This window comes from Erinaceus europaeus, chromosome 2, assembly GCF_950295315.1.
Source record: "Erinaceus europaeus chromosome 2, mEriEur2.1, whole genome shotgun sequence".
NCBI lineage: Eukaryota > Metazoa > Chordata > Mammalia > Eulipotyphla > Erinaceidae > Erinaceus > Erinaceus europaeus.
In genome coordinates, this window is record NC_080163.1 from 151,205,000 (window position 1) to 151,349,178 (window position 144,179).

The 144,179-nt window shown below is 43.8% G+C and overlaps 2 protein-coding genes and 1 pseudogene across 5 annotated transcripts; all 3 read left to right on the forward strand.

Moving 5' to 3' along the window:
• The first annotated feature begins 27,731 nt into the window (after positions 1-27,731).
• Positions 27,732-77,992, forward strand: CSNK2A2 (casein kinase 2 alpha 2). 4 transcript variants are annotated; one of them, XM_016186857.2, is made up of 12 exons: positions 27,734-28,384; positions 29,169-29,280; positions 43,243-43,344; positions 46,983-47,033; positions 57,175-57,234; positions 65,539-65,622; positions 66,634-66,744; positions 67,009-67,110; positions 67,618-67,718; positions 69,710-69,858; positions 72,002-72,095; positions 76,211-76,415. In XM_016186857.2, the coding sequence occupies exons 1-11, from the start codon at positions 28,281-28,283 to the stop codon at positions 72,076-72,078; spliced, it is 1,053 nt and encodes a 350-aa protein (XP_016042343.1). In that variant the 5' UTR covers positions 27,734-28,280; the 3' UTR covers positions 72,079-72,095; positions 76,211-76,415. The 4 variants fall into 4 exon arrangements, with proteins under 4 accessions (XP_060041432.1, XP_016042343.1, XP_060041431.1 ...); XM_007520084.2 differs by lacking the exon at positions 76,211-76,415 and adding an exon at positions 77,536-77,992 and having other exon boundaries at positions 27,735-28,384; XM_060185449.1 differs by lacking the exons at positions 66,634-66,744; positions 76,211-76,415 and adding an exon at positions 77,536-77,992 and having other exon boundaries at positions 27,732-28,384.
• Positions 59,618-59,682, forward strand: LOC132537312 (U6 spliceosomal RNA; annotated as a pseudogene).
• Positions 77,993-86,110: 8,118 nt separating the features above from the next.
• On the forward strand, positions 86,111-116,532 carry CFAP20 (cilia and flagella associated protein 20). Its single transcript, XM_007520085.3, has 6 exons — positions 86,111-86,460; positions 111,633-111,712; positions 112,720-112,831; positions 114,265-114,453; positions 114,753-114,863; positions 116,113-116,532. Exons 1-6 carry the CDS (start codon positions 86,377-86,379, stop codon positions 116,116-116,118), a joined length of 582 nt encoding a protein of 193 aa, XP_007520147.2. The 5' UTR covers positions 86,111-86,376; the 3' UTR covers positions 116,119-116,532.
• Positions 116,533-144,179: the final 27,647 nt, after the last annotated feature.

Sequence of the window (144,179 nt, forward strand, 5' to 3'; positions counted from 1 at the left end):
CATTTCCCCTGCATTCTATCATTATAATTGCATCAGAAGCCTCCCCCACTCCAGGGGAGGAGTTGGAGACTTCTTGTCTCACAGAAGGAGAGCCACAGTCATACTGTGGAATGGGAGACATTGGTGTGGGCATCTTTGAAAAGCACAATCTGCCATAGTAGCCTTGCTGCTTCTCTTATAGGACTCCTAGCCACACATCTGGTAGCAATTCTTTCCCACCTCCAGGTATTTGAAGGTTTCTGTTCATGAATCCTCCTCTGTGTGGAGTCCCCATGAACAACAGGTGTACAAGCCAGGCAGTATGGAACCACATCTTAAGGGTTCCATCTGCCATGTAAACATTGTCACTTTGTCTATTTATTATGACCAGTCTCCAGCAGATGGCAGTAAATGGGGTGGGGTGGAAAACTGCATGTTATGCCTATTTCCCACTAAAAGGAAGTCAAATATCCAGAGGAAGAGAAACCATTTCCTCTTCATACAAGGTAGCCTGAGAACCAGGAGGTAATCTGGCTGCCTAAAATCCTTTTGCTAAATTAGAGACAAAGCTGGATTAAGATCCTACTGGGAAACAAAGCCATTACCTTTGGGGTCATTCATTCTACTGGGGGGGGGGGGAATTATTTGCATCTCTACTGAAGACAATTCTAACACCACAAGGCTTTGCAGAATCTAGACCCCCCCCCCCAGACAACAGGTAAATCAAGTACAACCCCTAAATGATGAATCAGACCAGAGGTAGTCAGTCAGTTAGTGCTCCGGCATGAGGTAAGAGGACAAGCAGTCTTCCTTTTGCCTCATTTCTAAGTTTAGAATGATTTTACTGAATATCCCCCTTCTCCCTTTTGGTGCCCCAAGCAAATTCTGCATAATATTCCCCTTGGGAAAGTGGCCATGGTTTCAACAGTCCTTCTGGCAGAGCTACTCTGTTTCCCACTGTAGGAAGATGAGACAGGTCCCCTAGGACCTAGGTATTGCTGTTAATCATGTACCAGATCGGGTTTCCTTTTCCAACAGTTCTTTCCATCTTTCCTTCATCTATATACATATATATATATTCCAGAGTTATCACTGGGGTAGGGTGCCAGGACTATGAATCCACTGCTCCTGGCCATTTCCCCCCATTTTATTGGATAGGACAGAGAAATATTGAGAGGAGAGGGGAGAGGAAGATAGAGAGGAATAGAGAAAGACCCTACACCCCCCTACCCCACTCTGCGAGTGGGGAACTGGAGGTTCCAACCAGGATCCTTGTGCATGTCCTGGTGCTTCCTGCTATGTGCATTGAACCCAGTGCACCACTGCACGCTGTATATATTTGCCTCCGGGCCAGGGTTATCACTGGGACTCGGTGCCTGAACTATGAATCCACTGTTCCTGGAGGCTGTTTTTTTTTTTTTTTTTCCATTCTTGTTGCCCTTGTTGTTGTTATTGCTGTTGTTGGATAGGACAGAGAGAAATCAAGAGAGGAAGGGAAGACAGAGAGAGAGAGAGAAAGATAGACACACCTGCAGACCTGCTTCACCACTTGTGAAGCAATCCCCCACCCTGAAGGTGGGGTGCCAGGGGCTTGAACCGAATCCTTATGCCGGTCCATGAGCTTTGCGCTATGTGCACTTAACCTGCTGTGCTATCACCCGTCCCACCCCTTTTATATTTCTTTTATTATTACTATATTTTATTTTATTTTTGCCTCCAGAGTTATTGCTGGGGCTTGGTGCCTGCACAAATCCATCGTTCCTGTAGGCCATTTTTTTCCTTTTGTTGTCCTTATTGTTTATCGTTGTTGTTGTTATTATTATTGCTGTCATTGTTGTTGGATAGGACCAAGAGAAATTGAGAGAGGATGGGAAGACAGAGAGGGGGAGAGAAAGATAGTCACCTGCAGAACTGCTTCACCACTTGTGAAGTGAACCCCCTGCAGGTGGGGAGCCGTGAACTCCAAACAGGACCCTTACGTCAGTACTTGAGCTCCGTGCCATGTGCGTTTAACCCACTGCGCTACCGCCCAGCCCCCTTTTTATATTTCTTTATTTAGGTATTCATTTATTTTGGATAGAGACAAAGAGAAATTCAAAGGAAAGGGGGAAGAAGAGACAGAGAGAGACGCCCTGCAGCACTGTTTCACTGCTTTTTTGCTCTTTCTTTCTTATTCTCATTAAATAATTTGTAACTAGGGAGGAAACAACACAGTGGTTATGCAATGGTTTTGCTTGAGGCTCCTGGGTCCCAAGTTCAGTTCCAAGCACCACCATAAGCTGGAGCTGAGAAGTGCTCTGGTTCCTCTCTGTGTGTGTGTGTGTGTGTGTGTGTGTGTGTGTGTGTGTGTGTGTGTGTGTGTCTGTGTGTCTGTGTGTCTTCCTCTATCTCTCTCATTAGATATAAATAAATATAATATTTTTTAAAAAGGAAACTAGGACATATACATACACACACCCTAGTGGCCCTATGGCCTGGTATTGAACCTTCAAACATGAGGTTCTGAGTTTGATCCCCAGCATCACATCTGTCAGAGTGGTGCTCTGGTTCTCTCCCCCTCTCCCTTCCTCTCATTAGTAAATAAATAAATAAATAAAATCTCTAAAATATATATGTAATTATCACATTTGTTATAAATCAATGTTACTTAAAATGTAAAATAATCGCTCCATTGAGATACAAATCACATACTATACACCCACGTAAAGTGTCTAATTCCATGCTTTTGGTATGTTCGCAGAATTATCCAATCAGTTTAAGAACATTTTCATCACCCCTAGAAGAAACCCTATATCCACTAGCAGTCTCAGTCCAATTTCTTACAGCCCCTAGTCCCTAATAATCTATATACTGTTGGCATAGGTTGGATGGTAGTGCTCCCTGTGGAGCATACATGTACAAGGAACTAGGTTCAAGCCCTTGGTCCCCACCTGCAGAGGGGAAAGCTTCACAAGCAGTGAAGGAGTACTACTGCAGGTGCCTCTCTCTCCTACTTCCCTCTCAGTTTCTCTGTCTCTACCCACTAAATTTGCCTATTCTAAACATTTTTTAAAATTTCTTTATTGAGGGATTAATGTTTTACCTGGACATTTTCTTTTTTTCTTTAATATTTATTTATTTCCTTTTTGTTGCCCTCATTGTTTTATTATTGTTGCTGTTATTGATGTTGTTGTTGTTGGATAGGACAGAGAGAAGTGGAGAGAGGAGGGGGAGACAGAGAAGGGGAGAGAAAGATAGACACCTGCAGACCTGCTTCAACGCCTGTGAAGCGACTCCCCTGCAGGTGGGGAGCCGGCGGCTCGAACTGGGATCCTTATGCTGGTTTTTGCACTTTGTGCCACCTGTGCTTAACCCACTGCTCTACCGCCCAACTCCCTACCTGAACATTTTCTATAAAAAAAAATCATAGAACATGTGGGCCTTCTGTGTTTGGTTTCTTTCATTTAGCATATTATTGTCAAAGCTCATCCATGCTTCTTCCCTTTTTATTGCCAAATAATATTCCATTGTGTAGATATACCACATTTTAAACAAATGGTGAGCATGAGTTGTTTCCACTTGGGGTTATTATTTTAAAAAACTGCTATAAACATTCACTAAAAGTTTTTATGTGGACATGCACTGCTGTTTCTCTTGAAAACAATCCTCTTCACTTAGGAGTGGATTTTCTGGAACCATATGGGAACTAAATATCTAAACCTTTTTATGAGCTGTGAAACTATTTCTTGAAGTAGCTACACCATTTTGCCTCCCCACCAGCCATGTAGGAGGGTTTCAGTTTCTCCAGAGCCTTGTCACCACTTGCTATCCCCTCTTTTTTTATTATAATCATTCTGGTGAGTGGGAAGTGGTGTTTCATTGTGCTTTTGTGGCCTTGCTTCTTAAACCAGTCTTGCACAGAAATCAGTCTTGCATACAATTCTGCCTCAGTAACCTTGAGGTCACTGGATGCCATGGCATCAAGATTTTGTTCTGTCAGTGAGTAGAGTGTTATGGATGGGTAAAGATAGCACTGCTAATCCATGCCCCTGATAGGGATATCAAAGGGTTGGGGGTGTCACTAAGTTCTCCCCACCTTAAGAAAAGCATATAGATGGGGCTTCAGAAGCAGTAAGCAATGCTGTAGGTGTCTCTCTCTTTCCCTTTCCCTCTCTGACTCTCCTTTCCCTCTCAGTTTCTCTCTGTCTCAACCAAATTAAAAAAAAAAAAAAAGAAAGAAAAGAAAAGAAAAAGAAAGGAAAAAAAAAAAAAAAAAAGGCCAACAGGAGCAGTGGATTTATCATGCAGGTATAGAACCATGGTGATAACCCTGGTGGCAATCAAAAGAAAAAGTAAAGCATCTAGAATGTACAATCTTCTGACCAAATAGTCACCATGTTTTTCTGGTAAGTAGAGGCCTTAACTGTCCTGATTACTGTGTGTGGCTGAGAGAGGAAGAATGTCACCTACCCTGGGCTGGGTCCCAGACTTCTGTAAGGTGTTGTTTGAGTGCTGTCTGGGATAAGACAACCTCCTTCAGCAACCTGCCACAAGCCAGAGATTCCCAGAACCAAGTATACAGGCCTTTCTAAAAAGAACGTATACACTTCTGGGAGGGGTAGGCATCTTGCAAGAAGTCAATACTTGGTTTTGAATTAGCTTATCAGATGCCAACTCACACCCTGCAGAGACAGTAGTCAGAGGAAGTGGGAGTATTGAGTCACTATTGGGTGGGGGAATGGCAGCCAGCAGCTTGGGCTGAAAAGGCTAGTACTGCTAGAGGGGTGACGTTCCAGAATGCAGGTCAGAACAGAATTGGATAGTTGGGGACAAGGACCCTGATGGGAGGGTTTTCTCCTCTATTCATCAATAGATAAAAAGTGATCATGATTAGTTTGCCATATCTCTTTCATTGAAAGAAGTGCTTTGCATACAATTTTCTTGTTTTGTTTATGTATTTATTTACAAATACCATGTGCTAACACCCACCCCCTATCCACATGTCAAATCTAATTTAACACAGATTGTGTTGACTCTGTCTTTTAAAATGATCCCAAGGGCCCAGGCAGGGACACACCTGGTGAAGCACACACATTACAGTGCACAGGACATGGGTTCAAGCCCATCTCCCCTGGTCCCCATTGCATGAGCTCATGAGTGGTGGTGAAGTCTCTCTGCCTCTTTAAAAAGTTATCATTATTTTTTAATTTATTAGATCGAAACAGCCAGAAATTGAGGGAAAAGGGTAGACAGAGAGTGAGAGAAACAGAGAGACATGTGCAGCCCTGCTTCACCACTCAAAAAGCCTCCTCCCAGCAGGTGGGGACCGGGGACTTCATTATAATGTACTCTCAACCAGGTGTGCCACTGGCCCAGCCCCTCTCTTTTCCTCTCTTTCTCCCTCTCCTTTCTAATTTCTCTCTGTATCTACCAAATAAAAATTTAAATAAATAAATAAATAATAAAATGACCCCATGCAGCCTTTCTGAAAGGTGACCCCAATGGATAAAACTTTGGATGAGATCTCAGGCATGTCTTGAATTCAAGTCCCTAGTATTGCTTGTGCCAGAGTGATGCTCTGATTTTCCCCCCTCTCTCTCATAAATAAATAATATTTAAAAAAATTCCTTGGAACCTGGAGATGTTGCACCTGGTTGTACAAGGACCCAGGTTTGAGCTCTCATCTGCGTCTGCATGGGGAAAACTTCCCAAGCAGTGAAGCAGGTCTGTAGGTGTATCTCTCTCCCTTTCCCAACTCTGTCAATTTCTATCTGTCATATTAAATTAAAAAAAAAAAAGTTCAGCTAAGCGCACATAGTACTATGTGCAAGGATATATACAAGGACCCAGGTTCCAGCCCCTGCTCCCCACCTGCAGAGGGAACATTTCACAAGCAGTGAAGCAGGTCAACAGCTGTCTATCTTTCTCTCCCCCTCTGTGTTTCCCCCTCCCCTCTCAATTTCTCTCAGTCCTATCTAAAAAAGATAAAATAAAAATAAAGCCACCAGAAGCAGTGAATTCATAGTGCAGGCATCAAGGCCCAGTGACTAGAAGCAAAAAAAAAAAAAGAAAAAGAAAGAAAGAGGAAAGAAGGAAGGAAGGAAAGGAAAGAAAGAGAGAGAGGAAGAGAGAAAGATGGCCATCTGAAGCGGTGGATTCATTGTACAGGCATGGAGTCCCAATGATAACCCTGATGGAGAAAAAAAAAAAAAAAAAAAGATTCCGGGTGGTGGTGCACTTGGTTGAGCACGAAAGTCACTATATGTAAGGACATGGGTTCCCATCTGCAGGGAGAAGCTACTGGAGCAGTAAAGCAGGGCTATAGGTATCTCTTTCTCTATCTCCTCCTTCCATCAAAGTTTCTCTCTGTTTCTGTTCAATAAAGGAAGTGAAGAAAGGGAAGGAGGGAGGGAGGGAGGGAGGAAGGAAGGAAGGAAGGAAGGAAGGAAGGAAGGAAGGAAGGAAGGAATGGAGGAAGAAAGGAGAGAATTATTTTGGAAAATTATTCCTGGGGCTGGGTTGTGGTGCACCTGGTTGAGCGCACATGTTACAATGGACAAGGGCTTGGGTTCGAACCCCCAGACTCCACCTGCAGGACGAAAGCTTTATGAGTGTTGAAGCAGGTCTACAGGTGTCTTCACTGTCTCTCTCACTCTTTATCACCCCTTCCCTCTCGATTTCTGGCTGTCTTTATACAATAAATAAATAAAGATAATAAAACATTCAAATAAAGATTACTTCCAGCAGCTAGCTCTCTCTCTCTCTCTCTCTCTCTCTCTCTTCCTCTTCTCTCACAGGGTCATGACAGAGTTCCCTGCTGAATCTTCTGCTTCTGAGCCTGCAATCAAAACAGTCCTTCATAGAACAATTTCTCTGCAGAGTTCTCCAGTGGCCTCCAACCTCAGCCACTATCTAAAAATATATCCTTACTATGGCATGCCAGGTGTTACCTGAGCTATAGGCTCTTCCCTGGCTGGCATGTTCTGCCTGCTGGCTCAGCCACAGGACCCTAGCTGCTCACCCGCCACCACAAGACTGCAGTGCTCCCTCTTGAATGCTTTTCTTCCAGAATCTGCATGATCTAGGTCCTCACTTCCTTCAAGTTTCAGCTTAAATGTCACCTCCTCAGAGAGGCCTTTCTAAAACTCCCTCCTCCACCTAAGAGAACTCTGCATGAGCCAGACTGTTCACTGTCAGAAAAAAGAAAAGAAGAGAGAGAGAGAGAGAGAGTGAGAAAGAGAGAATGGGAGAGGAGCTACAAATATAGAAAGGAGAAAACTAGAATGAATTCTATGGTATTAGATTGGAAATGGAGATGTGGAGTGAACTGATGGTTTTCAATGTACATGGCTATATATAGAAATAATATAAAAATAAATTAAAATAAATACAGGTGTGTGTGTGTGTGTGTGTACACATATTTTCTACCTCGTTCTACTGCAGAATGCCTTGGAGCAGCAATTACCACACCTTGTGTCTAGATCTTGACTTTTGGAGTGTAAGGTGGTGGCACACCTGGTTGAGAAAATATGTCACCATATGTAAGGACTCAGGTTCAAGCCTCCAGGCTCTACCTATAGGGGAGAAGTTCCACAGTGGTGAAGCAGGTCTTCAGGTATCTCTCTGTTTCTCTCTCTCTATCTCCCCTTCCTCTCTCAATTTCTCTGTCTTACTGAAAAAAAAAAAAAAGATAAAAGACCACTTGCAGGGGAGTCACTTTACAGGCGGTGAAGCATATTTATAGGTATCTGTCTCTTTCACCCACTCTATTTTCCTCTCCCCTCCCCTCTCAATTCTCTCTGTTCTATCCAGTTAGCACCAAAAAAGCAAATGACCCCATCCAAAAATGGGCAGAGGATATGAACAAAATATTCACTACAGAGGAGATCCAAAATGCTAATAAACATATGAAAAACTGCTCTAGGTCACTGATTGTCAGAGAAATGCAAATTAAGACAACAACACTAAGATACCACCTCACTCCTGTAAGAATGGCACATATCAAAAAGGACAGCAGCAACAAATGCTGGAAAGGCTGTGGGGACAGAGGAACCCTTTTACATTGCTGGTGGGAATGTAAATTGGTACAGCCTCTGTGGAGAGCAGTCTGGAAAACTCTCACAAGGCTAGACATGGACCTTCCATATGATCCAGTAATTCCTCTCCTGGGGTTATATCCCAAGGACTCCATAATACCCAACCAAAAAGAGGTGTGTACTCCTATGTTCATAGCAGCACAATTCATAATAGCTAAAACCTGGAAGCAACCTAGGTGCCCAACAACAGATGAGTGGCTGAGAAAGCTGTGGTATATATACACAATGGAATACTATGCAGCTATCAAGAACAATGAACCCACCTTCTCTGACCTATCTTGGACAGAGCTAGAAGGAATTATGTTAAGTGAGCTAAGTCAGAAAGATAAAGATGAGTATGGGATGATCCCACTCATCAACAGAAGTTGAGTAAGAAGATATGAAAGGGAAACTAAAAGCAGGACCTCACCAAATTGTAAGTAGGGCACCAAAGTAAAAACCCTGTGGTGAGGGGTAGACATGCAGATTGCTGGGCCAGTGGCCAGTGGGGGGTGGGAGTGGGTGGGAGGGATGGGTCACAGTCTTTTGGTGGTGGGAATGGTGCTTATGTACACTCCTAGTAAAATGTAGTCATATAAATCACTAGTTAATTAATATGAGAGGGGGAAAATTAATTGTATGTCTCAAAGTTTTTTAAAACACAGACTCAATCTTTTTAATATATAGGCTGTGTAATTGATATGCAGACTCTTTCAAAAGCCTAGACCAAGTAGATCAGAAGCAACCAATAGCACAGCTATATACAAGATACTGGGTATATATATATACTGGGTACTGTACAGCAAACCCTAACAAAAGGACTTTTCAAAGTTAACCCAATTACCAATTAATGTGATGATAACATTAACTATCGATTGTCTTTTTGAACCCTAAGACAGCAGGAACCTCATATCTCCACTATAGAGCCCCTACTTCCCCCAGTCCTGGAACCCTTGGATGGGGCCCACTTTCCCGTATGCCTCTCCCAATCCATATCAAATAATATTGCACCTGCTGATCACAACCTAATCAACGCAACGATTGCCACCTCAACATGCTTCACTTCAGACTGTGTCCAGAGACTTCACGTATGGAATGACAACCCTTCAGCTTCATTACTCGGGTGAGACCTTTCCTTTCATAGTATACTCTAATTCCATCCCAGGTGGTTCACTTCCTAACAAAGTCCTAAAACCTAGATATACACCAGGTTCTGTGAGAGAGAGCATATGTTCACATGTATCCGTAAACTACTGCAAAATATATACCTGAAAGCAGAAGTACACTAGAGTATGCAGTGAGTATCCCCCTAACACTTCCTCTCCACTATTCCAAGTTTTGGGTCCATGATTGCTCAACAATTTGTTTGGCTTTGTATGTTAACTCTTTTCAGTCACCAGGTTCCAGATGTCATCAGGATGCTGGCCAGGCTTCCCTGGACTGAAGACCCCACCAATATGTCCTGGAGCTCCGCTTCCCCAGAGACCCACCCTACTAGGGAAAGAGAGAGGCAGACTGGGAGTATGGACCGACCAGCCAACGCCCATGTTCAGCGGGGAAGCAATTACAGAAGCCAGACCTTCCACCTTCTGCAACCCACAATGACCCTGGGTCCATGCTCCCAGAGGGATAGAGAGTGGGAAAGCTATCAGGGGAGGGGATGGGATATGGAGATTGGGTGGTGGGAATTGTTTGGAGTTGTACCCCTCCTACCCTATCATTTTGTTAATTAATCCTTTCTTAAATAAAAAAGAAAAAAAAAGGCCACCAGGAGCAGTGGACTCATAGTGCAGGCACCGAGTCCCAGCAATAATCATAGAGGCAAAATAAAAGTAAAATAAATAAAAATAAAATAAATAAAAGGCAGGCCTATATTTGACTTATGAATATTGTTTATCACTAAAGAGATGCATGAGCCTTTAGAGAAGTATTTGATTCCAGGCGTGGGGCAGGGAAAATCTAAGATGAATCTAAAACCCCTTTTATGTCCCCCAAATAAGAAAGTGTTCAAAGATGAAAGAACATATGAAAAGGATACAGGAGTTAGCTTGAAGGGGTAATCTGAAGATCAAAATTACTAGTGATTTGAATTATAAGTTACTAACTAGGGGGAGTTGGGTTGTAGCTCTGCGGGTTAAGCGCAGGTGGCGCAAAGCACAAGGACCGGCATAAGGATCCTAGTTCGAGCCCCCGGCTCCCCACCTGCAGGGGAGTCGCTTCACCGCTTGTGTGTGCAGGTGTCTATCTGTCTTCCCCTCCTCTCTCCATTTCTCTCTGTCCTATCCAACAACGACAACATCAATAACTACAACAAGGGCAACAAAAGAGAAAATAAATAAATAAATATTTTTAAAAAAAATAAGTTACTAACTATAATAAGAATTCATGAGCCCACACCAGTTCAGATAGTTTGAAGAGAACAAAGATAATCACACAGTTTTCACAATGCATTTCCATATAACACATACCCCTTTAAATGATAAATAGATAAATTTTAAATTTCAAGTGAAGCAATCTGGCAGATACTACTGTGATAGCCAAGTAACTGAGGTTATTATCCCAGGTGACAGGAGGAACAAGGGATTGTATATCACCTACAGGATGCCATGAGAAGAACACAGCATTGTCTCTGTGGTATTTCTGCAAGGATTCATAAGCTGAACCAATTCATGAAGAAAGATCAGATAACCTCAAACTGAGGAACAAGCTACAAAAGTGTCGGCCTACTGTTTCCGAAAAGAAATTGAGGGAGTGTTTTAAATGGAAAGAAGTTAAAGGAAACATGACAACTGGGGGTCAGGTGATAGCACATCTGGTTTAACACAGACATTAACAAGTGCAAGAACCCTGGTTTGAGCCCCAGCTCCCCCCCACATATACACCTATAGGGGAGGCATTTCAGGAGTCATGGAGCAGGTCTCCGGGTATCTATCTTTCTTTTCCCTGGTATATCTCACCACTTTCATCTCAATATCTCTCTGTGTCCTTTTAAATTAAAATAGATATAAAGAAAAGAAGGAAAAAAAGGGGGGGGGGGGAATGGCTGCCAGGAACAGTAGAAACCCTGGTGGCAATTTAAAAAAAAAAAAAGGGAAACACAGCAACTATGACAATATATGGTGATGGATGTTAACTAGACTTAACATGGTGGTCATTTCACAACTTGTTCTTTTACTGAACCATTATGCTGTACACTTGAACTTCGTAAAATATTGTATGCCAATTATATCTCAAGGTTTGTTGTTGTGGAGCCAGACTCTCAAACATGCTCAATTTCACCACTCCCAGGCAGACCTTTTCATTTCTTTTACTGTTTTTTTAATCCTTTATATGTCACAGCATTGCCATTTTCTTTCCCTGGCACTGTGGCACTCTCATGTGGTGCTAGGGTTTGAGCCCCAGCCCACAGAAATGTATGATAAAACATGTACCCTTCTGGGAGAGTTATCTTCTAAATCCCATATCTCAACTGTATTTCATTAGTTAACTAGTTACTTAATTTTACTACCAGAGTTTTTGTTGTAGTTTCAAGTCTACCTCATCCATCATCAGGGATAGCACATAGATTAATTTTAAAAAGAAATGCTCTGAGAAATATCTCAGTAGGAAAGCACAAAATTTGCATGCCTGAAGCTCCAGTTGCTATATCAGTACCACATATATGAGAACTCTCTCTCTCTCTCTCTCTCTCTCTCACTAAAAATGGAAAAAAATGTTTGAAAAGAAAGGAAGATGCTCAACAATTTGTTTGGCTTCGTATGTTAACTCTCTTTTCAGTCATCAGGTTCCAGATGTCATCAGGATGCCGGCCAGGTTTCCCTGGACTGAAGACCCCACCAATGTGTCCTGGAGCTCTGCTTCCCCAGAGACCCACCCTACTAGGGAAAGAGAGAGGCAGACTGGGAGTATGGACCGACCAGTCAACGCCCATGTTCAGCGGGGAAGCAATTACAGAAGCCAGACCTTCTACCTTCTGCAACCCACAATGACCCTGGGTCCATGCTCCCAGAGGGATAGAGAATGGAAAAGCTATCAGGGGAGGGTGTGGGATATGGAGATTGGGTGGTGGGAATTGTGTGGAGTTGTACCCCTCCTACCCTATGGTTTTGTTAATTAATCCTTTCTTAAATAAAAAAGAAAAAGAAAAAAGAAAAAAGAAAGGAAGAGGACGGGAGTCCGGGCGGTGCAGCAACGGGTTAAACGCACGTGGCGAAAGCGCAAGGACCAGCATAATGATCCCAGTTCCAGCCCCTGACTCCCCACCTACAGGGGAGTTGCTTTGGAAGTGGTGAAGCAGGTCTGCAGATGTCTGTCTTTCTCTCCCCCTCTCTGTCTTCCCCTCCTATCTCCATTTTTCTCTGTCCTATCCAACAATAACGACATAGATAACCACAACAGTGTTAAACAACAAGGGCAACAAAAGGGAAAATAAATAAACAAATATTAATTTAAAAAAAAAAAGGAAGGAAAAGGAGGTCGGGCGATAGCGCAGTAGGTTAAGCACACGTGGCGCAAAGCGCAACGACCGGCATAAGGGTCCTGGTTCGAGTCCCTGGCTCCCCACCTGCAGGGGGTGTCATTTCACAAGTGGTGAAGCTGTGTCTATATTTCTATCTGCAGGTGTCTATATTTCACTCCCCCTCTCTGTCTTCCCCTCCTCTCTCCATTTCTCTCTGTCCTATCCAATAACAACAACATAAATGGCAAAAAATAACAATAAGGACAACAACAAGGGCAACAAAATGGAAAAAAAATGGCCTCCAGGAGCAGTGGATTCGTGGTGGAGGCACCGAGCCCCAGCAATAACTCCGGAGGGAAAAAAAAGGGGGGGGGGAAAGAAGGGAAGAAAGACTTGTAACAACTAAATGTTCTGTGGGTTCTAGAGAGGAGTGTGCAGGTTTCAAAGGACACTATTGGGGCAGAGGGCATAATTAGCATGATGTCTAATAAGGATTGTAGTGTTGGAAGAATGACACAATCCTTCCCCTAATTAGGACATGTCCCTGCTGAACTCCACCATGGTTCAAGCAATGTCCCCAACAGCTTTTTTTTTTTTTTTTTTTTTTTTGCCTCCAGGGTTATTGCCGGGGCTCGGTGCCTACACCATGAATCCACTGCTCCTGGAGGCCATTTTTTCCCTTTTATTACACTGGTTGTTTTACCATTGTTGTGGTTATTATTATCGTTGTTGTTTTTGGATATGACAGAGAGAAATGTTGAAAGGAGGGGAAGACAAGGGGAGAGAAAAACAGACACCTGCAGACCTGCTTCACCACCTGTGAAACTACTCCCTTGCAGTTGGGGAGCCGGGGGCTCGAACCAGGATCCTTCCGCGGTCCTTGCGTTTAGTGCCATGTGCGCTTAATCCACTGCGCTACCGCCAGACCCCTGTCTCAGACAGCTAAGTGGGGTTGCAAACAGGCTGTCTTCTTCCAACCACCTCTCCTACTTTTTCAATGAAGGCTCCCCAATATACAGCTATGGGAGTGTTCTAAGATCTTGGGCTCAGATGGTGATTTCTGGATTTCTGGCTTGCAGGATAGCCAGGGAATGTCTGTGCTCTGTGTTCTGGTGAAGGGCAACATAGACAAGCCCCCAATTCATGAACCATTCACTAGTCGCTGGGTGTCTCACACCCTTTTCAACAGGAAGACTTCAGCAAGTATCCAGAAATGATGTTGCTTCTGAAATACAGAGTCAGTTGGATGGTCTGGGAGGTGTCACAATGGATAAAGCATTGGACTCTCAAGCATGAGGTCCTGAGTTCAATCCCTGGCAGCACATGTACCAGAGTGATGTCTGGTTCTTTCTCTCTCTTCTATCCCTCTCATTAATAAATAAATAAAATATTTTTTTTAAAAAAAGACCCCTAAAATGAAGAATGGTGGGGCTGGAATACAGGAGGGGAAAGCTGGTATCAGGAAGATGTTTCTCTTCACCACTGTCATCCTAAGTGTTCTGGAGGGTAAGCATTCCTGCTTTACAATAACAACAACTGTGTGGGGATAGATAGTATAATGGTTATGCAAAGAGACTTTCATGCCTGAGACTCCAAAAGTCCCAGGTTCAATTTCCTTGCACCACCATAAGCCAGAGCTGAACGGTGCTCCTGTAAAAATAAATAAATAAATAAATAAATAAAAATAATAAAAATAACAACAACTGGAGACTACAAGATAGCTCACCTGGGAGGGTGACCCAGGTTCAAGCCACTGGCACTCCACACTGGAGTACTACAGTACTAGGGAAAGCTTAGTTGCTGTGATGTCCTCTTCCTTATCTTTCTCTGTTTCTCTCTCTCTCTCTCTCTCTCTCTCTCTTTTTTTTTTTTTACTAGAGTACTGTTCAGCTCTGGCTTATGGTGGTACAGGGAATTGAACCTGGGACTTTGGAGCCTCAGGCATGAGAGTCTCTTTGCATAACCATTATGCTATCTACCCCTGACCTCTATCTGAGTCAGCCCAGGGAGGTAAATAAATAAAAATAATAACTGCAACTGTAAATTGACAAGTGGTTTCTTTTTTTAATTTTTAAATTATCTTTATTCTTTTAATAGAGATGGCCAGAAATCGAGAGGAAGGGGTATATATATATAGAGAGAGAGAAAGAGAGAGAGAGAGAGAGAGAGAAATATACCTGTAGCCCTGTCTCACCACTTTTGAAGCTTTCCCCCTGCAAGAGGGGACTGAGGGCTTGAACTTGTGTCCTTGTGCACTATAACATGTGTGCTCAACCAGGTGCACCACCAGTGGTCCCTATCTGTGTTTTCTACTGGTGACAAACATACATGAATCTCTGTAACTACCTTGGGATTGTTTGTGTACTGCATTAAAGTAGAAGGAAATGCTACCTTTCATTTAGAGTTTAGTGATAAGGATGTAATTTTATAAATGAGTTTGTGAGCCTGCTGAGTTGTAGTCACTGATTCAAACCCCTGAGTTAGCTTGTGGTAAGTCTGAAGGCCCTGAAATTCCTGGAGCCAAGAGTCCCTTTAGGAGCCCCAAGGAGGAGAGTTGATGTGGGCTTCAGTGAGGGCATGGGCTGTGAAGGGTGGAAGCCAGCTGCCATCTGGAGGGAAAGCCAGCTGGACCTGATGATGTATGGTTTGTGGGAATTGATGGTGATGCTGGACAATTTGGACCTGCAGCTTGGCAGGAAGAATATGAATGCTTGTGAAATACTGTGGCCTCCCCCCAGATGGCAGAGACCTGCCATCACAGAGCTTAGCCCACTCTATTCTCCAAAAGTCCACTGAAACCTCGTGGAGTGCATGTGGGCTGCAGAAGCACTGCCTCCCTCCAAAATACTGCCCATCTCCTGCCTTTTTATCACTACCAAGCTCCACGATTAAGGATTCAGTCTGCAGTACCACTTTGAATGGGATCAAAATTAAATCCCAGACTGGAGAGATAACATAATAGTTATGTAAAAGACTTTCATGAGGGGGTCGGGCGGTGGCACAGCAGGTTGAGTGCACATGGCACAAAGCACAAGGACCAGTGTAAGGATCCCAGTTCGAGCCCCTGGCTCCCCATATGCTGGGGAGTCACTTCACGAGTGGTGAAGCAGGTCTGCAGGTGTCTGTCTTTCTCTCCCCCTCTCTGTCTTTCCCTCCTCTCTCCATTTCTCTCTGTCCTATCCAACAATGAACAATATCAACAATAACAATAATAGCCACAACAAGGGCAACAAAGGGGGGGATGGCCTCCAGGAGCAGTGGATTCATGGTGCAGGCACTGAGCCCCAGCAATAACCCTGGAGGCAATAAAAAAAAGGCTTTCATGACTGAGATTCAGAAGTCCCAGATTCAGTTCCCTACATCACCATGAGCCAGAGCTGAGCTGTGCTCTGTAAAATAATAATAGTAATAAAAAAATATCAAATCCCATTTAGAGAGCTGATATTTACACTTTGGTCAGAATGAGTTTGTCCAAGGTGCCCAGACTGTTACGTGGAGAAAGGAGAGTCTCTTCCATAAATGGTGTTGGAAAAATTGGGTTGAAACATGTAGAAGAATGAAACTGAAACACTATATTTCACCACACACAAAAGTAAATTCCAAATAGATCAAGGACTTGGATGTTAGGCCAGAAACTAGCAAATACTTAGAGGAAAATATTGGCAGAACTCTTTTCCACTTAAATTTTATAAGTTTCTTCAATGATACAAATCCAATTGCAAGGAAGACTAAAACAAAAATTAAAAAGTTTCTGCACAGCAAAAGAAACCACCACCCAAAGAGACCCCTTACAGAATGGAAGATCTTTACATACCATACATCAGACAAGAAGCTAATAACCAAAATATATAAAGAGTTCACTGAACTCAGCAACAACAACAACAAAAAAGACATCCAAAGGGCCAAAAAGCATGAAAAAAAAAAAAAAAAAAAAGCTCCGTGCAAAGTGCAAGGACCAGCTTAAGGTTCCTGGTTTGAGCCCCTGGCTCCCCACCTGCAGGGGTGTCGCTTCACAGGCAGTGAAGTAAGTCTGCAGGTGTCTATATTTCTCTCCGCCTCTCTGTCTTCCCCTCCTCTCTCCATTTCTCTCTGTCCTATCCAACAACAACAACAACATCAATGACAACAATAATAACTACAACAATAAAACAACAAGAGCAACAAAAGGAAATAAATAAATATTTTAAAAATGCTCCAAGTCATTGACTGTCAGAGAAATGCAAATAAAGACAACAATTAGATACCACTTCACTCCTGTGAGAATGTCATACATCAGAAACAACAGCAACAACAAATGCTGGAGAGGTTATGAGGGCAAAGGAACCCTCTTGTACTACTTGTGGGAATGTAAATTGGCCCAACCCCTGTGGGAACCATCTGAAGAACTCTCAGAGAGCTAGAAGTGAACCTGCTCTATGACCTTGCAACCCCTTTCCTGGGGATAAATTCTAAGGAACCAAACAAATCCATCCAAAAAGATTTGTGCATACCTATGTTCATAGCAGCATAATTTGTAAAAGCCTGGAAGCAACCCAGGTATCCAACAACAGATGAGTGGCTGAGTAAACTGTGGCATATATACACAATGAAATACTACTCAGCTATTAAAAATGGTGAATTCACCTCATCTTGGATGGAGCTTGAAGGAATCATTTTAAGTGAGATAAACCAGGAAGAGGATGAATAAGGAATGATCCCACTCATAGACAGAAGTTGAAAAATAAGGACAGAAGGGAAAACACAAAGCAGAACTTGGACTGGATTTGGTGTATTGAACCAAAGTAAAGGACTCTGGGGGTGGAGAGAGTGTTCAGGTCCTGGAACATGACAGAGGAGGACCTAGGTGGGAGGTTAGAGTGTTGTATGGAAAAAGGATCAATGTAACACATGTACAAACTATTATATTTAAAGGGGGGATGAGTTTGTCCATCCTTTCTGAAGAAATTAAGAGAATTTAAATTCACTGAACTAGTAATAGTGGGTATTGGGGCCACTATTTATTTAGCCCTACAAGTCTGCCTACTTTTCCAGTGAGATAAAACTGTGAAAAAAGAGGACCACTCCCCTCACCCCTCATTGAAGCATCAACAGAAAACTTCTATTTCTAAAACCTCTAATCTAAAAACCTCTGTGCCACAGTATGGGAGGTGGTACTGTAGCTAGAGCATTGAACGTAAGGGCATGAGGTCCTGATTTTTTTTTTTTTTTTGAGGTCCTGAATTCATTGCTTGGTAGTTGGTATCTAATGTGCCAGAGTGATTCTTTGGTTTAGTTTCCCTGCCTCCCCGCCCATTAATAAATACTCACTTTCCTTCAAGGTAGGTGACATAGTGGATAGAGCATTGGACTCAAAAGCATTAGATCAAAGTTCAGTTCCCAGCACTGTATGTGCCAGAGTGATTCTCTGGTTCTCTCTCCCTGTCTCCCTTCCTCTCATTAACAAACATGCCACATCCCCTCCTCCCTCCTCAGAGGCACTCTCTGGATGGGGGAAAGTTTGGTTCATATTTTGAGGATGATTAGGAAAAAAAAGAGAATCAAACCATCTCTGATGGAAGCTAGACTTAAGGTGGTGATCATGTTATAGTGTGTACAGATGTCGACTTGTCAAGCTGCATACCTGAAATTTACATAATGTTACAAATCAATTATCCCTTAAAAAAAAAGTGATCCAAAAACTAATAAAGTCATGGGCACTTTAGAATATACCTAAAATAGACCTATTAACTATTTCCAAAATAGAGACCCCCAAATCTTCATCTGCAATATTCCAGCCTTTACGCTTATGATTAATCAACAATTTGTATGGCTTTGTATGTTAACTCTTTTTCAGCCACCAGCTTCCAGAAGCAAACATGATGTCAACCAGACATCCCTGGACAGATGACCCCCACCAATGTGTCCTGGAGCTCTGCTTCCTCAGAGCCCTCCCCCACTAGGGAAAGATAGAGACAGGCTGGGAGTATGAATCCACCTGTCAACGCCCATGTTCAGCGGGGAAGCAATTACAGAAGCCAGACCTTCCACCTTCTGCATCCCACAATGACCTTGGGTCCATAATCCCAGGAGGTTAAATAATAGGAAAGCTATCCAGGGAGGGGATGGGATATGGAGATCTGGTGGTGGGAATTGTACCCCTCTTACCCTATGGTCTTGTCAGTGTTTCCATTTTATAAAGAAAGTAATTAATTAATAAGTGATATCCCTAAGCAAGTTGTATGCAGACATACCTGGTGGAGTGCAGCCAGGGAGGTGCTAATTAGCACATTCTACTCACCTGTCGAGCTTTTAGGCACTAGTAAAGGAGAATCCAGCATTCCCTGTGGACTACTTGGGTCACAGAGCTTTTTAAAAATATATATTTGCTCATGAAGGCCATGTGGTGGTGTACCTAGTTGGGTACACATATTACAATGCATGAGGAACCAGGTTCAAGTCCCTGGACCTTACCTGAAAAGGGAAAGCTTTGCAAGCAGTGAAGCAGTGATCCATCTCTCTCTCTCTCTCTCTTTCCCTCTGTATTTCTCTCTGTCTCTATCTAATAAGAGAAATAAAATAACAAAGAATTTAAAAAATTAAAAGTTATTTACTTTATAGGGCAGAAAATATTAACAACTACATTCTACTATATACAGTTTTCTTTCTATGATAGAGACGGAGGCAGAGAGTGAAAAAGGCCACAGCACCCAAGCTTCTCATAGACAGTGGGGGCTGAGCTTCTCCTAGGCAGTGGGGCCGAGCTTCTCATAGGCAGTGGGAGCTGAGCTTCTCCTAGGCAGTGGGGCCAAGCTTCTCATAGACAATGGGGGCTGAGCTTCTCATAGACAGTGGGGGCTGAGCTTCTCCTAGGCAGTGGGGCCAAGCTTCTCCTAGGCAGTGGGGCCGAGCTTCTCATAGACTGTGGGGGCTGAGCTTCTCCTAGGCAGTGGGGCCAAGCTTCTCATAGGCAGTGGGGCCGAGCTTCTCATAGACAGTGGGGGCTGAGCTTCTCCTAGGCAGTGGGGCCGAGCTTCTCCTAGGCAATGGGGCCGAGCTTCTCATAGACAGTGGGGGCTGAGCTTCTCCTAGGCAGTGGGGCCGAGCTTCTCATAGACAGTGGGGGCTGAGCTTCTCCTAGGCAGTGGGGCCAAGCTTCTCATAGACAGTGGGGGCTGAGCTTCTCCTAGGCAGTGGGGCCAAGCTTCTCATAGACAGTGGGGGCTGAGCTTCTCCTAGGCAATGGGGCCGAGCTTCTCATAGGCAGTGGGGGCTGAGCTTCTCAGTGCAGTGGGGGCTGAGCTCAAACCTGGATCAGGTGCATATAGCAAAGCAGCACACCATCCAGATAGGCTTTTTCACGAACGCTCTGAATTTCTTCCTGCTCTTGTAACAAATTAACACAAACAGCAGCTTAAATCAACTCAAATTTATTGTTATTTTTAAATTTTCATTTACTTAGTTTAATTTTCATTGTTAGCAGGGTTATGACTGGGGCTGGGTGCCTTCTCAACAAATCCACAGTTTCCAGCAGTCATTTTTTCCCCTTTTATTCCCCACCCCCACCTTATTTTTCCTCTTTTTTTTTTTTTGCCTCCAGGTTTATCACTGGGGCTCGGTGCCTGCACTATGAATCCATTTCTCCTTGAGGCTATTTTTTCCCTTTTGTTGCTCTTGTTGTTTTTTGTTATTATTATTGTTGTTGCTGTTGTTGTTGGATAGGACAGAGTGAATCGAGAGAGGAGAGGGGGAGAGAAAGACAGACACCTGCTGACATGATTCACCGCTTGTGAAGCCACCCCGGTGGAGGTGGGGAGTCAGTGGCTCCAACCAGGATCCTTAAGCAGGTCCTTGGACTTCGCGTCATGTGCGCTTAACCTGCTGCGCTACCGTCAGGCCCCTTTCCTTTTTGATCGAGACAGAGAGAAATTGAAAGGAATGGGGAGATAGAAAAGAAGAGAGAAAGAGAAACACCTGCAGCACTGTTCTACCACTCATTAAGTTTCCCCACTACAGGTGGGAACCAGGGCTTTGATCCCAGATCCAGGTACATAGTACTGTGTGTACCCTACCATGCCACTTCCTGGCCTCTAATTTTCACTTTTTAGACATTTATATATATATATTTTTTTTTTTAATTTTTTAGCTTTTTAATATTTATTTAATTATTTCCTTTTTGTTGCCTTTGTTGTTTTTTATTGTTGTTGTAGTTATTGTTGTTGTTATTGATGTCATAGTTGTTGGATAGGATAGAGAGAAATAAATGGAGAGTGGAGGGGAAGACAGAGGGGGGAGAGAAAGATAGACACCTACAGACCTGCTTCACTGCCTATGAAGTGACTCCCATGCAGGTGGGGAGCCAGGGGCTCAAACCCGGATCATCACACAGGTCCTTGCACTTGGCACCAGGGGCTCGAACTGGGATCATCACACACAGGTCCTTGCACTTGTGGGAGGTTTTTTGTTTTATTTGGGGGGGTGGTGGAAGTCGGGCGGTAGTGCAGCAGGTTAAGCGCAGGTGGCACAAAACACAAGGACCGGCATAATGATCCCGGTTCGAGCCCCGGCTCCCCACCTACAGGGGAGTCGCTTCACAGGCGGTGAAGCAGGTCTGCAGGTGTCTATCTTTCTCTCCCCCTCTCTGTCTTGCCCTCCTCTCTCCATTTCTCTCTGTCCTATCCAACAATGAAGACAATAATAACTACAACAATAAAACAACAAGGGCAACAATGGGAATAAATAAATAAATATTTTTAAAAAGATAATTAATTTGTTTGTTGCTTTGCTATGTGCATGGTCCAGGTTAGAACCTGACCCCCACTGTACTGGAAGAAGTCTCAGTGCTAAGGTGTCCTCCTCTGCTCCGCTATATAAAAATAAAAATATCCGGGAGTCAGGCGGTAGCGCAGTGGGTTAAGTGCAGGTGGTGCAAAGTGCAAGGACCTGTGTAAGGATCTCAGTTCAAGCCCCCGGCTCCCCACCTGCAGGGGAGTCACTTCACAAGCAGTGAAGCAGGTCTGCAGGTGTCTATCTTTCTCTCCCCCTCTCTGTCTTCCCCTCCTCTCTCCATTTCTCTCTGTCCTATCCAACAACGACAACAACAATAATAACTACAATAATAAAAGAACGAGGGCAACAAAAGGGAATAAATAAATAAATATTTTTTTAAAAGAGATCAGAGATTTGAAATGGGTTTCACTAGTACTAGGTGATACCCAATTTTCATGCCTTTTCCAGCTGCTACAAGCTGTGCATATTCCATATGCTAGTAGCCTATTACATTTTTATATTCCGCAATTGCATCATTCTGACCTCTGTTTTCACTGTTACATCCATTTCTCTGATTCTACTGCCTCCCTGTTTCACTTATACTTTTATGAATACATTAAATGCACCAATAATCCAGGATTTTCTAGCCATTTGAAGACCCTTAATTTAATCATACCTACAAAATCTCTTTTTCTGTGTAAGCTAACTTGTTTATAGAATCCAGAAATTAGAACAAAATGTCTTTAGGTAACAAGAAGGGGTGACATTGTTTTGCAGATTCAACCTCATATTTTTTTTCTGATTTTATTTTATTTTTATTGCATAGGACAGAAAGAAATTGAGGGAAGAGGGAAATATAGAAAGGGAGAGAGAAAGGTAGATACCTGCAGATCTGCTTCACCGCTTGTGAAGCAACATCCTGCAGGTGGGGACCTCATACAAATTTTAAAACAAAAAAAATTTTTTAATTTTTATTTTATTTATTTTCTCTTTTGTTGCCCTTGTTTTTATTGTTGTTGTTGTTGTTATTGTTGTCGTAGTTGGTAGATAGGACAGAGAGAAATGGAGAGAGGAGGGGAAAACAGAAGGGGAGAGAAAGATAGACACCTGCAGACCTGCTTCACCACCTGTGAAGTGACACCCTTGCAGGTGGGGAGCTGGGGGCTCGAACCGGGATCCTTATGCTGGTCCTTGTGCTTCGCGCCATGTGCACTTAACCTGCTGCGCTACCACCCAACTCCCAACAACAACAACAAAAATTTTAAAACAGCTTTCTTTTTTGTTATTAGTGAGTTAATATTGATTTACCAAGTTACAATATAATGGTGGTATAATTCTATAATGTCCTCATCTTCTCCATTGGAAACTGCAGTTCTCCCATGGTCACAGGTATGGTAAAACATCTTTCTTTATAGATAATTCACATAACATACAATTCACACAATTAAAGTATAAATGCAGTGGTTTTGTTGTCTGGGAGGTGGCTCAGAGGATAAAGCATTGCACTCTCAAGCATGAGGTCCCAAGTTCAATCCCTGGCAGTTCATGTACCAGAGTGATGTCTGGTTCTTTCTCTCTCTCCTCCTAATTTTCTTATTAGTAAGTAAATAAAACTTTAAAAAAAATAATAAATGCAGTGGTTTTTAGTCTCAAAGGGTTTTGTAGGATTCAATATCTTTAAAAACACAAACTGTCATTGCTATTAATAATGCTTTGCTCATAAATTTCATTTCATTTTTAAAATTTTTATTTATTTATTATTGGATAGAGACAGAGAGAAATTGAGAGGGGAGGGGAGATAGAGAGGGAGAGAGACACCTACAGCCCTGCTTCACCACTCGTGAAGCTTTCCCCCTGCAGGTGGGGACCAATGGCTTAAACCTGGGTTCTTGTGCACTGTAATGTGAGCATTTAACCAGGTACACCACCATAAATTTCATTTTCTTTTTTTTAATTTCTTTTTTTTTAGAACTTATTTATTTATTCATGAGAAAGATAGGAGTAGAGAAAGAACTGGCCATCACTCTGGTACATGTGCTGCCAGGGATCGAACTCGGGACCTCATGCTTGAGAGTCTAGTGCTTTAGCCACTGTGCCACCTCCTGGACTACAAATTTCATTTTCTTTGGGTAGGCTTTTGAAATCAGCAATATAGGGTAAAGCCTGTGAACCTTTCAGATGTTTGAAAAATATCCCTGTAAAGATAAAAGTTGTTCTTCTGAGTCTTTTACATTTTTATTGCTATTTTATTATTATTATTATTTAAGTTTTTAAATATTTATTTATTTCCCCTTTTGTTGCCCTTGTTTTTTTATTGTTGTTGTAGTTATTGTTGTTATTGATGTCATCGCTGTTGGATAGGACAGAGAGAAATGGAGAGAGGAGGGCAAGACAGAGAGGGGGAGAGAAAGATAGACACCTGCAGACCTGCTTCACCACCTGTGAAGCGACTCCCCTGCAGGTGGGGAGCCGGGGTTCAAACCGGGATCCTTATGCCGGTCTTTGTGCTTTGCGCCACCTGTGCTTAGCCCACTGTACTACAGCCCGACTCCCCCCTATTTTATTTTTTATTTTTTTATTTTTAGTGTGTGTGTGTGTGTGTGTGTGTAGATGGAATTTGGAGGTAGGGGAAGCGTTAATATGAAAACATTAAGCTGGACTGTCAGGATAGCTCAATTGGATAGTGTACAGCTTTGCCATGTGTGCAGCCCAGGTTTGAATCTGGTCCGCAACACATTGAAGGAAGCTTTGGTACTATGGATCTCTCTCTGTCTCCTCCCTCCCTTTCTGTAAAAGGAAGCGAGGAAAGAAGGCAGTATTAGACTATTTGACTCCAGATGCCCTTCTTGCATAACTGAGTTATATTCACCACCCCTCGCTGCAAATCCACACAGAGAGTCATTAAGAGAAGTCAATTCCAGTTTATGGAACTTCCTCACCCTATCACCTACCTCTGCACAGTCACTGGCTTGTCCCTCTTTCATATCCAAGTGAGACTTACTCCTTCACTGAGTAAGTGAGTGTTGCATTGATACCACCTGTAATTGCCTGTCTCAATTTAATCCAGCATGCTGTTGGGTAGGCAGGCAGTGAGTGGGGCCATATGCATCTCTGATAATGCCCTGGGATGCCTACTCAGCCTACTGACAAGCTCTAGATCACGATTCCATTTAGCTGTGGGAGGACTAACTGCATGTTTTAGGCTTGAGCTAGAGACAAAACAGCTAGATCCAAGTGTGTCTTGCACCAGAGTAGTGTGTGGGTGAATCCTGGGGCATGTTGGCATGTGTGGAAGCAGGTTAAGTGAGATGGGTGCGGGTTAGGTGATGAGGGAGAAAAGGAAGATGAAGGGAGGGTGGGTGGAGTCAGAGGTGGGCAAGGGGTGGAGAAGATGGGGCCTTCGCTGAGGTTGGACCTAGTGGTTAGACCAGTGGTTTGGAACCATTTTTGGGTCACAGTCTTCTTTGAAAATCTGATAGGCACTAGGGAAAAGTACACACACACAGACACACACACACACACACACACAAATTTCACACAGTTTCAGGGGTTTCTGGAACCTGGGCAGCTCATTCAAGGACTCAGGATTAGGAACCTCAAGCCTAGGCTAGTTAAGTCACAGGCACAAAGGTCACATTAGGAACCTGAGAATATTAGTGTCTTTGCATGTGAAAATTCGGGGGAGGTTTGCAGGTTGTAGAATTAGGTTTCTAAGTAGTGAAGCAGGCTTGCAGGTGTCTGTCTTCCTCTCTTCCTTTCTATCTCCCCCTTCCCTTTCAATTTCTCTCTGTCCTGTCAAATAAATAAATAAAGCATAAAGCAAAAAAAAAAAAATTCAAACACCCCTCAAATCTGTAAGCTCATGTAGTCTTTTTTTTTTTTTAATTTGTTTATTCATGAGAAAGATAGGAGAGAGAGAAAGAACCAGACATCACTCTGGTACATGTGCTGCCAGGGATTGAACTCAGGACCTCATGCTTGAGAGTCCAATGCCTTATCCACTGCGCCACCTCCCGGACCACTCATGTAGTCTTTTTAAAAAATATTTATTTATTCCCTTTCATTGCCCTTGTTCTTTTTTTTATGGTTGTAGTTGTTATTGTTGTTGTTATTGATGTTGTCGTTGTTGGATAGGACAGAGAGAAATGGAGAGAGGAGGAGAAGACAGAGAGGGGGAGAGAAAGATAGATACCTGCAGACCTGCTTCACCATTTGTGAAGTGACTCCCCTGCAGGTGGGGAACCTGTGCTCAAACAGGGATCCTTAGGCCAGTCCTTGAGCTACGGGTGGCTGCGCTACTGCCCAACTCCCAGCTCATGTAGTCTTGAACTTCATTCTCCAGTTGTCAATATTTCACTTCAATGTCTCCTTTCTTCCACAATGTATGCTAGTGCTCTTTGAAACCAACTGTATATCTTATGACACCATATCCCTAAACAACTGACATCATAACTTCTAAGATCAAGAGATTTTTCTATGTAGCCGCAATATAGTCCTCATATTCACGAAATTAACACTGATCTGATACTATTCTGTAATACACACCCTACACTCAAATTTCTTCTCTAGTCCCAATAGTGTCCTAAAGCTGTATTCTTTCTCCTTTCCCTCCCACCTTACCTTTCTTTCCTACCTTTTTATCCAAGATCTAATCCAGAACCATAAATTTTCTCTAGTCTTAATTAAATCTGGTAGACTCCTTTAGTCAAGAACTACTCTCATGTTTTGCTGTCTTTTCTGACACTGATATGCTTGAAGAACTATTTTTGCACAATGCCTGCCAGCTTGACTTTGCCTGCTAATATACTGGTGCTTAGATTCAAGGGAAGCATTTTTGACAGGAGTACTTCATAGGTGATGTCATGTCCCTTCTTGGGTAGACAGAGCCAAAAGATGGGCATGTGATAATAATAAAATGGACCATTTAGTAGGCATTGTTCTAAGTGACTTATGGGGTATAAGCCTGAGAGGTAGATACCATTATTGAATTTTTAATTAATTTTTATATGAGACAGAGAAATATTCTGGTCTATGAAGTGCTTGATCAAACCCAGGTCTCATGCTTGCAAGTCCTACTAAGCCACTTCTCCAGCAGCACCACTGCCTTTTCTTTCTTTCTTTCTTTCTTTTTTTTTTTCATTGTCACCAGGATGATCACTTGGGCTTGGGTCCATTTTTATCCTTTTTTTCGTTCTATTTTGTTTGATAAGACAGTGAGAAACTGAGGGGAGGGGAGGGGTGGGGAGGGGTGTAGAAAGATAAAGACAGTTGCAAACCTGCTTCACTGTTTGGCAGGGACTCAAACCCAGGTCCTTGTGCATGGTAGGTAGTGTGTGCACCTGGTGTGCCGCAAGCAGCTCAGCCCCCTTACCACAACTAGTTTTATGCTGTAAAATCTGCAGCACAGAGAGATACAGTTACTAGTCTAACATCATACAGCTTTTACAGATAACAATTTTGGGACTCGTATTTGGATAATGTGATTGTTTACACAGTGCTCTTAACTCCACAAGGAGCACACAGGGTCTCATCCAGAAAATAGAATGTGCAATAAAGAATTGGAGTCAGAGCAACCTAGGATTAAAGAATATATTGGGAAGGCAAAACACAAAGAAAGTCCTAAAAGATCGAGGAGAGAAGAGTGTCAGGGCTAGGAATCAACATAATAAAAAAGATCAATATTCCGATATGGCCACCTTACCATCAGTCCACTCCTATCTATCTAGTCTGTCCCTTGACAGAGGAATCTCACCATTCTTCTGCTCTTCACCTTGCCAAACAAAAAGCAAGGTATTTACATAGTCTGGAAGCATCTTCCCCCAAATTGCATACTGATTACAAAGGGGAAAAAATAGGAACTCAGTAGTGAGTCATTTGGCTAACTCCAACTTAACCAAGTGTTGAAAGTGAATATACAGAAGATTCTTAAGAAACGCTCTGAGGGTGGGGTGGAGGGGGCTAAGAAGAGAACATGTAAGAAAGATTTTTTGAGCAAAGGCTCTGGGTGAAGAGAGGAGAAGAGAGGTCTTGGGGCTGTTGAGTCTGTGGGTAGCATGGGAGGGTCCAGTGGGAGAAATGGGGGTGTACGTGGCAGGAATGGAGAAATCTGGAGGTGGGGGGAGGGAATCCTCTGAGTGATGAGTCACTATTGGGGAGGGGAAGAGGGGGGAATCACTTCGGTGACAGCAGGGTCAAAATGGGGTCAGTAGGGGAGAGCCGAAGACTATGCTTTCAGGGACCATTTCTATATAGTTCCTTACTAGTACAGGACGTCCGGATGGGAAAATTCTGAACTGGAAGCGGGAGAACTTGGGGCTCCTGGGGGCAGCCCTGTAGGGCACAAGAAAGGGGACAGCTCTACGGCAGCAGTGTGGGTGGGCGGATGGATGAGTGAGTGAGAGACTGAGGCCATGCAGTGGGTGCGCCTGGCCTGACTGTGGAGCTAGGGCCCAGGGGCCTGGGAGCTGCGGCGCCGAGGCGGGGGCGGGGCCGGGGGCGGGGCCGGGGGCGGGGCCGGCGCTGCCCTGCAGGTCCCCCCGCGCTGCAGGGGGCGCTGTGAGCCTGGGCGGCCCCGGGCCGGGCGGTGGCCGCTCCTAGCGAGTGCGGCCCCTTTTCCGGGTTTCCTCCTCTTCTCCTCCTTCTTCGCCGCCACCGCCGCCGCCGCTGTCCCTTTCCCGGCCGGCGGCTGCCGCTGCTGGTGCCGCCGCCGCCGCCGCCGCCGCCGCCGCCGCCGCCGCCGTCGTCGCCTCCTCGGGGCCGCGAGCCGAACGAAGGCCGCCGCGGAGCGCGAGCGCCGCCCGCCCCACAGCCCCTCAGCCCCGCCGGCCGCTCCAGGGCCGGGCCGGCTCGGCCGGCGCCCCCCGCGCCCCCAGCCCGCCCGCCCCCGCGGGCCCGGCCTGGCGCGGCCGCCCGCCACCACACTCCTCCTCCTGCTGCTCCAGCGCCCCGCGGCCCGCCGCCTCCTGCGCCCGCCGCCCCGCGCCCCTCGCCGCGCCGCCGCCGCCGCCCTCAGCGCCCCGCGGCGCCCCCCGGTCCCGCCCGCCATGCCCGGCCCGGCCGCGGGCAGCAGGGCCCGGGTCTACGCCGAGGTGAACAGCCTGAGGAGCCGCGACTACTGGGACTACGAGGCTCACGTCCCGAGCTGGGGGTAAAGCCGCCGCCGTCCCCCCGCGCTGACCGCGCTCGTCCCCGCCAGCGCTTCCTCAGTTTGGGGTCCGGGAGGGGACCCCCCCACACACACCGCCTCCCCGCCCCCAGCCCCGCACAGGTCCCGCCTCCCTCTCAGAGCCCCTTTCTCTCCCGGCTCTCCGGCCGCTGCACCCCGTCTGTCACCCGGCGACGCGCGGTGCCTGGGGGGCCGTGGGGGGGGTGGTGGCGGTGGCGAGGGGTCGAGTCCCGCCGCCGGCGCCCGGGGGAGCGAGGAACTGCCCTCACTCTCTCACTCCCTTACTCCCCGCACTTTTGGGTTTCTGTCGGGGTGGGAAGTCACCAGCTGTCCTCCGAAGCTATTAAAATTCTCTGCCTATTTTCTTGGTTTTTTTTTTTGAAACGAGGCTGGATGGGAGGGGAAATTTTTTTTTATTATTGTTTTTGTTTTTAAGACATCCAGATTCTTCAAGCAGGCACTCTGTCTTCTGGTGTGAAGTCGGAGGCAGGTGCTGGGAGCCTCTCCCCCCACACACACACACCCCATTTCCCCCTAAGTGTCTCCCCAAGTCAGGAGGAGCCAGTGGGATCAGGAGCGCTGAGCCAAGTTGCTGTCCGGCCTCTGCATTGAGGGACTGAGGCTGTGGTGCGGTGGTGTAGACGCTTGCAAGTGTTTGATGAATGGAAGCGGCTGGACGGTGGTGGTGGGGGGGTCATAGGCTTGGTTCATCATCTTCCCCTCCCCCCATTCCTGGCATTTTATGTGTCGCTCTTGCCTTTCACAGTAATCAAGATGATTACCAACTGGTTCGAAAACTTGGTCGGGGAAAATACAGTGAAGTATTTGAGGCCATCAACATCACCAACAATGAGAGAGTGGTTGTAAAAATCCTCAAGGTGAGTGTCTTATTTATTGCAATTTTTTTTTCTCCCCTTCCACAGGTCAGAAGGATATAAACCGTTTGGGCTCCACTTCAGAGTAAACAGCCCCAGGTTCTCATTTTGTGTGTGTGTTGTGTGTGTGTGTTTTTAAATCTTCATTCTGATGTCCCTCCGCCACACCTCCCACTCATTTTTTTCAAGAAATCATACAGACCTGTTAAAAATCTAAGCATGAGTGTTCAGAATATCCCTTGTTCTAAGATAGAATTGCAGCTTCCCAAGCCAAACTCTCCAGTGGGCTCCATTTGATACAAAATAAGTGGATGTTGGGGGAAGGGGGGGTAAAAGGAGCCTTTTCATGAAACTTTCCAAGGACTCCTTGAGCACTGAGTTTGTTATTACTAGTGCTCGGAATTCCAAAAAGTTGGAAAAAATTGGAGCTGTTTCTATGGTGAGTTTGAAGCCTTAGTGGAGGGAGATACTTTAATTTTTTTAAGATTTTACTTGTTAATGAGAAAGATAGAAGGAGAGAGAGAAAGAACCAGACATCACTCTGTTACATGTGCTGCTGGGGATTGAACTCAGGACCTCATGCTTCAGAGTCCGATCCACTGTGCCACGTCCCAGACCACGAGGGAGATACTTTAATGGATAAAGGCTTGTTTCTTCTTTGGCAATAGAAGGGATGGCTATAAGGGAGCCAGTAAGTGCAGGGAAGAATCGCTGTTGCTAGTAAAAGTGAAATAAGGGTGGGCAGTAGAGTACACTTAATACTCACTAAAATAATTATTTGAACAAAGCCGTCTTTGCTATCTGACTTAGCAACCTCAGACATGATCTCAACACTAAAAGTTGAGACTAAATTTTCCTTTAGATAGTTGATTATAGTATAGGTTTAAAAGTGTTTTGTTTGGTATGCCAATGAGTAAGTCTTAGAATCTCTGAAAGGTCTTCATTGCTAGATAAATAAATGTGTTGGCATTCATCATGGTTTCCAGTGTGGCCATCCCACAGAGGCTATGTGAATATGAGTGTGAGATTGAGACACTTTTTCTGTCGTTAGGGTTAACTCAATGGTGTTCTTAAAAATCATTTTTCAGAAAAGTGGTCATCTCCATCTGTGAATACCACCCTAACCTAGTGATGAGGAGGCAGAATTGCAGTTGAAATGGGCTGTTGGTGCTGTTGCAGGCCTTCAAAATTAGAAGTGAGCGATTCCTGTTGAAGATTAAGAGTTTGACTCCCATCTTTCCAAATAGGATTGTGCTTTGAAAACCACACAGTCATTTTTTTTTCTTTATAAGCACAATTTGTCTTAAGATGGGAAGTCGGGAGTTGGGCAGTAGCGCAGCAGGTTGGGTGCAGGTGGTGCAAAGCTCAAGGACGTGCCTAAGGATCCCAGTTCGAGCCCCCAGCTCCCCACCTGCAGGGGAGTCGCTTCACAGGCAGTGAAGCAGGTTTGCAGGTGTCTATCTTTCTCTCACCTCTCTGTCTTCCCCTCCTTCCTCCCTCCATTTCTCTCTGTCCTATCCAACAATGACATCAATCAACAACAATAATAACTACAATAAAACAAGGGCAATAAAAAGGAAATAAGTATTTAAAAAAAGATGGGATGTCACCTGGAGAAAGGATGCAAGTTTTCCTTTATACGTAAACATAATTTTTTAAAAGATGTCAACTGCTTAAAAATCTTTCTAGGAAGTAACTGAGACATCAGTTGGAATTAGACATTCATATTCTACCACTGCATTCAGACGAATGAGCTGCTAACTAAAGAAATTCCAGTGGGGCCAGGCATTGGCACACCTGATTCAGTACACAGATTACAATGTGCAAGGACTGTAGTTCGAGCCCCTGGTCCCCACCTGTAGGGGGAAAGCTTTGCGAGTGGTGAAGCAGAGCTGTAGATGTCTCTCTGTCTCTCTCCCTCTCTATTTCCCCCAGCCTCTCAATTGCTGGCTTTCTCTATCCAATAAATAAAGATAATTTAAAAAAATTAAATTTTAAAAAAGCTCTAAACGTTTGTGCAGGAGCAGCATTATTTAGAGAAAGTGCAATTTCCTGTGGTGTCTTCTGAAAAGAAAATCATTTAGGTGTTTGTATAAGTAGCAGCATGTTCATTTAGGAAAGTCACATTGCTCTTTAATAGTTAATATTTTCATTGCTTTTTTAAAAAAAATATTCCCTTTTGTTGCCCTTGTTGTTTTATTGTTGTATTGTTGTTATTGATGTCGTCATTATTGGATAGGACAGAGAGAAATGGAGAGGAAGGGAAGACAGAGGGGGAGAGAAAGACAGACACCTGCAGACCTGCTTGACCACCTGTGAAGTGGCTCCCCTGCAGGTGGGGAGCCGGGGGCTCGAACTGGGATCCTTCCGCCTTGCGCTTTGTGCCACCTACGCTTAACCCGCTGTGCTACTTACTGCCCAGCTCCCACTTTTTTTTTTTTGTAATCAGCACTGATCTGTTCTGGTTTATGGTGGTGCGAGGGATTAAATCTGGGAGCCTCGGCCATAAACTTTTTTTGAACAGCTTTTTTTTTTTTTTAACTTTATTTGCTAGAACAGAGAGAATTGAGAGGGAAGGGGGAGAAAGAGACAGACACCTGCAGCACTGCTTCAGTACTCCTGAAGCTTTCCTCCAATGGGTGGGGACCAGGGACTTGAACCTGGGTCCTTATTGTAACATGTGCACGTCACTACCCAGCCCTATTCTTTTGTTATTTTTCTAAAGAACTTCATAGGGTCAGTTTGCTGGATAGTTTTTTAGATTTGTAGAATGATTTAGGGAACTCAGTGTGGAAACTGTAGGTTATTTTTATAAATGAGAAAGAAGCTTATCTAACACCGTGACAGCTTGACCCTTAGCCAGAACTCCTGTTTCTTCCTGTCTTTTACTATTCATTTTAGCATTGGGTTGTAAGATCTTAACATTGAGAATTAGTTCTGGTTTTCTGAAATAAGACTTGGAAAGGCCATTTGATGATCTAGTTAACAGTGTTGTCTCTTGTTTTCTTTTGATATGTCTTCCTTGAGGTGCAGCCTGACCTCCCGCCACTAGTGAAAAATACTCACCTCTTTCTGTTTTTTAAAACCCTGTGACTTTTCCATCCAGAATTTATTTCTGTCTGCAGGATAGAATAGGAAACTATTAGTGATACGATGTGGTTTTCTCTTAGTTCTAACAGTCTGGATTGAGGCAGGTTATGAGTACTACTTTTTTAAAAAGAGCAGGTTCATTTTCCAGAGTTGTGTTTTCTGTTCAGATAAATGGAAGTTTTGATTAATAGCTACTGTCATGGTGTTTGGTTATAAAAAGTTAGGTCCTTACAGAGTATGAGCTACTCCTAAGTTTGAGGAATTTGGAAAAGACTTCCCTTCATAGGGACCTTGTGTATTAAAATAGGCATTGCTGAGTTAGAAGGAACATTCTAGTCAGTAAAGAACACTTACAGAGACCAGATGTGGTGCACCTGGTTAAGTGCACACATTACAGTGCGCAAGGCCCCAGGTTCAAACCCCTCATCCCCACCTGCAAGAAAGAAGCTTCACAATCGGTGAGGTTTCTTTCCCTCTCTATCAACTTCTTCCCTGAAATTTCTCTGCTTCTATCCTAAATAAATAAATATTTAAAAGAAAAAGAACACTTGCTATCATGATTTCTTTCCAGTATATGAGGATAGTTGAATGACATGACCAAAGAAGAGTTTCATGTCATTTAATTTACATTAATAGATTTCTGAGTGTTCAATTGATCAAGAAAAAAAAAAATAGGGCTACAAAGTAGTTTAGGGAATTTAGTAATTGGTGAATAAAATTTGCTTGTCTATCAAAGTGAAACAGGTTATTTTAAAGCTTTGCAACAATTGGAGAAGTTTTTTTTTTTTTCCTTTGGACAAATTATTTTGAGGCAAAAAGGGAAGGGGGAGTGGGAAGGATTAGTACAGCACAGCAGACAACCACTTCAAATACCTAAAGTTTAATTCTGAGGTATCAGTTTTTTTACTTTCTTTGTAGTACCTTTCAGGAAGGTGTATACAGACATAAAAACATTTGGCTATTTTGGATAACATTTTAGCATTTTGCAAGCACCGCTTTTGTACAGATTTTAGTTTTCTTGGTGTCATGGGGATCCTGCTACTTAATCTGCTATTTCCTAAATACGTGGTAAAGAACAATAGTGCTTCCCCCCCACCACCACTAGAGCACTGCTCAGCTCTGGTTTATGTTGGTGCTGGGGATTGAACCTGGAACTTTGGAGCCTCAGGCATAAGAGTCTCTTTGCACAACCGTGATGTTATCTACCCGGGCCCGATACTATCAGTGAGAGGAGAGAGAACTAGAGCACCACTGGCATATGTGATGTTGGGGATCAAACTTGAGACTTCATGCTTGCAGGTATACTGCTCCAGCTGCTGTGCTAACTCCCAGGCCACACAGTACTTTGTGCAGGGGGGTGTGGGGTTTTCATTTGTGGAACTGCACCACTCGACTGACTTTTCAAACAGAGACAGAGACGGGGGGGAAAAGAGACCATAGCTCTGAAACTTCTTTTAGTGTGGTGGAGGCAAGGCATGAACCTGGTTTTCACACATGGCAAAACAGTACACCATCCAAACTATTTTGCGAGCCCCACGATACTATTTTGCTTTTTTATCAGACAGATCAATACTATCACATGCATTGTTTTGCACCCAGACTGCAATAACTTGGATATTTTTATATAAGACTTTCTGTTGATAGTTAACATTTTGTAAAGAGTTTGGTTATCCATTTTTTTCCTCGGGGAAAACAATTTTCAGAGCACTGCTCAGCTTTGGTGTATGGTGGTGCTGAGGCTTGAACCTAGGATCTTGGTTCTTAGACATTCTTTTTTATTTATTTTTTTAAATTTTTTTATATTTATTATTTTTTCTTTTGTTGCCCTTGGTTTTTTATTGTTGTTGTAGTTATTATTGTTGTTATTGATGTCATTGTTGTTAGATAGGACAGAGAGAAATGGAGAGAGGAGGGGAAGACAAGAGAGGGGGAATGAAAGATAGACACCTGCAGACCTGCTTTACCATCTGTGAAGTGATGCCCCTGCAGGTGGGGAGCCGGGGCTCGAACCGGGATCCTTCAGCCGGTCCTTGCCCTTCACTATGTGTGCTTAACCCACTGCACTATAGCCCGACTCCCTGTTTATTTATTTTTTAAGATTTGTATTCATTAATGAGAAAGATAGGAGGAGATAAAGAAAGAACGAGACATCATTCTGATACATGTGCTGCCAGGAATCAAACTCAGGACCTCCTGCTTGAGAGTCAAACGCTATATCCAACTGTGCCACCTCCCAGACGACAGTTCTTGGAAATTCTTAAAAGAATAATGATAAGACTTTTTTTTTTTTTTTGCCTCCAAAGTTGTCGCTGGTGCCTTCATTACGAATCCACTGCTCCTGGAGGCCTTTTTCCCCTGTTGTTGTTGCTGTTATTGTTACTGGATAGGACATAGAGAAATTGAAGGAGGAGGGGGAGAGAAAGATAAGACACCTGCAGACCTGCTTCACCACTGGCGAAACCCCTTGGGGGGGGTGTCAAACCAGGATCCTTATGCCAGTCCTTGGGCTTCATGCCATGTGCACTTAACCTGCTGCGCTGCCACCTGACCCCCAAAACAAAAATTTTTAAAGCGTATTTAGTCTCTTTTAGCTATTTAAAAATATATATGTCAGGAGATAGTATTTAAAAAAGATATTAGATGACTGTTGATTGCAGGTCCTTGTTAGTAATAACTTCATAGTGAGTGGTTGCCACTGAAGCTTTATCAAAAATGAAGATTCCTCCATGCTGATATAGGGCTTTCCTTTCTATCTTCTTTTTTAAAATATATTTATTTATTCCCTTTTGTTGCCCTTGTTTTTTTATTGTGGTTATTGTTGTTATTCATGTCATCATTGTTGGATAGGACAGAGAAATGGAGAGAGGAGGGGGAGACAGAGGGAGAAAGATAGACACCTGCAGACCTGCTTCACCACTTGTGAAGCGACTTCCCTGCAGGTGGGGAGCTGGGGGCTCAAACCAGGATCCTTACATCGGTCCTTGACCTTTGTGCCATCTGTGCTTAACCCGCTGAGCTACCGCCCAACTCCCTCCTTTATATCTTCTTTCCCCCTCTATTTACTTGGCTGTGCATGCGTAAACATCTTCCTGGAACAAGACAGTATTGATTTATCTAAATTTATTTACTATATGGCTCCCAATGTAAAAAATAGTTTTAAATGGTATTAATAAAGTATCAGTCTTAAAGAAAAAAATATCTTAAAAATATAGAGTATGAACTAATCAGTGTTTTCCTCTCATTGACAAAAGTGCTCTTTCTAATCAGGGCTGTTTCCAATAATGGTTGTGGGTCAGAGATTAAAATGTGGGTAACCCGTATGAAATAGTACTAGAACGTGGGAGCATAAACCATTAGACCCAGGGGCCAGGCAGTGATGCACCTGGTTGAGCACGTGTTACCATGTGCAAGGACCTGGGTTCAAACCCCTGCTCCCCACTTGCAGGGAAGAAGCTTTTTGAGTGGTGAAGCAGGGCTGCAGGTGTGTCTCGTCTTTCTATATATAGGCCGTTCCATCTCAGTTTCTCTCTCTCTATCCAATTAAAAAGAAACTGCTAGAACGTAAATTCTTTTACAGTGAACCAACCAAGACCCAAAGAAAGCATGCCATTTGCTCGGTTTCTCGGGTTGGAAACACTAGGTCGCGACCCCATCTCTGATGGTGCCTGCTAGAAACAGATTTAAGACATTGCTGGGTGTCTGATATGTACAGAACTGTACAAGAAGGGCTGAAAAACATACGAAGAAGCCAAATGAAACTAATGTTTCTAAGGATTTTTAGAGTATTTCTTCTGAGGGGTCACACTTGACTGGTGAGCTACTGGTTGAAGTGTGGAATAGATGAATACTCTTGAGAGCTGTGGGGATGTGGGCAGGGGTTCTCTGCTCTTGGTTCACAGCAACATGCTTAATGCATCAGTGGAATGGCTCATTATTTGAAGCCTCAGCACCAGTGGTTTTTTTCATCTTTTTTTTTTTTTTTTGATGAAGGTGTTTATTATTTTTTTCCCCCTTTTGTTGCCATTGTTGTAGCCTTGTTGTGGTTATTATTGTTGTTGATGTCGTTTGTTGTTGGATAGGACAGAGAGAAATCGAGAGAGGAGGGGAAGACAACCCCCAGCTCCGGTGGTTTTTTACTTTTTTTATTATCAAGCAGAGCACTGCTCAGCTCTGGCTTATGTTGGTTGGGCTCAGATCTGGGAGCTCTGCTGCCTCTGGCATGGAAGTCTACTACCCTATGACTAGTACTATCTGGCACCTGGTTTTACTTTTTTCTTTTTAAGATTTTATTATAGAGAGAGAAAGCTATCCAGAATATAGCATCACTGTGGTTCATGCACTCCAAGGAATCAAACTTGGTACTTCATACTTGAGAGTCCAGTTCACAGAGCCACCTTCCAAACTGCCACTTTTACATCGTGCAGTTCCTTGAAGTCTCATTGTGGTCACTTGCCAAGTGTTTCTGGTAACAGTTTTAAGAGTCTATTAGAGAGTGATTCATGTATAAAAATAATACCTTGACAGAAAAGTGCCCGTTTTCATGTGTAGTGTTACGCTCCAGCTAGTTCCTAGAGCTTAATTTTATGCCTGCCACCTGACAGAGTGGTATAGTAGAAGTGGTGCTACAAGATTTGAGGGCAGAGGCCTTTTCTTGGCAGATGCTTTAGAATGAGCTCCATTAGAATCACCTGCCCCCCGTGCTTTCTCATCTGTAAAATGGGTTTGCTTTTTCTTTCTAACTTACAGGAATTTGGGGATAATCGAGGTACTACTGGACAGGTAGGTAGGTAGATGGGAGTGTTTCAGTAATCTGCATAGTGATCTTCTTTCCTGAAGGGAGGGCTAAATTAATTAGGCTACTTGGATTCAGGTGTTAATTCCAACACTTACAGCTGCTGTCTGTGAGCACTTAATTTAAACTCTGCCTCAGTGTATTCATGTGATACTAATTAATAGCATTCATTTCAAAGGCCATGCACAGGGGAATCTTCATGAGCAGTGCTGCAGGTGTCTTTGACTCTATACCTCTCACCCTCTGTCCAAAAATAATGGACTCTTTTCAAAGGACTTAAATATTCTGTTGCATGAAGATCTAAGTTAACCTTTAGTAGTCATGCAGGATATCATAGTCTTAGCTGAGCTGTCCAGAAACATTGTGCCTGTTTGACCTGTTGCTGGATACTTAAAAAGCTATAAAATATGGTTATAACTATTTTAGTGAGCCAAGCAAAGGATTTTAAAACACAACAGATTGTACCATTCTCTTGACAAGATTCAAAATGACTTCTGTATGCCTCACCTATTTAAGGTGGGGGTGGAGGGGGAATTAGTGCTAGTAATAAACCATTACTCTTGATAATGTAATTGGAAAGATGAGACTTGAAAGATTGGGTGAGGGAGGTAGGCAGGAAGAGGCCAGGCAGTAGTGTACCTGATTAAGTGCACAAAAACCTGGGTTCAAGCCCCTGGTCCCTACCTGCACAAGAGAAATTTAATGAGGAGTGAAGCAGTGCTGTAGGTGTATCTGTCTCCCCCTGTCATTTCAGTTTTTCTGTTTCTGTCCAATAAGTGATAAATACAAAAGAATCTCTTAAAGATTAGAAGGAAAGTTTCTGTGAGTAAATAAAATCGCTTAGATAATGTTTATGTTTAGGTCAGATGTGATGGATTTTAAAGATGCTGTCAGGGTAATAAAATAAGTATCATTAAACAAAACTTTCTCACTCCTAATTCTTGACAGCTATTGTTCTTTGTAATTGTTTATTGCAAGTGATGAAATTAATATATTAATGGGACGGCCACTGATTGCTTTGGTAATAGACTAAAAATAATTTCAGATTTGAATTTTTAAGCTAAATTACTATCTTCCTACCTATACTGAGTTTTATCAATTCAGTTGTGCTTGTAATATTAAAATGGAACTTTGCCTGTTAATATTAGCTGGAATTTATTGAGGTTATAATTTGTATACCTTTTGTTTGCAAACTCAGTCACAGTTACATACTGAGTTGAAATCATTCTCAGAGCTTTTAAAGCAGCACTGAGCTAATCATACAGATTAATGAAATGACTATCAGCTTTCATCTTTCCAATCAGTCCATCACTAAATTTGTCCTGTGTTTTTAATTTATATATTTATTTATTACTGTTTCATCTATTAGACTTGAAGGATTTTTTTTTTTTTTTTTTTTTTACCAGAACACTGTTCAGTTCTGGCTTATGGTAGTGCAGGGGATTGAACCTGGGATGGAAAGGAAATTCTTAAAAGAGCTGAATTGAGTCAGTTAAACTCAGTCTCCTAAACATTCTCTAAATTGAAAAGATGAGACTTCATGGGGAGAGTTTTCTAATAAGCAGGATCAAATTAGGCAAATATCATGAAAGTGTGTGTGTTTTCTCTACTTTGTGTGAATGAGTGCAAACAGGCTAAATACTATTGACTTCTATAAAAGTCATAATCTGTTTTTCCTTAGAATGCTAAAAGTCCTCCTTTATAAATCCTAACTTTCTCTCCAATTCATTTTGTGGAGTTAAAATGAGCTCTTTCAAAGTGATCCCTGGTCACTTCCATTTGCTAGCTTTTGGAGCATCACTCCACTTGAGAGGAATAAACTGATGTAGAACAGAATTATCCGGTTCTTGTAGAGTAGTGGTGGGAACACCTGACCCATGAATGATGTTACAAATATCCAAATGGCCCTTGTCAGTGAAAAGGTTCTCAGCTCCTGGTAGAAGATAAGATACCCATGCTTTAGAGAGGAGCATCCTGTCCTGCAGATGACTTTGCTTTATTGCAGTGTCTTACACTTTTGTCAGCTGCTGTGTCACTCCATTTGCCATACCACTTCATGGTTGTTTTGTTGTTGTTGTTGTTGTTGTTTTAGTATTTATTTATTTATTTTACTGGAGCACTGCTCAGCTCTGGCTTATGGTGATGCAGGGGATTGAACCTGGGACTTTGGAGCCTCAGGCATGAGAGCCTGTTTGCATAACCATTATGCTATCTACCCCTGCCCAGAACCATACCTCTTTGTAATAATTGTCCTGCTCCCCCCAATCATCTGTAGTTGGAAGTTGTTGCACAGCTTACAGTTGGGAGGAAGATGTACTTTGCTCGGCTCTTAAGTTACCTTTAGACGTAATGCAAGCATTCTTAACCGGGTTGTCCAGAAACTGTGTGCCTATCTGACCTATTGCTGGATAACAGGAGAGCAGAACAAGACTATAGGAGACTGTCGTGAAAGCAACTGATTTAATGGATTACTCCATACCGTTAAGAGAGGGGAATTTTGCATGTATATAGACTAATAAAATTTTCCTGTTACATTACTGCTCCCACATTGTTTGCAGTAGTGGATGACAGCTCTAGAATTCTCTTACATTGAATATACTGGGTACATTGTCTGAATTTATAACAACTGGTTTTTATTTTTCTTTATTTTTTTTTTTTTAAATTTATTTAATTTATTTATTCCCTTTTGTTGCCCTTGTTGTTTTATTGTTGTAGTTATTGTTGTTGTCGTTGTTGGATAGGACAGAGAGAAATGGAGAGAGGAGGGGAAGACAGAGAGGAGGAGAGAAAGATAGACACCTGCAGACCTGCTTCACCGCCTGTGAAGCGACTCCCCTGCAGGTGGGGAGCCGGGGTTCGAACCGGGATCCTTATGCCGGTCCTTGTGCTTTGCGCCACCTGCGCTTAACCCGCTGCGCTACAGCCCGACTCCCCTGGTTTTTATTTTTCTTCTAACTTTGATATAATTTCAGACATAGAAAAGAGGTACAAGAATTTCCACGTGCCTTTCATCCAGATTTCTCAAACATGAACATTTGCTTTATCCATTGTATTCTCTCACTCTTGATCATATATGTATCTAAGTTCCTATGTATCTGTCTATACAATTAAATTGGTTGTACTTTTCTTTTTTAGCAGAGCACTGCTCAGCTCTGGCTTATGGTGGTGCAGGGGATTGAACCTGGGATTTGGAGCCTCAGGCACGAGAGTCTGTTTGCATAATCGTTATGCTGTCTCCACCCTTGGCCCCCCCCCCATATTTTTTCCAAAGTGACTGAGAATAATGGGGCCAAGCAGTGATAACAGTAGAGCTCAAACATCCTATCAAAATAAATAAAAAGATTTTTAGGGAGCTGGGCGGTGACGCAGTGGGTTAAGCGCACATGGTGCAAAGCTCAAAGACCAGCACAAGGTTCCCAGTTCGAGCTCCTGGCTCGGCTCCCCACCTGCAGGGGGTTCACTTCACAAATGATGAAACAGGTCTGCAGGTGTCTTTCTCTCCCCCTCTCTGTCTTCCCCCCCCCCCATTTCTCTCTGTCCTATCCAACAATAGTGACAAACAAGGGCAACAGAAGGGGAAAAATAGCCTCTAGGAGCAGTGGATTCGTAGTGCAGGCACTGAGCCCCAGCGATAACCTTGGAGGCAAAAAAAAAAAAAATTCAAATTTTGGGAAAAAGGAAATTGTCCTTGGGAATACTTTCTCTTTTCTTTGTTTTTTTGTTTGGTTTTGGGTAGATAAAAAATTGAGAGGGCCGTGGGAAGGAAGAGGCCTTTAGAATTGCTTCATTGCTCAAAAAGCTTCTCCCCTGCAGGTGTGTGCTGGGGGCTTGAAACTGAATCCTCACACAACATGTGCACTGACCCCTATGCACTTGACCCCCAAGAATAATTTCTCATATAACCCCAGAGTGTTATGATAAAACATTAGAAATTCATATTGATACAATACTTTTAGGTACTATCTAGCCCCCCCCCCCTTTTTTTTTTAAATCAGATCACTGCTCAGCTCTGGTTTATGGTGGTCAAGGATTGAACCTGGAACTTCGGAGCCTCAGGCCTGAGAGTCTGTTTGCATGACCATTATGCTGTCTACCTCTACCCTCAGCCCCCATTCTTATTTGCTAATTTTTTTCCCTTTATTGGGGGATTAATGTTTTACTGCTAATAAGTTTTTACAATGTAAAATTCTGTGTAGTATAAGAATTCACTTTATGTCCAGTTGTGATTTTTTTTTTTAACCTAGAATCTCTGTTCAGTCTTTTTTTTTTTTTTAATACAGTGCCAAGTCATGAATTAAGGGCTGTATGCATGATAATACCTCTTCTCTGGCGCAGGGTTTTTGTTTTGGGGGGATTTTTTTGTTTGTTTTTGTTTTGTTTTATTGATAGAGAGGGAGATAGAGAATAAGGATAGAGAGGCACCAAAGCACTACTCCACCATCCATTGTGTTCCCTTGCTGCTGTGCATGTAAGTTGTCATCTCCTGCCCTGACATTTGTGTGTTTGAAGCTTATAGGCTACTTAGCGCGTATGTTCTGGGTTTGTTCTTCTCCCCCCCCCCCCCAAATCAAATTGTATGGCATGCTCAAGTGTTTTATTATTTTTCCAAAGTATTGAACTCCTTAATTATGAAAAAGGAAATAGCAGGACCAGAGGTGGTCATCTGGTAGAGTGCACATATTATAGTGTGCAAGGACTCTGGTTCAAGTCCCCAGTCCCCCCACCTGCAGGGGGGGAGAAGCATAGAGATGGTGAGGGTTAGCAGTAGTAGCAGGTCAGCTTTCATGGCAGTCCTGACAGTGGAATGGGCATGGCTGTAGCTGCTGGTGTAGAACTCAGCTAGATTCCAATCTCAGTTAAACACCCTATTGTAGGTGATACAGGTCCTTTGTATTTCATAATCCCCTCTGGTTTTTATTGTATTCAAAGCTGTAGCTTAGTAACCAACAAGAGATGACGGTTTCCATGGCACATGTATATGTTCTAACCCCAACACATGCATCTACTACCACCACTGAACACAGGCTTTCAGATACCTGTTTCAGCATATCCATTGACCTCTCTTTGCCTGTGCTGTTATAACAGTGTCTCAGGGGTGCAGTGGTCCATTTCTCCCACACATTCAGCCACACATGGGAAATGAAAGTACTATAGCAAGTGATCCCTTTAGTGCTGGGCTATCTACATTTGAATCCTACCCCTTATACTCTTGACTTTTAACTGTGTGTGGCACTGGGCTTAGTCTGCTACACAGAAATTTAATATGATTTATGAAAATAATGAAGCTAACAGTTATTGAGTACTTGCTATATGCCAGTCACCACTGAATGTTTTACAAAACTTAACTTTGATAGGCTTTTTTTTTTCCCCCATACTTTATTTTTTAATCTCTTTAGCATAGCAGTAAAGAAAATGTTACTTTTAAAATGATGGTTCTGAGTAAAGTATTTAATGTTTCTGTCCATAACTGAAAAACTAACTGGTAGCAAAGATAGTCAGTCACTGCCGCATCAGACATTTGTTTCTTCCTTTGCTATTCCTTTCTCTAGGAAGGGGATCTGTTGGGAAGTGTTCCTAGCTTTGCTGATTTCAGATTCTAGACAGTAAGGAAATGGGAGTGGTGACAGGAAACAGGAGCCAGCAGCTGGGAAACAAGTTTGTAAGTTGATGTCAGTGAACTGGTCTTTACTCCTGGAAGACAAAATGACATGTAGTTCAGTGGGAGAGCAGGTGTCTCGCAATTTCTTCTCAGTTTTGCCATTTCTGATTGCATGGTTTGCAGCTGTTCAGAGCTATAACATTTTCCACTGGACAGTTATCTAGGAAACATTTTAAAGTATGATGTGGATGTTCAAAAATTTTACATACCCTAAATGTGACTACTTAAAAATCTGACACCTGTTAATTTGAGTCCTTGAACTAGTTTACTTCACCTTTAACATTCTTATGGGTAAGTCCATTTTATCTCAGTCTTTTTTCCAACTTAGATAATATTTGTTTGTTTAACACATTATACACAATAGCACGCTTTATTTATTAACTTCAAAAGGAGTCTCACTTCTGATTATCCTTGTGTATTTAAGCCAGTGAAGAAAAAGAAGATAAAACGGGAGGTTAAGATTCTGGAGAACCTTCGAGGTGGGACAAATATTATTAAGCTGATTGACACCGTGAAGGACCCTGTGGTAGGTGCCTGGTGCTTTGGGGGAGTGGGGTGAGAAGGTCACCTAGTGAAAAAAAAAAGTTACCGCCTCATTATTTTAATGCAGCCCACAAGATATTTGGTGAATGTTTCCTTTAAACCTCTGCTTCTCTTCCACTTTTGAGAGTTTGTCACTACCAGCATTATTTTACTATAAATAAGCTTGATTTTTTTTTTTTCTTTATTTGTTTTTCTGCTTTTTGCTTGTGAGACACAAGATGTGTGTGTGGTGTGGCTGAAAAAGTCATGGCACATTTTCACTTAGAAAAGTACATCATGGGAGTCAGGCAGTAGCGCAGCGGGTTAAGCGCACATGATGCAAAGTGCAAAGACTGGAGTAAGGATCCTGGTTCAAGTCCCGGCTCCCCACCTGTAGGGGAGTTGCTTCACAAGTGGTGAAGAAGCTCTGCAGGTGTCTGTCTTTCTCTCCCCCTGTCTTCCCCTCCTCTCTCCATTTCTCTCTGTCCTATCTAACAATGACGATATCAGTAACAACAATAATAATAACTACAACAACAATTTAAAAAAAAAGAGAAGTACATCATGATTTTTCCAACAAATATATATGGGGGAATTGTCAAAGGGGTACAGTTTGGTTTCTCCCCCAAGATAAAGGTCAGCATACTTCACCTACCACTCTTTCTCTGCTGTAAACCACTGGATCTCAAGCCCCTTTTAGCCCTCTCCCACTTCCCCAGTAATCTTCATATTTTCATGTCTGGGTTTGCATAGGAAATCTTGACTTTCTCCATATGGATAGACATTTGCCATAGAGAATTGGGCAGGTCACAGTCTTTACAGACCCCTTGAGAAAGTGATCTCACTTTTCTTATACTAGTCTTGTAATGTGCCAGCCAGTCAGTTCAGAGTCTCATGTGTGTGTGGGACCACTGAGCTGCTACTGTTCCTGCCCCATTTTCCATTTTTAGAGAGGATGGGGACAAGAAACACTAAAGCGCAACTCCGCCATCCGTGAAGTATTGTGTCCTGCTCCCACCACACACCAGTGCTACTCTCCCATGTGGTGCCAGGGGTCAGGCCAAGGGCATTCATTACTCATGGAAAGTGTACACTACTTCTGGGCCCCTCATTATTACTCTTTTATTAGGCTCACTGTGCAGATGAAGCTAAGATTTTTTTTTTCCTGAAATGCTTAATCTTTAGTCAGTTTACATGTACTGTATAATTTTGTTGCTCTCTTTGGAGACTAGCTTAACCTTAATGCTTATGAGTAGGTAATGTTTAAGGTGGCATCTTAACACACACACACCTACCTTTGTATCACTTCTTAGCTCATTTCTGTCCTGTTTTACTTCAAATATTTCCCTGTTCTCCCAGAATAACTTTTTGCTTATTTAAGACTTAAGTCTTTGCTTCTTACAACAGTCTGGTGGGATTGGTACTTCGTACTGTCATTACCCATAGTATCACAGTGTACATATAAAAAGACTGAAGTATGTGGGTATTAAGTAATTTGCCCAAGATTTTAGAGTATTGTTGAATTGAATAAGAAAAGTTTGTCCTTTAATGAGAGAGGAGTGAAGGAGAAAGAATGAGGGTACATCACTCTGGCACATGTAATGCTGAGATTAAACTCAGGACCACATGCTCCCGAGTACAGTGCCATCTCCCAGGCCATGACTGCACAGTCTTTGAAAATGGCCTTCAGGGGCCAGGTAGTGAAGCACCTGGTTGAGCACACATGTTACAATGTGCAAGGACCCTGGTTCAATCCTCTGGTCCCTAGCTACAGGGGGGAAAGCTTCATGAGTGGTAAGCTGTGCTGTATGTGTCCGTCTCCCTATCTCCCTCTTCCCTCTAGATTTCTGTCTCTATCCAATAAATAATATACAAAATTTTGAAAGAAAAAGAAAGTCAGCTACAGTGTACACCAGTACATAGCACTTATACCAAAAGCATCTGCATCTTACTTTTCAAGTTACAATAACTCAGTGATACCTGTTTTAGTGTCTTTATGATTTGCTTAAGTGAAGACATACAAATTGCAATAGCTACAGACCAGCTGAGAGCCCTCTCCCCTAAGTTGTAGGGGAGAGCAGGCTTGCTTCCAGTAGAAGAGTTGGGTGTTCTTCATGAAACTCAACTTTGAACTAGTAAAAACTCCTTGACAAGGCCTGCTGCTTGTCTTGGCAGCAAAAGACTTGTATGCATGCACTGTAACCTATTTCCTAGGTAACTTTCACCTGCTTCCCTCAGCCAACCATCCCAGCCATAAATGTTTCTAAAATGATTTTCATTCTCTAACTCTCTAAACTTCTTTTTCTCCCAATTTTGAAAGCTAATTGCTACCAGTCGGCAGTAAAGAGAACTGACATCTAGATTTAAAAATCTAGATTTACACAAGGAAATAGTGAACATTTTGTACTCATCACATTAAAGACTATAGTGCTTTTAAAATATTTGATTTGGGGGAGTCGGGCTGTAGTGCAGCGGGTTAAGCGCAGGTGGCGCAAAGCACAAGGACCGGCATAAGGATCCCAGTTCGAACCCCGGCTCCCCACCTGCAGGGGAGTCGCTTCACAGGTGGTGAAGCAGGTCTGCAGGTCTCCTCCTCTCTGTCTTCCCCTCCTCTCTCCATTTCTCTCTGTCCTATCCAACAACGACAATAACTACAACAATAAAACAACAAGGGCAACAAAAGGGAATAAATAAAATAAATATTAAAAAAAAAAATATATATATATATATATATATATTTGATTTGGGTCTGGTCAGTGACATACTCAATTGAGCACACACATTACCATGCACAAGGACTTGGGGTCAAGCCTTTCCCCTACCTGCAGCTTCATAAGTGGCAAAGTTGTGCTGCAGGTGTGTCTCCTTTTTTCTCTCTTCCCTCTCAGGTTCTGTCTCTACCTGACTAGTGAATGATTAAATAAAACAATTAGATTATATATGGTTTTTGGGAAACAGTTTTAACAGGAGGCACTCTAATGGTCTCTAGCCAAGACAGTAATTTTACATTATAGCTTAATAATAATCATATTTCTCCCTTTTTGACAATGAGAAAAACATGGTTGATTTCTAAGATGCATGATAATTTCAGTTATTTCTGACTCAAGATGAGTGGTGGATTCATGGTGTTAGCACCAAGCCCCAGCGATAATCCTGGTGGGAATAAAGAAAGTTTAAGGGAATAGAATGTCTTACTGGTAGAGCATATGCCTTGCCATGCATCTTTGCCAGGTTCAAACCTAGCACCATATGGGAGCACCCACAACAGGGGAATCTCCAGAGCTGTGGTGGTTTGTCTCTGAGTGAAAAAAATCAACCCTAGAATGAAGTCATATATGCATGAGCCCTTCACTGCACACAGAAAGAGATTCTCAGTCAGTTTTTAAAGTAGACAATAATATAACCAACCTCCCTGCATACCACACAGCAAACAGCAGTTTCTTCAATGCTCACTCTTAGATTTTTTGATAAAAATTCCAGAGCATCCTACAAATTTCAAAGGATACTTCTTTAATAGGCTCTTCATGATAAATGATCACTTTATGACTTACGTGGAATTTGGGGATGGACTAATGTAACAAACAAATTACATTTATTATTTGAATGAATGCTTAAAAAACATTAATATTCTCTCTCTTGCAGTCAAAGACACCAGCTTTGGTATTTGAATATATCAATAATACAGATTTTAAGGTGCGTATGTGTTTTCTCTTTTTGGCCTGGGGCTAATATGGGATGGGAGAGATGGGTGGGTATTCTGGAACAGACGAGGCCCAGAAATGTCATTGGTGAGAGAAGAAAATAACAAACTGACTTCCTTACAGTATGAGAACAGGATGCAGTTGGGATCTTTCGTTTGGTGAAATTACTCATCATTCTTTATCTTGCCTGTTCTGGAAATAGCTGCTGGTTTGAACCTAAGTTAATGCTTCATTTTCTGTTTTAGGACCATATAGATTTATGTATATGTTAGCATTGACTTTTGGAGGAATTGTAACTTGCTGGTAGGAAGTGATAAACAGACAAGAGGCTCTAGTAAAAGGAAGTAGTACAAACAGAAGACACAGGAAATGTAGTTAGGGACCACTACTTGACAAAACCCTATCCTGGGTCACTTTCATTTTCTTATCTTTTTATAATACATAGTAACTTTTAGACTTTGAAGGTCTTTTAAAAACTTGTGTTTGATGGGGGGGGGGGGGACGGGCAGTAGCGTAGCAGGTTAAGCACACATGGCGCAAAAACTCAAGTGCAGGCCTAAGGATCCCGTTTCGAGCCCCCTAGCTCCCCACCTGCAGGGAAGTCGCTTCATAGGTAGCAAAAAAGATCTACCGGTGTTTATCTTTCTCTCTGCCTCTGTCTTACCCTCCTCTCTCCATTTCTCTGTCCTATCCAACAACAACATCAATAATTACAATGATAAAACAACAAGGTCAACAAAAGGGGGGGAATTTTAAAAAACTTGTGTTTGAGCTTATTCTTTTCATGACCTTTTTACTATTTTTTTATTTTAATTTATAAAAAGGAAACACTGACAAGACCATAGGATAAGAGGGTTACAATTCCCACCACCAGAACTCTGTTTCCCATCCCCTTCCCTGGTAGCTTTCCTATTCTTTAGCCTTCTGGGAGTATGGACCCAGGGTCATTTTGGGATGCAGAAAGTGGAAGGTCTGGCTTCTGTAATTGCTTCCCCATTGAACAAGGATGTTGACAGGTCAATCCATACTCCCAGCCTGCCTCTCTCTTTCCCTCATGGGGTGGGGTTCTAGGGAGTCTGAGCTCCAGGACACATTGGTGGGGTTGTCTGTCCAGGGAAGTCTGGTTGGCATCATGCTAGCATCTGGAACCTGGTGGCTGAAAAGAGTTAACATATAAAGCCAAACAAGTTATTGACTAATCATGAACCTAAAGGCTGGAATAGTGCAGATGAAGAGTTGAGGGTGGAGTGTCTATGTTTTGTAGATAGCCAGTAGGCATATTTTAGTTACATCTCAAAAGGCCTGTGGCTATACTAGGTTTGTTTGTTTGTTTGTTTTTTCCCTGAGCCTGAAATCTGATATGCAGGTGGATCCAAGTTATTGTCTGGGGAGATGATGTCATGGCTGGGAAAAGGACCAGAAAGCTGGATCTGGGAAAAGAGTAGCTCCCTCATATGGGAAAGATGTATAAATATTGTTGACTATAAACAATATAGCCCGCTGCACTACCTCCTGTCCACCCCCCCCCCCAGAAAAAAAAAAGAATCTCATCCTCACATTTAATTTTTCCTAGGCAGTTATTCGAGAGTGACTCAAAACTTGGGTTAACTAGTGAAAAATAAGCATAAGTATTATGTCTTATAAGATAGTAAGCCAGTTTTATATATGATACACCTTTTCCCACATGTGACAAAAGTTTGTTGGCTTCATAGAGGTGAATTAATACTCAACTTAAAAAACAATGCTTTCATTACCACAGCAGTGCTTAGATGGTAGAGAATGGTGCTGATATTCATAGCCATCAGTGATCCATTCATCACGGTGTAATAAGTGGAAATGAGAGAGAGTGTGTACATGTGCATGCACATGCACTTCTTAGAGAATTAGGCTTTAATGAAGCTAATTATTTTGCAAATTTTAAATCTTGTCTTAATGGGACTTCATAATAAATTTCTTCTGAGATCGAGTGTGTTCAGGATGGTATGGCCAGAGACAGTAATGAAATTTTTTAAATTTCAAATGCCTATGCTTTCTACTTAACACAAACTGTACTTTATCACATTTTTACACTTAGTAAACTGACAGCTGCTTGATTGATTTAATGTTCTGGAGGTCACTAAGCAGAGATTTTTATTTGCTTAAGAAATCTTTTCTCTTGGGGGTCGGGCGGTGGCGCAGTGGGTTAAGCGCAGGTGGCGCAAAGCGCAGGGACCGGAGTAAGGATCCCGGTTAGAGCCCCTGGCTCCCCACCTGCAGGGGAGTCACTTCACAGGTGGTGAAGCAGGTCTGCAGGTGTTTGTCTTTCTCTCCCTCCTCTCTGTCTTCCCCCTCCTCTCTCCATTTCTCTCTGTCCTATCCAACAACGAATTGCGTCAACAAGGGCAATAATAATAACCACAACGAAGCTACAACAAGGGTAACAAAAGGGGGGGAAAAATGGCCTCCAGGAGCGGTGGATTCATGGTGCAGGCACCGAGCCCAGCAATAACCCTGGAGGAGGAAAAAAAAAAATTATAAAAAATTAAAAAATCTTTTCTCTCAAGTCTTTTTTTTAAAATTTTTTTATATTTATTTTTATTTATTTGTTCCCTTTTATTGCCCTTGTTTTTTTATTCTCTCAAGTCTTAACTCCTCAAAAGATGTGATACTCAGAAAAAACTTTTAATATTTAATCCCTTTTGTTGCCCTTGTTTTATTGTTGTAGTTATTGTTGTCATCCTTGTTGGATAAAACAGAGAGACATGGAGAGAGGAGGGGAAGACAGTAGAGAGAAAGATAAGACACCACTTGTGAAGCAACTCCCCCAGGGGAGTCGGAATGGAACCAGGATCCTTCCCGCTGGTCCTTGCACTTTGTGCCACCTGTGCTTAACCCGCTGCGCTACCGCCTGACTCCCAGTACTTTTTTTTTTTTTAACCAGAGCAGTGCTCAGCACTGATTTATGGTGGTGTGGGGGATTGAACTTGGGACTTGATGTAGCCTCAGGCATGAGAGTCTGTTTGCATAACCTGTCTAGATGCTATCTGTTTGCATAACATATATAGATGCTATCTATCTCCCCCCCACCGCTCAGTAAATTTTTTTTGTTTGTTTTTTTGTTTTTGTTTTTTTTTTTGCGCCACTAGGGTTATTGCTGGGGCTTGGTGGCTGCACTAGAAATCCACTGCTCCTGGAGGCCATTTTTCTCCTTTTTGTTGCCCTTGTTGTTTATCGTAGTTGTGGTTATTATTGTCGTTATTGTTGTATTGTTGTCGTTGTTGGATAGGACAGAGAAATGGAGAGAGGAGGGGAAAACGGGGAGAGAAAGATAGATATCTGCAGACCTGCTTTACCGCCTGTGAAGCGACTCCCCTGCAGGTGGGGAGCCAGGGGCTCAAGCCAGGATCCTTACGCCAATCCTTGTGTTTTGTTCCATGTGTACTTAACCCACTGCGTTACTGCCCGGTCCCCCAATTTTTTTTTTTTTAAATGGAGGAAAATTGATGTTTTTTGAGGTTGGCATATCTGAACGTATCTTTATTTTACCCTTCTAATTTATCCTTTAGGATATAGAATTCACAGGTGTTTTGTTTACCACTGTAAACCAGAGCTGATCAGTGCTATGGTTAAAAAATAATAATAAATTATATACTTAGGGCTTTGGTTTATATTGGTGCAGGGAATTGAATCTGGGACTTCAGAGCCTCAGGCATGACAGTCTCTTTACATAATCATTATGCTATCTATCCCCACTCCACAGTTGTAATTAATAATTTCTCCAGAATTTTGAAGAGATTGTTACCACTGAATTGCTTCCCACAGAATTTCAAAGACTGGTTACCACTGAAGCCATTCTGGTTTTATCTTACGTGATCTGGTTTTCTTTTTTTTCTTTTTTTGAAAACTTGTAGGGTTTTAATTTCACAAAGATGTGCTTTGTATAGGTCACTTTCATCTTCTGGATGCTTGCTGGGCTTTTTCAATCTAGAAATTCCTGTCCCTCCATTTGAGAAAAAATGTTTTTAATGTTCTTTGATTTTTCTTTCCTTTCTTCCTCACTTTCCAGAACTTATTCTAATGTTAGACTTCATATCTTCAAACTGCATTTTTGTTCTCTCTCTCTGAACTTTTAAAAATAGTATTCTATCCCATTATGTTTTATGTAATGTCTTCTGTTTTCTTAGTAAGGATATGTAGGATATTTTGCCATTGTCATCTTTGTTGTACTTTTCTTATAAAATTCGTGTGTGTGTGTGTGTGTGTGTGTATTTTTGTTATGGTTGTGTAAACCATCCTGGCTTATTAATGTCTGCTTTTATTTTAAGTGATCCTCTAAAGAGCTGATAGCTAACTCTTCTTGAAGGTACAAACTTGGCTGTTAGCTGTAACTATGAGTAGTGTCCTGTTATCTTTCAATTAATGTTCATTTTCATATAATGTTTTAAACTAATTTTCCTGACTTTTCCACCCAGTCTCTTGGCCTTCTTCAAGATTCCTGGGGTCATGGACTCTTTAGCCTTTCTGTATTAATATGGGAGTTGTTTGCTTCTGGACTCCCTATAAATAGCAGATATTTTGATTTTTCTGTTGTTTTTTATTTGCTAAGTAAATTGGACATCTGGTTTTTTTAGCTTAAAAATGTTTTTCCATCCAAGAGTTCTTAAGAATTAATCTTCCTCACATCTTCCCCCATTTTACTGTTATTTTAGAAGAGCTTCAGAGAGAAGCGCAGATAGAGGTGTAAAAGTAATCTTAGAGGAGTCGGGCGGTAGTGCAACGGGTTAAGCGCAAATGGCACAAAGCGCAAGGACCGGCAGAAGGATCCTGGTTGGAGCCCCCAGCTCCCCACCTGCAGGGGAGTCGCTTGACAAGCGGTGAAGCAGGTCTGCAGGTGTCTTATCTTTCTCTGCCCCCTCTCTGCCTTCCCCATCTCTCTCTATTTCTCTCTGTCCTACCTAACAATGATGACATCAGTAACAACAATAATAATAACTACAACAATAAAAAAAAGGCAAAAAGGGAAAATAAATAAATAAATATAATTTTTTTTTAAAAGTAATCTTAGAACAGAACTGATTTTTAGGATATTACCAGTGTGTTTGCTACTTTGAAACCAAATGAGGGTTAAGGAATAGGGTGTTTGTGTATGTCTCTGTCTCCGTCTCCGTCTCCCTCTCCCTGTCCCATATAATCTTTGGGGAAATCTAGAATTGTTTTGTTTCTGGTAAGTCACTTTGAGAAAATGTAAGCAAACCTAACTTGCCTCATCATTTTGTAGTTGATAAATGTTCTACATAAGGAATGGACAGAAAGTTTAGTTCTTGTCAAATTTCTCTTTCTGGTTTGCTATAAGATTCTTGGTACTTCTCTCTATTCATTGGAAGAGAGTTTTTATTTTCCCGTTTACTGGTAAACATCAGCAAATGTAAGTCTTCATTTATTGTCTTCTGTATGTAGGCAGAGAACAATATATATGATATGAGGTATATAAAAGCTCAGGCTACTCTACCCTGCTATTTCAAAACTTAATACAGATTGTGTTGTTTGGACACTTGACTTGAGTGAGAAGAGGGAAGTTCAGAGATCTTGCATCACCAAATAGGTGACTACCTCCTGCCACAGCATCTGTCTTCTCCCCATCATGTGGGTGCCACCATAGGCATGGAAACCAGCTGGGGCCTCTTGGGGTTTGGACAAAATGAAGAAGCCTGTGGTTCACAACAAAGTCAGAAATAACCCTGAATTTCAAAATACTTTTCTTACCTACATGAGGAATGTGTTAACTCCTGGGGGTACTATAGCACTCTGTGAACATTCCAGATGAACAGTAAACAGTGTGGGACTGCAGAGAAGAAAGAGGCTGCTTTCAGCTGTGTGAAACCTAGTTGGGGTGTTCTGACTTTAATGGGGAGGGGCCAGACTGAGGGTTCAATTCTTGGGGGGTGGGGGGGTGAAGGTCGTAAGCATAGACTTGTTCAGTCATTGTGGGGCCCAGCAGGTGGACTGCAGTAGAAGTAGACCTACAAAAGTTGACAGCCAGATTGTGGACCTTGGTGAATTAAGAATTTTAGGCCCAGGTGGTTAAATGTTAGATATATTTGCAGTTCCTGGTGAGGGGGAGGGGGTATGACAGTGAAGCTGTTATTCGGAGCTGAGTAATATAGTAGGCCTCAACAAGGAACTTCATCTAGCCAGTATTTTTTATTTAATAAAATTGATACTGGCCACTAGGGAAAGATAGAAACAAGCTGGAGGTATGGATCGACCTGCCAATGTCCATGTCTAGCGGGAAAGCAGTTACAGAAGGTAGACCTTCCACCTTCTGCATCCCATAAAGAATTTTGGTCCATACTCCCAGAGGGGGAGAAATGTTAAGGGAAATGACCAAAGGGCACTAAATTCCAATTCCACTGGGACCTGGAAAAAGAAGAAGAAAAAAGACGTTCAGAAGTCGGAATAGGTACTGTACTGATTTAGAAAGGAAGAGAAGGCAGGACCATAGGGGGGAAATGAATGTATATATTTAGAGAAATATATAGTCAACCCATGTCTGTAGCATTGGGAGAACTTCTATAGTTTCCAGTGGAGGGAATTTCTATAGTTTCCAGTGGAGGGAATGATGACACAGACCTCTCTCTGGTGGTGGGAGCAGTACAGAATTATACCCGTTCTCTCATAATTTTGTAGATCAATATTAAATCACTAATAAAAATTAAATAAGTATAAAAAATTTATACTGGTTAGAATAGTTGGAAATAGCATGCTGGCAGTCTAAGGACGTTTATTTTTATGCCCAACACAGATGCTTAGTATAAACACCACACGGTATGAGAGGAAAGCCTTCCAAAGATAAAAGTCCAGTAAAATAGCCCATATTGGTTTTCTGGAAATAAAATAGTCCAGCTCTCTGAGAGTTAGAAAATGCTCTTTTCACTTCTGTGTCCTATTTACTGACCTGAGGTTCAACTTGGCACAGTGTCTGAGAGTGACCTTCTTAACTCTCAGAAGGAAGAGCTGATTTGACACCCAAACATGTTGTCTACTGTGTGCTATACCTACAAGTTGTTAGTATATTAACTTCCTTGCTATGCAAAGCAATGGAGAGAAAGAAAACTGGGTGTTTCTGATCTCTCGAGAAGTGGTGGGGCGTGGGCATGTTTGTGCTGTTGCACCTGAGCATGAGGCCAGATCAGGGTCAGTCTCCAGTGATGAAGCAACTCCAAGGCACCACCAGCACAATCTGTGTATCCTCGTTCTGGTAGTGACTACCTGGGGTTGATGAAGTCACATTCTTAGTTTCAAATAAACTTTATTTCAGGGATTCCTTATTTTATCGGATACAGTTGGCATGAATTTTGAGTTAATTTTGAAACAATTTGGTATTATACTAGGTGGGATGATTACTGATCTCTGCTGTCCTTCATCCTTCAGAGTGACTTTTCCAACAGGAGGCAGGTTCCATTCTACTCCAGTTTGTGTTGCTGTATATGTCCATACAGCAGCGCAAAAAGCAGCTCCACTAGCTAAGACAGCCTTCCTATGTTTGTCATGGAGATCAGGTGTCCTTTTTTGATTACTCTGCCTTGTCATTATTTGCTGTGGGGGGGGGGGTTGTGGATAGCATATGGTTATGCAAAGATACTCTCATGCCCGAAGCTCCAAAGTCCCTAGTTCAATCCCTGCACCAACCATCATAAACCAGAGCCAAGCAGTGCTTTGGTATGAGAGAGATGACTTGATGCAATTGTAGGCAGGGAGAACATTTAAAGCGGAAGACCCTTACAGCTGCAACTGCAGGCTTGGTGCAAATTTGTGTCTAGTACCCTTGCTGAAATCACACACTTGGAACAGAGGGAGAATAAACTTAAAGGGAGGAGATTACAGAAAGAAACTAAATCCCAGTGTTCTTAGAAATTGTTAGGTTTGATAGCAATTAGTGGTTTTTCTTTAATTTTGGGGGGTGGGGAGGGCAAGTAGTATATTGGGTTTAAAGAAGGAAATGGATGGAACTTGGAGATACCTCACCTGGTAGAGTGCATACTTCACCATGCAGAGCATCAGGGGAAGTTCTCAACCTGTCTGTCATCCTCTTTCTTCTCCCTCTATCTGAAATTAAAAGGAAAAACAAAAGTCTACTAGGAGCAGTGGAATTACTGGGGGTAGAGGGGGTGAAGAAAATGGTATTCAGTGAAGTTTTCTTGATTCAATCACTAGTGTAGGGGTCAGGAGATGGCCCCTGGTAAAGTACACATGTTAAAATATGCAAGGACAGAAGCCTGGTGGTAGTACAGCGGGTTAAGCGCACATGGCGCAAAGCACAAGGGACCTGCATAAGGATCCCGGTTCAAGCCCCCAGCTCCCTACCTGCAGGGGGTCACTTCACAAGTGGTGAAGCTGGTCTGCAGTTGTCTGTCTTTCTCTTTCCCTCCTCAATTTCCCTCTGTCCTATCCAACAGCAGTAATAACAAGGGCAATAAAATGGGGAGGGGGAATGGCCTCCAGAAGCAGTGGATTCATAATTCAGGCACTGAGCCCTAGCGATAACCCTGGAGGGGAAAAAAAAAAAAGTGAAAGGACCTTGGTTTAAACCCCTGGTCCTCACCTGCAAAGGGGAGAGGGAGCCTTCACAGGTGGTGAAGCAGTGCCATGGGTGGCTCTAGCTCTGCTTCTCTGTCTTCCCCTCCCTCTCAATTTCTCTCGTCTCCAAAATTAAAAAAAAAAAATTAATAGTTTCTGTTGATTTTAAAGAATCTGGAGGGGGCCGAGCGGTACCACAGTGGGTTACGCGCACATGTTACAGAGCTTACAGACCCTTGTAAGGATCCCGGTTCAAGCCCCTAGCTCCCCACCTGCAGGGGGTTGGCTTCACAAGTGGTGAAGCACGTCTACAGGTGTGTCTTTCTTTCTCTCCCCCTCCTCTCTGTTTCTGTCCTATCCAACAACAACAGCAATAACAATAACAACAAGGGCAACAAAAAATGGCCTCCAGGAGCAGTGGATTCGTAGTGCAGGCACCGAGCCCCAGCGATAACCCTGGAAGCAAGAAGAAGGGAAGAAAAAAAAAAAAAAAGATTCGGGATATGTGAATGCTACTCTGAGAAAATAATTTAATATTTTTTTAAAAACTCCCAATGGGATCTTTGGATTGTTATAATGAAATCTTTCCTTGGTTTCTCTGTTTGGTCTGGACTCAATTTTCACTGCACATGTTTTTAAACATTTCATTCTACCACTCCTTTTTTCCTTTCTCTAAAACATTTTTTTCTTTCCCATCAGCTATTATGTTTTGTAGTTTTCCAGCTTGGAAGTGGTATGGGGAGAACGACAGGTGTAGATTTAAATATCTGGGACATTTCCAGTAGCTATCTTAGTTCATCTTCCTTAAGTTATTTCATGAGCCAGCTGACTTGCCACTATTTTACCATATGAAGTCATGAATTTCTTAATTCTGCTGTCCTCTTGGACCTCAGTCTCTAAGCTGTACTGTGGTGCTTCAGTGGGGTTAAGTTGTTTGGAGTGCAGACTAGGAGGAGAGTTGGACATTAACTCTAAAATAATATATGTAATTGGGTATTTATTGTGGGTACATTAAACTGGCTTTATAAAACTCCAAGTTTGTGGGACTGTAGTTGTTCAGTGATTGTGTACTAGCCTCACATATGTGAAGGCCATGGGTTTAATCCCAGGCAACCAACATATCCCCACCCAACCTGGTCCAAATAATTTATTAAAGACAAAAAAAATGAAGGGGCCAGGTCATGATACATTTGATTGAGTGCACAAGGACCCAGGTGCAAACGTCCGGTCTTTACCTATATGGGGAAAAAACTTAATAAGTGGAAAAGCAATGCTGCAGGTGTCTCTCCCCCATCTGTCTCTATACAATCAATAATAAATTAATTAAATTATAAAAATAATTTTTTAAAAACTGAAAAAAAATAAAGCACATTGACTTAAATGTTTTCCTCCCTCCGAATGGTGTTTTTTTTTTTGTTTTTGTTATTGTTTTCCCCTTTTGAAAGCTGAACTGTAGTAAAATGTCACGGAATTCTTTAGTGACTTAAAGCACTAAGTTTACAGAGTAATTGCTGGCACTTACACAGTACAATACAGTAAGACTTAATTAACTTTTTGTTTCCTGAAATCTATTTCAGCAACTCTACCAGATCCTGACGGACTTCGATATCCGGTTTTATATGTATGAACTACTTAAAGTAAGTGACATTCATAAACATTCATTTTTTTAAGTTTATTTATTAAAGGAAATAAGGTTGAGAGTAAAAAGAGAATTCAGCAGGCTATTATATCTTTTTTTATTGTTTTTATTATCTTTATTTATTGGATAGAGACAGAAATGGAGAGGGAAGGGAGGGATAGAGAGGGTGAGAGACAGAGAGATACCTGCAGTACTGCTTTACCACTTGTGAAGCTTTCCCCCTGCAGGTGGGTGCTAGGGGCTCGAACCTGGGTCCTTGCACATTGTAACATGTGCACTCAACCAGATGAGCCACCCCACCCTGCCCCCATCTTACTTTATTTTTACCAGAGCACTACTCAGCTCTGGCTTATGGTGGTATGGGGGATTGAACCTGGGACTTGAAAGCTTCAGGCTTGACCGTCTCTTTGCACATAACCATTATACTATCTCCCCCACCCAATCAGCAGGCTATTTCTTAATACCCAGAGAATTTAGTGAGTGGTACCAGGGACATTATACCAGAGATTAGAGCCACCATCTTCATGATTCTTTTTTAGCACTTGGCTTTTCTTTGTTGGTGCTTCATTAATACTGATTTCCACTTTATAATAAATTACTTTCAACTTAATGACATTTTTTTTTAATGATTTATCATTTCTCAGTTCTTGCATTAGTCTTTTGTTCGATTTGACTAGATGATCCAGGATGACTTCATCTGTATATCAGAGATGGCGTCTTGAATAGCTGAAGTCTCATCCATTTTGGTGGCACTTGGTTTCTGATGTCCTCATTTCTTTAGGTAGCAGCTAACTAGCTAGTCACAGCATACCTTTTGCTAATGAGGTACAGAGTCCAAAATGAAACTTCAAAACTGTCTTTCATCATTAATAACCAGAAACTGTGCAAGATTTTTAAATTGAATTAATTTCTTCAAGGAACTTAAAAGCACTTATCAGTAGCTCCACAGGGAGGTGGGGACTGGTGGCTTGGCAAAAGTATTAATTTTCTTACTTTATTCAGTCTTTGCTTTTGTCAGGTGTTTTTATGTCCCAGCCACTGTCCTAATTAGCTTACTCCTTTGGATGAAGACTGGGCAAATATTAGCAACACCACTTGCTATTTTTTTCTCTTTGGAACAAAAAATGAAAATGGGAAAGTGGAAATATTTAATTTCATTGATAATGTGGGAGAAACTGAGGCCAGCCGCTGCAGAGTAATTGCTGGGTGATTGCCTGAAGCTTTATACAGAGTCCAGTATCCTGATTCAGATTCAGAGATATCTGTCCTCAGGAGCAGCCCTGGTTTCATTAAGCACTGACACTGTCATTGTAGAATCTTGTTACAGCTATTGTAAAACAAAACAAAAAGAAGAAGAATGAAATAGAACTCATAGATGAGAAAATTTAAATGCAGTTTTTAAATTGCAGTGGGTTTTTTTCTTACATAAGTGAAACTTTTATTTTGTTGTTTATTGTTTTCCTTTTTTATTAGTGATTTAAGAATGCTTTACAAGATTGATTACAGGCTATAGTTCCACATTGCACCACCAACCAAAACCAAAGTTCTGTGACTCCCCCCGCATACACAATAACCATCATAGTTCTCATAAAGTATAAGTGAAACTTTTACCAAGATTGACATAGAAATAAGCTCTCACAGAAGTAGCTGCTCCCCGCTAGGGAAAGGTAGAAACAGGCTGGGTATATGGATCGACCTGCCAATGCCTATGTCTAACAGAGAAGCAGTTACAGAAGCCAGCCCTCCTACCTTCTGCACCCCAAAAAGAATTTTGGTCCATACTCCCCAAGACGGGGAGAAATGTTAGGGGAAGCTGACTAGAGGGCTCTAAAACCCAATTCCATCAGGACCTAGAGAAAGAAGAGAGGAAAAACGAAGTACATCCAGAAAGAACAATAGGTATAGGTGTGACTTAGAAAGGAAGAAAAGGCAGGGCCATAGGAAAGAAAAATGGGAAGGATAGACAGACAGTCATAGAAGATGATAGTCAACCCATATCTCTGACCTTGAGAGAATCACTGTAGTTTCTAATGGAGGGAATGGGGATACAGAACTCTAGTGGTGGGAATGGTGTGTTATTTTGTAATTTTGTAATCACTAATAAAAATAAGATTAGGGCATCGGGCGGTAGCGCAGCAGGTTAAGCACATGTGGCGCAAAGTGCAAGGACTGGCATAAGGATCCCGGTTCAAGTTCCCGGCTCCCCACCTGCAGGAGAGTCACTTCACAGGCGGTGAAGCAGGTCTGCAGATGTCTATCTTTCTCTCCCCCTCTCTGTCTTCCTCGCCTCTCTCCATTTCTGTCTGTCCTATCCAACAACAACAATAAAAAACAAGGGCAACAAAAGGGGATAAGTAAATAATTAAAAAATAAGATTAAAAGTGCTCACTTCGCCAGCACATACACTAAAATTGGAACAATATAGAGAAGATTAGCCTGGCCCCTGAAAGTAGCTGCTTCCCACAGGCAGCTGTTTAAGTAAAATTAAATGCAGTTCTCTAGTCATAGCAGCCATATTGCAAGCACTCAGGCCTCATGTGGCTGGTGACTACCATACTGGACAGTGCAGAATATTTATGTCACTGTAGATCTGTTTAACAGTGTGGTTGTTAAAAGAACCCCGAAAGTCCCTCTTATATTTACTCACCATTCCCCTCTCTGAAGATTATATTCTCACTTCTACCACATAAATTAGTCTTGCCTATTTTTAACCTTCATATACTATATGTTCTTATGTCTGGAGAAAGCAAAATTTGCTTATTCCTAGAACGTTGATCCTAGGACTGATTCTCTGGTTTATGTATTCCCTCCCACATAATATGCCTAGTATGGTGCCTTTCCTAGTCTAGTCAGTGATTCTCTTATCACGTTGTATTTGTCTCCTATTGAACATTTGATAATGTCCAGAGCATTTCTCATTGTTACAGTTGCTACTGGCATCTGGAGGGTGGATGCCAGGAATTCTGCCACTCGCCTCCCAATTGCATCTCACAACAAAGAATTTCTAGTTCACATATTCACAGTGCTGGTGAGGTGGAAGAACTATAGTCTTCTCCCACAGAAAATTAAGATTTGGATCCACATTTATACAATAAGTACATGAAAAGTTGTTCAGCTTGATTGCCCATGGCGGGGGGCATGTTAGAGATTTAACAAGGACACCCAAGGAGATAGTGCAGCAAATAGCACACTAGACTTGCCTCTGTGGGGTTCCAGGTTCAGTCCCTGGCATCTCATTATTGCATATGGCAGAATGATACTCTGCCCCCCTCCCTAGTGTGAATAAATTGATCTTTATAAAAAAATTTTAAAAACTCAAAAAATACCATTTCAAGCTCATTAAAACAGCTTTACTAAAAAATAATGACAGGTATTGAAGAGAAAAACTATGTCCCCATACATTGGTGGTGGGAATGCAAAATGGTCCGGCCTCTTTGAACAACATTCTCAGAAAATGCACACATCATGTGAAAGAATCCTACATCTAAGTCTCTTCCCCTCCTCATTTTTTTCTGTCTCTAAATAAAAAGGGATTTGGGAATGGCCTCTGGGAGCTGTGAATTTATTGTATATGGAGCCCTAGCAATAACCCATGTATGTGTGCGTGTGTGTGTGTGGGGGGGGGGATTAATGTAAACATATTCAACCCGGCATTTCTATCCCTAGGAATCTACCCAAGAGAAGTAAAAGCAAAGACTCGCACCTTTATGCTTACTGCAGCATTATTCCTAACAGCCAAAAAGTAGCCCTAATGTTCAGCTAGTACATTGATATAAAGGTCTGCCACTCAGCAGGAACAGTGCAACAGTGAATCTCAGAAATATGTTTAGTGAAAGAAAATAAATCATTATATACTATTATTTCATTTTTGGAGTGTCTTAGGAAATGCTTCTTCTTCTAGCGTTTGCCCTTCTTCCGTAGCCAGTCAACAGCGTCAGGTTGAGCCTGATGTAAAGTTTCGAGACCTCCTTTGAATCTGGAGAGGTGGCAGTCGTTGACTATGTGGGTCATAGTCTTGTCTGTAGCCGCAGGGGCAGTTCGGGTCGTCTCTGGCTCCCCAGCGATGGAACATAGCGGCGCACCGGCCATGGCCTGTTCGATAGCGATTGAGGAGGGCCCAATCATAACGTGCTAGGTCAAAGCCGGGTTGACGCTTGCAGGGGTCTGTGATGAGGTGTTTGTTCTTTACCTCAGCTGACTGCCAACTCTGTTTCCAAGAGACTGGAACAGAGAAGTTCAGTGTAGGCATAGGGGACCAGATTGGGTGACGAGACATCAAGCGTTGGACAGGGTGGGCGAAGATATCCACGTATATTGGCAGGTCCGGTAAAGCGTAGATGTGGGAAATGAACTTAGATGATGCTGCATCCCGACGAATATCTGGCGGGGCGATGTTGCTAAGAACTGGCAACATGGAACCGGGGTGGAACGGATGGTTCCAGAAATTATCCTCATGGAGGAATATAATTTGGAATCGACCAAGTGGACATGGGGGCTACAGAACCATACCGGGGCACAGTATTCTGCAGTGGAATAGCATAATGCCAGAGATGATGATCATAGTGTGGAAGCGCTCGCGCCCACCTTTGCTGCAGTTTTTATGAGATGTTCGTGAAATGACAGAGTGCGATCGAGAGTAACGCCAAGATAGACTGGCTGGGCTTCATGCCAGATTCTCGTATTGCCAAGCTGCACATTAAGCTCACGCGAGGCCGAGGCATGGTGTAGCTGGAAAACAGATGATACCGTTTTTGCAGTGCTAGGGATTAGTCGCCATTTTTTACAGTAATCAGATATCAGAGACATGTCTTTCATGACTGTTTCCTCGAGGATGTCGAACTTGGATGCCTGAGTTGCACAGCAGATGTCATCGGCGTAGATGAACTTCCTTGAAGAAGTTTCTGGGAGGTCATTGATGTAAATATTAAATAGCGTAGGAGCCAGAACAGAGCCCTGGGGGAGGCCACTTGAGACAAGTCTCCATCTGCTAGACTTGTCACCCAGATGCACCTGGAATCTTCTGTTTTGGAGAAGAAACGATAGAGTGTTGGCCACCCATGGAGGCAGGCATCTTGAGATCTTGAGTAGGAGACCACGGTGCCAGACCGTGTCATAGGCTGCTGTGAGACCAACAAAGACAGCACCCGTCTTTAAATTCTTCTGGAATCCATTTTCAGTGTAAGTTGAGAGGGCCAGGGCTTGTTCGCAGGTAGATCTTCCTGGGCGGAAACCAGCTTGGGCGGGTGATAGGAATTTCTCTGTAAGATGAGAAATATGTGACAGAAGCAGCCTCTCAAGGAGTTTGTAACACACGGAGAGGAGAGAAATTGGTCTATAGCTGGCGGCCAGTGTTGGGTCTTTCTTTGGTTTCAAAACCACTATAATCTTCGCAGGACGCCAAACTTTGGGCATAGATTCGGATTCCAAGATGTGGGACAGGAATGAAGCGAGCCACTTCTTTGCTGCGGGGCCCAGGTTAAGAATGAGTTCTGGGGTGATGTTATCATAGCCAGCAGCTGTTCCCGTTTTAACCCTCTTCAAAGCGTCTTCCAGTTCAGACAGTGTAAAGGGAGAGAGTTTTGGAGATGGACAAGATAACCAGAAGTGGGATGACCACTCATGGGAAATTTCTCTTTTCCAGACTGGGTCGATCTTAGCACATCCAACTTGAGTTAGGTGACTGGCCACTGAGTTTGGAGATACGGGAGGATGGGAGACGGGAGGGGGTTGGCTACCGGCACCCAGTCTAGCATTTCTCTTAGGAAATGCTAGTCTGTAGTAACAAGAGAGCAAGCATATCATTGAGGCTAGAAGGGGGTAATGGGTATTGAATGCAGACATTAAAATATTGCCTGCATTTTAACTGTCTTACAAGGAGTGATTCTCCCTTTTGGAATAATGATTTTTTTTTTTTTTAATATCTATATTGGCTGGAGATAGGCAGAAATCGAGGTGGGGAGGGAAGATAGAGAGGAAGACAAGACACCTGAAACGCTGCTTCATCACTCATAAAGCTTTCCCCCAGGGACTTGGAAACCCCCCCCCCCAGGTCCTTTTGCACTCAACCAGGTGCACAACTACCTGACCCCAATAATATTCTTTAATGTATTGCAAGGAAATGAGTCCAGAGTCTCTCATGTGTAATATCACTGAGCAGCCTTCCTGGCCAAGTTTCATTATATATATATTTGAGGCAAGAAGAGGACACCAAAGCATGACTCCCTCATTAATGGTGTGCCCTTGGAGATGCTCATGGTGCTTCCATGCGGGGGTGCCTATGCTTTAATTCAGGGCCTCATATATGGTATGCCCGTTACTCAGTGATACCCAGGGAGCTACCTCCTGTTATCTGATATAATTTTTAAAGGTCTTCCTTCAAGGTAGTGGGGGCCAAGCTTGAAGCTAGGTCACACACATGGCAAAGCAGCACACTATCCTCAGGGATTGTTTTTAAAGGAAAATACTAATATTAGAAAGCTTGTTGATTTAGAAATCCCACAGGGAACACTTACCTAAAAAGATAAATCACGGGAGTCAGGCGGTAGCACAGCGGGTTAAGCGCACGTGGTGCAAAGCGCAAGGACCAGCATAAGGATCCCGGTTCAAGCTCGTGGCTTCCCACCTGCAGGGGGGGTCACTTCACAGTTGGTGAAGCAAGTCTGCAGTTGTCTATCTCTCTCCCCCTCTCTGTCTTCCCCTCCTCTCTCCATTTCTCTCTGTCCTATCTTAATACTACAACAACAATAAAAACCAATAAGGGCAACAAAAGGGAAAATAAATAAAATATTTAAAAAATTCTAAAAAACATAAAGTGGTAGATTTGCATATCATTATTCATGTCAATATGGATCTCATGCATACCATTTGAGCCTCTATAGTAGTGAGGGTCACAGATCTTTAAAACATTGAATTAAGGGGGCCGGGTGGTAGTGCACCTTGTTGAGCACACGTTTCAATGCACAAGGACCCAGGCTCAAGCCCCCGGTCCCCACCTGCAGGGAGGAAACTGAGTGGTGAAGCAGAGCTATGGTTGTCTCTCACATTAGGGGCCTGCTCAAGCAGTTTGTCCACAGAGTGGGGCTCTGGGGTACCAGCAGCAACACCTTCTGATGCATCCAGACCACCACCTGCTCACATCTTACCTGAGCTCTGAGTGGAATCAAAACTGTGCCCAGCCAAGGCGCACCTCAAGGTCAGGGTACCTGCCATTCCCCAAGGTGGCCCCAAAGCCAAGCAAGCCATGGACAAAGGTCTCTAGCCCTACGACCTGACCAGCTCTGTCCCTGCCGCCCCCCATCCCAGTCTTTGCTGTATTCCTGCCAATTCTCAGCTGTCTAAGGTGCCCCCCACTCTGGCCTTGTAGAAGCCAAGACTTTGCAGGGAGAAAACTTTGTGAGTGGTAAAACAGGGCTACAGGTGTCTGTCTCCCACTTTTGATTTTTTTTTTTTAAATATTTATTCTCTTTTGTTGCCCTTTTTTTTTTTATTGTTGTAGTTATTGTTGATGTCATTGTTGTTGGATAGGACAGAGAAATGGAGAGAAGAGGGGAAGACAGGGGGGAAAGAAAGACACACCTGCAGACCTGCTTCACTGCCTGTGAAGCGACCCCCATGCAGGTGGGGAGCTGGGACTTGAACCGGGATCCTTCCACTGGTCTTTGCACTTTGTGCCATGTGCGCTTAACCCGCTGCGCTACTGTTTGACTCCCCTTTTGATTTAAACATTGAATTCGATAATTCAGTTTGTTTCCCCTTTTTTTGACCTCCAGGGTTATCACTGGGGCTCGGTACCTGCACTACTAATCCACTGCTCCTGTGGCCAATTTTTCAGTTTTTTGGATAAGACAGAGAGAAGTTGAGAGGGGAGAAGATAGACTCCTGCAGACCTGCTTCTCCACTTGTGAAGTGACTCCCCTGCAGGTGGGGAGTTGAGGACTCAAACAGGATCCTTGCACGGGTCCTTATGCTTTGTACTCTGTGTACTTAACCTGATGCACCAGCACCAGACCCCCCCAGTTAATCTCAATCCAGAGACCAATGCACTGATATCAGCTAAATAGAGGTGTATATAATTCTCCCCTCCATAATATTTCTCCATGGTCCCTTTTCTACCAGCTGCCAACCATTGTGTCGAGAGCAAGTACCTCTTGAAGTTTGTTTTCTCATTTGACAACATTTAAGAAGCTGCTCTTTTAGAAGGAGGTTCAAGTCAGTCTGTCACAAATAGATATTGAAAATGTGCTTGTGTGGGGGTTGGTGGTCTAAGGTTGCTTACTTTTCACTGTGCTTTCTTATCTAATAGGCTCTGGATTACTGCCACAGCAAGGGAATCATGCACAGGGATGTGAAACCTCACAATGTCATGATAGATCACCAACAGAAAAAGGTATACCAATACAGCCAGCTGGCAACAAGTCTTAGGGCAGACCATAATGATGATCCCTAGGTGGTTTCTGGAGACCTGGCCTGTTCTCATTGACAGACTTGTGTTGCTGTTACTGCTCCAGTGCTGGTTTATTTACCCTATGCACAGTACGCAAAGAAAGTAGAAAACTGACCCTAATTATAATCATGTGTTTGTTTTGATCATGGCCTTCTAGAGAACCTTAAGAAAGAAACTTTAGCTGACACTTTCTACTTAGTGACCCCCAGATATTCTGCCCAGCTTTAAAAAGAATACTTCTTAATTGTTTCTGACTGATGAATAAGTGAATCAGCTAGTATTAGTTTAATGAAAAACTAGAGCACTGCTTCAGTCTTGGAATGGAGTCTGTCCCCCTGCCTTCCCATTATGAATAGAATTTGTTAAAGATCCTGGGGCCAGGTGGTGGCACATCTGATTAAGCACTCACGTTACAGTGCACAAGAGCCAGGTTCAAGCCCCTGGTCCCCACCTGCTGGGGAAAATCTTCACGAATGGTGAAGCAGGTCTGCAGGTATCTCCCCCTCCCCCCCGTTTCTCTCTATCCAATAATAAATTTATATATATATATATATATGTATGTATGTATGTATGTGTGTGTATATATATATATATATATATATCAAAGCCCCTGATGGAGAAGGTACAGAGATGAAAGATATAAATGCATTTGGGGGGGGGGGGCTTCAGCTCTATTGATCTAGAAAAAAATTAGAGTTCGAATTACTTTTAAGTAGATGATTTAAATTAAAGAGGATTCCAAGTGCTCTGCTCTGAACTTAATTCAGTTGATGAAAGGCTAGTTTAAGCTAGTGGCACTTGCTAACATTTTTATGTGGCCAAAGATTGTCATCTAATACTTTGGCCTCATCTAAGACACAGGCATCTATAGTGTTCCATTAGGGGTATGTGTGTTTGACTTTAAAAAGGTGTATAGGCCTGCAAACACTCTTCACGTTTCTGTCATGCTTGTAGCTGCGACTGATAGACTGGGGTCTGGCAGAGTTCTATCATCCTGCTCAGGAGTACAATGTCCGAGTAGCCTCAAGGTACTTCAAGGGACCAGAGCTCCTTGTGGACTATCAGGTAAAATTGTTAGCAAAACACCACGGCATTCTTTGTTTCTCTGGAGGCATTTCCTGCTTTGCTATAAATTTGTATACATTCAAGACCTGGTCTTTATTTCACCCCATGATGGTTTCAGTTTTTTCTTTCAGTTTGCTCTTTTAAAAAAAAAAAAAAAGTAGTTTGCATCTTTGAGTATCTTCATAGGTTGATTCAAGCATAGAAACTCAAATTAGAAAAATGTTTGTAACACTTCTGACTGACTGCTTGTCCTTGTTTCCTCAGATGTATGATTATAGCTTGGACATGTGGAGTTTAGGTTGTATGTTAGCAAGCATGATTTTTCGAAAGGAACCCTTCTTCCATGGACAGGACAACTATGACCAGGTGAGCAAATATGTCCAGCTTTTACCTATTTGGGGGCTGATGGCTAAGAAAATACATCCCTTGATAGGGGTGCTATACTTGAGCCATGAAATAGTGCTCAGTGCCTACATAGGAACTTTTCTTCAGCATACAGAATTTGACAAAATGTCTGATTACCAAGTCCCTTGAGGTAGATAGATAATTCTAGCAGTTCTCAATTTCTAACATGTTATATAACCTATCTAATGTCTAATAAAACAAGACTCTGGCCATTAGATTGTGATGCCCCCTATAATCATTAATTTCAAGATGATGGATTTAATACATTGTGTTACTGCTTTAAAGGCAGTTTGCATTGCTGTGAACTCCATGTTCTTGGATCTGCTGCATGTCTGTTCCAGGCTCTGAGTTGTATCTGGTTCTAGAGTTTAGTGATGTGGAAATTCTCTAATTCCTTTGTGTAGCATTCTCACAGGCTTGCAGGGAGTTCTGTGCTCAGTGATTTGGTCAGTTTGTTTTGTGTTTCAGCTTGTTCGCATTGCCAAGGTTCTGGGTACAGATGAGCTGTATGGGTATCTGAAGAAGTATCACATAGACCTAGATCCACACTTCAATGATATCCTGGGACAGTAAGTAAGAGAGACAAAGAGGGTTTTAACTTAATCCAGAAGTGGAAAGGTCAGCCTAAGTAATTTTTGAACTTCCGTTTCCCTAATCATGCCAAATATTTAAAATGACTTTTTTTTCTTGTGTGTATGTTTAAGTTGATTTTGAGTTATCCGGACACTACTTAAATGTGTCTTCTAATTACTATTTCAATAATGAAACGTAAAATCATAGTACAGGAGAAAGTTTTCTGGTACAGCATGTTCATTTTAGTGGGAAATATGAAAGAGCAAGAAACTTTACAGATTTCTTGTTCTATAAAATAGCAATGTCTAAAGCATGTTTTTAGATATAGGGCAACAGTATTAAGCAAATATTGGGTTGTTTGAAAAGTCATCACTCATTTTTACATATCAAGGGGCCAGGTGGTGGTGTACCTGGTTGAGCGCACATGTTACAATGCACAAGGACCTGGGTTTGAGCCCCTGGTCCCCACCTGTATGGGGAAAAGCTTCACAAGTGGTAAAGCAGGGCTGCAAGTGTCTCTCTGTCTCCCCCTTCCCTCTTGATTTCTGGCTGTCTCTAAGCAATAAATAATTTTTTTAAAAAAAGAAAAGAAAAACATAGATAGGTCATGACTTAACCAACAACCCATTACATCTGCTGACTAATAAAAATTAGTCATTTTTATCCCTCACCTAAAATTGACTAAAAGCCTGGGCTGTTAAAGATGACCTAGGTGGCAACCCAGGGTGTGGTGCAGCAGCTTGAGCATTGAACTTAAAAACATGAGGTTCTGAGTTTGATCCTTGGCAGCCCATGTACCAGAGTGATGCTCTGGTTCCCACTCTTTCTTGTATTAATGATTCAGTAAAACTTTTTCCCCCCTTTTGATGGGACAGAAAGAACTGGGGGGGGGGGGGGAAGGGACGTAGAGAGAGGAAGAGAAACCCTTGCTCTGAGGCTCACAAAGCATCCCCATTGCAGGTGGGGACATGGGGCTTGAACTTGTGTCCTTATACACTGCAGTGTATGAGCTCAAGATACCTTTTTTGCCATTGTTGGAGCTTCATTGTTCTATCTTTTTTCAGATAGAAAGCGGGGGGGTAGGAGCCATTCATTTTATTTTTTCAAAACCCCAGAACTGCATCTCATGAGTCTTATTTCTTTTTAGATTTATTCATTTACTGTGAGAGAAGCAACAGAGGAAGCTCTGATATAATAAGCTGGTACTAGCAATTGAACATGGGGGCCTCAGGCATGCAAGTTGGTATAGGTTGAGTTGTCTTTCCAGCCTAAATAATTCGTTTTATTTGGTATTTATTTATTTGGTCATCACTGGGCCTTCAGTGCTCCAACTTTTCCTGTTGAAGATTAAAACAGGGCTGGGGAGACAGCATAATGGTTACACAAAAGACTTTTCATGCCTGAGGCTCCAAGGTCCCAGGTTCAATCTCCAGTACCCCCATAAGCCAGAGTTGAGCAGTGCCCTGGTCTTTCGCTGTGTCTTTCTTTCTGTATTTCCCACTAAAATAAATTTTTGAAAAAGAAAGAAAAGTAAAACAAAGAAAGGAAAGCATACCATAGCATAGACGTTTCCTCTTCTGTAGTGGGAGCCAGGCTCAAACCTGGGTCGTGCACATGACCAAGCAGGTGCATTATCCAAGGAAGCTATTTTATTTGCTTTATTTTTTAAGGACCAGGGGGAGAGAACCAAAATATCACTCTGGTACATGTGGTGTCAAGGATCAAACTCAGGAAGGACCTCATACATACAAGTTCAGTGCTCTACCCACTGCAGCCTCCTAAACTGCTTTTAGCTAATTTTGTTTAATCACCACTCATTTGTTACAAGTGGGGAGGTGGAGTGGGGATGGGGCAGTACCAATAAGAATAAAATTTGACAAGTTTATGTTCACTGCAGTAGGTTGTTAGCAAGTTTAGCCCTAGTAAGCACAAATTGTTATTAATTGATTGTAGTCTCCAAATACTAATGCTTTCCTTTTCTCCTCAGACATTCACGGAAACGCTGGGAAAACTTTATCCATAGTGAGAACAGACATCTTGTCAGCCCTGAGGCCCTAGATCTTCTGGACAAACTTCTGCGGTATGACCATCAACAGAGACTGACTGCCAAAGAGGCCATGGAACACCCATACTTTTGTGAGTCTCCAAACATTGCTTTCAAGATTACTAATTAAAAGGGTGGGAGATCTGCCCTATGTCTTTAAGGTCAGTTAACAGGATTTTAGGTATTTTTGCATTGAATCATTCTTGTTTCACCATAGCAAATTGAGACACCATAGCAAATCTGTTTCTTGATCCCTGGTATTGTTTACTTGTTCATCACTTTATCTCCCTCCTGGAGACTTCCGTTTGACCTTCAATTTATAGATCACAAGGATCAAATTAACTTTCAGTGACACATCACAACAAAAATAAATCTTAGGGACTGGGGTATAATGGTCCTACAGAATAACTTTCCTACCTCAGACTCTGAGGTCCCACGTTCAGTCCTGAACACCACTATAAGCCAGAACTAAACAAGTGCTTAAGTAAGTAAAAAATGGATGATGGTTACTGAAGGGGGAGAAGAAGAGAGTGAGAGGGATGGGTAGAGTCAGTCCAATCATGAGAATGGAGTTCACACTTTGGTATTGGGGTGTGGTGAGGATTATGAAGCTGTACTGAAAAAAGCTAAGTGCCACTTCACATTTTAAGATTAAAAACATAATGGTGGTCCGGGTGATGGCACAGTGGATAAAGCATTGGACTCTCAGGCATGAGGTCTCAAGTTCAATCCCTGGCAGCACATGCACCAGAGTGATCTCTGGTTCTTTCTCATGAATAAATAAATAAATTCTAAAAAAAAAAAAAAAGATTAAAAACATGGATTACTATTCACACACGAGGAAAAAAGTGCAAATACAGGTGGTTCAGAGACCTTTCTCAGTTAACTCATTGAATCAAGATGAAGACTATCCACGGGTGTGGGGGGCAGGTGCACTGGGTTAAGTAAACATAATAGGAAGTGCAGGGACCTGCTCAAAGATCCCAGTTCGAGACCCCCCTGGCTCCCCACCTGCAGAGGGGGAGTTATTTCACAAACCATGAAGCAGGTCTGCAGGTGTCTTATCTCTATCTCCCCATCCCTCAATTTCTTTCTGTCCCATCCAATAAAATGGAAAAACTGTCCTCCAGGAACAGTGGAATCATAGCGCTGGCACTGAGCCACAGCAATAACCATGGAGGCAAAAAGACTTTGCAACTATCTATACCTTGATTTTTTTTTTCTCTCTCTCCCTCTTGTTGTTTTTGTGTTTGTTATTGTTGTTGTTGTTGTTGTTTTGGAACTGAACTAGGTCTTGCCTGTAAAGTGCATTGCTATATTCCTAGTCCATAAGCATTACTAGACCACAGATGTAAAAGATCTTACCATTTCAGACCTTATATGAGCATAACAAATGTTCAATTTCCAGTTGCTGGCACAGAATGCTTTTTTTGCCCTTTGAGTTAGATTGAATTAAGAATACTAATGCCTATAATGTGTAGTTCATAATCTCTTACCTTTTTGAATATACGTTTTTGTTTCTGTTCTGCTGTTTAAATTGGGAACTGCAGAGATAACTCACCAGCTTACGAGGCCTTAAGGGTTTTTTTGTTGTTGTTTTTCATACTTAGATCTTTTCCCTTTTTTGCCTCCAGGGTTATTACTGGGGCTCCATACCAGCACTGCAAATCCACTGCTCCTGGAGGCAAATTTTCCCCCCATTTTTGTTGCCCTTGTTACTCTTGTTGTTATTATTGTTATTGATGTCATTGTTGTTGGATAGGACAGAAAGAAATGGAGAGAGATGGGGAAGATAGGGAGAGAAAGATAAGACAACCTGCAGATCTGCCTCACCACTGGTGAGGCGACCCCCTGCAGGTCATGTGGGGAGCTGGGGACTCGAACCGGGATCCTTACACCGGTCTTTGCACTTCATACCATATGCGTTTAACCCGATGTGCTACCGCCCAACCCCCTCAATAGTGAGTAATACGTATTTCTGTGCTCCTGTTCCATGAGTCTCAGTAGTTGGACTTTTATTCTAAACAAGTATTGAAGAGCACTTTCCTTAGTCATTTTCATTTTGCTGGTTTTTCTATAACAATGGTTCTGTGTTTTCTGTTGCCCTTATGACCCTTATCTCCCCACTAGTATGTCTATCTTTATCTCAAAGGATAAAGGATTGAACTTTTCATGAGGTTCTCTGCTGGGCAGCTAGCCCTAATTCTTCCTGTTTTTTGTCTTGTTCTCTTGCAGACCCTGTAGTGAAGGAGCAGTCCCAGCCCTGTGCAGATAATGCTGTGCTTTCCAGTGGTCTCACGGCAGCCCGATGAAGACTGGAAAGCGACGGGTAATACGGCATTGATGCTTGCCAATAAAACCAACCAACCAAACACAAATCTTGAAGGAAAACTACAGTGTGATAAAAAGAAATCCTAGTCATTCCTTCTAAATGCTAAGAAGAGTAAAGACCTAAAAGCCTGTCAAAAAGAAACTCCCCAGTACTAGTCTACAGGGAGCTGCCATTTTGGCAGCCTGACGATGCACATAGTTCAGGATCTGAGGGAATGCTTCCTTTGGAATGCATGGGAGATGAGAGACTCGGAGTTGTTGTATGTTCACTGTTATTTAACAGGATACCTCTGTTGAATTAACCCATTCAGTCAACAAGCTCTGAATATCTGACTTCCTATCTATTCCATTGTGGTCTGGGTTTCCATTGGTGGGATTCAGGCTCCAGTTTTAGCAAACTGTCAGCAGAATATACTGACACACCAGCCTCATTTATGAAAAGGAGATATTAAAACAGTGACAGTATTTTTTTTTAAGCTCTTTTACAAATTCATGTTTTACGTATTTTTTTAATGACATGAGCTCTCTAGAAAACGTACCTCATCCCTGCAGTTTTCTTCTAAGCCTGCATTTGGAAGCAAACTGCAGACACTTACAAGAGTCCCCTTTGATGTCAGGAGGCACCACTCAAAACTTAGTGGTGCCGTGCACAGGTCCATCTGTCTCATCGAAAGTTCGATGTTTAGTGCTTAACTTTGAGCTCACTATAGCTTTTGTTGATTTACCTAACCATAAAATCTTGTTGCTTTTCTTTATTCCTTTTTTTTTCCTGCCTCCCTCAGCCTGATAAGGAAACCCTCATCATTTCCCAGCACATGATTATGTGCACCTATCTTAACATGCTTCTTGGCGGTCTTTTTTTTTTTTCTCATGGCCAGTAACTAAAGCTGGAAAGTCAGTCTTTGGGTAGGTCAGGAAGGGAGAAAAATGTCCTATTAATATATTCAGGAAAGACTTAATTGGGTAAAAAGAAAAAAGCTGTATTCCCCACCCCACCCCACCCCTGTATGCCTCCTTTTATCCCCATGAAAACAGCTTCCCAGTATAATCAGGGTAATGTGCATTTTTAAGCTCTGGTAGGTAATACATGAATGTGATGACAAAGAAGTCTTTCTCAGATGGAGGGACTGGAGTTGTGTGGGCAGGGCCACTCAGTAACCCAAATGACTGAGGAAATCACACAGAGGACTTGGGGGAGGAAGTGGAGCTCCTGGAGCAAATGTCAAAAGTTTGGGATTCATTGTGCTAACCTTCACACTAGCAGAGGAAGCTAGATCTTTCTTTTTTCTTTTTTTTTTTTTTAAACAGGGCTGACTTCATTTTGGGGGCTTGTCACCAATGCAGTTTGCAAGTGGTCCCCCTCACCCCAGCTGCAGAGCCCTGCAGAGCCATGTTATGTCACAGCTGTGGGGATCTCACACACCTGTGATAGAGCTAGAGGTGTCTACCACATCACACTTTAGGATTTCTTTATTAACTATTTAATAATGCCATACATTTTTATAAAGTTAGATTGTTTGTTTGAAACCATCTGTTTACATTCCATATTCCAATAAAATCATATTGGTATTGGTAGCAGGTCCTATCTCTAAATGTAGATTCTATTTTTGTTGTTTGGTCGGTGGAAACTTAAAATGCAAATAAAACTGTACTTAAAGAGTTGAGCTTACATATTAAATATTGAAAATAGATTCCAAAACCAAGAAATGCACTCAGTTACGGTTTTCATACCATTTTTACCTGCCTGTGTTACACCTCCTGCAGATTAAATGTATACATGTTTTACTTAAGATCTAATACCTGAGCTCTCAACTGAATTTATATTGGTATGTCAGACAGCAAAACTGTCTGGAGTCACAAAGCCTTCTAATGTGCCCTTCTAGGCAATACCAAGCTGTTGGTTGCTATCAGGAAGATGTGCCACTGTGTGTCTTTCTTTCTCCCCTACCTCATCTCCTTCTATTCCTTCCGGCTACCTTTTTCTTTCAGTGGCCTATCTAGACAGGAAGGGGAGCCTATAGGAAGTTCTTAGTGAAGCAGTAATCCTCCTTGGGCTCCCTAAAGGCAATAACAGCATCTAGAGGAGAAGAATCAGATGATTAACGTGTGTGTGTGTGTGTGTGTGTGTGTGTGTGTGTGTGTGTGTGTGTGTGTGTACGTACACGTACACACACACACACACAACTGAATTTAAAGCTCACTCAGAATTTGAGTCTGGACTTCACACCCTGGCTTACTGTCTATATTTGCTCTTTCCCAAACTCAAGTACATCCAGATCAGACTTTTTTTTTTCCAGTCTGCTTGTGCCCAATGTGCCCAGATGTATTTAGCTTCCCTGAGATTTTCGAGTAGTTAGCTGGGAGTTCCAAGTAAGATGAGAGTGAGTGAGTGAGTGTGTGTGTGTAAGTGTAAATGGAAATCAAGTCTTATATTGAGACTAAACTATGGTAGGTTTACTTATCCAATATCTTCTTCAGTTGCATATTGTTTCTTAAATTCATCTCAGTAATTTCATTAAATGTTTTGGTTATTTCATTACCTTATAACAGGTTAAAAGTGCCTATGATAAGGACTTAAATATTTCCTAGAGAAAAGCAAAAAATGTGGGGAACAGGGTAGTGTTACACTATCATCTCAGGTAATGCCTATGTTCAAGAACATAGACCTGTCATGGTGAGAATAAAAGGTTCCTATGCCAAATACAGATAATTTGTCAGCCACAAGTGAGCATAACAAGCTTTTGCTCCAGCCAAGAATCTCAGGGTGAGAGCAGAACTGATAAAGTGCTAAATAATTTCACCATGGTTTGCTTGCAGTTCACTCTCCCCTTGATCATTATCAGCTGCCTGCTGCTCCACCTTGTCTGTCCTGTCCCTGTGGTTGGTGACTAGGTGGGAGCAGCCAGCAAGTATATAATGCCATCCAGCACTCCTGGGTCATCTTAGCAACTAAAGGAGTGCTGATGCCAGTTTGGTGAGGCACTTAAACACCAGTGTCACTCAACGAGGTCTCCTAACAGACATTTTGTAGCATATTGGAAGTCATAAGGATAAGGCTCAAAGCACATTCCCTCCCAGAGAACAAAATTACTGTCCGACTAACTGATTAGAGGAGACAGAAGAGCTTGTAATCAATCCGTGGGGACAGAGAGACTGTTAAGAACTGGAACCAGTAAAAACAAGGTAGATCTTAAGAGGAAGCATGGCTTCTTGAGCACTGAGTTCATGGTGTTGTGGGATGGGCACTGCCCCCCTGGACTGATCCAGTGGGACTGAAGGGTTGTGCTCTCAGGCAGATGCTGAGTCCCAGAGATTGCTGGTGGTCTCAGTCAGTCTGCACCTACTCAGGGAAATGAGCTTCTCCCGGGTACTGCATTGATGAGGATGGAAGCAAACTACTTGGGGTCACAAGCCACAGTTGGAAGCATCTTGATATATGCATTGAGATGTCTCTGGAGAGAACCCAGTTAACTGTCCTTTAATGCCAGTTCAAATTAAATGGTTTGTGTAGAAACTTGTGTTATTGTACAAGTAACTACGGGGTGGGGGGGAGCTCCCTTCTACATATAAATAGGAGTTGGGGGGGGCTGGTCAGAATCAAGGTCACTGAGATACAAGACCTGCCAAAGCAGGGTTCACATGAGCACATAAATTTTGTCAGTGAGCTTAATAAATTAAGACTGAATAATGTCCTGCCTTTAAAAACTAACCCTGATGTGGAAAGGGGGTGGGGGAAAAACATCTACCAAGAAAAACAGTAATAGCATATGCTTTTGAACTACATGGATGCATTGGTGAAAACTGCCCCCACCAAGTATTGTAGAGGCTGGGGAAAGAGATGCAATGGGATTATGCAAGTGATGCAGACTTTTGTGTAGAGACTTAACAATGTGCTACAGATGTTAAAACTTAATCCTGAACTACATGTATTGGGGATTGTTTTTTGTTTTTTTTTTTTAACTTTCATTGAATCAATAAATTAACAGTTTTTTCACATGCTGACTTGCTGTAAATGGTAACTTAAGAGGTTGTGGGACAAAAATCTGACACCCTGTGGAAAGTTTGGATAAGTCTTCAAGAACCCTGGAGCCAACTGTTTCCTTCTGTTTGCAGAAAAGCAACACAGCCTGGGTTGTGATCCTTTACAAATGACTACTTCAGATCCAGCTGACCACCTCTTTGTATCACTGGATGACTAATGTATGGTTTATGTGCTGCTGCCCTTAGAGGAAAGAAAAATGCCATGTCAAATCCTGTTTTCTTAAATAAAAATGTTGATATTCACCAGCCTTCCCCTGTGGGAGACAAGCCACTGCAATGAGAATCTTAAATTTGTATTTCCTGTCTCTTCGGGGAAAGGAGGAATAAACCGAGAATTGCAGTGATGTATTTACGGTGGTTGAAGATAATCACATTGGTGTGAAGACTTTCCTTTGGCAGAAAAGGGACTAGAGAGGTGTCTCAATGGGTTCTGTTTCTTGTCCTTGCTTCTAAATTATACCACTCAAGACACACCTGATTCTTGAGACCCACCCATTTTATTGCACAACTTTGACCTTTGTGGCCAAGTGGTTTGCACTTAGGAAAATCTCCCCAACAGCACACACACTATTCCTTGACAGATGGTCTTTAATTAGTGTGCTTTCTTCTCACTAACAGATCCCTCTATGAAGTCTTGAGTACTTTAAAGTTAGTTCCTTGCATGCATAAAAGCAAGGCTAGTTGGTTTTTATGCATATCGCAGCCTTTTATAAATACTGAGCAAACTTTTTGAAAAGTTTCCCAGGTGCATAGTCCTTTCGATGCTGTGGTTTTAGAAATCTGCAGCTGGCATGTTTACCCGCTTCACTGCAGGACTTGGAAAGAGAAATGGAGTTGAGTTCCAAACTGTCAAGACAATTGTTTCCAGGGCGATAGTTTGAGCTCCCTTTTTATTTGTTGGTGGGCTTGTGCCTTTGCCTATGCAAATACAGTCATCTGACTCAACCCCAAGAGCCTCAATACTTGCTTGGACTTACTGGGATCTAGACTTGGACTGCTGGACTTGTGGCTTGGCTTGCACTTGAATGGTCAAGAGCCCTCTGCACCCAAATCAGCTTCCTTGACCCAAAGGAAGAAGAGATGGCTCTCAACACACCTCCAGAGCTTTCCCCCACTTGGACCTGTAGCCATCCCATGCCTCTATGATTGCTCATCCAAAGAAGAAACAAGTAATATTACTGGGTTTGCATAGAAAAATGGGTCATGACTTTTCTGATAACCCAATAGAAACTAAGTCATGAAGTCAGTCCTTAGTGTTTTTCCCACAAAATGATCTGGAAAAGGCAAGCTACTGTCCCCACCACTCTTCCAAGAAAAGGAAGTCACAAGTGGAGGCCTAGCCTCACTTCCAGTCAGATTGATTAATGTCTTTCCCCTCCTCCCGTCTCTTTCCCCAGGTCTGTTGCGGTTCCTCTCACTTATCCATAAGCAGAGCAAGAACCAAATCAAACGTCTTTAACGTGTGTAGAGAGATCACGTTCCGTGAGCAGACACAAAATGGTGGCAGGTTTGGCGAACTCGAACTAGATGGCAATCCACCACCGTTTATCAAACCTCACTTCCGAATGTAAAAGGTTCACACACCTTTGGCTTCCTGTTGACTTCTTCCTGACCCAGAAAGCATGGGAAATGTGAAGGGTATGCAAACTGGTTGGTTACTGTTGCTTCCCCCACTACCACCCCCCACTGTGCCCCTTGACTCCGTAGCCGTTTGGTTTTCCACCAGACGATGTTAACTCACCAACCACACACTGACTCTACAGTGCGGGGACGGGGGCAATATATGGCATGATGGGCAGTTACATATTATAATTTTAAAAGTATATATTATTGAATAAAAGGTTTTAAAAGAAACGTATGCAGAGTTTTCCATATGAAAGGGGCCATAAACCAAGACCCATGGCCACAAAGGACTTAGTGAGCTAGAAAAGTAGCTCTGCCTGAGGAGAGCCGGTTATAAGGATGCTCTTTAAAGACAAGTTGAGGTACAGAGTGAACTAATTCTGGAAGTGGGGGCAGTCATAGATGATAGCAGAGAAGCTAACTTAGCTTTGAACACTATGCCCCATCCTATCTCCAATCCCTCTCCCCTGGTGAGGTACCCAGAAATATAGGTGATTACAGTGTCACTTGTAGCAGAATTGGGGGACATGCCCCATCTAGCCCTTTACTATTGTCTCCACCTTTCATTCCACTGCCTATCCCAGCACCCCTCTCCTTGTGCCCTGAAAAAGCAGTTTACCTGGATGACTTGCTGTCCTGAGGCAGGAAAGGTACTCAGTAGTCTCAGGGACAGTCCCAAAGGCAGTTTCTGGACACATTCCCAAGCTCCTTTGAATCTGAAAGGGAAAGGGGTCCACTCCAATGTGAGAGAGGAGGTGGCATGAAGACAATTGGGTTTATTAAATACTATTTTTTTTTCCTTTTACAAATGAGCCACCTTTGATGGTTCCCATCCTCCCCTCCCTGGGAGAGGTAAACCAGCGGCAACCTGGTGGCCTTATCTCTGGCTGTGGCCTGCCTTCCCACAGATCACCATGGCCAAGCAGATGGATTGTGCACCCATTGGCTCTCCACAAAAGCCACTTGTTCCACACAATTTCCTCCCATCTTTTTGGCTGCTTTTCTTGAACAGGTGACTATGGGCACCCAGCTATGGACACTCAGAATTTATGAAGCAGTTAAGGGAGGGAAGCAAAGAGGCCCTTCTGGGCCCACCACACCATCATTGTTCCTTGAACCAGCTTCTGTCATATCCAAACAGTAAATTGGGTTTGGGAACTCAAGACTGCATGCCCTCAACACCAACCAGCAAGAGAGGGCCCCAGGCCTGCCTCCAACAGACTTTGTAAGTTCAACAGGATATCAAGTGGGTAGACTTGGTATTTCCCGATGCCAGCACCAACCTGATATTCTCAAGTGGTCTCCCTCATGAAACAATTTTTGACTCATGGCTCTGCAAATCTCTGTGTTGGTCTCTCAAATATCTGGGATGGTATCTTAACCATTAGAATGAATATGTCCCTGAACCTATGAACGTGTTTTTTTATATATTCATGTTTATCTACATAGCATATCATCTCCATGTTGACCTGGTGCTGGAGGGCCTTCCCAGAGCGTCTGATGGGAGCAGATGCACTTGATTGGTTTGGAATTATTTCGATGTTGTGTAAACTTGATCATGTTTCACTCTCCAATTTCCTTCTTCTCAGCCAATGCTCTCTAGCTTCCCAGTGGGAAAGTTCTATTTTCCGAGTTTCTTCAGTCATGTCAGATTGTCTTTTTTTTTTTTTAAGAAATATTTTTAAAAATATTTATTCCCTTTTGTTGCCTTTGTTTTATTGTTGTAGTTATTGTTGTTCTTGATGTCGTTGTTGGATAGGACAGAGAGAAATGGAGAGAGGAGGGGAAGACAAAGAGGGGGAGAGGAAGATAAGACACCTGCAGACCTGCTTCACCACCTGTGAAGCGGCCCCTCTGCAGGTGGGAGACCGAGTGGCTCCAACCGGGATCCTTGCGCCAGTCCTTGCACTTAGCGCCACCTGCACTTAACCTGCTGTGCTGCTGCCAGACTCCCTGTCTTGGTTTATGTAGGTCATAACTATTGAATATGAGAGTGTTTAGTTATAGAAAAGAGTTTTCGCTTTAGCTCTTTTGGCCTTGAGAGAACCTACTAACTCAAAACCTAAAATTCATTTATAACATACTTGGAAATTCAGAACATTACTTGCATTTTTTAATAGTCCTGCTTGTATTGGGGTTGTTTAATATATTAACTGTTCCTGTTTTCCAAATTGATAAATTCTTCATATATATATATGTATGTATATATATATATATATATATATACACACACACACACACACACACATATACATACATATACATAGCCAGGCAGTGGTGCACCGGGTTAAGTGCACACACACACACATATATATATATTTCATAGAAGTAGATAATGAGGAGGGTTGGGCGGTAGCACAGTGGGTTAAGCGCACGTGGAGCAAAGCGAAAGGACCAGAGGAAGGATCCCGGTTGGAGCCCCCGGCTTTCCACCTGCAGGGTGGTCACTTCACAAATGATGAAGCAGGTCTGCTTTCTCTCCCTCTGTCTCCCCTCCTCTCTCAATTTCTCTCTGTTCTATCCAACAACACAGCAATGACAATAATAATAATAATGACAACAACAAGGGCAACAAAGTGGGAAAAAAATGGCCTCCCGGGATCAGTGGATTTGTAGTGCAGGCACCGAGCCCTAGCAATAACCCTGGAGGCAAAAAAAAAAAATAGATAACGAAAAATTTTATCCCGTCACTTACACACACAAAACTCTTCCCTCAGAAGTTGCTAGGATTTAATTTGGCATATGATGTCCTATTTTTACCCCATGTATTTTCCAACTTTAAAAAAGTTTTAAAGACCTATATATTATTTTATTTTATTTCTTTATATATATATATATATATATATATATATATAAAACTTTATTTTTAGGAGTCAAGTGGTGATACACCTGGTTGAGCACACATGATACAATGCACAAGGACCCAGTTTCAAGCCCCCAGTCCCCACCTGCAGGGGAAAAAGCTTTGCGAGTGGTGAAGCAGTGTTGCAGGTGTCTTATCTCCCTCTTCCCTCTTGATTTCTGACTGTGTCTATCCAACAAATAAAGATAATAAAAATATATACATGTATATAATTTTATTTTTTTAAATATTCCCTTTTGTTGCCCTTGTTTTATTGTTGTAGTTATAATTATTGTTATTGATGTCATCATTGTTGGATAGGACAGAGAGGAGTGGAGAGGGGAGGGGAAGACAGGGAGAGAGAAAGACGACACCTGCAGACCTGCTTCACTGCCTGTGAAGCGACTCCCCTGCAGGTGGGGAGCCAGGGGCTCGAACCGGGATCCTTCTGCTGGTCTTTGCGCTTTGTACCATGTGGCTTAACCCGCTGCCCCACTGCCCGACTCCCCTAATTGACATTCTTTAACTACAAAGATCTTTTTATTTCTATGGAAATTAATTAGGGCACGACTTTTTTTTTTCCTGGAACTTGTGCCTTTTCACTTCTGAGGTTGTTTTGTTTTTACTATGTTAGTAAGTATATACCTACCTCACCCCTCCTTTTCATGGTTGTGTAGTCGACCATTGTGTGATGTACCACATTTGAAGCAATCCCTTGGAGATACACTTACCAGTCCTATCACCAGTATTGCTACAATGTACAGATCTACACATTTTTACAGTGTTATGTTTGTGAGACAATCTATAAAATAATTGCTGTGCGAGATGGTGATGATGATCATGATTAGCAAGAGCATTGTCAGATTTCAGAAAAGCAGTCTTCCATTCCCTTTTCTTGCTAGTGTAGGTTGGAATCATCATGGCTTTGGCCGTTGAATTCTTGTGGGACAGATACTTGAAACGTGGGGCAGGGGTAGACAGCATAATGGTATGGAAAGAGACTCTCATGCCTGAGGCTCCGAAGTCCCCGGTTCAATCCCCTGCACTACCATAAGCCAGAGCTGAGCAGTGCTCTAGTGTTTAAAAAAAAAAAAAGTTAAAAAAAAAAGACAAAATATGTGTCATGGGTCTGTAAGTTTCCCAGAGGCCTACAGAAATGTTCGAGACAAAAAGATTAAAAAAAAAAAAAGTCTTGGCTCTAACATATGAAAGTTGGAAAATAAAAATTGACAGATGTAATTAAATGGCTTTCCAATCTTACAAATGCATTCATTGTAAGATTTGCTACTTTAGAATTTTTTTCATGATAATTCGTGAGGAGATACCACCACAAAGTAATCAGATAATTTCAAAAACAAATTCTAAAGATCTTTTCCAAAATTATTGAAAGGAAAAAGGTTTATCTGAAATGAAAAATGGTATGTCTCTTGTGATAATTGAAATGTGTAGGAAAGCTGTTGAAAACAAAACCACTGACAGCATTTTCTAGTTCAAAAGTTCAAATAAATAAGTAAATAAATACATAAATAAGACTTGTGGAAGATTGGCAGACATTTTTAAATGCCCTTGACCAGAGGAGGCTAGGTAGTGAAATGGATGAATTTCCATTGTGGAATATTCTACAAGCTGTTATACTCAGTATACTGAGAATGAGCCAAAGTCAGCAGCTACATTCTGAATTATTCCACTCATAAGACATTTTGGAAAAGACAAAACTTCTTATAGAAGAGAGGAACAGACTCCTGGTTTTCCAGAAGCTAAGGGTAAAGGGTAGGGGTAGGATGTGAAGGGACTGACTACGAAGAGTATTTGGGGATGGTGGGTGGGTGGATGATGGTACTGTTCTGTATCCTAACAATAATGGTTATACGACTTGGTGCCTTTGTCAAAACTGTATGTCAAGAAGAGTGCATTCTACTGTATGTAAATTTTAAAATAAAAGTTTTCTTAAATAACTGTTCCATCTGGATGTCACTCTCAGGTTAGCAGGAGCCTCATTTGCCCACTGTAGACTCTGCTGATGCAGTCAGGACTGATTTTCTTTGAATCTGACCTTTGGAACAGGGACTCATTGGTCCTCCACCTGCCAACTGAAGGCCCCAATCATTTGGGGGGTCCTAATCAATATTTACTCCCACTTACTAGGTGATTCTCTACAAACTATTCTTCACTTCATTGCTGTACCTCCATAGACCATTGGCAAGGAGAGGTAAGGAGTAAACTTGCTGTACAGTGTGTGTGAGGTCACTGGTCTCATGGAGACCTCTGAGTTTCTAGGCTTGGGCTAACATGAACAAATACGGTCTTCAGGGGGCAGGGCAGTGGTGCACCTGGTTGAGTGCACATTACTATGCATAAGGACCCTCGTTCAAGCCCCAGCTCCCCTTGTGCAGGGAGAAAGTTTCATGAGTGGTAAAGCAGAGCTGAATGTATCTCTCTAGCTCACTCCTGCTCTATCTCCCCTCTCAATTTCTCTCTGTCCTCTCAAGTAAAAGAATATATATTCTTCAGGGTTTTAGCATCTAGCCAAGGTTTTTTGTGCCCTGAAAAGGGTGCACCTAGTTATTGGCATTTTAAGTAATAGTTACAAAAAATGTACAGAAGTACATTTTTTAAAAGATTTATTTATTAATGAAACAGGAGAAGAGAAAGAACCAGACATCTACTCTGGTATGTGTGCTGCCGGGGGATGAAACTTGGACCTCATACTTCAGAGTTCTGTGCTTCATCCACTACGCCAACTCCCAGCCCACAGATGTACATTTTTAATTTTAAAATTGTATGTGTCTTAAAAAATTTATAGGGCATCGGGCGGTAGCGCAGTGAGTTAAGCGCACGTGGCACAAAGCACAAGGACCGGCATAAAGATCCTGGTTCGAGCCCCCGGCTCCCCACCTGCAGGGGAGTCGCTTCACAGGCAGTAAAGCAGGTCTGCAGGTGTCTTTCTCTCCCTCTCTCTGTCTTCCCCTCTTCTCTCCATTTCTCTCTGTCCTATCCAACAATGATGACATCAATAACAACAACAAAAACTACAACAACAATAAAAAGACAAGGGCAACAAAAGGGAATATATATATAGTTTATGAGACACAGAGAATCTAAGTATTACTCTGACACATTCAATGCCTGGGATAGAACTCAGGACCTCATGCTTGAGAGTCCAACACTTTACCCACTGTGCCATGATGTCCTGGGCTGCTTGTTTGTGTCTTTAAGATCAATCTTTTTTAAATTTACTTTTTAACTTTTTATTTATTTATTTATTTATTTATTTGTTTATTTATTGGCTAGAGACATAAATAGGGAGAGAGACACCTAACAGCCCTGCTTCACCGCTTGTGAAGCTTCCCCTACAGGTGGGGACCAGGGGCTTGAAACTGGGTCCTCATGCTCTATAATGTAAGCACTTAACCAGGTGCGCCACCATCTGGCCCCTTCTTTAAGATCAATTCAGTAATTTTTTTGTTGGATGTGAGAACACTCTGACATCTGTGATTATTGGTTGTTAGTTTTCTACTTTTAGAACCAATATTAGTAATTTTTATATTATTTATTTTTAAAAGATTTTATTTATTTATTCATGAGAAAGGAGAGAGAGAAAGAACCAGACATCACTTTGGTACATGTGCTGCTAGGGATCGAACTCAGGACCTCATGTTTGAGAGTCCAGTGCTTTAGTCACTGTGCCACCTCCTGGACCACTATTTACTTTTTAAATTATCTTTACTTATTTACTGGAAAGAGATAGCCAGAAATTAAGAGGGAAGAGGGTGACAGAGAGGCATAGAGACACCTGAAATAATGCTTCACCACTTGTAAAGCTTTCCCCCTGCAGGTGAGGACTGGGAGCTCAAACCTGGGTCCTTGTGCGCTGTAACATATAATCAACTAGATGTGCCACCACCTGACCCCAATCTTATTTTTTTAAAACAAGTTTCTATTTTTTTTTCATTATCTTTATTTTCTTACTGAATAGATAGCCATAAATTGAGAGGAGGGGGGGAGATAGAGAAGAGGGAGACAGAGAGACACCTGCAACACTGCTTCACTTTTGACTTTTGAATGGGTAAATTTATGTATAATATTTAAGTAATCATCACCATAGTGCTTACTCTATTTCTCTTGTGTCTTTCCTTTTTGCTTTCTTCCCTATTGCTGGGTTGCCACACCTTCACAATTCCATTACTCTTTATTTCCTCCTTTTTAAAATTCAAATAGACAAATAGGGAGGAGAGAGAGAGAAATAGAGATACGTGACAGCATCACTCCAGCATTTATGGATGGGATGGGATACGGAGTTCTGGTGGTGGGAATTGTGTGGAGTTGTACCCCTTATCCTATGTGTTTTTATTTTTAATATTTTAAAATATTTATTTACTTTCCCTTTTGTTGCCCTTGTATTATTGTTGTCGTTGCTGGATAGGACAGAGAGAAATGGAGAGAGGAGGGGAAGACAGAGGGGGGGAGAGAAAGACACCTGCAGACCTATTGCACTGCCTGTGAAGCAACTCCCCTGCAGGTGGGGAGCCGGGAGCTCGAACCGGGATCCTTCTGCTGGTACTTGGGCTTTGTGCCACGTGCGCTTAAGCCGCTGCGCTACAGCCTGACTCCCTCAATTATCTGGCTTTCTAATAACGCATTCAAGGCAATGCATATTTCTCAGAGTATTTCCTTGACTGCATCCCCCCCCCCAATTAAGCTATGTAGCACATTCATAGAGACTCTGTTAATAATTGAAGTAATGAGTCATATACAGGGGTTGGCACAGTTAATGCTGAACACTGATTTTATCCTCTATCTGGTCGGTCATTAAGCTTCTATATGGCAGGAGACCAGGTAAGTAACCAATTGAAAAAGCCCATTTCCCAATCTCCAGCTTTTTTTTTTTTTAATATTTATTCCCTTTTGTTGCCCTTGTTGTTTTATTGCTGTAGTTATTATTGTTGTTGTTATTGATGTCGTTGTGTTGGATAGGACAGAGAGAAATGGAGACAAGAGGGGAAGACAGGAGGTGAGAAAGATAGACACCTGCAGACCTGCTTCACCACTTGTGAAGTGACGCCCATGCAGGTGAGGATCTGGGATCTTGAACAGGGGTACTTATGCCGGTCCTTGTGCTGTGCGCCACGTGCACTTAACTCACTGCGCTGCCGCCCGACTCCAGCTTTCTTTTACAATAGTCACTCTCCCCGCCTCCGGGCCCTCCAGGGGGCGGGGCCTGGGCGTCGGGGCCGCAGGCCCCACCTCCGCCACGTTCCCATGACACCACGCTGCTACTTACATATTCTATAATCATCTGTCTCCTGCCGCTTCCTAGAAGAAGCTCTGGGACTATGGGGAAAATAGTCCTGCGGCAACGGAGTTCTTTCCGCGAGGAGGCGGGATTAGGGCGGGGTTTAGCATTAAAAGGAACAGGAAGTCCGTCTGTCTTGGAACACGGTTGGGTCCCGCGTTCCCAGGAGGCGGGCTCAAGTAGGCGGAGGGATCTTTCTGAAGCGGCCGGCGTGCCGCCTCCATTTAAGGCGGGGACAACAACGAGGGCGGCAGTTGCTGTGGTTTCCGTCTTAGTTTTTAAGTTGTGGGTGTCCTGCAGTGACCCTCTGGGACATAACGTCCCGCATTGGGAGTTTCGGTGTCGGTGGTTATAGATCTGGGGGAGATCGTGAGCTCAGCGTCCTTTTTTTTCGGACCAGGGCCGTCCCCCTGCCTTCGCCACTCGCTGCCCAGATCTAGGTCGCCTGCCTCTGGCGCGGCTGAGAAGGCCGCTGGCGAGATGTTCAAAAACACCTTCCAGAGCGGCTTCCTCTCCATCCTCTACAGCATCGGCAGCAAGCCCTTGCAGATCTGGGACAAAAAGGTCAGTGGCGGGTTGGGGGCGGGGAGAGGTCCCGAGGAGGCCGATGGGGGGGGGGGGGCGGGAGGGTGATGTTTGCGAGGAGCTCGTGGCTGGGGTGTCAGTGGCCGGAGGTCTCTCCCCGCGGACTTGGCTGGGTCGGTCTGAGTTTTTCTCTGAGCCTCGGTTTCCCCCCCTGTAGACATCACGGCATAAAACTCAACCAGTTGACCCGCGGCGGCTTTTGAGAACCGCACAGAGGACGGGCAGGGCAGTCGCCCACTGAGCTCGCAGATGTTTCGGGCTCCCCTGTGCCAGGCTCCGTGCTGGGCCCCGGACACGGAGCCTTTGTTCCGGGCGGCCGTGTGTGGGTTTCATTCATTTGCTTCCTCCCATCGGTCCCGGACAAGCCCCGAGTCGGGGTGACTTGTGATACCTGCTGTACCCTCACTGTAACTTGAGATCACGGTTGTGCTTTCCACTAGGAAAACTGCAGGATGATGACAGGGTTTCGGTTTGGTGCTTTGGCCTCACAAGTACAAGCCTCATTGCCTTTTGTTGTTGTTTTGTTATTTATTAGTGAGAAAGATAGGAGGAGAGATAGAAAGAACCAGATTATTACTCTGGTAGATGTGCAGCCAGGGATTGAACTCAGGACCTCATGGTTGAGAATCTTATGCTTTATCCATTGCGCCATCTCCCGGGCCATGTGAACATGAGTTTTTTTGCTCCTGCATCCAGGTACCCACCAGGTCACGTTTTCTTTCCTCCATCTCAGGAAACATGACCCTTTGGCGTTGTTGAGGAGAAGGGGCTTGTGTGTCTAGCTCTGTATTTGCCTTCATACTTCATTTCCCATGCACATTTCCAGTAAGTCAGCTACCCCATTTGGGGGGCTTTTGTTTGTTTTTATTTTTAGATAGAGACAGAATCCGAGACAGTGAGAGACCACAGCACCCAGGCTTCCTTCAGTGCAGTGTGGGACCTGGCTCTCAGACCCGACACACAGCAAAGCAGCTCACTATCCAAGTGAGCTATTTCACCAGCCCAGCTGTCTCCTTTTTTTGAATGCAAGTTTTTTTTTTAATTAATTTTTTATTTTTGAGAGAGATGCAGAGACAGACATACACAGAGAAACACCAGAACAATGCTCAGCTCTGGTTCATGGTGCAGGGGACTGAACCTGGGACTTAGAAGCCTCAGGCATGAGAGTCTGTTTGCGGAACCATTATGCTGTCTCCCCCGCCTGTTTTGAATGCAAGTTAAGGTAAGAACTTTGCTTTAGGAGACAGATTAGTTTTAAATCATGTATTCAACTCATCTGATGCAATTTAAGAGGCACAATACTTTTCTTCATTTGTCACTGCAAGAAGTTAGAAGTCCACCCCACCACCACCACCCCAAAAATTGAATAAAAAACACATTTCTGTAAGTCTCAGTCACACACACACACACACACACACACACACACACACATACATATATATCATCCTAACAAAGAAGAGGGAACAGACATCCACTTCTGTGAGTATCATTAAATAACTGAGCCAACTCAAAGCTGGAGAGAAAACACAACTTTCAAAGAGGAGTAGGTTACTGAGGCCTTTGCTGCATTCCTTCCTAAGAGCACCAGATGGGAACATGCTTTTTTTATTATTATTGTTGTTGTAGTTATTGTTGCTTACGTCTTCATTGTTGGATAGGACAGAGAGAAATGGAAAGAGGAGGAGAGAAAGATAGACACCTGCAGACCTGCTTCACCACCTGTGAAGGGACTCTCCTGCAGGTGGGGAGCCAGGGGCTCGAACCGGGATCCTTACACCAGTCCTTGCGCTTTGCACCACATGTGCTTAACCCGCTGCGCTACTTTCAAAAGTAGATTTAGGAACTAGAATGTGGAATCAGTACAGCCTCCTATGCTTTAGGCCTGTCCAATAGCTTTTTGTAGTTTGTTTTTTTTTTTTCCTCCAGGGTTATTGCTGGGCTCGGTGCCTGCACCATGAATCCACCACTCCCGGAGGCCATTTTTCCCCCCTTTTGTTGCCCTTGTTGTTGTAGCCTCGTTGTGGTTATTATTATTGCCATTGTTGATGTTGTTCATTGTTGGATAGGACAGAGAGAAATGGAGAAAGGAGGGGAAGATGGAGAAGGGGAGAGAAAGATAGACACCAGCAGACCTGCTTCACCACCTGTGAAGCAACTCCCCTGCAGGTGGGGAGCCAGGGGCTCAAACCGGGATCCTTACGCCGGTCCCTGCGCTTTGCAAGCGCCACATGCGCTTAACCCACTTGCGCCACCGCCCGACCCCCTTTGTGTGTTTTTTTTTTAATGACTAAATAGAAACAAACCCTGTTTATTCCTCCTGCAGGGAGAGATGTCAGATTGTTCTTGAGAATGGAACCCAGGAGCAGCACTATTTCTCTAGTCTGGTACAGAGTCATCACAAGCATGCCTTATTTTTAAACGCACATACAACTTTTTCTGTTTGAAACTAAAAGACTGCTACTTAACTACTGGTCAATTTTCTGAAAATACACAAATTTATTCACAACTAGCACTGAGAAGGGAAGGAGAGCATACATCTGGGGAAATCTTGGTGAGCACATGTGGGTAGGTGCAGGGTATTTGCCATTTATTGCAAAAAGGCATTTTAATTTTTAATCTTTAGTTTGATTTAAACATGGCTTTTAACGTGATGCCAATGCCAGCACTAGCTGTGCAAAACGGGCTCTGGAGATATGCGCAGAGCAGCACACACCTGTAGCCCTTTGTCGCTTCTGGCAGCTCTGGACAGCCAGTACTGCTCCTTTCTTCCCTTCTGTTTGAGTGCAGACCACTGCATGACCACTGCATGATCTTGACAGCCTTCTAGTCACAGGCCTGCCTCTCAGTGTCCTCTGGAGTGATATTCTTGGCAGCTTCCTCAACCATTAAAGGGATCATCTCTGAGATGGTCCCCACATGCAAGAAAAGAGCCTGTGAACATTTTCAAGTGAGGATGAAGACACCACTGTCAGAACCAACTAGGCATACATTTTGGGGTGGGGGGTAAACAGCATAATGGTTATGCAAAGAGACTCTCATGCCTAAAGCTCCAAAGTCTCAGGTTTAGTCCCCCATACCACCATAAACCAGAGCTGATTAGTGCTCTGGTAAGAAGAAAAAAAAAATGTATTTGTGGCTAACTAGGCAGCTATAATCTGCTAATCTGCTATAATCCTCTTGCCCTACAGTATCAAAAAGTACATGGCTCTCCACCAACCATGACTGATTGTGTAGTTGCCAAAACCATCTCCTCTTTATTTATTTATTTTTAACCAGAGCACTGCTCAGCTTGTGGTGGTGGTGTGGAGGAAAAAAATCTCTTTATACCCATTTTTTAAAATATTTATTTATTATTGGATAGAGACAGAAATTGAGAGGAAAGGAGAAGATAAAGAGGGAGAAAAACACCTGCAGCCCTGCTTCACCACTCGTGAAGCTTTCCCCCCTGCAGGTGGGGACCAGGGATTTGAACCTGGGTCCTTGTGCACTGTAATGTGAGCACTTAACCAGGTGCACTACCACCTGGCCCCTGGCTTTTTGTTTATTTGTTTTTCTTCCCAGAAACTCCTCTGCCTTTCATTCTCTACAGAATAGAATTAGAGAACTTTTACTTTATAAAAATAGAAAAAGAACGGGGCCAGGTGGTGGCGCACCTGGTTAAGCGCAAACATTACAGTGCACAAGGTCCCAGGTTCAAGCCCCTGGTCCTCACCTATAGGGGGAAAGCTTCACAAGTGGTGAAGTAGGGCTGCAGGTGTCTCTTCCTCTCCCTATCTCCCCCACTCCTCTCAATTTCTCTTTTATTTATTCTATCCAATAATAAATAAATAAAAATATATTTTAAAAAATAGAAAAAGAACAGGGGGCTGGATAGTAACTCACCTGGTTGAACACACATGCTGTAGTGTGCAAGGACTCAAGTCTTTTTAAAATTTTTGTATTTATTGGATAAATAGTCAGAAATCAAGAGGGAAGGGGGTGGCAGAGGGAAAGAGTGACACCTACAGTACTACTTCAAAACTCCCTCTGCAGGTAGGGGCTGGGGGCTTGAACCTAGGTCCTTGGGCATTATAACGTGCTCAAGCTCACTTAGATCCCCCCAATTTTTTTTTTCATTTTTATTCGACAGGACAGAAATTGTGTAGGAGAGGAGAGAGAGAGATAAAGATAGACACCTGCAGACCTGCTTCACTGCTTGTGAAGCATTCCCTCTGCTTGTGGGAAGTAGGGACTTGAACCTAGGTCCTTGCTCATAGTACTGTGTGTGCTTAACTGGGTGCTCCACCACCCACTCCCCAAAAGTCTTTTTTTTTTTTCATACTGATTCTATCTGCAAATTAGAAGCAATCCCAAAACTATTACATAGGAAAAGCAATGTCTTAACCCCCCCCACACACACGCACACATTATTGAGGTTTTCAGTTCCATGGTTTTGTTCACATTGGAATAAAACATTGTACACTGAAGCTGCATCTCTAATGAGGAAAACCTAGAGTTGGTGAGTGTACTTGGGAACTTTGTAAAGACATTGGCTTCCCAGCTGTGGCTTGACTTAATTATGGGCTGTCAGAAAGCTTGGAGAGAGTGGCTTGGTGTGTCAGTGGAACTTGAGAACTGGATTGAAAGAAAAGTGTCTGTGTAAGGCAACTGAGAGAGAGAGAGAGAGAGAGAATGGGGCTTGACCTGAAAGAAGAGGTTCTCAGAGTAAGACAGAGAACTTAACCAACACTGAAAGAAGGCCCGTGGCAAAGATGTTTTAGCTTTTCTCAATCTATTTTAACCCTTCTGGTTGTGATCTTCTGTAGTGTATCTAATTTTTCAGCTGCAAGTTTTTGTTTTGTTTTGACTAGCCAACATGTTTACATGGGAATATGAAAGCAAAGTAACCATATGGTGCACTGTGTCACTTAACAACACCACTAGAGGTCGGATGGTACCCTGATGACATAAACACGTGTGAAAGCATTGCTAAATCAACCTGCCCGGTCATTTGGAGTAAACTAAACACATTTTGCAAAGATATTTATTTTCCCTTTTGTTGCACTTTTTTTTTTAATTGTTGTTGTAGTTATTATTGATGTTGTCAGTTGTTAGATAGGGCAGAGAGAAATGGAGAGAGGAGGGGAAGACAGAGAGGGGGAGAGAAAGATAGACATTTGCAGACCTGCTTCTCTTCTTGCAAAGCGACTCCCTTACAGGTGAAGAGCCGGGGTCTCGAACAGGGATCTTTACGCTGGTCCTTGCACTTCGCACCACGTACACTTAACCTACTGCACTACCGCCAGACTCCCAACAAAGATCTTTAGAAGAACACTCATTTTAAGTAAAATTCTTAAATTTTTATTTATTTATTTATTTTTAATAATTTATTTCTTTATTGGGGAATTAATGTTTTACATTCAACAGTAAATACAATAGTTTGTACATGCATAACATTCCCCAGATTCCCATTTAACAATACAACCCCCACTATGTCATTTATCATCCTTCATGGACCTGTATTCTCCCCACCCACCCAGAGTCTTTTACTTTGGTGTAATACTCCAATTCCATTTCAGGTTCGACTTGTGTTTTCTTTTCTTTTCTTTTTTTTAATTTTATTTATTTTTTTATATTTATTCCCTTTTCTTGCCCTTGTTTTATTGTTGTGGTTATTACTGTTGTTACTGATGTCGTTGTTGTTAGATAGGACAGAGAGAAATGGAAAGAGGAGGGGAAGACAGAGAGGGGGAGAGAAAGACAGACACCTGCAAACCTGCTTCACCGCCTGTGAAGCGACTCCCCTGCAGGTGGGGAGCCGGGGGCTGAACCAGGATCCTTACGCTGGTCCTTGCGCTTCGCACCACGTGTGCTTAACCCGCTGCGCTACCGCCCGACTCCCGTGTTTTCTTTTCTAATCTTGTTTTTCAACTTCGGCCTGAGAGTGAGATCATCCCATATTCATCCTTCAGTTTCTGACTTAATTCACTCAACATGATTTTTTCAAGGTCCATCCAAGATCAGCTGAAAACGGTGAAGTCACCATTTTTTACAGCTGAGTAGTATTCCTTTGTGTATATATACCACAACTTGCTCAGCCACTCATCTGTTGTTGGACACCTGGGTTGCTTCCAGGTTTTGGCTATTACAAATTGTGCTGCCAAGAACATATGTGTACACAGATCTTTTTGGATGGATGTGTTGGGTTCCTTAGGATATATCCCCAGGAGGGGAATTGCAGGGTCATAGGGTAGGTCCATTTCTAGCCTTCTGAGAGTTCTCCAGACTGTTCTCCACAGAGGTTGGACCAATTGACATTCCCACCAGCAGTGCAGGAGGGTTCCTTTGACCCCACACCCTTTCCAGCATTTGCTGCTGTTACCTTTTCTGATGTATGACATTCTCACAGGAGTGAAGTGATATCTCATTGTTGTCTTTATTTGCATTTCTCAAACAATCAGAGACTTGGAGCATTTTTTCATGTGTTTCTCGGCCTTTTGGATCTCTTCTGTGGTGAATATTCTGTCCATGGACTCTCCCCATTTTTGGATGGGGTTATTTGTTGTCTTGTTGTTGAGTCTGGCAAGCTCTTTATATATGTTGGTTATTAAACTCTTATCTGATGTATGGCATGTAAAGATCTTCTCCCATTCTGTGAGGGGTCTCTTGGTTTGGGTAGTGGTTTCTTTTGCTGTGAAGAAGCTTTTTAATTTGATATAGTCCCATAGTTTTATACTTACCTTAGTCTTCCTTGTAATTGGATTCATTTCATTGAAAATGTCTTTAAAATTTATGCAGAAAAAAGTTCTGCCAATATTTTTCTCTAAGTATCTGATAGTTTCTGGTCTAACATCCAAGTCCTTGATCCACTTGGAATTTACTTTTGTATTTGGTGAAATACAGTGATTCAGTTTCATTCTTCTGCATGTTTCAACCCATCCATTTGTTGAAGAGACTCTGCTTTCCCCATGTAATAGTCTGGGCCCCTTTGTCAAAGATTAGATGTCCATAGGTGTGGGGCCTCATTTCTGGACTCTCAATTCTATTCCACTGGTCAGTGTGTCTGTTCATGTTCCAGTACCAAGCAGTTTTGATGACAATGGCCCTATAATACAGTTTGAGATCTGGGAGTGTGATGCCTCCGGTTCTGTTTTTTTTTTCTCAAGATTGTTTTGGCAATTCTAGGTCTTTTCTGGTTCCCAATAAACATTTGTAGCATTTGTTCTATTCTCCTAAAAAATGTGCTTGGGATCTTGATGGGGATAGCATTAAATTTGTAGATGGCTCTGGGTAATATATTCATTTTGATGATGTTAATTCTTCCAACCCATGAACATGGAATATCTTTCCACTTCTTTGTGTCTTTTTCAATTTCTTTGAGTAGTGACTCATAATTTTCAGTATACAGGTCTTTCACTTCTTTGGTTAGGTTTACTCCTAGATATTTTATTGTTTTTGTTGCTATAGAAAAAGGAACTGATTTCTGGATTTCAATTTCTTCTAACTTAGTGTTTGCATAGAGGAATGCCACTGACTTTTGAATGTTAATTTTATAGCCTGACACCTTACTGTATTGCCTGATGATTTCCAAAAGCTTCTTGCTGGATTCCTTAGGTTTTTCCATGTATACTATCATGTCATCTGCAAATAAGGAGAGTTTGACTTCTTCTCTTCCAATCTGTATGACTTTAATTCCTTGCTCCTGCCTGATAGCTATGGCAAGAACTTCCAACACTATGTTGAATAGTAATGGTGATAGTGGGCAGCCCTGTCTAGTACCTGATCTGAGTGGAAATGCTTCCAGTTTTTCACCATTGAGTATGATGTTGGCTGTAGGTTTGCTATATATAGACTCCACTATCTTCAGGAATTTTCCATCTATTCTCATTTTTTGTAGTGTTTTGATCATAAAGGGATGTTGTGTTTTGTCAAAGGCTTTCTCTGCATCTATTGATATGACCATGTGGTTTTCGGTCTTGCTTTTGTTGATGTGGTGGATCACATTGATTGATTTACGTATATTAAAGCAACCTTGCATGCCTGGGATAAACCCTACTTGGTCATGATGAACAATCTTTTTGATATACTGCTGTATCCGGTTGGCTAGAATTTGTTCAATATTTTCGCATCTATGTTCATCAGAGATATTGGTCTGTAGTTTTCTTTTTTGGTTGTGTCCCTGTCTGCTTTTGGTATCAGGGTGATGTTGGCTTCATAGAAGCTGGCGGGGAGTATTCCAGTGTCTTCAATCTTCTGGAAGACTTTTAAAAGTTAGAGGTATTAGTTCTTCTTTGAAGGTTTTGTAGAACTCATTTGTAAAACCATCTGGTCCAGGACTTTTATTTTTGGGAAGATTTTTGATAACTGTTTCAATTTCATTAGCTGTGATGGGCCTGTTCATGTTATCCACTTCCTCTTTACTTAGTTTTGGAAGTTGGTAGGTATCTAGGAAATCGTCCATTTCTTCCAGGTTCTCTAGCTTGGTGGCATATAGTTGTTCATAGAAGCCTCGCATGATATGTTGAATTTCTGTGGTGTCTGTTGTGATATCTCCTCTTTCATTTACTATCCGATTTATTTGGGTCTTCTCCCTTTTTTGTTTTGTGAGTCTGGCTAAAGGTTTGTCGATTTTGTTTACTCTTTCGAAGAACCAACATTTACTTTCATTGATCTTTTGTATGGTTTTCCTATTCTCAATGTTATTTATTTCTGCCCTAACTTTAGTGATTTCTGTCCTTCTGGTTGCTTTAGGATTCCTTTGTTGTTCTTCTTCTAGGTCTTTAAGATGTGCAATCAGGCTGTTTATTTGTGCCTTTTCTTGTTTCCTCATGTGTGCTTGTATAGCTTTGAACTTCCCTCTTAGGACTGCTTTAGCTGTGTCCCAAATATTTTGATAGCTTGTGTCTTCATTTTCATTGAACTCTCGAAACATTTTGATTTCTTCCTTGATTTCCTCTTTGACCCAGAAGTTGTTAAGAAGTGTACTGTTGAGCTTCCACATTTTGGGACTGTTACTAATCTTTTGTTGATTGTTAAGTGTTAGTTTAATTCCACTGTGGTCTGAGAAGATGCTTGGGATGATTTCAGTGCTCTTGAATTGGCTGATGCTGTCTTTGTGGCCTAACATATGGTCTATCCTTGAGAATGATCCATGTGGATTTGAGTAAAATGTGTATTCCAGTTTCTTGGGATGAATGACTCTGAAAATGTCCAATAGTTCTAGTTTATCTATCTCTTCATTTAGCTCCCTTATGTCTTTACTGATTTTCTTCCTGGATAATCTGTCAAGTTGAGATAGTGGGGTGTTGAAGTCCCCTACTATGATTGTGTTACTGTTAATATATTGCTGTAGCTCTTTCAGTAGAAGTTTGATGTATTTAGATGGCTTCTTATTGGGTGCATAGATATTAATAATTGTTAAGTCCTCTTGATTGACTGATCCTCTGAGCATTAAGTAGTGTCCATTCCTATCTTTTTTAATCTTATCTATTTTAAAGTCTATCATGTCAGATATGAGAATAGCTGTTCCTGCCCTTTTTTGTGGGCCATTGGCTTGTATGATAGTTTTCCATCCTTTCACTTTAAGTCTGTGTTTGTCTTGTTGAGTTAGGTGGGTTTCCTGTAGACAGCATATTGTTGGGTTGTGTTTTCTGATCCATCTTCCTACTCTGTGTCTTTTAATAGGTGAATTCAGGCCATTGACATTTATTGATATCAAAGATTGAAGATATTTTAACGCCATTCTTGTAGAGTTTTAGAGTGTTTTGATATATGTCCTATTTGTGGTGGTCTGGTTGTTTATAGGAGACCTTTCAGAACTTCTTTCAGGGCAGGCTTGGTGATGGTTGCTTCCTTCAACTGTTGCTTGTCTGAGAAGGTTTTGATGCTTCCATCTAGTCTGAATGACAGTCTAGCAGGATATAGTATTCTTGACTGAAAGCCTTTCTCATTGAGAACTCGATAGATATCTTGCCATTCTCTTCTGGCCTGTAGTGTTTGTATGGAGAAGTCTGCTGCTAATCTTATGGGTTTTCCTTTGTAGGTGACTCTTTGTTTTTTTCTTGCAGCCTTGAGGATCCTTTCTTTATCCTTATTCCTTTCCAATCTAAGTATGACATGTCTTGGTGTCTTTAGGTCTGAGTTAATTCTGTTTGGGACCCTCTGGGCTTCTTGAATCTTTATGTCTTTGGTGTTGTCTAGACTAGAGAAATTTTCAGCTATTATGGCCTGGAGAATGCTTTCTTCCTCTCCTTCTCTTTCTTCCTCTGGTAAGCCAATAATGCGTATATTGTTTCTTTTGAAGTCATCCCATAGGACTCTGTTGCTGTTTTCAGCATCTCTTAATCTCTTTTTGAGATCTCTTACTTCTTTTTTAGTTGTCTCTAATTCATCCTCAATCTTGCTAATTCTGTCTTCAGCCTCATAGATTCTATTCTCTCTGCCCTCTACTGCTTTCTGGAGTTCATCTATTTTGTTGCCCTGCTCTGTTACTGTTTTAGCTTGTTCAGCTAGTTGCCTTCTTAGCTCAGCGATTTCAGCTTTCAGCTCTCTAATAACCATGAGATAATTAGAATTTTTTTCCATATTCTCATTTGTTGTTCCTGCATTTCTGATTACAATTTTTTCAAATTCTTTACTCACTCCTGTTATTATTTCCTTAGCTAATGTTTGGATGTTGAACTCGTTGTTTTGTGCTTCACCCTCTGGAGGACTTTTAGCTGGACTCTTGTCCTGGTTCGAGTCTCCAATATTTTTTCTTGTTGTTTTAACCATTTTATATATTATGTTATGAGTTCCCTTTATCAGTACTTTTCAAATGATTGATCACTATTGCCTGGATTGACTTGGGTCTAAGTAAGTTAATTAAAGGGTTTACCGTGGTGGAAGTTAACAGTTTTTTCAATCCCTGAGTTGGAACTCAGTGGTGTAAAAGCCTCTTTTTTTTTCTTCCCTGTAGGCTATGGGAACCTGAGGGCTTTTAAACTGTCAATAGGCTTCTTAGCTTAATCACTGACTCCTGACCAAGAGATAAAGCAGGGTGTGGCAGAGATAATCCAGTGGTTATGCAAAGAGACTTTCACAGCCCCTCAGCTATGCCACCGAGGTATAGGTCTTCTCCTGAGTTTCCCGGTTAGATCTCTGTCCCCTGGTGTCCCTCCCTGCCACAGCTCCAGATTCTGAGGGTAGTAGCAATGGAGACTCAGAGTTGCACTTGGTGAGTCTCTGGGGAGTCCTTTTCTCCCTTCAGCTGTCCCCTTGTTGTGGAGCAGACTGGAGGTGTTGTCTCCACTGATAAACTGTTGAACTGTTAGCAGTCACTTAATCTCTCCTTAGGCCCCTCTCTCCTCTCTGTCACCAGCCACGCGTGTTTGTACTCACGGGTGATTTACTGGGTTCCTGTGGTCATTCTAGTCCTGTCTTGTTTCGGTCCAGGTGGTCTCCTTTGGTATTCCTAGTTGATCCGGGAGAGGAGAGGAGAGAAAGTGATCTGCTGCTCGTAGCTCCGCCTCCGGAAGTCGAATCATCAAAATTCTTAAATATTAAAATCATACATTTTTAATCTTCTTGGACTAGATTGAAAAGGATTTTTGGTAATTTATACTTATTTATTGCCATCAGGATTATCACTGGGGCTTGATCCCTGGACAACTCCACTCTCCTCAGTGACATTTTATTTTTCCTTTGATGGTGGATGAAAGAAGGAGAGACACTAGTGAAGCCTTCCTCCCCCCCCCCCCCCCATTATAAAGTTCTCAGCAAGTGTTGAGAATCCAGTTCTGTGAGGGAAGCACTGGGAATTACTATATTTATCAGAGATTTCCTGAGCAATAACTAAGTGACAGGCATTGCATTGGCCTGGGGAAAGTGATGACTGTATAGAAAAAAAGTCTCCTCTAAAGACATTTTTTTCTGCTTCTAGAGAGTAAGCAGAGTCTGGCAGAGGGAAAGATTGTCTACATTAATCTAGACATCACCCTGGCATTCACTAGTAGCTGCAATTTGGCCATGGTACTTATCTTTGCTTATTATTTTGATTTCACAGAACTTTACTGTTCTCCTTCCTGAGTTTATAGAGAGGGGATTTCTGTAATTTGTTTTCTGTGCATAGTACATCTTGAATAAATTAGGTTTGACTTCCATTTAGACTCTGTGTCTCCTTATGAGTGTCTCTTTATGAATAGTAGTGAAAGCCATCTTCTCAATAATAGCGAATTTGTTATGCAGACACAAGTCTCTGTGTTCTTAGTCTCCCTTGGAAAGAAGCCCAGAATTTGAAGCAGAAGGGCATTAGATGTGGCCGTCAGTGTGTAAGAAGCACTGCAACTCATGTTTGTGTTTTGAGAACCAATAAATATGGAGTAGAAAATCCCACTTGTTGCCGGTACACCTGGCTAAGCGCACATAGTACAAAGCACAAGGACCTGCGCAAAGATGCAGGTTCGAGCCCCTGCTCCCTACAGGTGGGGGGGGTGAGGGGAGGGGTCGGTGGGTGGCACTTGACAAGTGGCAAAGTCCATCTGCAGGTGGTTTTCTCTCTCCCTCTCTCCCTATCCCTCCTTTCTCAATCTTTCTCGGTCCTCTCCAATAAAATGGTAAACATGGCTGCCAACAGCAGTGGATCTGTAGTGCAGCCACCAAGCTCCAACGGTAACCCTGAAGGCAAAAGAGAAAGAAAATCCCGTTCTGTTGTGGATGTAGCTTATAGCTTGCTCACATCTGTGACCCTGAAGTTCATGAGCAATCATTGAAGTTCACAGCCCCTCCCCCATTTGATCCTTCAGATCTCAAATATTATTTCACTGGCAGCTTAAGTCAAGTCTCCCGTGGCAGTCTGTAAAGCTGTATGGTTGTTTACTTATTTTGTATTGCTGGCCAGACTGCAGACTCCTTAAGGGGAATAACAGTATCTTACCTTGACTCCCCTAGTAATCAGATACCCTAGGTTTGCGTCCAAGCTCCGTCCTGTGGCCTGTGCTGTGTAAATGTTGAGCAAGTGCCAAACTACTCAGTTTTCTCATGTTGTAGTAACACGGACTCCTCCTGGCTGTGGAGGACACATGAAGATGCATATAAAATGCTTAGCAACCATGTCATGGCATCTAGTACTGATGAAGTTGGGCAAGTGAAACAGTGCTTGCGGGTGTGCCTCTCTTTCTCCCCTTTCTTTCTAGTCCCAATTCTTCTTCTTTTTTTTTTTTTTATGATTTTATTTATGAGAAAGATAGGAGGAGAAAGAAAGAACCAGACATCACTGTGTGGTACAAGGGCTGCTGGGGATTGAACTCAGGACCTCATGCTTGAGAGTTCAATGCTTTATCCACTGGCGCCAACTCCGGGACCACATCTACTCCCTATCCTTAATTTCTCTCTGGCTATCAGAAACAAAAGAGTGATGCTCAGGTTCTGTCATTAATAAATAAATCTTTTAAAAGACTCTTTATTTTTTTTTAAATGTAAATAGTACTTCTGGTTTGTACCAAAAATGTACCAGAAAGTTCTACTCTTTTTTTTTAATATTATTGATTTAATTATGATTGATAACACTGTAGGTCAATTCCACACAATTCCCAGCACCAGAGTTCCGTACCCCATCCCCTCCATTGGAAGCTTCCCTGTTCTTTATCCTTTTTTTATCCCTCTGGGAGTATGGACCCAGGGTCATTATGGGGTGCAGAAGGTGGAAGGTCTGGCTTCTGTAATTGCTTCTCCACTGGACATGAGCATTGGCAGGTTGATCCTTACTCCCAGCCTGTCTCTCTCTTTCCCTAGTGGGGCAGGGATCCGGGGAGGTGGGGTTCCAGGACACATTGGTGAGGTCCGCTGCCCTGGGAAGTCAGGTTGGCATCATGGTAGCATCTGCAATTTGGTGGCTGAAAAAGCATTAAGACACAAAGCAGAACAAATTGTTTATCAGGAACCTAAAGGTAAGAATAAAGTGGGTGAGATTTGGGGTCTCCATTTTGGGAAAAGCTAGTAGGTCTATTTATGTATATTCTAAGGGGACTTTACTAAAATTTTTTTACTGCTCAGCTCTGGCTTATGGTGTTGCGGGGGATTGAACCTGGGACTTGACGGGAAGGGAAGCATGAAGGAAAACAAGCCACGCCCCAAAAGTTCCAGGCCTAGGAGAAATACGAGTTTTATAGAGATTGGGGAAGGTTCCTGATGACTTAGAGTTTAAGAAGGCAACAAATAGTTATTGGTTTGGGGGGGCTTTTTATATATATAGTTATGTTATAACCAAGTTATTTGGGAATTTGGTTGACTTTGAAAATCCCATGGTTAAGATTTACTATATCTTACAAGACCTCACCATGATTTATATCATTTAATACTACTTATATATAGCTGTATCTTATATAGCGATATTACCAGTTGCTTCTGGTTTCCCTGGTCTATAGGTTCTTCTTCTTCTTCCTCCTCCTCCTCCTCCTCCTCCTCCTTCTCCTCCTCCCCCCTCCTCCCCCTCCTCCCCCTCCTCCTCCTCCTCCCCCTCCTCCTCCCCCCTTTGCCCTTCTTCCGTAGCCAGTCAACAGCGTCAGGTTGAGCCTGATGTAGTTTCGAGACCTCCTTTGAATCTGGAGAGGTGGCAGTCGTTGACTATGTGGGTCATAGTCTGTCTGGAGCCGCAGGGGCAGTTCGGGTCGTCTCTGGCTCCCCAGCGATGGAACATAGCGGCGCACCGGCCATGGCCTGTTCGATAGCGATTGAGGAGGGCCCAATCATAACGTGCTAGGTCAAAGCCGGGTTGACGCTTGCAGGGGTCTGTGATGAGGTGTTTGTTCTTTACCTCGGCTGACTGCCAACTGTGTTTCCAAGAGTCTGGAACAGAGAAGTTCAGTGTAGGCGTAGGGGACCAGATTGGATGACGAGACGTCCAGGGTTGGACAGGGTGACCTATATTGGCAGGTCCGGTCAAGTGTAGACGTGGGAAATGAACTTAGATGATGCCGCATCCCGACGAATATCTGGCGGGGCGATGTTGCTAAGAACTGGCAGCCATGGAACCGGGGTGGAACGGATGGTCTATAGGTGATTTAATATTTCAAAGAAAAAGGCATTATTAAAAATGTACTAACGATTTAAGCCCACTGTTAAAATTCAATCCTTAGATTGAAGGAATATACTCAGAACTGGGGGGGGGGGGGTCTATACATCAGGAAGTTCGAGACATTCAATCAATTTTCCCCTCTCATACTGATGAAATAGTGATTTATAAGACTCTAAGTTAATAGGAGTGTATATTAACACCATTCCCACCACCAAAGGTCTGTGTCCCTACCCCCACCCTCCTATAGTGAAGCTGAAAATCTACCCTCACCCTCCACCCAGAGCTTTTTACTTTAATGCAGTAGTCCAAATTCAGTCAGATTCTGCTTTGAGTTTTGCTTTCTGTTCTTCTTTGTCAACTTCTGTTTATGAGTGGATCATCCATACTCATCTTTGTCTTTCTGATTTATCTCATTTAACATAATCCTTCTAGCTCCATCCAAGATGGGTAGGTTCATTATTCTTTTTTTCTTTTACACTTTTAAAAAAATGTTTATTTTTTATTCCCTTTTGTTGCCCTTAGAGTTATTATTGTTGTTGTTTCTGATGTCGTTGTTGAACTGGACAGAGAGAAATGGAGAGAGGAGGGGAAGACAGAGAGGGGAAGAGAAAGACACCTGCAGACCTGCTTCACCACTTGTGAAGCCACTCCCCTGCAGGTGGGGAGCTGGGGCTCGAACCGGTATCTTTAGCGGGTCCTTGCGCTTTTGTGCCACGTGCGCTTAATCCACTGCGCTAACGCCCAACTCCCTCATTATTCTTTTTTTAAATTTTATTTATTTATTCCCTTTTGTTGCCCTTGTTTCTTTTAATTGTTGTAGTTACTATTGTTGTCGTCGTTGTTGGATAGGACAGAGAATTGGAGAGATGGGGAAGACAGAGAGGGGGAGAGAAGGACAGACACCTGCAGACCTGCTTCACCACCTGTGAAGCGACTCCCCTGCAGGCTCCTTACACCAGTTCTTGCACTTCGCGCCACCTGTACTTAACCTGCTGCGCTACTGCCCGACTCCCGGGTTCATTATTTGAAATAGCTGAGTAAGAAAGTTCTACTCTTCTTCATGCCTGTTTAGGGCATAATACTCAGTCTTTATAATTAATAACCTAAAATCGTACACTATGTATGTGTTAATTCATACTGTCTTCTCTTTCCTTTCACATTAATGATTTCTCAGAGGCTGTTGATCCTCTATTCTCAAACTAAATGGTTTTTGTGGTGGTTGTTGCTGGAACCCTTGTTCCTAATTTAAAGAATGAACAACATTTTTCTAGGAAAGAAAAGCTCCCTCGCCCTAATTTTTAATTAGCAAACATTGTGGGCACATAGGATAAAGACCTATCTTTCAGTAATAGAATTGAATGTATGCAGATATGAAAGATAGTAAAGTTGCTTTTTCAGACTTTTCTTGGACCAGTCTGATAGTTGGGACAAAGGCTTTGGTTGCACTTATCCTTAGGCACTGTTAGGAAGAAACTGTTTGGCATACATGTAAATGGCCTTATTTGATTGTGGGTCTGTTGGGCTATGTGCAGGGTTGTCTCTCTGCTGTCTAGATAACTAGTCCCTGTTATACTTTTTTTTAGAAAGTATTTATTTATTCCTTTTTGTTGCCCTTGTTGTTTTATTGTTGTTGTTGGGTAGGACAGAGAGAAATGGAGAGAGGGGGAGAGGAAGATAGACACCTGCAGACCTGCTTTACCGCCTGTGAAGCAACTCCCCTGCAGGTGGGAGCCCAGGGCTTGAACCAGGATCCTGACGCCGGTCCTTGAGCTTCATGCCACATGCGCTTAACCCGCTGTGCTACCGCCCAACTCCCTAGTCCCTGTTACACCTTACCAAAGGACGAGGAGCCTTTGACCCTTTGCTTTGGAGTCTGCCTGGCCCAGACCTTGAGTTGGAGCTATCCCGGGCTCTCCCCACAGAGGTCTCCCTCTGCCTGTTGTTTGACTTGGGAGCCCAGCTCCTTGCCCAGGGCAGTGACTTTCCTGCTGAAATGGACAGCCCTGGTGGCTTAATATCAATTGGGCTGTGTGTCATTATGACCAGGATGCCAGAAGGCTCGGCTGTCTGCCAGGATAAGTAGGTGGGGCCAGGAAAATGAAAGGTGGGGAGAAGAAATGAATGTAGCTTATATTTTTGTTAAAACACTTGGAAATACAGAGCAGCGGCCCCTTTCTCCCCATCCTGGTGGTTATTTCCCCCCATCTGCTTGACCCTCCTACCTGGGGCTTACCTTGAGATAAATCAGTTATTTTTTTTTATTATTTTAAAAGTTATTTTACTTATTCACCTTTTTTTAAAGACTTTTCCTTTTTTATATTTTTATTTATTTTATTTTTTAGAAAGATACAGGGAGAGACACACAGAGAGAGAAACACCAGAGCACTGCTCAGCTTTGGCATTGAACCTGAGACTTTGGAGCCTCAGGCATGAGAGTCTGTTTGCATAACCACTATGTTATCTCCCCTGCCCTCCACTTTTTAGAGACAGAGAAACAGAGAGAGAGAGAGAGAGAGAAGGGGGTGATAGAGCAGGAGACCGAGATACCAGCAACACTGCTTCCCCACTAGTGAAGCTTTCCCTCTGCGGGTGGGAACTGGGAGCTTGAACCCAAGTCCTTGCGTATTATATAACATGTTCACTCTACCAGGTGCATCACAGCCTGGCCCCAAATCAGCGTCCCAGCAATTAGTAAAGGGAAGCCTGGGAGAGTGGCTGTAAGAAGGATCTGAAGTAGGCAGGAGTAGATAGCATAATGGTTATGGAAACAGACTGTCAAGCCTGAGGCTTCAAAGTCCCAGGTTCAATCCCCTGCACCATCACAAGCCAGGGCTGAGCAGTGCTCTGGTAAAAAAAAGAAGAAAAAAGGATCTGAAGCTTTTCCTCTTGGTATCAACAGAGTCTTTGAGCCATTCTGAGCTGCCATTGCTAGTAGTGTGGGTTCTAAAGCTCCAGAAAGTATCTCTAGTTCATGACTCAGAGGAGTTCATAAAAGAAGAAGAATTACCACATCTTATGTGCTGTACAAATAGATGAAGGTTAATTAACAGTGTAACTAAATAGTCATGCTGCCAGTCTCCTTTGAACAGTTTAAAAGACAGAAAGAATTGATGTCAAAAACAATAGGCACGTTCTAATTTAGAGAGGGAAGTAAAATAAAGCCTGCTTCCACCATGAGCAATAAATGCTGACCAGTTCATTTTTCTTCATCTCAAAGCCAGGCCTACCTAGTGGCCTCTGAACTGGAAGGAGCTAAGGAAAGGAAGTTGATGTTTTCCAAGGCCATTTCTGTTTTATGTGTTTGTCAGAAGCTAGACTCAAGAGTGGGGGTAATTTCCTGGAAGGTCTTTACAATTTAAGGCAGTGGCAGCCAGATTGCCAATCTGGATGGAAACTTTCAACCAGAATAGGGGGTGGAGGGAAGGAGGGGACTGTAGCTTCAGAGCCTAGGGGTGAGGTGTTGGGAGTAATGTCCACCCATTGCCTAAATATCCCACCCCACTCTTCCCTTCCATTGAGTTTGCATTTGTAGCCTGTTTTTGTCTTTTTCTGAAAGACAAATCTCCCTTTAGCTTTCCTCACCACTGGCAAGGCTAAAACTGTAGAGAGACTGCTGGGCATTCCTTGAAAAAGTTGTCCTTTCCCCTCTCGCATCTCTTGTTATTTGGATACATAAATTAAATGGTCCATGAATTAATTTGAGGGTTTTTGCTTGTTTGTTTTCTTGTCTCCAGGATTATCACTGGGGCTCAGTGCCTGCACTACGAATCCACTGCTCCCGGTGGCCATCTTTTTTCCATTGTTGTTGTTGGATAGGACAGAGAGAAATCGAGGTGGGGGGGAGAAAGACACCTGCAGACCTGCTTTACCGCTTGCAAAGTGACCCCCCGTGCAAGTGGGGTACTGGGGCCTCGAACCGGGATCCTTGCGCGGGTCCTTGAGCTTGACACTATGTGCACTTAACCCGGTGTGCTTCCACCCAGCCCCGATAGAGGTTTTTAGTTAGTGTTGCTTTTGAAAGAAATTTCTTTAGGAAGTTTCTGCAAGTCTGTCTGAAAGCTCGCTTGCTTGTGGAGCAGAAGCATGGGGCTATCTGCACCGCTGCTCTGGCACCTTCTGCATGCAGAGAGGCATCACGGCTTCGCCTTCTGTGAAGACCTGGGTGTTCTGATTTGCTGGAGGGAAGTGGGCGACTTTAATCTTTGAGGGCCTCCCTGTGAGATCTGGGCTGACTTTCTGGAGTTTAGGGAAGCTTCTTTTTGATTCTGTCCTGGGGACTTTTGGAGATATAAGATTTGAGGCCCTGCTTTCAGTGCTTGTTAAGTTGCAGCCATTGCCTTTGTGCAGTCTGTTGTAGAGGACCGTAACTATTTCTTCTTTTAAGGTTTATATATATATTTATTTTCCCTTTTGTTGCACTTGTTTTTTATTGTTGTTGTAGGTATTATTGTTATTATTGATGTTGTCGTTGTTAGATAGGACAGAGAGAAATGGAGAGAGGAGGGGAAGACAGAGAGGAGGAGAGAAAGATAGACACCTGCAGACCTGCTTCACTGCCTGTGAAGTGACTCCCCTGCAGGTGGGGAGCTGGGGGCTCGAACTGGGATCCTTATGGCTGGTCCTTGCACTTTGCACCACGTGCGCTTAACCTGCTGTGCTACTGCCTGACTCCCTGTTTTAAAGTTTTTTAAAAAATTTTTGTTATTATTATTTTTTTTTTTACCAGAGCACTGCTCAGCTCTGGCTTATGGCAGTGTGGGGGATTGAACCTGGGACTTGAGAGCCTCAGGCATGAAAGTCTCTTTGCATAACCATTATGCTATACCCCCACCCCTATTATTATTTTTCTACCAGACCACTGATCAGCTCTGGTTTATGGTGGTGCATGGGGATTGAACCTGGGTCTTTGGAGCCTCAGGCATGACAGTCTGTTTGCATAGCCATTATGCCATCTACCTCCACCCTAATTTTTTAAAGTTTTTTTTTTAATGTTTATTTATTTTCCCTTTTGTTACCCTTGTTGTTTTATTGTTGTAGTTATTATTGTTGTTATCGATGTCGTCATTGTTGGATAGGACAGAGAAATGGAGAGAGATGGGGAAGACAGAGGGGGGAGAGAAAGATAGACACCTGCAGACCTGCTTCACCACCTGTGAAGTGACTCCCCTGCTGGTGGGGAGCCGGGGGGGCTCGAACCAGGATCCTTATGCTGGTCCTTGCACTTTGTGCCATGTGCGTTTAACCCACTGAGCTACTGCCCAACTCCCCACCTTAGATTTTTATCTTTATCTATTTATTGGCTAAACAGCCAGAAATCAAGAAGGACTGGGTAGTAGAGTGAGAAAGAGAGAGAGTAAGAGAGACAACTGCAAACTGCTTCACTATTCACGAAGTTTTCCTCTTGCAGCCTCCTCCTGGAGGCTTGAACCCGTGTCCTTGCACATTGTAACGTACACTTAATCAGGTGTGCCGCCAGCACCATAACTATTTCATCCTTTCAACTTAATCATCTGATAGTAGCATTTTGTTCCTTTTTTAAAAAAGTTTTTTTTAATGTTTATTTATTTTCCCTTTTGTTGCCCTTGTTGTTTAACATTGTTGTGGTTATTGATGTCTTTGTTGTTGGATAGGACAGAGAGAAATGGAGAGAGGAGGGGAAGGCAGAGAGGGGGAGAGAAAGATAGACACCTGCAGACCTGCTTCACCACTTGTGAAGCGACTTCCTTGCAGGTGGGGAGCTGGGGGCTGGAACCGGGATCCTTATGCCTGCCCTTGCGCTTTGCGCTCAACTTGCTGTGCTACCACCCGGCCCCTAATCCTTAATACTTGATCCGTACGTACCCTTTTTTTTATTACTGGGTTATTACTGGGCTCGGTGCCTGCAGGGTTATTACTGGGCTCGGTGCCTGCACCATGAATCCACAGCTCCTGGAGGCCATTTCCCCCCCCTTTTTGTTGCCCTTGTTGTAGCCTTGTTGTGGTTATTATTATTACCATTGTTGATGTTGTTCATTGTTGAATAGGACAGAGAGAAATGGAAAGAGGAGGGGAAGACAGAGGGGGAGAGAAAGACACCTGCAGACCTGCTTTACCACCTGTGAAGCAACTTCCCTGCAGGTGGGGAGCCAGGGCTCCAACTGGGATCTTTACGCTGGTCCTCACGCTTTGCGCCACGTGCGCTCAACCCACTGCGCCACCGCCTGACCCCCCACCCTTTTTTTTTAAATTTATTTATTCATGAGAAAGACAGGTGGAGAGAAAGAACCAGACATTACTCTGGTACATGTGCTGCCACCCACTGCGATTACAACCCGCTGCGCCACCACCCGACTCCCTTTAAAAAGTTTTTTTTTTTTTAAATTTTATTTATTTATTTATTTATTTATTCCCCTTTTGTTGCCCTTGTTGTTTTATTGTTGTAGTTATTATCGATGTCATTGTTGTTGGACAGGACAGAGAGAAATGGAGAGAGGAGGGGAAGACAGAGAAGAGGAGAGAAAGACAGACACCTGCAGACCTGCTTCACCGCCTGTGAAGCGACTCCCCTGCAGGTGGGGAGCCGGGGGCTCAAACCTGGATCCTTTTGCCAGTCCTTGAGTTTGGCGCCACCAGCGCTTAACCCTCTGCGCTACCACCCGACTCCCTTAAAAAGTTTTTTATCTTTATTTATTGGATATAGTCAGAAATCGAGAGGGAAGGGGAGGGATAAGAGAGGGTGCGAGACAGAGAGACACCTGCAGCACTGCTTCACCACTTGTGAAGCTTTCCCCCTGCAGGTGGAGACTGGGGGCTCAAACCTGGGTCCTTGCGCATTGTAATGTGCGCTCAACCAGGTGCACCACCACCCGGCCCCTGTATTTTGTTCCTTTTAATGAAAGAATGAAGTTATAATGTAGAGGCTAGTTGATCAAGCATGTTATAAATCAATATGTGCATCTTACTGGGAGACTGTTAGCTCTTATCAGCATGTCTGCATCATGTTAATTGGAAATGATTTCCTTATTCATTCCTTCTTCACCAAATCAGGCTGATTTTCCACAGCAGCTGTGGGCTAGCAAGTAGAGGAGGAATATTGCCACTTTAGCTGGGGAATGAGGTGGGCAGTGTCGGCATGTGCTACACAGACCCAAGTCTTTGTGCTCTTAATCTCCTTTGGAAAGAGGCCCAGAACCCAAAGGGGGTGGGACATTAGATGGGGCCAGCTCTGTTTGAGAAGCACTTCAATGTGACGTTTGTTTCTTGAGAACCTAAAAAATGCCATGTTGGCAGAGATCTGGGGCCCATCTATCCAGCATTCTGTCTCTGACAGTGCCTCTGGGGCCTTAAGGCTAATCTGTGGGAAAGTAGTTTTCACAGTGACAGTCTCACAGGCTTTGGGATCTCTGGCCACCTGAATAGTCTGTGGGGCATACGTTATCCAGGAATTAAAAGAAATCCTCCTTGAACCTCTTCATATGTGCCAGCTCTTAGGGTGACAAATTCCAGATGTCAGCAGATATTTGAATGCTTAGTTTATGCTTACTACCACCTAACCATTTAAAGGAAAAAAAAAGAAAATGATGCTTAATACTTGATCATTAATACTTTAAAAAATATATATTTCTTATGTTTTTTTTTTTTTTTTTTTTGCTTCCAGGTTTATTGCTGGGGCTCAGTAAATCCACTGCTCCTGGAGGCCATTTTTTTCCTTTTGTTGCCCTGTTGTTTATTGTTGTGGTGGTTATTATTATTGTGTTGTTTATTGTGTGTTGTTATTATTGCTGTCGTCATCGGATAGGACAGAGAGAAATTGAGAGAGATAGGGAAGACAGAGTGGAGGAAAGAAGGATAGACACCTACTGACCTGCTTCACCGCTTGTGAAGTGACCCCCCTGCAGGTGGGGGACCGGGGCAACTGGGATCCTTCCCCCAGTTGCACTTTGCGCTCAACCTGCTGTGCTACCACCCGGCCCCCAATCCTTAATACTTGATCTGTACCTTTTTTTTTTTTTTAAAGAACTTATTTATTCATGAGAAAGACAGGCGGAGAGAAAGAACCAGACATCACTCTGGTACATGTGCTGCCAGGGATCGAACTCAGGACCTCATGGTTGAGAATCCAGTGCTTTATCTATTGCACCACCTCCCGGACCACTGATCCATACCCTTAAACTTAGACTTTTTGAGAACACAGGACTCAGTTGTTTCTTGTAAAGTGGGCGTTGATGTCAGATGTAAGGCCAGCTCTTTAGCCACTGTGCTACCTCCCAGGCTGCCAGTGATGTCAGATAACAGCCAGGGAAAACTCAGCACACCACCAGGTGGATCAGATTCACAGTAACAGTGTTCACAATGACCAGTGAGTGAAAACAGAAGGCCATTTTATTAATCATCTATGTTGGAAATGCAATTATTGGACACCTGAACATTTTTTTATTAATTTTTAATTGGGGTTAGCAGGCATGGAGAAGGAGATAGCGAGACGCCTGCAGCCCTGCTTCACTCATGAAATTTCCCCGCTGCAGTTGGGAACCAGGGGCTTGAACCTAGGACCTAGCTAACTGTGATGTGTGCACTTAACCAGGTGCACCACTGCCTGGCCCCCAACACCTCAACATTTTTCTCCCCCTATTCACAAATCTAATGGAAAATCAAGTGATTTGAGTTGCTAGATTACAGCCAGAAAAGCCATTTTTATTACATCTAGAGAAGACCAAATTTGACTGTCCAGTACATCTTATTCTAAGCTTGAATTGATCTTTTTTTTATGCTTTGGCACATTCACCCCCAGATAGTTCAACTCCTTTTTTTTTTTTTTTACCAGAGCACTGTTCAGCTTTGGCTTCTGGTGGTGCAGGGGATTGAACCTGGGACTTTGGAGCCTCACACATGAGAGTCTGTTTGCATAAGCAATATGCTGTCTTATCTGCCCCTGACCCCTTAATGCTTTCATTTTTTGGTTGCTACCTTCTTAATGACCCCCAACAATCCCCTTCCTGCTAAAGTCTGGGCAGGGCAGGGGGAGGTAGCATAGTAATTATGCAAATAGACTCATGCCTGAGGCTCCCAGGTTCAGTCCCCTACACCACCATAAGCCAGAGCTAAACTGATCTTGGGGGTGGGGCAGGGGGTGGAATCTGGGCAGCAGAGGGCCATGAGAAGCCTGGTTGTTAATCTTAACTCGCTTACTTAAGATCGTTATTGACGGTCCCAGGTGTCAAGATCCATAAAGTGAAAGCAATATGACCACCTTGTGGTTTCCGTTGTTAGGACTAAGTGAGAAAATGAGTGTTTCTAGTGCATAGTAGATACTCAGCAAATATTAATGGTCTGAAGTAAGTTGATTTCTTGGGAGGAAATTTATCCTAATTTACACAATGCTGAGTTGTTAGTGATTCCTGTGGTGGTTGATGGGACCCTCTGTAGAGGTAATTGCATGCCTTGCTCATATGTGAGCTTTGGTATACTTGCAACAACAATTTTCTTAAGATTTGTTTTCTGGGCCAGGTGGTGGCTCACTTGGTTAAGCACACTGCAGTGTGCAAGGTTGCAGGTTCAAGCCCCTGGTCCCCACCTGCAGGGGAAAGCTTCATGAGCGGTGGAGCAAGGCTGCCGACGTCTGTCTCTCTCCCTCTCAATTCCTCTCTGTCTATCCAATAATAAATAATCAGAAAAAAGGATTTGTTTTCTGTGGCTTGGGAGGTGGCACAGTGGATGGGGTCTTTGGACTCTCAAAACATGAGATCCTGAGTTCATTCCCTGGCTTCACATGTGCCAGAATGATTCCCTGGTTCTTTCCGCCTTCTCAATCTCCCTACCTCCGCCCTTCATAAATAACAAATTATTTTTTAGAAGAATCAAAAAATTGTATGCTTATTAACAGATGGCAGGGAGAGAGGGGAGTGGAAACGGGAAGGAGAGGGGGAACACAAACACACCAGAGCATCACTCTGGCACTTGTGATGCTGGGGATCAAACCTGGAGTCCCTTAGGCTATTATGTCCAACACTCCAGCCACTGTCACTCTCAGGGCTGCCACAGACTTCTGTGTCTTCCTTCTGGGGCCACTGTGGTTTTCTTTAAATGATACTGAAATGCCAAATATTTCAGTACTAACTAGTTTCAATTGTCTTCCTTACAGGTACGGAATGGGCACATCAAAAGAATCACTGATAATGACATCCAATCTCTGGTGTTAGAGATTGAAGGAACAAATGTCAGGTAGGCTGTCACTCTTTTCCCCCCAGAGACATTGTATAGCAGGGAGGTTAATAGCCTAGACCTGCAGAGTCAGACTACCTGCTGCAAACCTACCCTGCTGCTTACCGCTTATTTTGAACAAGTTGTCTAATACCCCAGGCTTTCGTTTTCTCATGGGGAAAATAGAGGGAATAACAGCATACCCTCCTTATTGGGCTACCATGAGGATGTGGTAAGTGAATGCATATAAAACACTTAGAACTGCTTAGGATATAGTAAGTGCTGTGTAAATAGTAGCTACTATTTTAATACCTAACCAAGAAGTATTTGATCAGGAAGGGAATAGCACTGCAGTGACTATCTAGTGGGTGGCTGGTATGGTTTTCAGTGCCACAGTCCTCTTAGCTTTGATTTTCTGTCATTTGATAGTTCTCTGGGACCAGAATTGAGTATTCTCTCACTGGAAGAACTCTCTCAGTCTCACTGGTTTGGCTTTGTTTTTCAGATACCTTGTTATTGACTTTTAGTCCTATGTTAAACTTCTGTTATATAGTCTAGATTTCTTTCTTTCTTTCCTTCTTTCTTTCTTTCATTTATTTATTTTCCATTTTGTTGCCCGTGTTGTTTAACATTGTTGTGGTTATTGATGTCGTTGTTGTTGGACAGGACAGAGAGAAATGGAGAGAGGAGGGGAAGACTGAGGGGGGGGAGAAAGAGAGACACCTGCAGACCTGCTTCACACTTGTGAAGCGACTCCCCTGCTGGTAGGGACCTGGGGGGCTCGAACAGGGATCCTTATGCAGGTCCTTGCGCTTTGCGCCACATGCGCTTAACCCGCTGCGCCACTGCCCAACTCCCTCTTTTTTTTTTTTATGTCAGCTGACTTTAGCATTAAGGGGCTATGGCGTGACTTACTTACATGGATCTTTTAAGTCTTCCTTCTAATTTATCCTCTTGGTCTCTGTTATTGCTGTACATACCATAAAGGAAAAGACAAGTGTGTTTAATGGTATTTCCTCTCTCCATAGCACCACATATATCACATGTCCTGCAGACCCAAAGAAGACATTGGGAATTAAACTTCCCTTCCTCGTCATGATTATCAAGAACTTAAAAAAATACTTTACCTTCGAAGTACAAGTAAGTTATGTACACGTGAATGTGTGTGCTCGAGCCATACCAAAGGTGTCCCTGTCAACTTACAGGGAAGAAGTGGCACCAGGGAATCTCACATCCTCTTGTGCATATTCTCTTCTGTTCCTGCTCTGTGTTTGAAGCAGAATTTGTTGTTATAATGTGAATTTTATGTTAGTGATCATAATGCCAAAAAAAAAAATAGTAAGCAAATTCTGCACCCCATAATGACCTTGAGTCCATACTCCCAGAGGGATAGAGAATAGGAAAGCTATCAGGGGAGGGGGTGGGATACGGAGTTCTGGTGGTGGGAATTGTGTGGACTTGTACCTCTCTTATCCTATGGTTTTGTCAGTGTTTCCTTTTTTTTTTTTTTTTTTTTTTTCCTCCAGGGTTATTGCTGGGCTCGGTGCCTGCACCATGAATCCACCGCTCCTGGAGGCCATTTCCCCCCCTTTTTTTTGCCCTTGTTGTTGCAGCCTCGTTGTGGTTATTATTATTGCCATTGTTGATGTTGTTCGTTGTTGGATAGGACAGAGAGAAATGGAGAAAGGGGAAGACAGAGAGGGGGAGAGAAAGATAGACACCTGCAGACCTGCTTCACCGCCTGTGAAGCAACTCCCCTGCAGTTGGGGAGCCGAGGGCTCGAACCGGGATCCTTATTCTGGTCCTTGCGCTTTGCGTTACATGTGCTTAACCCACTGCGCCACCGCCCGACCCCCCCAGTGTTTCCTTTTTATAAATAAACATTAAAAAAAAACATTTAAAAAATTAAGCAAAGAAATAGAAATAGTAAGCATATGGGGCTGGGTGGTGGTGCGCCTGGTTAAGTGCATATATTAGTGCTCAAGGACCCAGGTTGAAGTCCCTGACCCCTACCTGCAGGGAGAAGGCTTCATGGGTAGTGAAACAGGGCTGCAGGTGTCTTGTCTGTCTCCCCCTTCCTTCTTAATTTCTGTCTCTACTCAATAATAAATAAATACAAATATTTAAAAAGAAGGAAAGAGTAAGCATTTAGTAATTCTATAATTAGTGACTGTAGAATTTGAAAGCTTGAGGGTAACTGCTTGATACTGGTCATTGGTCTCTGTTCAAGTCCTGATTTTTTGAAGGGAAAAATGTTTATGAAATCATTTCTATGGTCTGAGGGGCTGCAGAGTATGTTGTTATGTCTTGTAATGTGTGCACTTAACCAGCTGCGCACCACCCGACTCCCATGTTGTTATGTCTTAAGCAGCTGGCGTTGTCTTGGCAACAAACAAGATAAACTTGCTACTTCCGGGCCATCTGCATTCAGTATGACCTGTATCTGGCCTGTTTATTCTCCCTTGGGTCTCAGTCTTGGGAAACCGGGCTGTGCAAGTTCAGGCCCTCTCTTGTTTTACCAAGGCTGTTTCTTCTGAGGTGGACTCAGTGTGACTCCTCTCTGTCTTCAACAGGTACTAGATGACAAGAATGTACGTCGGAGGTTTCGGGCAAGTAACTACCAGAGTACCACCCGGGTCAAACCCTTCATTTGTACCATGCCCATGCGGCTGGATGATGGTTGGAACCAGATTCAGTTCAACCTGTCAGACTTTACTCGGCGAGCATATGGGACAAATTACATTGAGACTCTAAGAGTACAGGTACTGGCTGCTTTTCCACAGAGTTCCAACTGGATGGGGAAGTTTTAGGCTCTTTCTGTCTGGTACTGTCTTGTGTCCCAAACGACAGCATAGTTCAGGTTTCTAACTGAAGGTCACTGTCCATGGGACTTTGACTGCAGCAAGGTTCAGGATGGTAGGTAACTGCTTAGGTATTGTAGGAGGAAAGAAAATCTTCCTCTCAAGGAGATGACTTTGACAGTGTGTTGAGGGGGACTCTTGGACCCTCAGGAAAAGGACAGTCATGTTTTAGTCTCTTAAAATAGATCTTGCATCCACAGATCCATGCAAACTGTCGTATCCGACGGGTTTACTTCTCAGACAGACTCTACTCAGAAGATGAATTACCAGCAGAATTCAAACTGTATCTTCCAGTTCAGAATAAGGCTAAGGTAAGCCTAACTTCTCTAGAAATAAGCCTCCCAGTGAGTTGGGAAGTCTGTTTCTGGAAAGTACCTTACCCTAGAGTTCAGCTTGAGTCTCTAATGATGCTTTGGAATAGTTTTTTTTTAAAAACCAGAGCACTGTTCAGTTCTGGCTTATGGTGGTGTGAGGGATTGAACCTGGGACTTCGGAGCTTCAGGCATGAGAATCTGTTTGCATAATATTATGCTATCTTCCCTCCGCCCTTGGAATAACTTTAGATTAAGATTTAAGATCTGAGGTATTCCTCCATTGTCAGCACTGAGTCAGGAATGATCTGTGATACATTCGGTTACCCTGTCTCTGATTCCACAAAGTGACCTCTTTCTTCCTGGGGGGCATCCTCCTGCATCCTGTTCACAGCTATTCACTGGGAAATAGTATCTTTTTTTTATTTTTTAGATTATTTTCCATCTGAACCTCTTTTTCTTTTTAACTTCTTATTTATAAAAAGGAAACATTGACTAAACCATAGGATAAGAGGGATACAACTCCACACAATTCCCACCACCAGATCTCCGTATCCTATCCCCTCCCCTGATAGCTTTCCTATTCTTTATCCCTCTGGGAGCATGGATGCAAGGTCATTGTGGGATGCAGAAGGTGGAAGGTCTGGCTTCTGTAATTGCTTCCTCGCTGAACATGGGTGTTGACAGGTTGATCTATACTCCCAGCCTGACTCTCTCTTTCCCTAGTGGGGAAGGGCACTGGAGAAGCGGAGCTCCAGGAAACATTGGTGGGGTTGTCTGTCCAGGGAAGTCTGGTCAGCATCATGCTAGCATCTGGAACCTGGTGGTTGAAAAGAGAGTTAACATACAAAGCCAAACAAATTGTTGAGCTCTTTTTTTTTTTTTAAGATTTTATTTATTTATGAGAAAGATAGGAGGAGAGAGAAAGAACTTGACATCACTCTGGCACATGTGCTGCCAGGGATTGAACTCAGGACCTCATCCAAAGCTTTATCATTGCATCACCTCCCGGACCACCCATCTGAACCTCTTTATTAGTCCAAATTACTGTCAGCTGCCTGGTTCCCTCTAAAACAGTAGTGAATACTTACATACTTATCTGATAACGTGTGCATTTCCACACAGCCCAGTGTCCCCTCAAGTGTCACCAGAGGTGGGGAGAGGAAGGGTTAGTAGCACTGACTATTTATTTTCTAATAGTATAGACTGACACTACTTTTCTGTTTGCCTTTTTCTCCCCTCCCTCCAGCAATAACTGGAAAGCAACTCAAGGGATAGACCCTGGATTTGACTTAGTTTAAAAAGGAAACTATCTGAAGGACAATGCCAAAACCAAATATTTATATTAGTTTACTGTGCTACAGTTCTTTTAGCTACGACTCGGTGTCTCTTGTTGTGGGCACTTAGTGACCAGGGCATAATTGCATTGTATGTACAGTAAGGGATAAGCTGTCCTTTGACACACGAATGCTGGAGTTTATCCTGCTGCCTCCCCAGTGTGTGGGGGAAGATACATTTACCATGAACTTACAGAATTAAAGATGTCCCACAGGGAAATTTCAAACCAATATTTCTTCCTACGGTTTGCTCTTTGTTTTATATATTATCTAGATATATGTATATGTTGTGTAATACTCATAATCTGGAAATGAATAAAATGTTAATATTCTTGGTTTTTAAATGTGGTTTTCTTTTGTGTCTTTTTTTTTTTTTTTAAATGGTGATATTTCTCTTTCATGATTGAAAATAATGGGAAGTGGCTTGATGGCCAGAGTTTTGGACTTGGGAGCATGAGGTCTGGAGTTTGATCCCCAGCATTACATGTACCAGAGTGAGATGCTCACTCCCTCCATCTCCTCCTCTCATGTTACCAAACCTTTTTTTATTTCTTTAAGTTACTTTTTAAATTTTTATTGCCACCAGGTCTTGGTGCTGGCACTAGAAATCCACCGATCTCAGCAGCCATTCCTCCACCCCCCCTTTTTTAAATTATTTATTCCATTTTGTTGCCCTTGTTGTTTTATTATTGTTGTTGTTGATAATGTTGTCCATGTTGGATAGGACAGAGAGAAATGGAGAGAGAAAGGGAAGACAGGGGGAGAGAAAGACAGACACCTGTAGGCCTGCTTCACTGCCTGTGAAGCGACTCCCCTGCAGGTGGGGAGCCGGAAGCTCAAACTGGGATCCATACTCTGGTCCTTGTGCTTTGTGCCACTTGCACTTAACCCACTGCACTACCACCCAACTCCTGTAAATTTTTTTTTTAAGTACTTCTTTTCTTTTTTTTTTTTTTTTTTCATTTTCTAATGACTTTTATTCTCTTTATTTCCTCTGCATCCATGCAAAGGGAACTTCTTTTCTTCTTAAATTTTTTTATTATCTTTATTTACTAGATAGTGACAGCCAGAAATCAAGAGGGAAGGGGGTGATAGAGAGGGAGAGACAGAGAGACACCTGTAACATTGCCTCACCACTTGCAAAGCATTTCCCCTTCAGGTGGGGACTGGAGGGCTCTAACCGATGCCCTTGTGCACTGTAACGTGTGCTCAACCAGATGCGCCACCACCTGACCCCTTTGTTTTTTTAAGGAAGAGAGAGAAAACCATGGAGTGGTGTCAGCTAGGGAAAAAAAAAAACGAACAGTATGTCATCAATAGGAGTATCTTACCAGGGGTTGGATCCTAAATTATCTTAAGACAAAATAGCATGTAGTCTGATTGCTGACAAACACCTTATGAAGGTATCATATTGGAACCCCCCACACACACACTTTCGTAATCATCAGCACATCTAGTGTCAGTCAGCACTGGAACAGATGCCAGTTTCCCTCTTTGACTCCACATGAAGTACTTGCCTTGAATTTGGTACTTAGGGAAAAAGTGTTTCTAAACACTAGAATCACATGCGCAAACTGAAACTTGATATCCCATCTCCTACTCATACTTATTCTGAGACATGAGCTTGGTTAGAGGAAAGAGCCTGGCACAAAAATGTTAAAGTTTTTGTCCTATCTGAGAGAAAGAGAAAGGGCCTCTAGGAGAAGCAGATTCATAATGCCAGCACCAAGCCCCAGTGATAACCCTGTAATTAAGAAAGAAAGAGAAAGAAAATTCAATACTTTTATGGTATAACTTTACTGTAGCATTTCTGAGGAGATGGCAAATTAGAGGCAGAGAGACTATGTCATTATGTCAGATGATCTTAGGGGATATACAAGAACTAGTTCAGGGATTATACCTGGAGAAAATTGGTTTTTGTGTCATTTGTATTCTTTTTTATACTGTAAAAAGATGTTTTGGAGAGGTGATATTTTCATAATACAAAGTAAAAACAACAACGATAACTACAATAATAAAAAACAAGGGCAACAAAAGGGAAAAATAAAGTTAAAAAAAAAAAAGCTATTCTAGTTCTTCCCCTGGTACTCCCTCAGATTTGGTTTTGCTCCTCAGGGACAAGTCCAACAGCTGATTTAGATTAAAAGTAAAAATACATGGTTCTGGGGCCAGGTGGTGGTGCACCTAGTTGAACGCACATGTTACAGTGCACAAGGACCCAGGTTTGAACCCCCAGTCCCTACCTGCAAGGGGAATGCTCTGCAAGTAGTGAAGCAGTGTTGCAGGTGTCTCTCTGTCTCTCCCTCTCTGTCACCCCCTTCCCTCTCGATTTTTGGTTGTCTCTATCTAGTAAATAAAATAAAGATAAAAATTTTTTAAAAAAAAATACATGGTGCTGAATTTTTCAGCACTATTGCCGCCTAATGAGAAGTTAAATGACAAGAAGCAGGATTCTGCATCATATCCTCCAAAGTGTGCTCTGAGTAATCACCATCAAATCTCGGGGGCTGTGTTGATGAGAACATCCGTCTGGTCTCTGTCAGCCCCAGGGGCCTGGAGGAGAAAGTGGCCCACTGCTACCTTACATGACTCAGAATCTTCATTTCTGCTCGCAGTTGTTGAGTGCCAGCATTTTGCTAAGCATTTTAGAAACCTCTCTCCTTTAAGGGTCAGCAGTGGCTCCACATCAGCACCCACCAGCCCGGGTGACAGAGCCTGTTCTTTCAGGTTCATCTCCAGTCAAATCTGAATGTTCCCGCTTCTCTGCTTCTCCATCCGTAGCACATTAGCATTCCTCTTGTTGGACTCCCTGTGCCTGTCTCCTGTACTTTCTGGGTCACAGCAGGAATCCCTGGAAGTGAAGGGGGAGGGGGGCTTCTGGTCACTGGTTTCAACAGGGTTTCTTGTCTTGAGCCACAGGATCGTGAAATCGTCCTTCCAATCTAGAGTCTATTGTGGGATGAAAGATGCTTTTGTGGAGGCGAGAAGACCCAGGCTAACTTTTCATCTCTTTGCTGCCAGGACATCAGTGAAGTGCTCCTAGAAGCCCAGAGCAATACAGTAAAACACTCTCCTCCACACAGAGCCCCTTTCACCCTGAGGCACTTGTCAGACTATGTATAGGGATTACCTCACTACCCTCTCTAGGGTGGAAGGCGGCAGCTGTTGTCTGCCCAGATGCTTCATATATCCATCTGAGAGGAAGTGAGGGGGCGCCAAGGATGATGGGATGTATTATCTAAGCTGGATCCGGGCCAGTGTGAATTGTGGCACTAATGACTGCATGGCCCTTGCCCTCAGCTTTCCAGCTCACCAGGAAGATGACGACACTAGTCGTGAGGCCAAGGGAAGTGGGACAGAGAGGAGGCTGTTGGCCGAGAGGCCTCCTCACAGGGCCCAAGTGACCTGAGATTGTGGAGATGGAAGCAGAGCTGTGTTAGCCAGCTCCTGGGAAGGCATGGTGTGTTTTAGAAGGAATTGCCTTCCAGGTGAGAGTGTTACTTAAGTGACATCAATCTGAGGGGACAAGCATCTAACCTTGCGCAACACAGTTCATCTTAGTGAGGAGTAGGCCCACTGGGGCCCTTATAAGCCCCCTACCCGGGGGGTTATTTTTCAAGGAGACAGGTATGCCTGACTGGCACCTCATCAGCTAACTAGAAGCCTCAAGTGCCAGGAAATTCACACAAAAGATCTTGGTTCTTTTCTTGCTGGCTCCTTCCCCATTTTGTAGGTGAGCACACTGAAACCCAGAAAGAATCTGACCAGGGTGGTACAAGGACCTAGATCTCCTGATGGGGGTCACGTGCCATCCCTATCCTCCTGTGTCTGTTGGTATCTTCTTGCCACCTGTGACTATTCCCTGGGCTGTGAAGGGCACTGAACCTTAGATAATGCCTGGCTGGAGCAGGCCAGGCTTGGCTTCTCAAGAGAACTAAGGACTACACTCAACTTTGCCTTTGCAGGGTTTGTCTCATTCCTCACAGCGTGAATGCGTGTTAGCTGCACTCTAGGGCCTGCAACTTTGAAAAGCAATGAGGCAAAGGTTTGTATTTTTTTTTAAATTTTTTATTTAAGAAAGGATTAGTGAACAAAAGCATAAGGTAGGAGGGGTACAACTCCACACAATTCCCAACACCCAATCCCCATAACCCACCCCCTCCCATGGTAGCTTTCCCATTCTCTATCCCTCTGGGAGCATGGACCCAGGGTCATTGTGGGTTGCAGAAGGTAGAAGGTCTGGCTTCTGTAATTGCTTCCCCGCTGAACATGGGCGTTGGCTGGTCAGTCCATACCCCCAGTCTGCCTCTCTCTTTCCCTAGTAGGGTGTGTCTCTGGGGAAGCTGAGCTCCAGGACGCATTGGTGGGGTCTTCAATCCAGGGAAGCCTAGCCAGCATCCTGGTGGCAAAGGTTTGTATTTTTTAAATTATCTTTATTTATTTGTTAGAAAAAAAGACAGCCAGAAATCGAGGGGAAGAGGAAGATAGGAAGAGAGATACCTGTAGCCCTTCTTCACAACTCACAAGGCTTTCCTCTGCAGGTGAGGACCGGGGGCTCACTGGGTCCTTGCTCACTATATTGTGTGCTCAACCAGGTGTGCCACTCCCTGGCCCCAAAAGTCTGTATTTAAAGGAACATGCATATGGCTGATTCAGACTGAACAAAGGATATGAAATAAGAAGTCTCAGCTCCCCCCTTATTTGATTGTATGTTTTTAATTTTTTATTATTTTTATTTATCGGACAGATACAGCCAGAAGTTGAGAGGGAAGGGGGTGATAGGGAGAGATACTGAGAGAGACCTGCAGCCCTGCTTCACCACTCATGAAGCTTTCCCCATGTAGGTGGAGACCAGGGGCTCGAACCTGGGTCCTAGCACACTATAACATGTGGCTCAACCAGGTGCACTACCACCACTCCCCCTTTCTTTTAAAGATCATTCTTATAAAAAAAAAATTGGGGGGAGGGGCTGGGTGGTGGTGCACCTGGTTGAGTGCACATGTTACAGTGCTCAAGGACCTGGGTTCGAGCCCCCGGCCCCCACCTGCAGGGGGGAAGCTTCACAAGTGATGAAGCAGGGCTGCAGGTGTCTCTCTCCCTCTCTATCACTCCCTTTCCTCTCGGTTTCTGGCTGTCTATCCAAATAAATAAAGATAATTTAAAAATCAAAAAGAAATTTTTTAAATTTATTTTGGATAGAGACAGAAGTTGAAAGGGGGAGATGGAGAGGTAGAGAGATGCCTATAGCACTATTTCACTACTTGTGAAGCTTCCCTTCTGCAGGTGAGGCTTGAACCCATGTCCCTGCACCACTGTAATGTAATGTTCAACCAGGTACAGTACCACCTGGCCCTGCAGTTCCCTTTTCTGAACGGAAACTATTTGAATGGGTCAGGCAAATATTTAGGCGCTATACATTTGTTCACTGAAGCACTATGACATTAAAATAGGGGCTGAATTCCTCATTTTGCAGGTGAGAAAACCAAGGCACAGAGACCAGTGTGCCAGGGCTCACATACAGTGAATATCCCTGATGGTAGAAGCAGGTTTCAAACTTAAGCTGTTTACTCTCACACTTGTTACTTAATTCTCTCACCCTCTTTGGACCTGCAGTTTCCTCCTCAACAAAGTTAGCTTGAGGATGAAACGGGTGAATCTAACCTCAAAGAAGGGCTGGCGGGATGTCTGTGAACGGCTGATCAGATCAACTGTATTAGCTGCATGTCATGGAGCACCATACAATGATAAAAGGAGCAAAAGAGGGAGTCGGGTGGTAGCGCAGCGGGTTAAGCGCATGTGGCACAAAGCGCAAGGGCTGGTGTAAGGATCCTGGTTCGAGTCCCCGGCTCCCCACCTGCAGGGGAGTCGCTTCACAGGCGGTGAAGCAGGTCTGCAGGTGTCTATCTTTCTCTCCCCCTCTCTGTCTTCCCCTCCTCTCTCCATTTCTCTCTGTCCTATCCAACAACGATGACAACAACAATAACTACGACAACAATGAAAAACAAGGGCAACAAAAGGGAAAATAAATAAATATATATAAAAAAGGGAGTCGCTTCACAGGTGGTGAAACAGGTCTGCAGGTGTCTGTCTTTCTCTCCCCCTTTTTGTCTTCCCCTCCTCTCTCCATTTCTCTCGGTCCTATCCAACAACAACGACATCGATAACAACAATAATAACTACAACAATAAAACAACAAGGGCAACAAAAGGGAATAAAAAAATAAATATTAAAAAAAATAAGGAAGAAAAAGAAAAGAAAGTGTCACTCTGGTCTAAGTGGTACTGGGGATCAAAGGCAGGGCGTCATGCTTGCAAGGCGGCAGTGGCGCCATCTCCAGGGCCAGAACACACTATTCCCCCTCCTCCTCCTCCCGCTCCTCCTCCATCATCACCATTTATTGAGAGAACCAGAGCATCACTATGGCACATGTGATTGCCGGGGCTCAGACTCGACCTCCTGCTTGAAAGTCCAAGCTCATATCCACTATGCCACCTCCCAGGTCAAAACACACCATTTCTTAACCTTGGAGACTCTGCACATGGATGTTGCCTTCATCATCACTTGAATTGCACAGTTGAATATATATATATTTCTGATTGTATTTCCAAATTTTCCAAGTTATATTTAGATTGCTCACCCTGGCCTTTAAAATCAGTCTCTTTTAGAGGGGCCAGGTGATGACACACCTGGGGAAGTGCACACATTACAGTGCACAAGGACCTGGGTTCAAACCCCTGGTCCCCACCTGCAGGGGGAAAACTTGCTGAGCAGTGAAGCAGGGCTGCAGGCGTCTCTCTGTTTCCTTCCTTCTCTATTTCCCCCACCCCCTCCATTTCTGTCTCTATCCAATAATAAATAAATAAATAATACAGTCTCTTGGGGGCACAGCTTGTTAAAATGCAGATTCTCTTTCAAAAGATCTAGTCTGCCTGCTTTGGTAGTACTGTGGTGAGCATAGCCGCCTTCCAGATGACCTGAGTACCGTCCAGAACTCACACCTCACCCTAGTGATTTTTCATGTTTCTGTCACTTGAGAAACTGCTTCAAATTGGAGTGCATAAGAGCTGATGTGATAATTCAGAGCAGAAAGGCCAGAACTTGGGAGGCAAGGAAAGTATAAAACAGTCCACTCTAGGTTCAGTTGCAAATAATGCCCCCTCCAAGCCCACTAAAGTTTAAGCTCCCTTTGTACAGAATTCTAGTTAGGTTGTTACATTGCTCTGTCTTTTCCGTGACTTGAGAACATGGACTCCCATAGTGCAAACCATAGGTGCCTCTGGGTTTCAGCAGAAGCACTCCAGTTTTTACATCTGTAAGGCACTGAACATCTGGATGGAGCATGAGCCTTGGAAAAATTATGCCTCTTGGTATCCATGGTGTCTGAAGCAAAGCAAAACAGCGTGTGCACAGGATGGGATGTGGAAAGGCATTGGACAGAACCCCTTATTAAAGCTGCATAAAGTGTCATGGAGAGTTCTGCTGTTTTATAACATGAGAGTAATAGATATTAGTAAGGGCCATCAAGTTCTCTCATCACTTGGATTTCTCCCAACTGAAGTTAAGAATCCTCCTGATACTTGGAAGGAAATACAGTAAAGTGATTGCCAGGACTCAGACTCGACCTCATGCTTGAAAGTCCAAGCTCATATCCACTATGCCACCTCCCAGGTCAAAACACACCATTTTTTAACCTGGATGTTGCCTTCATCATCACTTGAATTGCACAGTTGAATATATATGTATTTCTGATTGTATTTCCAAATTTTCCAAATTATATTTAGATTGCTAACCCTGGCCTTTAAAATCAGTCTCTATTAGAGGGGCCAGGTGGTGACACACCTGGGGAAGTGCACACATTACAGTGCACAAAGACCTAGGTTCAAGCCCCTGGTCCCCCCCCCGCCCCCCGCAGGGGGAAAACTTTCTTAGCAGTGAAGCAAAATCTCACTCTTTCTTAAACTAGGAGTTGGGAGCAGGCGCTGGTGCACCCGGTTGAGCACACACACGTGCAAGGACCTGGGACCTCTACCTACAGGGAGGAAGCTTCATGAGGGGTGGAGCAAGTCTGCAGGTGTCTCCCTCCCTCTCTATCCCTGCCTCCCCTCTTAATTTCTCTCTGTGCTATCAAAATAAAAGGAAGAAAAGATAAAAATGGAGTTGGGAAGTAGTGCCCCCGGTTTAGTTCACATAGTACTACGAGCAACGACCCAGGCATGGATCCCAGATCGAGCCCCCAGCTCCTCACCTACTGGGGGGCACTTCACAAGCAGCAAAGCAGGTCTGCAGGTATCTATCTTTCTCCCTCTTTATCTCCCCTCAACTTCTCTCTGTCCTATCCAGTAAAATGAAAAAAAAAAATGGCCTTGAGGAGCAGTGGATTCGTAGTGCTGGCACCAAGCCCCAGCAATAACTCGGAGGGAAAAATAATAATAATTAAAAAAATTAAAAAGATAAAAAATACATTTTAAAGGGTTTATTATTATTATTTTACTTGTTGTGAGACCAGAGCGCCAATTAGTTCTGCCATATGTGGCTACTGGGATCAAATGAAGACCAGTTCTGTGTTCTATCACTGAGCTGCCTCTGTGATTGAAACCCAGACTGTATATCTTGGTTTTGGGAAGTTTCCATGTCAGATTGTTGGTGATTCTGAGAAACCATCTTTCAGAGATATAGGGGAAAGCTATAGTCATCGCTCCCCCCAACTTGGGGTGCTCAAAAGCAAATCTCAGCTAGTAAGTATGTAAAACAGCCACGCCTTCTCTCCCAGAAGCTAAGTGACAAGTCCCTTTGCTTCCACTTGATGCCCTGGCATGGGGAATGTGAGGGTGTGTAGACAAAAATCATACCTTTTCCCCCTGCCAGTGGGGACCAGAGGCTCGAACCCAGGTCCTTGTACATTGTAACGTGTGCTCAACCAGATGTGCCCCCACCTGGCCCCTCATAATGGGAAAGCAGGAGCATGAGGGGTGTCTGCCATGTTGTATGCCGGTGGGGCCAGAGGCAAAATGCACCTCCTTTGGGGTTTTCAGATGAAACTTTATTATTATTATTATTATTTTAATATTTATTTTATTTATTTATTCCCTTTTGTTGCCCTTGTTGTTTTATTGTTGTAGTTATTATTGTTGTTGTCGTTGTTGGATAGGACAGAGAGAAATGGAGAGAGGGAGGGGAAGACAGAGAGGAGGAGAGAAAGATAGACACCTGCAGACCTACTTCACCGCCTGTGAAGCGACTCCCCTGCAGGTGGGGATCCGGGGTTCGAACTGGGATCCTTATGCCGGTCCTTGTGCTTTGCGCCACCTGCGCTTAACCCGCTGCGCTACAGCCCGACTCCCTATTAATATTATTATTATTATTATTTGCCTCCAGGGTTATTGCTGGGGCTCAGTGCCTGCACCATGAATCCACTGTTCCTGGAGGCCATTTTAATTCCCCTTTTGTTGCTCTTGTTGTTATAGCCTTGTTGTGGTTATTATTTTTGTTGTTGATGTCGTTCATTGTTGAATAGAACAGAGAGAAATGGTGAGAGAAGGGAAGACAGAGAAGGGGAGAGAAAGATAGACACCTGCAGACCTGCTTCACCGCCTGTGAAGTGACTCCCCTGCAGGTGGGGAGCCGGGGGCTCGAACCGGGATCCTTACGCCGGTCCTTGTGCTTTGCGCCACGTGCGTTTATCCCGCTGAGCCACCAACCAACCCCCCAGATGAAACTTTTTTGAAGGTCTAAAATGTCTGGGCTCGACCAGTTCTTGTGGCACGGGTGCCTATATCATCTACTTTGGACCCAGTTTGTTTTTGTTTTCCACCAGAGCAGGACTCAGCTCTGGTTTATGGTGGTGCTGGGGATTGTATCTGAGACCTCTGGAGCCTCAAGCATGACAGTCTTTTTTGCATAACCATTAGGCTATCCCACTCTCCTGCTATATCATCTATTTTGAATTGACTATATATTTTTTTCAAGTTTATGTGTTTCAATTCTCTCTATTCCACTTATGAGTGAAATCATGTCATAGCTATCGTTCGTTCCTTTCCCCTCTTCCCTCTCAGATAAGAGAAACAGCACCTGACTTCCTCAGTTGTTCTCCAGAATCTCTTTCCCCTCTCAGTGATGGGAGTTATGTCTCTTTGAGCCTCAGGGAGTCAGGGACTCCTGGATTCATGCAGGAGAAGCCAGTAAAGGGGAGGGAGAGATAACATAATTCTTATGCGAAAACCTCTTATACCAGACACCGGAGACTCCAAGGTCCCAGGCTTAATCCCCTGCATCACCATTAGCACTGGTTAAAAAAAAATAATAAATTGAGTGTGTGTGTGTCTTTAAAATTGAATAAATAAATAATTAAATCAGAAACTACTGGGCTACCTTGAGGCTCAGCTACAATCTATGGAGCCATCATTTCCCAGGGTGTGACTACTAGGAGGAGGCAATGTTCACTGGAGGCCGGGGAGACTGGGATGAAGACTGAAATCAGCGCTGGTTCTGAGTCCCAGGCAACTGTCAGGGCATGTCTCTTTGAGCCTCAGAGAGTCAGGGCCTCCTGAACTCATGCAGGAGAAGCGAGTGAAGCTGCCCCTTTGTCCCCAGCTTCCACCTAGAGCTCATAAGACTTTTCTTCCCTTTTTTAAAAAAAATTATTTATTTATTTTACCTCTAGGGCTATTGCTGGGTGCCTGCACTACGAATCCACTACACCTAGAGGCTATTTTTTCCCTTTTGTTGCCCTTGTTGTTGTTATTGTTGTTGTTGTTGTTGATGTTGATGTCGTCGTTATTGGATAGGACAGAGAGAAATGGAGAGAGTAAGGGAAGACAGAGGGGAAGACAGATAGACATTTGCAGACCTGCTTCACTGCTTGTGAAGCGACTCCCCTGCAGGTGGGGAGCTGGGAGCTTGAACTGGGATCCATGTGCTGGTCCTTGCACTTCGCGCCGCCTGCGCTTAACCTGCTGCACTACCACCTGACTCCCTTATTATTATTTTTTAATTTGCTTCCCCCCCTTTTGTTGCCCTTTTGTTTTATTGTTGTTGTAGCTATTGTTGTTTTTATTGATGTCATTGTTGCTGGATAGGACAGAGCGACATAGAGAGAGGAGGGGAAGACAGAGGGGGAGAGAAAAACACCAGTAGACCTGCTTCACTGCTTGTGAAGTGACCCCTCTGCAGGTTGGGAGCCAGTGGTTCAAACGTGGATCCTTGTGCTGGTCCTTGTGCTTGGCATCATGTGCGCTTAACCGACTTCACTACGGCCCGACCCCCTTTAACTCCCCTCTTTCACCTCCCACCCCTGCAAGAGGGGCTCAATGGGGTGTAACTGGGTGGGGAAGCAGCCCTTACAGCCTCACAAGCCTGGTTTGCACACACTCTTGCCCTGGGCCCTCACACACTTCTGCCTCCAATGTGGGCCTGGGTGCAGGCTGTGGGTGGGGGCTCCCTGGTTCCACTCCCTTCCCCTAATCCCTTGCAGCTGTTATCCTCCCCAGCCTGACAGTTGTGTTGGAAGGAAGGGAAATGGTTATTTTGAGTTGGCCACTGGCTTCTGACGAGGAGACGTGGGTGGCTGTGTCAGGGCTTGGAGTGGGGGGGTGGGGGCAGCAGGTGGGCTGGGACAGGGTTGGGGGTTGTCGGGGATTCATATTCCCTCCTCGAGCAGATCTGGGGGTGAGCTCAGGCTCCCTCATCCAGAGATGAGCCAGGATGGAGTCAGGCCCCAGGAAGCAGAAATGGAGAATGAAGTTGGCATCCTCTGTCCAGCCTGGTCTGAAGGAGGGGTGGGAAGTGGACATAGCCTCCTGAGACTTGTCCCCTTTGTCACTGGAAGTTGTGGAAGAGGGGGACAGGTGTCTGGGACTGTGTGCCACTACCCCTTTCTTCCTTCAAATCAGCAGCCCCCAGCCTCTTCCTCTGGGCAGAATGCAAATTTGCTGGAGGCCTTACCCTCTGGTGGCTTCTGCCCTTCCTTGAGGCGGGGCATGGGGGAAAAGTCAGTGAGGTCATTAGAGCTTTGAGAGACATGGATGTGACCACTCTGTGGATCACAGCTAAACTCACCCCAGAACTTGCCAACCAGGGCTTGACCCTTTGCTCTGTTCCTATAACCATCCACCACCCCAGGGTGTAAACAGGCCTCCTTATTTTACAGAAGTGGGAGCTGCAACAGTGATATGCTCCTCATTTTGCTCACAGGGAGGAAATGAATGGATTCTGCTTAGCACAGGACCCAGCACACACATGCAGGGAGTGTTGTCATGGTGACTGTCCCTGTCTGGTTCAGCCTCACAGATATCACCATACTTAGCCTCCCTCTTGGGCTCTGACTGTGTGTCTGTCTGCTTAGAAGGTTCCAGAGGAGTTTCCTGGGGCAAGGGAAGAACTCTTCAGACAGGAAGGCAGAGTCCCAGGAATTTGGGGAGCAGAGAGGAGCCCACTGTACTGTGTCCAGGGAGGGTAGCACCCAGGTCTATTTTCTTTTCTGTGACAACTCCAACACAAGGTGCAGGTTTGGTGCTCAGAGCAAGTTGTATGAATGAATGAATGAGTGAAGTGAAGTGAATCATTTGGCTTTCTGGAGTGGGAACCTGCCCTGGTCTCGTGGCTGAAGACAACTGAATGGTGAATTTCTGGGTCTGATAGTGACCCAGGATGTTGCCATCAGATCTCGCAGGAATTTGAACAGGGGCAAAGACAAGGGGGCAGTTAGTGCAAGGGCTCAGAAAGTATGCCATGGGCCTAGGAGAGGCAAGTGGAGTTGGCCTCTCAAGAGGCTGCTGTGGGGCACAGTGACTTCCCCTCTCCTCTTCCCCCTCTTTCACCTCTGAAACCTTGAGTGCTTGAGGTGGGAAGCAAGAGAGGAGCTCAGTGCTCCCTGGGACTTGCCCCACATCCTGGAGCTCCTCCACCCACAGGCCCCTGACTGAGCAGACATAGGGACCTGCCTTGTACTTTCTGTGTGCTGGGAACCAGGGCTGGACCACAGCCCCTAGTGGTGTCGCAGGTGGAGAGGTGTAGGGAGAAGACTTCAGGGGTGGGGAGGACCCATGAAGACTCCCAAGCACCTTCTGAGAGCTGAGAGATGGGCCTGCACTGGTGGAAGAACAGAGGAGAGAGGCAATCTCCAGGCAGACAGACCAGCATGGGCAGGCCTGGAGGAGAGAGCCTGGTGGGTTTGCCAGCTAGAGCATGGCTAGGCATGGTGGTGGTGGTGGAGGGGCTGATAATTGAGGACTGGGGGGCAACTGGATAGATTGACACTCAGGCCTGCCTGAGTTAGAGCGCTCTACCCAGTACTGTGAGGGGCAGCCACACTTGGGCAACTTGTCCCCAGCTCTGTCACTGGCTAGCTGTGTGACCACAGACAGCTCACTGTCCCTCTCTAGGACCATCTCCTTTCTGTAATGAAGGGGTTAGCCTCTTGTTAACTCAGGCCTCGTCCTTTGGCTTGGAGGTGCCTTCAGAGCACTGTGGGCCACTGGGAAATAGGTTGTGAAGGCAGTTTTAGGAAGAGGGGGTGGCAGTCCCCACCACTTTGTCCTTTGGAAGGAAATCCCTTTCCCAGAAACCAGTGTGTTTGCCAGCATCACTCAGGCCCTCATCACAGACCCCTGCAAGCATCAACCCGGCTTTGACCTAGCACGTTATGATTGGGCCCTCCTCAATCGCTATCGAACAGGCCATGGCCGGTGCGCCGCTATGTTCCATCGCTGGGGAGCCAGAGACAACCCGAACTGCCCCTGCGGCTCCAGACAGACTATGACCCACATAGTCAACGACTGCCACCTCTCCAGATTCAAAGGAGGTCTCGAAACTTTACATCAGGCTCAACCTGATGCTGTTGACTGGCTACGGAAGAAGGGCAAACACTAGAAGAAGAATAACTCAGGCCCTGGAGTCCAACTCCGAAGAGACAGGTTCCTTATGCCTCCAAGTCTAGGTGATTTTGCTCTTCCCTGGGGAGACCTTCCACCATGGAGGGAAGCTGGGATCCCTGACCCTCCACCCTTGCCAGCCCTGGGCTGCCTGGTTTTCCAGGGAAGGCTGACTCATGCCTTTGGCAGCACCCAGCCAAGCTTTTCCCTCCAGCTCAGAGGGGACCAAGTCTTTCTCTGGCATCCTTCCCACTCCAGCTTCCTGCAGAGTCAGGCTGAGTAGAGGGGTGAGGGTCATGCTCCTTTCTGCAGTGCTGCATTCCCACTCTTGCCCTTTCTTGCCAGCGGGCCATTCAGATGTACCTGCAGTGCAGGCATTACTGCTTCATGTACAGGCAGCAGAGCCAGAGCTCCAAGGAGGTAGAGAAAGGTGGAGAGGGAGTTCTGAGGGCCAAGTCTGGGGGGCTTCTCAAAAGAGAGGGATCAGACTTTTGGAACTCCAGAGCTGCCCCCAAAGGCATCCTCAAGAACTTCCCCTCCGGGGTAGAGCAGTAGCGCAGCGGGTTAAGCGCACGTGGCACAAAGTACATGGACCGGCGGAAGGATCCTGGTTTGAGCCCCCAGCTCCCCACCTGCAGGGGAGTCGCTTCACAGGCGGTGAAGCAGGTCTGCAGGTGTCTGTCATTCTCTCCCCCTCTTCATCTTCCCCTCCCCTCTCCATTTCTCTCTGTCCTATCCAACAACGAAGGACATCAACAATAACAGTAGTAACCACAACAAGGTTACAACAACAAGGGCAACAAAAGGGGGGGAATATGGCCTCCAGGAGCAGTGGATTCATCGTGCAGGCACTGAGCCCCAGCAATAACCCTGGAGGAAAAAAAAAAAAAAAGGGAAAAAAAAGAAAAGAAAGAACTTCCCCTTAAGGGCTGAACCCTCCTTTCCTTGGAACTCAGCAAGGCATGGGGAGGGGTGGGTGGGGAGGGCAAGTCCCTGGTGTGGGTGACTGTCACCAGAGCAGTTAGAAGCCCATAGGGGAGGGCTGGGGAGAATGCAGGATGGTTATACAAAAAGCCTTTCATGCCTGAGGCACCAGAGGTCCCAGGTTCAATCTCTAGCACCACCATAAACCAGAGCTGAGCTTCTTCTTCTAGCATTTGCCCTTCTTCCGTAGCCAGTCAACAGCGTCAGGTTGAGCCTGATGTAAAGTTTCGAGACCTCCTTTGAATCTGGAGAGGTGGCAGTCGTTGACTATGTGGGTCATTGTCTGGAGCCGCAGGGGCAGTTCGGGTCGTCTCTGGCTCCCCAGCGATGGAACATAGCAGCGCACCAGCCATGGCCTGTTCGATAGCGATTGAGGAAGGCCCAATCATAACGTGCTAGGTCAAAGCCGGGTTGACGCTTGCAGGGGTTTGTGATGAGGTGTTTGTTCTTTACCTCAGCTGACTGCCAACTCTGTTTCCAAGAGTCTAGAACAGAGAAGTTCAGTGTAGGCGTAGGGGACCAGATTGGGTGACGAGACGTCAAACGTTGGACAGGGTGGGCGAAGCATATATTGGCAGGTCCGGTAGAGCGTAGACGTGGGAAATGAACTTAGATGATGCCGCATCCTGACGAATATCTGGCGGGGAGATGTTGCTAAGAACTGGCAGCCATGGAACCGGGGTGGAACGGATGGAGCTGAGCTGTGTTCTGGTAAAACAAACAAACAACTCAAACAAAAACCCATGGGACCAGTGGAGCCCCCAGCTCCCCACCTGCAGGGGAGTCGCTTCACAAGCAGTGAAGCAGGTCTGCAGGTGTCTCTCTTTCTCTGTCTTCCCCTCCGCTCTCCATTTCTCTTTGTCCTATCCAACAACAATGACATCAATAACAACAACAATAATAACTACAACAATAAAAGAAGGGCAACAAAAGGGAATAAATAAATAAATAAATGAATGAATAAATATTTTTTAAAAAACATGGATAAAGGCATGGCTTCAGGGATCAGATGGCCTTGAGTGGAATCCCAGCTCTACCTGTCTGCATGGAGGAACATGGGGAGACACCTCAGGAAAGGAAGAGCCATGTGCCTCCCTCTCAGGGTGGGAGACAGTGTGGGTAAAATGATTATTCAGAGGGAGTCGGGTGATAGCGCAGCGAGTTAAGCGCATGTGGCGCGAAGCACAAGGACCCGAGTAAGGATCCTGGTTCGAGCCCCTGGCTCCCCACCTGCAGGGGAGTCACTTCACAGGCAGTGAAGCAGAAGTCTGCAGGTGTCTATCTTTCTTTCCTCCTCTCTGTCTTCCCCTCCTGTCTCCATTTCTCTCTGTCTTATCCAACAACAACAATAATTATCAACAACAATAACTACAACAATAAAAAACAACAAAGGCAACAAAAGGGAAAATAAATAAATTAATTTTTAAAAAAAGATTATTCAGAGAATTAGGCACTGAGACAGGCAAGAGCTGAGACCAGTGAGTGGAAATGCCCTTGTCAGCACCTCATTCTAGCCAGGGACACTGACCAGAGAAACACAGACCTAACAAATGACAAGCAGGCTGGAGAGGTGGGACAGCAGGGAAGCGGAGGGGCAGGTGCTGAGAGTGGGCTCCTCTGAGAAGCTTGTGCACTGTGCAGACACAAGAAAGAGCATTCATGTTATTTTATTTTCTTATTTTGTTTTATTTTGATAGATACAGAGAGACGGAGGAATAATGAAAAAGAACCACAGTGCTGAAGCTTCTTTCAATGTGTTGGGGAAGTGGGTTCGAGCCTAGGTCATACACATGGCAGTGCAGTGCACCATCAAGTGAGCTAGCACGTCAAAGAGGACTGCAAAGTCCCTGAGTCCTGTGCCCAGGGATTCAAGATGCCAAAAAATCGAGAATCTGCTCCCCCTTCACCCTACCCCACAGCAGGAGTAAAGGGTCAGGGCTTGTGTAGACACAGTGTTCCATAAGCTTAAACCCACTTTTGTGTTTGCATGTGGCCTTTCTCCTTCCTGGCCTCCTCAGGTCCTGGGGTGCAGAGACCTCAACCACTTTTTCTAATAACCACCCCTCGCCACACCATGACAGAGTCCCCTGAACTGCCCACCGCTGCCTCCCACTTGAGGAGAGTTCTGTGTCTCCTGGTCTCTGAAACATCACAAAGGGCCCTTTCAGCAGACGGCATTGTAAGAGTGCGGTGCCCTCTGCCTGCAGGCATAAAGACCCCCATTCTCTTCTGCTGTACCAGCTCCCTCACTGGTAGGGGGCAGGGGAGCTGGATGCAGGGAGACTGCAATCCTTCCCTTTCTTTTCTTTTTTTTTTTTTTTTTTTAATCCTTCCCTTTCTAAGTAGGGGCCATCCAGGGGCCAGGCCAGACAGTGGTGGTGACTCACAGAGCTCAGGGCTACGGCTGGCGGCTCTCCCCAGCAAGCAGTGCTTCCCAGCAGGAATCATCCACCAAGAAGAGCACTGTGGGGTCTCGGAGTGCCAGCCTTGGATCCCACAGTGGGATCCTTGACTCAATGGCTCTAATGTGAAGGAGTGGAGCCCATGATTTCAGAGGCCCCTATCTCTGCTGTTCTGAAGTTCCAGAAGGCTGCTTTCCTCTGGGCTGTGTCAGGGATCCCTCTTGGCTAGCCCTGACCTGGAGTTTGTACCCCAGCCCCTGTCACTGCAGCTTCACAGCCCTCCACACTGGACAGAGGTCCATCTTTCCAGGTGGACAGGCAGGAAATAGGGGGCCATCTGCATCCTCAGGGGCCACCAGACATTATGAGAGCCTGAGAGGAAGTGGCCCCCAGGGGAGAGGCCTCTGGGACCACCCTGTCTCCAGGTTCCCAGGGCCCCTATCCTGGAGAGGCAGTGGGAGTGAGAGGAGGGGGAGCTAGCAAGCTATGCACTCAGCAGAAGCCAGCAGAATCAGCAGGACCTGGGGCCAGGCCGTTGTGCTCCCAGATGAGCACACACAGTGCCATGTTCAATGACCCAGGTTCAAGCCCCTGGTTCTCACCCGCAGTGGGGAAATTTCATGAATGGTGAAAAAGAGTTCTTGGTGCCTATCTTTCTCTCTCCCTCCCCTCTCAATTTCTCTCTGTCCTATCAAATAAAATAAATAAATAAATAAAACAGTTTGAAAATATAAATGCGTTTGGTGTTTTGTATCTATTAAGGGTGAGTGTTTGGACTATTAGTAAGAAAGGAATTATGAACACCAGATATATAGACAGAAAATAATCTAATGTTGTTTTTCCTATGTCCAAACAATGCTTATGCCATCTTTATATTATATTAAAGTCCTCTCAAATATAAAAGGTAGCCAAATAAATCAAGGAAATTAGAAAAACAGAACCCAATGCAAGAATGTATAAATGGCCATTTTAGATATGTGTTTCACTTATTAACAGACAATACTAAAAATTTTGTTTCTATCTCCTACTAACCCTCCTAATTTCTCTCTGTTTCTATCCAGTAAATAAATAAATAAAGTATTTTATATAAAAAGAGGGGTAGATAGGCAGAGAGAAACGACGGACCGTGGAAATGGGCCAAGGAGCAGGGGAACAGTCCCCACCTGCAGGTGGGAAGGTCATGAATGCTAAAGCAGTACCACAGGTCTCTCTTCTTATCTCCCTCTCTGTCTCTCCCTTACCTCTCAATTTCCCTTCCTCTATAAAAAGAAGAAGAAGGAGAAGAAAATAGAGGAGGAGGAGGAGAAGAAGAAGAAGAAGAAAAGAAAGAATGACCATAAGAAGAATGGAATCGAGAGAGCCCACAGAGAGAGGCCTGGAAAGAGAGAGGGAGAGAGATGGAGACTGAGAGGGAAGAAGAAAGAGATGGCGGAGAGGAACACCAGGCAGAGAAAAGGAGAGAACAGGGAGAGCTAGACAGAGGTCCTGACCCCACCCCCTATACCTTCACCCCTTGGCCTTCCAGAGAGGGAGGAAACTACAGTGGGTGCTACTCTGTCCTGCGGCCCACGGAGGAGGAAGCAGGCACAGTCCTGGCAGCCATGAGCAGCAACTTCCTAAGCAAACAGCAGAGCTCGCTTGCAAGGTAAGCTTGTGGTACACTCACTGAGTCTCCTGAGCTCCTGTCCTGCTCGAGGTGGGAGACTGGCCACCATGACCCAGCAACGGGCCTAGAATACACCGACCACGTTATTCTGGTTTGATAGGGCCCAATGCTGTGGAAGGTGGGTCTCCCATCCTTTGTCTCGGTTTCCCTTTAGGAAGGGGAGTTGTGGTTAAAGGCTTGGGTTCAGTGCAGAGTAGGAGACTCTGGAGCCAAAGCTGGGCTGTTGATATCACTTTCTGTCCTGGTCCCAGAGGGCCTGAGGACCTACTCCCATCCACCCTCAGCCTTCGCTCCAAGAAAGGGGAGCTGGGAGGAGAGTCTGGCTGAGTGTTTCCAGGGAAAAAAAACAATCCTTTCATGGAATAAGTAGTCACTGCCATTGCTCTTCACCCACCCCTCCCACCCCATCTCACTCCTTCCTTCTTCCCTCACTTTCTGGCAAAAGAAGTCCAGCATCTGGAAAAATCTTGTTCTGCTCCCAACTCCCACCCATAGCTCTTCTGAGCCTAGGATGGCCCTGCAGAGGATATGTGTGTGTGTGTGTGTGTGTGTGTGTGTGTGTGTCTATTTGACCACTGTCACCTGTGGCCATGGGATGGGGAGTTGGGAGGGTCAGGGGACATTAACAGGAAAGCAGCCAACCTGAGCAGACCACAGGGAGCCTCAGTGCCAGAAACCTGGCCTGTGCCCTGCTTCAGACAAAGCTGACGTGGGTGGGTCACTCATAAGCCAAGGGAGAAGAGTGGGAGCCATAGCTGAGCACCCCCTGCAGGCTGGCCACCTTTATACCACACCTCAAAGCAGGTGGCGCCACTGTCCAGCCAGGATCCTGTGTTTAGGGAGGAACAACAGCTGGTGGTGCCCCAAGGTTCGGCTTTTGCCACCCTACCCCAGGGTGCTGAGTCTCTGTGTCCTGCTTCCTGGAGACCAGCCTCTCCCCCTGCCTGTGAGATCTGAAGCCCCTGTCACTAGTATACCTTCTTTCTGCAAGCTGCTGGGTCCAGCTTCTTGTCACTCATGTGGGGAGCCACATCCCAGAGCCTGGCTCTTAAGGTCATAGAGCACCTCCGGGTGAGCATCCAGCCTTGTTGCCAGGACTGAGGTTGTTTTTCTTTCTTCCTTCCTCCAGGCTTGAAGTGAAGTGGTTCCTGGAGAGGCTATCAGCACAGGCACACACACTCCTCACCCTTCTCTTCTACCCGGCCCAGCCCGCCACCCCCTCACCTCCACACCCACCCCAGTTCCTCCAACATCATGGGGGTGGGGGGACTCAGTGTAGGCTACGGAGGCTGGGTGAGGTTTCTGGGCACCCTTCCAGCCCCCACCCTTTCCTAGGTATGGGCCCCCAGCCCCCAAAGATTACTCAGAGGGACTCTTATCTTTCCCCAGACTGCGCCTCTGCACCCTCTACCCCCTCATCTCAGTGTTAACTGAGTGTTAAGTTCTTGGCTAAATGACTTGGGGCCCCAAGACTAGTCCCTTGGTGGGTATGGGCATGGGGGGCACGAGGCAGCAGGGAAAGACAGGGCAAGCTCAAAGCCAAGAGTGGGCCTGTGGTTGGGGGGAAAGGGGCATAGAAGGAAGGTAGAAGACAGGCCAGAAAGGAAATTGAGCTGTCACCATGATGAGAGCTCCAGCCACTCACCACTGCACAGTGGTCACAGGTGAAGGAGTGGCTGCTGCTTCTTTTTCTTCCTCTTCTTCTTCTTCTCCTTCTCCTTCTCCTTCTCCTTCTCCTTCTCCTTCTTCTTCTTCTTCTTCTTCTTCTTCTTCTTCTACTCCTCCTTCTCCTCCTTCTCCTCCTTCTCCTCCTCCTCCACTTCCTCCTTTTTTTTTTTTGTGGAACCCAGTGAGAACCTTGAAACCCTCAATGCTGCTTCTGACAGCCCATCTTTCTGTTGAATTAGCACCTGAAGTGCCACTCATCCCCTGCCCCTGACCCTGGGCAAGGCCTGCCTGGGCTGCAGTGTGAACTGAACCCAGGCCTTCTGAGTACAGTAGGGGGTTCCCCAGGGGGGCAGCCATTGTGGCCCATAAATAGGTTAGGCGGCCAGGAAACAGGAAATCCTGAAAACACAATGAGGCCTGGGACATAGGGGTTTCCTCCCAGCGCAGGGCTGGACTGACGATGTTTCTTGGGCCCAGAGCCTCGCTAAAGCAGGACTCACCACAGCTCGCTGCTGGCTTTGGACACCCAGCTCTTCCCACAGTCCTCAGGGGGATTTTGGGCCCAGCCTGCCTGACCCACTGGTCAGGGCAGCTCAGGACAGAGCAGGACAAGCCAGGACCGGCAGTGGGCCCTTGAGGGAAGAGCCATTCTGGGATGGACTCCAGCTGAGCCTGGCACCAGGCAGTGGGGCTGGCAGGCAGACCAGGGGCCAGGGAACAACTTCCCCCAGCCCACCAATCTGTGTCACTGGGCCCTGGGCTCCTCAAGGACTTAAAGATCTAGCAGTGCCATTATTCAGAAGAGTTTTATTCAGTAAGAAAGCAATAGCAGTTAAGAAAATGGCTCAGCTGATAGAGCAGTGGACTTCCATGCCTGAGGTTCCCGGTTTGATCCTCAGCATTGCATGTACAGGGGTTGGTGCTCAGGCTTCTCTTTCCCCTTCTCTGCCTCATATGAAAGCGAGTTTCATATGTAATAAGTAAATTAATAAATAGCCTATATTTAAAACATTTTGTGAGAAAAAGAGAGAAAGAGAGGCAGGCAGACACCAAAGCACTGCTCAGCTAGCTACTCAACTCAGCTTTATGTGGTGCTGGTGGATTCAACCTGGGACTCAGATCCTCAATCATAAAAGTCTTTTGCATAACCATTATGCTGTCTCCGCAGCCCCCAAATAAAAAATTTTATATTACAGAGAGACAGAAAGAGATAGAAATAGATAAAAATAGGGGACCGGGTGGTGGCGCACCTGGTTGAGCGCACATGTTACAGTGCTCAAGGACCCGGGTTCGAGCCCCCGGTCTCCAACTGCAGAGGGAAAGCTTTGCAAGTGGTGAAGCAGGGATGCAGGTGTCTCTCTTTCTCTCCCCTACCCTCTCAATTTCTGGCTGTCTCTATTCAATAAATAAAGATAATAAAAAATTTTAAAAATGAAATAGATAGAGGGGGTGGAGAGAGAAGCTGGCAAGATTAGCTTACCTGGGGGGTGCCTGCTTTGGCATGTGTGTAATCCAAATTTGAGTTTGCCCCTCCCCCCACCTACTGGGGGAAACTTCAGAGTGCCTTTCCCTCTCTCCCTGTCTCTCTCTTTCTATTTGAAAAAAATTCAGCCCAGAGAAATAAAACTCCAGCAAGCACTAACCTACAAAGTGCAAATACAGACAAGTCTACATGCAGTGTGGGACATAGTTCAACAACAAAGCACAGGAATTGCATGATGGAAGCCCTAGGTTTGACCCTTAGTACCACATATGCCAGAGCTAAGTAGTTCTCTGGTCTCCCTTGTTTAAAAAAAAAAAAAAAGTTTAAAGCAAAATAAAGGGAGTGGGGGAGATAACATAATGATTATGCAAAATAAATGCTTATGCCTGAGACCCCAGGTTCAATCCTCCGTATCACCATAAACCAGAGTTAAGCAGTGATCCAGTACAAACCAACCAACATGAAGCCCCACAGAGTCTCCATGTGTTTAAGGTACACCACACACGTGAAGATGTATGTGTGCGCCCATGCATGAACAGAAGAGGCCGGAGGAGGGCTGACAAAATGTCAAAGGAGTGGCTTTGCCCTGCAATGTCTGTTTTAAGTACTGTATTAACCAGGCACTTTTAGAGAGATGGGGAAATGTTGCTACCCCAGAGCTGAAGGGAAGCACATTCATCACATGTAAAGGACTAGAAGCTCTGGGCAGGAAGCAAGCAGGAAGAAAGTGTGGCTTCTACAGGACCACCTCCAGTGCCGTCCATCTCCAGTAAGCGAATCCCCGGCACACTGGTTGTCCCTTGTCTTGAAGGTTGTTGGTAATCTGATGTGGAACACAGAGCCTCATTGTAACTGGTCCTATGGGTGGAAGACAGGCTCTTGTAAGTCATGCACCACTGGTCATTGAGTCTCCTTCGCCCCCTGAGTGCTTTCAGCTGCCTCTATGGAGGAGACCAGACCTGTGAGAAGAGTCTCAGAAGGGTAACTTCTAACAATTCTTTTTTTTTTAATTTATTCCCATTGCCCTTCTTGTTTCATTGTTGTAGTTATTATTGTTGTGGTTATTGATGTCGTCATTGTTGGATAGGACAGAGAGAAATGGAGAGAGGAGGGGAAAACAGAGAGGAGGAGAGAAAGATAGACACCTGCAGCTCTGCTTCACCACCTGTGAAGCGACTCCCTTGCAGGTTGGGAGCCGGGGGCTCGAACAAAGATCCTTATGCCGGTCCTTCCACTTTGTGCCACCTGTGCTTAATCCGCTGCGCTACCGCCCAACTCCCAGAAGGGTAACTTCTGTGGGGACAACAATGAGGTCTCTGATCTAGGAATTTTATCTCAATTAATCTATCTGCTCCATAATAGCTGCACAAGGAGGTGAAGAAATGTCACATTGTCTGAGTGGATGAGCATCTTGTATTTCCCAGAGAAAAGATCAAATACAAAGAGGAAACCAACAACACACCTGTTGGGAGGGCTGCTATGAAAAATTAGAAAGCTCAGGGGCAGAGAGCGTAATGGTTATGCAAAGAGACTGTAGTGCCTGAGGCTCTGAAGTCTCAGGTTCAATCCTCCGAACCACCCTAAACCAGGGGAGGGGAGGAGAGGGTAGTAGCACAGCGTGTTAAGCACACCTGACGTAAAAACGCAAGGACCCCGTGTAAGGATCCTGGTTTGAGCCCCTGGTTCCCCACCTGCAAGGGGCAGTGAAACAGTTCTGCAGGTGTCTTTCTCTCCCCCTCCTCTCTCGATTTCTTTCTGTCCTATCCAACAGCAACAACAAGAAGGGCAATAAAACTGAGGATAAATAGCCTCCAGGAGTAGTGGATTCATAGTGCAAGCACCGAGCCCCAGCAATAACCCTGGAGGCAAAAAAAGTAAATAAAATAATAATAATAATGAAAACTCATAAATCAAAAAGCAATATTCCAATTAAAAGAGTAATGGTTATGCAAAAGTTTTCATGCCTGAGGCTCTGAGGTTCCAGGTTCAATCCCCAGCACTACCACAAACCAGAGCTGAGCAGTGCTCTGGTCTTTCGGTCTGTGTCTCTCCCTCTGTATCTCTCTGTCTTTCTCTCATTAAAATAAAATAAAGTGTTAAAATATTTAAAAGAAACAGGAAATAGGGCTGGCAGGTGGTTCATCAGGTAGAGTGCACATGTTACTATTGTTACATGTGTGTGAGGACCCAGATTTACGTCCTGGGGAAACTGCAGGGGAAAGGTTTCTGAAGTGGTGGAGCAGTGCTGCCATGTTTCCCATTCTCTTTCTGTCTCTCTCTCTCTCTCTTCCTCTCACCCTGTATCTAGAGCAGGCGTGGGGAACATCCAGCCCCATAGACCATATCAATCAATCGGTCTGGCCCTGCCAAGGCAACCGTAGGAAGGACTTGAAACTCAATAAACCTAGGAGATTTTTTATAACAACATTAAGTGCTAATTTTTTTTTTCTCTCCAGGGTTATCACTGGGGCTCGGTGCCAGCACTACGCATCCACTGCTCCCGGAAGCTATTTTTCCCATTTTGTTGCCCTTGTTGTGGTTGTTATTGGTATTGTTGTTATAGCTGTTGTTGTTGTTGTTGCTGTTGTTGTTGGACAAGACAGAGACAAATCGAAAGAGAGGATGGGAAGACAGAGAGGAGGAGAGAAAGATTGTGAAGCAGTGAAAGATTCACTGCTTATGACCCAATCCCCCTGCAGGTGGGGACCCGGGGGCTCGAACTGGCATCCTAAAGCCAATCTTTACACTTTGTGTCATGTGCACTTAACCCACTGCACAACTGCCCAGCCCCCCAAGAGTCCAACATTTTTTTATTTAAAAAAATTTTTCTTGTTGCCCTTATTGTTTTCATGGTTGTTGTTGTTATTATTGATGTCACCATTGTTAGATAAGACAGAGAGAAATGGAGAAAGAAGGGGAAGACAGAGAGGGGGAGAGAAAGATAGACACCTGCAGTCCTGCTTCACTGCCTGTGAAGCGACTTCCCTGCAGGTGAGGAGCCGGGGGCTCGAACCGGGATCCTTATGCCTATCCTTGTGCTTTGTGCCACGTGCGCTTAACCCACTGCACTACCGCCTGACTCCCTAGTCCAACATTTTATACACTACAACACCTCCCAGATCACCATCCTAACCATTTCTAAGTGTACACCTTAGAGGCATTAAGTATATTCACATTGCAGGACCGGATAGTGGTGCACCTGGTTGAGCACACACATCACCATGCCCAAGGACCTGGGTTCAAACCTCTGTTCCCCATCTGTGAGGGAAGAGCTTCATGAATAGTGAACAGTGATGTATGTGTCTCTCTTTCTCCCTCTCTCCCTCTCCCTCACAATTTCTCTCTGTCCTATCTCTTAAAAGAAAGGAAAAATTTTGGTGTATTGCATCAAAGTAAAGAATTCTGGGCAAGTGTTCAGGTTCTGGAACATTATGGCGGAGAGAAGGAACTAGGTTAGAGTGTTATGTGAAAAACCGAGAAATGTCACACATTCATCATCTACTGTATTTTATTGGCGGCTATAAACCATTAATCCTCCCAATAAAGGAAAAATAAAAATGACTGCTAGGAATGATAGGTTTTGAGTACAGGCGCCAAACCCTAACAATACTCCTGACAGCAGTATCCAATTGAAGCCCTAGATCCATTCAGCAGTGACTCCCCTCTCCCTTGACAATCACCATTCATCCTGTTGCTTTGACTTATACTGTACCTAGTATAAATGGGATCACACACTATTTTTATGTTTTATTTTACTTAGCATAACATTTTCAAGGTTTATCTGTGTTTTATCAGACGTCAGAATTTTCTCCCTAAATTTTTTAAGTGTTTAAAATTTTTTTTTTTATTATCTTTATTTATTGGATAGAGACAGTCAGAAATCGAGAGGGTAGGGGAGATAGGGAGAAAGAGAGACACCTGCAGCCCTGCTTCACCACTTGCAAAGCTTTCCTTCTGCAGGCGGGGACCGGGGGCTCGAACCCCGGTCCTTGTGTGCTGTAACATGTGCACTCAACCTGGTGCGCCACCACCCGGCCCCTTCTCCCTAAATTTTTTTTAAAATGTATTTTCCTTTTTGTTGCCCTTGTTGTTTTATTGTTGTCGTTATTATTGTTGTTCTTGATGTCATTGTTGTTGGATAGGAGAGAAATGGAGAGAGGAGGGGAAGACAGAGGGGGGAGAGAAAGATAGACACCTGTAGACCTGCTTCACCACTTGTGAAGCAATTCCCCTGCAGGTGGGAAGCTGGGGGCTCAAACCCGGATCCTTATTCTGGTCCTTGCGCTTTGCACCACAAGCGCTTAACCCGCTGCACTACCGCCCAACTCCCTTTAAAAAGTTTTTTATCTTTATTTATTGGATATAGTCAGAAATTGAGAGGGAAGGGGAGGGATAAGAGAGGGTGCGAAACAGAGAGGCACCTGCAGCACTGCTTCACCACTTATGAAGCTTTCCCCCTGCAGATGGGGACCAGGGACTCAAACCCGGGTCCTTGCACACTGTAACATGTGCACTCAACCAGGTGTGACACCACCTGGCCCCCTCAACTTCTATTTATGAGTGGGATCATCCCATACTCATCTTTGTCTTTATGTCGTAGCTCACTTGACATAATTCCTTCTAGCTCCATCCAAGATGAGTCAGAGAAAGTGGGTTCATTGTTCTTAATAGCTGCGTATTATTCCATTGTGTATACATACCACAGCTTTCTCAGCCATTTTTCTTCTTTCTTTATTATTAGTTTTTGGTCATCACCAGGATTTCACTGCTCCACGCTTATTTATTTATTATTATTATTATTGGATAGATACTGAGAGACTGTGGGAAAGGTACCACAGCACCGCAGCTTCCTCCAGTGTGGTGGTGGTGGTGGTGGTCGTGGGGGCTCAGGCTCCAATCTGGGCTGAACATAGGACAAATTGCGTGCACTATCCAAGTCATCTAGCTCTCTTTCTCTCTTTATTTCTTCCTTCCTTTTAAAAATATTTTATTTTGTTTATTTTTCATAGAGACAGAGATAAATTGGGGTGGAAGGAGGAGACAGGTCACCAGTCTATTCCAAGAGGCTATAGCTCACGTACATTGCAAGAGTGAGGTAGCCGCAAATGCAGGGGGCCTCCGCCCAGGCTCTGTGAGCCACTCACCCTGCATCTCCTTGTTTTCACCAGTCTGGTTGTTTTCACCAACCCTGTCCTTTGGTTTTATTTTTCTATTATTATTATTATTATTATATTTATTATTATTTAAAATATGTATCTATATATTCCCTTTTGTTGCCCTTGTTGGTTTTTATTGTTGTAGTTATTTAAAAAATATTTTTATTTATTTATTCCCTTTGTTTTATTGTTGTAGTTATTATTATTGTTGTTGTTATTGATGTCATTGTTGGATAGGACAGAGAGAAAGAGGAGGGGAAGACAGAGAGGGGGAGAGAAAGAGAAACACATGCAGACCTGCTTCACTGCTTGTGAATTGATCCCCCCCTTGCGGGTGAGGAGCTGGGAGCTTGAATGGGGATCCTTATGCCTGTCCTTGCGCTTTGTGCCACGTGCGCTTAACCCGCTGCACTATGCCTGACTCCCCCTTTACTTATTTTATTAACAGAGAGGCTGAGGGAAAGAGAGAGCGAAAGACACTGAGACCTCAGCATCAATGCCTTCTTCAGTGCAGTGAATGTTGAGCTCAAACCTGGGTCACACACATGGGAAAACAGTGCACTATACAAGTGAGTTATTTTGCCGGCTCTGCCCTTTGGGATTTTATGAAACCTTTATTACATAGGCCTGATTAGAGCAACCTCCAGTCTCTACTCTCCCCAGAGGCGGGGAATGGGGTGGGGTGGGGAAGGTGGAGACAGGGCTTGAAACTTCCAGGATGTCCTTTAAAATTTTATTTTATTTTTTCCTTT

Coding starts and splice junctions, on each gene's coding strand:
- CSNK2A2 (XM_016186857.2), top strand. CDS start 28,281: ATGCCCGGCCCGGCCGCGGGCAGCAGGGCCCGGGTCTACGCCGAGGTG. Junction 28,385..29,168: donor GCTCACGTCCCGAGCTGGGG/GTAAAGCCGCCG, acceptor TGCCTTTCACAG/TAATCAAGATGATTACCAAC. Junction 66,745..67,008: donor AGCTCCTTGTGGACTATCAG/GTAAAATTGTTA, acceptor TTGTTTCCTCAG/ATGTATGATTATAGCTTGGA.
- CFAP20 (XM_007520085.3), top strand. CDS start 86,377: ATGTTCAAAAACACCTTCCAGAGCGGCTTCCTCTCCATCCTCTACAGC. Junction 86,461..111,632: donor TGCAGATCTGGGACAAAAAG/GTCAGTGGCGGG, acceptor TCTTCCTTACAG/GTACGGAATGGGCACATCAA. Junction 112,832..114,264: donor ACTTTACCTTCGAAGTACAA/GTAAGTTATGTA, acceptor TGTCTTCAACAG/GTACTAGATGACAAGAATGT.